At 41.5% G+C, this 112,105-nt stretch overlaps 2 protein-coding genes across 5 annotated transcripts; one reads left to right on the top strand and one right to left on the bottom strand.

The window, feature by feature from the left end:
- The first annotated feature begins 9,504 nt into the window (after window positions 1–9,504).
- rsph3 (radial spoke head 3) lies at window positions 9,505–13,141 on the top strand. 2 transcript variants are annotated; one of them, XM_067241172.1, is made up of 8 exons: window positions 9,505–9,763; window positions 10,103–10,190; window positions 10,306–10,438; window positions 10,588–10,733; window positions 10,849–11,052; window positions 12,008–12,170; window positions 12,571–12,657; window positions 12,957–13,141. In XM_067241172.1, exons 1-8 carry the CDS (start codon window positions 9,651–9,653, stop codon window positions 13,043–13,045), a joined length of 1,023 nt encoding a protein of 340 aa, XP_067097273.1. In that variant the 5' UTR covers window positions 9,505–9,650; the 3' UTR covers window positions 13,046–13,141. The 2 variants fall into 2 exon arrangements, with proteins under 2 accessions (XP_067097273.1, XP_067097272.1); XM_067241171.1 differs by having other exon boundaries at window positions 9,507–9,763; window positions 10,297–10,438.
- A 7,070-nt stretch (window positions 13,142–20,211) lies between these two features.
- Window positions 20,212–80,256, bottom strand: LOC136947231 (calpain-3-like). Of its 3 annotated transcripts, XM_067241162.1 has the most exons (23): window positions 79,867–80,256; window positions 68,943–69,012; window positions 36,410–36,528; window positions 36,038–36,171; window positions 35,739–35,907; window positions 35,237–35,317; window positions 32,935–33,026; window positions 32,737–32,814; window positions 32,420–32,580; window positions 31,913–32,073; window positions 30,663–30,674; window positions 30,131–30,339; window positions 26,319–26,355; window positions 23,978–24,007; window positions 23,654–23,749; window positions 23,035–23,109; window positions 22,850–22,907; window positions 22,706–22,770; window positions 22,423–22,491; window positions 21,142–21,220; window positions 20,924–21,040; window positions 20,768–20,826; window positions 20,212–20,657 (listed from the first exon to the last, which is right to left on the bottom strand). In XM_067241162.1, the coding sequence occupies exons 1-23, from the start codon at window positions 80,134–80,136 to the stop codon at window positions 20,631–20,633; spliced, it is 2,268 nt and encodes a 755-aa protein (XP_067097263.1). In that variant the 5' UTR covers window positions 80,137–80,256; the 3' UTR covers window positions 20,212–20,630. The 3 variants fall into 3 exon arrangements, with proteins under 3 accessions (XP_067097263.1, XP_067097264.1, XP_067097265.1); XM_067241163.1 differs by lacking the exons at window positions 35,739–35,907; window positions 36,038–36,171; window positions 36,410–36,528; window positions 68,943–69,012; window positions 79,867–80,256 and having other exon boundaries at window positions 32,737–32,809; window positions 35,237–35,303; XM_067241164.1 differs by lacking the exons at window positions 32,420–32,580; window positions 32,737–32,814; window positions 32,935–33,026; ... (4 more) ...; window positions 68,943–69,012; window positions 79,867–80,256 and having other exon boundaries at window positions 30,631–30,674; window positions 31,913–31,975.
- Between the last annotated feature and the right edge of the window lie 31,849 nt (window positions 80,257–112,105).

Here is a 112,105-nt window from a genome sequence, read left to right as displayed (position 1 = left end):
CAGAAGGTGACCCAAACTGCACACTTTGTTTGGCAGAACAGTCATTTAAAATTGCTCAGCATGACTTATCATTATTATATTACGAGTATTTTCAATTAACATAGTCTGCCTCCACAGATCCAGAGGGGGCTTGGACAGTGACAGACTGTGGCTGTGCCAAGTGTTGTCACAGCCTCACTTTGGGAAAGCATGCCCTACTGGGAACATTAGGGGAGACTGTTGGGCACAGAATCTAATTGTCTTCTTTGGAAAGGGCAACATTTGGGACACTGTCATGTAGGGGCAGCATAAAGGGCACTTCATAACAGCACCTTTTTCCATTGGAAGTAAGGGCATGGGAACAGTCCAATTTAGGCCATTGTAAGGGCACCTTATAGGGTACTGCATCACATTTTCTATACTATAAAGGAACTACTCTTTTTACATTTATAGAGGGCACACTGTCATTTATTGCATGGGGCATCCTGTGCACTCAAGCATATTTCACAATGTGAATGGCAGACAGTAGGGCACTTGGTCTAATTTTTGCCACTCTGGGCATTTTAGAAACGCTTTCAACCATGGGGGCACCAGGCAGTCACCCCCTGAGTCTTCCAATGGGCCTGGATACACCCATGGGGACAGTATATTGCACCTATAATATTGGGGAAGCCAGAGGAGAGGTAATATACAGGCTTGTCAACATATAGGCTACTTTAAACAATGAAAATACTTTATACAATTGAATAAAAAGTCCTCCTTGATTCTTTGTGTTTCAAGATTACCTGAAAAACTGATGATAATATTCAGGTACTGCTTTGGAGCAAGGTATACCCTTCATATTTCCTGGCATAGTTGCCCGTTCAAGAATGTCCCACATGCAAAGACACAGACAGATGCAGACAGACTGAACAGTGTCAAGGCTTGGCTACAGTGGGTTTGCTTCCTTGTGTGTGATTCCAGCAGACTACATAGTCTAGGCCTACCTACATAGACTGCAGTCTACTACCCTCCTTTCTACTATTATAGTCTACTCTCCTTTCTATTACTTTTTACAAAGGATGGTAGGCTGCTCTTATGTGTTCATTGCCATCCTTAAGAGTTGCTAAAGTGTTATTTCATATATATATATATTTATGTATTTTTTTTTTTAAAGAATGACAATTACATTTATCTAGATAAACTATGCTGGGCCTGCTGAACCTATACTTCTTCCACAGATACTGGTCAGGGAACCATTACTTCTGTCTCTGAAGACCCTTGGGGCTGGTGGGATAAACGCTCTTTGTATAATCTGAGCACCTTCATCCATCACAAGGTTGTCAAAGAACGGATACGCCATAATTGATTGTAACTTGTCTAGACGCTCTGCTTAGTTTCTAAGTCCTTATTTTATGTCAATTAACCAATGGCTTTTGAAAACAAAAGTGACATTATTTCTTAACTTGTTTATTTAAATTAATATATTTTTTGGAGATTAAGTAAACATGTAGCTAAATCATTAATGTCTGCACTTCAAAAAGTCTGAATTTACGTTTCCGAACACGGACTAAAGTGGTTTGCGCGCAGGAATTTACTCGACGGAACTGTCTTTTGAGATTCTGTTTCCTTCTGTTTGAAATTATTTGCAACACATTTTAGTTTAGCTTGACTTTTAGCCTGACACGGATCAGGCTAGTTCCGAAGTATAAGTTACCTTGGTTACGTAGTTAGAACTAAAGTAAGCCACCTTAATGGAACGGAACTCTCGCTAAAGTAAGTGAGACTTGGCGAGATAAGTCTATCTTTTCCTTAATCGACGTTGATGGAACACCCCCCAGGTGTCTGATACAAGGTTGAGCAACTCAGAAGACTGGACAAAGAATACAGGACAGGGCTCGACAATAACGATGGCCCGGGGCCAGTAAAAAGTAACGTCGGGACATTTACACTAGCAACTCACTGGCCCGATCGGAACACTGCAAATTATTGATTGAAAAAAAAAGAGCATTGTAAAAGTTAAAATCCTTCATATGTTTTGCTATCTGCTAAATGCATAAATAACTTTGCAGCTCGTGGGGCGCACAGTTGGCAAATCAAGAGTTGAGTATTGAGTGACGAGTGGTTGTCAAATTGTAATTCTCTAATCTCGATACATTTTTTAACAACTGGCGCGAGACAAAGTGAAGATGGCAGCAAAGTCGAGCTACGAGCTCAAACGGAAGCAACTTACATTGGGTTGACAATCCATCTTGCAGGCCGTTGACCATGCTGGTCAGGAATTTAAATGTAGATGCCCATCGTGTTATTGCACGACTTATAACAACGGCATATCACGTAATTAAGACGGGCCAGCCGTTCGCCTCGTTCCCCCAGGCTATTGAACTGCAGCAGAAGAATGGTGTCGACTTGGGTACTTAGTATCATACTGATGAAATGCTATGGAAGCTTTTATATATTAGCATTGAGGGACCAGAGGTTTCAGTTTCTGCCAGACAGTTAGAGAGATGGCTGTCAGCAGTGAAGAGGGCATGTCATGTTTTAGGTTAAAAGTCAATTGTTTTGCTGACTATTACCTTTTTATTTTTTATCACTAGAAATGTGATTTCATTTTTGTTCTTTTTATATCCAGGATGTGTTTAATAAATGGTTAAACATGTTAACAGAATAACACAACTTAAAAGTCTTTGGTTTTGTTGTAACAATGATAAATTACAACTTTTGGAGGGGGGGTCTGTAAAAATTGTCTTGGGGCCAGTAAGTTTCAAACCCAAAAATGTTAATGTTGAGCCCTGCAGGAGTCAGGGCAGTCAAATACTATCACAATATGGGGAGTTTTACTCTCACAAGAAACATCAGGGGGTGATAATGGGAGTCAGATGGCTGAGCGGTGAGGGAGTCGGGCTAGTAATCTGAAGGTTGCCAGTTCGATTCCCGGCCGTGTCAATTGACGTTGTGTCCTTGGGCAAGGCACTTCACCCTACTTGCCTCAGGGGGGAATGTCCCTGTACTTACTGTAAGTCGCTCTGGATAAGAGCGTCTGCTAAAATGACTAAATGTAAATAATCAACATAGTCTTTGCAAGCACAGAAAGAGGATGCTACATGCTAGATAGCTTTTGTTTAGGTCTTTAGATATAGGGCTCCTAGAAATGGCTTTGACGCTCCTCCTATTTTCCTCGTTCAGAGTTGTATGGCATTTTACACTTTGGTAATATTGTGACCACCTACCTACACTAGTGTCACAGGCATTTCCTAGTCACACCTTACAAAGAACTAACTTATGGCTATGCAGGCATAAGCAAACAGCAAAATGTGAGTTTATCAATGATACAAGCAACATAATTCATATAGGAATATTTCTCTCCTGGACATGACCAAGGGTTATGTTCTCATGAGCTTAATATAGCAGGGTATAGATCAAACGTTGTTTATTAGGCTATATTCAGAGTATTCCAAACAGTATAAAAGTAAAAAAGTAATCATTATCTTTTTAATTATTGTTAACTGATCAGTGGTTAAGCACAGACCTCTTCAATACACAGCAGCCAAGGGGTGTAGGGTCAGAGACTACGCCTCTAAAACAAAATGTAAGGCAGTATCAAAAATAGGAAAAGATGAAAGTTAATAACAAATAGACTACATATTAATTTATTTTCAGTCTTTAACAAGCAGTGTTTTGGCTACACAAAGGAAAGAATGACAGTGACATAGGCTACAGAAAAGAAAATACACCAAAAAAAGATATTAAGAAATTATCCACCGTCTGTCTTGTCCTTCTGAAAGTTGTTAAATTGAATAGGCTGAACCTCAACATTTAACATCAAGTGTAGCCTAGAATTTCTAAACGAATTAACTTTCATTTTAACGTACGTCACTTGGACCATGTCCTGACAATAAATAAACAACATTATGCTACATGTTTTGCCAGGATAACTGGATAGACCATTGAATGTTTATGATGTTTGACTGGGTACAACAACGCCATCAGTCAACCGACTATTAAAAAAAAAATGTAATGACGGGCTAGCATATAGCACAACTTCTGTATGATACGCAAAGTGTGTGGCATCCTTTAGCCAAATAATTAGCCTACATTTTGCTTAGAGATTGAAGTGCTAGACAACAAATGTTCTAATGAATCTCTGACTAAAGTCATCTTCTGACATTGCCTTTGCTCCGTGTTAAAATCTCCAAAATGATGAACTGGCAAAAACTTTATAACTAGGCCTATACATTTACTCTAAAATGTAGGCTACTTAAAAGTATGGCGACAACTAGGCAGGTTCTCCATGTCCCTATCCGCCCCCCATATACCACAACCGTTGGAGAGATAGGCAAGACAGAACAATCCACCGGAGGTATGCATACCCTCCTATCAGGGCATCAAATAGGGGTTATGCGCAACATTCTTCCGGGTTCTACAAAACAGATGTAACTACTTCCGGCCGTCCGCTACTGATGTAAACACAGCGTAGTAATGGCCACCTTCGGTGTTTTCAGGCGCTAACGTTACCCTTAATTACAATTTCCGATGTACACCGTATTGCCAAACGGACGTCCAGAGCCCCGAGTACTCTGTTAGACAAGGTATTTAAGTTTTACGCCTCCTCATTTATTCATAATTATGAAGGTATGTAATATGTGTACAGTAGCTTTTGCTAATGGCATCGGATATAGCGATAGTGTTAGCTAACTATCAGTAGTTAGTTTAGACTTGTATGCTATCAGTAGTTTAGTCTTTTATTTTTGCTCGCAGACGATTAAAACAGTCAAACGAAGACTGCATTTTAGCGATGGGGTTATAGTACTAACAGTATAATTACTACGATGTCCTGTGTGTTTATGCTGGTCAACCGTTATGTAATCCATCTGACTGTAGGTTTAATGTGTCGACTGTAGGTCTAATGTAGACTGCTGTTCTGGCAAGTGTTTCAGATTTCTAAAATATTGTTAGAATAATGATAAAAGTACTGAGTGGATGAATGCTGTATCTTCTTGTCCACCAGTTTCAAACAAAGACAGGTTGACCGGTACTATCAGTGTCAGAGCAGCTTGTCACAGGTCCATGCAGAAGAATGAAAAACCACACAGCTTGAGAGTAGGCTAATGTTTAGGGATGGGTTTGGGTATTCTGTTCAATTTTGCAGTCTGTTCCAGTTCAATGACTGCAGCATAGCATGCGTTCATCAAGCCTCTCAGAACGAAAATATTTACATTACAACTACTTTCATTTGACCATGAGCATGTTCTCGACTATGTAAACATTCTTCTGAGACACTTGATAAATGGCTATAGTCTACCTGTTAGTGGAGAAGTAAGGTAATTGGGGCAAAGTTGATTGACAGTAAATATTTCTATTGCAACATATTTGGTATGGTATACCTCACCTCGTATTGTAATAAACTTGTAGGAAACCCCTTGTCAACAAACGTACCCCAGCAACTTTACTAGGCCAATTCTTAATTCAGCGGTATCTGAATAGTAGCAAAATTCACGTCAAAAACACTTCAAAGGATATATCAGTATCAATGTTTGTCTAATTGACTCTTTGTGTATTTTACACAGATAGTGCTACGTGATTCAGAACCTGTCATCATGACCTCCAGTCAGTGTTCGTGCAAAGCTGACACAGCAGTGTGTAATGACACTGCTGCACTGCTCTTTCAGACAGCTCATTACTCAGAGCTCAATATCCAGGTTGTCCCCCCTGTTCATGCCTGCACAGAAACTGAACAACAATAGCACAAGCCCAGAACTACAGTAAGGGTTGAGGCAAATGTACTGTATATGTATGTAAGAGTTAGGCTATGTATGCAGCAATAAAAATTGTAAATTGCTAAAAGAAAGTATTGTGATCTAAGGTCAGAAGCATTTTGAGGTGCAGCGTAATATAGTGGAGTTTATTTTCCGAGCGGTAAATGGGACTGCAGCTGACTACATCAAGTCTCTCCTCCAGCCTTACACCCCCACCTGCCAACTACGGTCATCTTCTGGTGGTCCCACCGCTCAAGAGTGCCCGGTCCCAACACAAGCTCTTCTCCTGTCTGGCCCCCCAATGGTGGAATCAATTCCCCACCTCCATCAGAGACACTGGCTGTCTCCCCACGTTCAAGAAAAGGCTCAAGACGCACTTGTTCTGGTACTTAGGAATGATTGTCTGGACCTGATGTGTTTCCTCCAGGATCACAATGACTCTTATTGAGAGACTTGTTGCTCTTGTTGGTTAGTTGTAACTGACTTAAAGTTATTGTACTCGATGTGAATTATATTATTGTTGCTTGCTTTTTCTACAGGTACACACTTGCACTTCTGAAGTTCATGTTGTTTAATTGTAACTTGTCTAAACATGCTCTTATGGTTCTTCCCTTTGGGACTTATTTGGTTTTTCACAATGTATGCTTCATGTTTTGGCTACCCGCAATGTTTGGGGCTATCTTGTTGTTATGATCAGTGACCTATGCACTTTTGTAAAGCTCTCTCTTGGAAGTCGCTTTGGATAAAAGCGTTTGCTAAATGCATACATTTAACTATCCCTCCAACGTCAACAGCTGCAGAGTTCCATAGTCTTTGGGTCTTTTGCCAAATGATGGAGTGGAAAGGGGAAAGTGAACGTATGGACCAAAAGACTGGGGGTGTTTTGGATGGGAGATTTATGCCAATAATGACCATCAGGTCATTGGCAGAAGGATGATTGGATGAAGATTGGGCCGATGTATTTGTCATATGAATGGTGTTTCTGCCTATTCAAATTAGAGCATATTCAATAAGTGTGGAGCTCATGTGCATATTCAAATTACTTTCAAAAGAAACTTGTAATAAAAAGTTACTTTTCATTTATACTTTTACTATGTTAAGTTTTATTGTGGTAGGAGTAAAGGAAAAAATTAAGCCTATTTGGGTGTATTTTGGGCATATTCGATTAGTGTATAGCTCATTTGCATATTAACATTCATTTTTAAAGAAACTTGTAATACAACATTTTGTACTTGTCATGGGTAGTTTCATTGTGAAAAGTTTCATTTTGATAGGAGTAAAGGAAAAAAAATAGCCCCATTGGGGTGTAATGTTGCCTGTCCTTATTGGCACACATCTCTGATTTTCTTTTGTTTGTCATTTAGCAGACGCTCTTATCCAGCCACCTGACTCCCTCTGATTGATGAGAATTTAACATATTTCCTCAACTAGGATTTCTTAGGACTTTTAGTATGTTGTTCTGGACACCTCATAGAAATGATCTAAACTGCCCAAAAAAATTACAATTAGTCTGTTGTAAAACGCTACTTTGCCTGGACTAATAGTAACAAAGTTACATACTAGCTAGTTACACAGAAAGAGACACAATATGACAACGAAGTCCAAGTGGACTCAAAGAACGCAGTGTTCGGCAATCAACTGCAACAACTACCAATGTGACAGTATTTATGCCTTTCATCGCTTTCCCAAAGACCCTGACAGGTAAATTTTGTCGGTAGCGTAATCTTATGCACCTGCTAACTTTAACGTTTTTTTTGTCTAGTAGTAGGCTAGTGAACTTAATTCCTTCTAGGAACTGCAGGTCCTAGCCATAGAAACCAGAATAATGATTTATATGGATATGACAGTAAATTAAAATGAGCTTCTTAAATTAATTTGCTGAATTCATATATTTCATTGATAACTTATTTGTGTATACTGTAGGCTAACGTTGTAATGTGTACTGTAGAGCTAGCGTACCTCCTGGGAAACGGTCTAACGTTAGGCTATTATAACGTTATATAAACTCATCACTTTATTCTTACCTGTCACACTTAGCCTAATGTAGAGAGTAATATAATTTATAAAATGCTTGAACTTCTCTGTCAATATAAGTTCTTTGCATCACCAAACGCTGCAGATGTGTACGGAAATGAGAAGCGGAAACGATTACATCTGTTTTCCGGTTCGAACGCTGGGCGCTCCGCATAACCCCTATTGAATTTGGTATGTTGTGCATGTTTGCTCTGTGTGGGTGTTGCTGTATCCCGTGTATCAGCGCAGCGCCACGATTGGCTACGACTGAGCAAAAGATGTTCACACCAGACGCGCATTTCTCCGCGCCGGTCACCAAACCTTTCAGCTACTCTGAGCTTTCCTTTACGCTGACATGGTGCATAAACATGGCATTGGCTATATCCCAGCATTGATCCTTATCTACGTTGTCCTTGTAAAATTGTTGCTGACATACAACAACTCCCTCTGCTTTTCAACTTCGAGAATTCATTTGATGCTGATTTTAGAAATCGACTTGGGGGTTCTCTCTCGGTCGGCTATGTCTGCGTGTGTGTTGTTTGCAACGCGTGACAACTCGTTTTTCTCAAACAAACAAAACAACTACGGGCATGCTAGCTCAACGGATCAATCCGTTTTTATTTTCATTCGTTTTCATCAGGGTAACCACATGTAAAGGACGTTCGTTACCAACATTGTGCAATTATAAAGTCTACAACTTTACAAATGTTCACCGTAGTCTACAATTAATGGAGTAAAATCTTAATAACATGTTTTTTAATTCAAATATATCAACTAATATGGTGTATTTCATCATCTTGCAGCCGATTTCGCAAGCGTCTCTGCGAAATCGGCAGCGCGAGTGACCTCTCACTGGTCTTTTCCTTTCGTTTTTTTTTTTTTCCACACTTGCACTTATAGCGGTTCATGTTGTTTAATTGTAACTTGTTTAACTACATGCTCTTATGGTTCTTCCCTTTGGCACTTACTTTGGTTGTTCACAATGTGTGCTTCATGTTTTGGCTACTCGCAATGTTTTTGTGGCTATCTTGTTGTTATGATCAGTTACCTATGCACTTTGTAAAGCTCTCTCTTGGAAGTCGCTTTGGATAAAAGCGTCTGCTAAATGAATAAATGTAATGTCTTACTGCACATATACAAACAAATAACAAATACACTGTGTTTATTGAGTGAATTTTGACAATGGCAGTCAGTGTAATAGTGTGTGATATTCATGCCATAAAGTCAACATTTCTGTGTATCGCCAACCTGTTATTGAATGAATATGGTAAATATATTGTGATATTTACTATTACATGTAAGAAGGATATATAAATGTATCGACCCCCTGGTTTTTACCTCTTTTGGGGGGGTCCGAGCCTTAATCGGGGGGGTCAGATCCCCCCAAACCCCACCGTAATTCGCACACTGGCAACAACGATTTACCCTGTAAGAAATCGAAAGGACATAAGTACTCGTTCATTCAACCTTTGACGTGTAATCCATGTTGAACATGCAAAAACTACAATCAAATCTGAGATTTCTCAACGACAAGGTGAAAGAGACCAATTTAGCCGGGAGTGGCCAGGCTCTGGTAGCGCTGCTACTGGGCACTGGTGTTGCAATGGAGCGTTCTATTGGCTTTCACTTCTTGTCAATATAAGTTTGTTGGCGCTACCTAGTGGCTGTTACCAAAAAACATCAGAGTTTCGCCTCTTGCCCCTGTTAAACATTCTATGAGCATGTCGAATAACAAAGGAAGTGATGCAATGCCTTGTTTCCGGGATGCCGTTGCTATGACAAACATCAACTTTGCGTTTGTATTCAATCACATATGGTCATGTTAACATTAGTTCAGCGAGCTGTATTTAGTTTATTTTCAGTGGTATATGTTTGTTTGGCAATAGAGTACAATATTTAGGTGTTTAATAGTACAATAGTAAAATGACATCCGTTTTACAGCCTCAGAAGGAGCCAACTAACGGCACATACACGTTCTCCAGTCGTCCAAGGCCTGTACAAAACCGCACTACATACAGGGAGCCTGCAGCAGAGCAGTAAGTTTGACGACGTAGCCTGTAGATCGTAGATAGACGACAAATGTGTAGCCTAAATAGGAAATTACTCTGGGTCACTAAACCCAAGTGTTGTTATTGACTGTTGAGTTTGGCGCCTTACTGTAAGTAGGTGACGCTTGTGCAGCACAGTAGTAAGCAGTACACAGAGGTGTTCCCTTCACTGACTGAATGTGACTGCAGATATAGCTATAACGTTACTAGCTAGCCAGCTAAGCGAGCGTGCTATTCACTGTCAAGAAGTGTGTCAAACCAAAGACACACTGTCGCAATAAGAAGTTGTACTGTCTTTATGGAAGAACATTTTCTCATACAATGTAGAACTGATGGACAATCCAATTATGGAAACATCATGTATGATCGTCGAGTTGTCAGGGGAAACACATATGCCCAACACATCATACCGATTGTGAGTACTCACTCAGTATTGAAAATGACTGCCTATCAATCTGAAACTGTATGAAGTACTGTACAGAAGGAAAGGAGAAGTTGAATACTATGTGTGTCTTTGACAGACTGTGCAGCCTGACCCTATAGAAATACAGAGACAGCAGGAGGCCAGAAGGAGAGCCTTTGCTCGGAAGCGGGCCAAGGAGCAGTTCAGGCCCAGGACTCCAGAGGCACTAGAAGGAAGGAAGCACATAGACGTACAGACAGGTAAAACACTACAGGCTCCTAACAGTCTTCTAAGTAGAGCTAAAGTAATTTCAACAAGACAACTTGACAGCATAACGTAATGCGATAATATAACTTTTTGAGAGCGAAGCAACACAGAACTTATGAAGGTCTTTACCTGTGTCATGTAGAACTGTACCTGGAGGAGTTGAGCGATTCCGTCGAAGATACCAGTGTTGAGTGCCAGACTGATGCATTTCTGGACAAACCGGCGACGCCCCTCTTCATTCCTGCCAAATCAGGCGAAGACGTGGCCACACAGATAGAGGAGGGAGAGGTGTATGAATGCTGATTGCTTTTCTAGCGCACACACAATTAGAAGTGAGGAGTTATGTTAAACAATACAGCATTCAATTAATTTAACTAATTCTTCTTGGGGCCCTTGCTTGCAGCTGTTTGACTTTGACATGGAGGTCCGCCCGGTGCTAGAGGTTTTGGTGGGGAAGACGGTGGAGCAGGCTCTGCTGGAAGTGATGGAGGAGGAGGAGCTGGCCAGCCTGCGGGCGCAGCAGCGAGCCTTCCAGGAGCTCCGCAACGCTGAGCTGGTGGAGGTGCAGCGACTGGAGGAGCAGGAGAGACGCCACCGTGAGGAGAAGGTACCACGCCGGCAGACAGCCCTGACATGTACAGTTATGTCTCAGTGGGATTTGGGTCTATGGACGCTTGTTCCGTTCACCACCGGCAGCAATGCTTTGATTGCGGAAAACTCTGGAAGGGCTAAAGGCCGAAATATGCTTCTGCGTCTCCGTTTACGGATGGGCGGGCGCACGGATACGCACGGATACGGACGGATAGACTTTGTTTATGGTTCTCCGTAGGCTGTGGGTGCTGAAAACAATTCACCGCCAGAAGAGTAGGTGGCGCAACGTTTTTTTGTAAGTCGTCGTGGAATGTTTATTTACCTAGGTTATCGAGAAGTCGGAGCAAATTTACAAATTAGCCGTTTCATCAATAAAATACGCACATTTTCAGCAACTACACTGCCCATTTCTCGTCACATTTTAATTCAGATGCTGATTTACATGTACTGTTTAGCTGAAATATGAATTGTGAAAACTTACAGCAATGGCGGTCAAAGGATTCTGTTCGTCCTGTTTATCACGGCAACCCCGCCCCTGACGCAAGCGGTTCTTAATACTGACCAATCACAGCCAAGGGGGTCTCCGTAGCTCTCCGTCGCTCTCCGAAATTACGACGGATAGTTAGAAAATTCAGGAGGTGCACGTCGAGCTCTCCGGGGCTCTCCGAGGGCTGACGGAGAGCTCGTAGAGGGCGTTCCACGGAGACGAGGGCGTTCCCATGTGTCCGTTTTTCGAAAAACACAGAAGCATATATCGGCCTTTAGGTGGAGAGCGCAGCTGCGTAATCATCACTGAGATCATTGACGAGAATAAATGGGGGAGTGAAGGGTTAAATATAGCCTATGCCGTTACTGTACACGTTTGATGCTGATGATACGGTCACTTTTTATGATTGATTTATTGACTTTCTGGTTGCCTTCCATTAATTGGCCCACACACATGGTTGAATAATTGTTTTCTTTGACCACAGGAGCGTAGGATGGCACAGCAGAGGGAGGTGCTGGAGAGGGAGAAGGAGACGGCAGAGAAGATAGCATCCCGGGCCTTCGCCCAGCAGTACCTGGCTGACCTCCTCCCATCCGTCTACACCACCCTTAGAGACCACGGCTACTTCTACGACCCTGTGGAGAGAGGTCGGCTCCCCCTCCTCCCGTGAGGGCTACTGCCCTCCACCACCTTCCATTCCACTTCAGCAATCACTTACATAAGGCATTTTGGCACACAAAGAAATCACAAAATATTGAAGCAAAAAAAACCAGTTCACATTACAATATAGGACAAGGGCTGCCCAGCTCTAAATCAGATGGGTAAACTAGGATTTGCGAAACATTAATGTCAGGACATTTTATTCAGTTGACGCTTTTATCCAACGTGATCTACAAATAGTGCATTGAGTACAAAGTACAGGAGAAGAAAAAGGATCAGAAGTGTATTTATATCACACTTTCCTTATGTTTACAAGTGCATATCCATCACGTTTTTCTTGAGAATGCATCTGTGATTTTTGTGTACTTTGTCCTCCCTCTCCCCCAGATATTGAGACTAGGTTCCTCCCATGGCTCTTTACAGAGGTCACCAGAACTATTGAGAAGAGATACGTGGCACGAACCGTTCTTGACAGTAAGGAAGGCATTAGGAACAAAGATTAGGACATATTTTTCTTTCCAACATCAGAACATTAAGTCCTACGGATTTATAATGCCAATGCATTGATCTTATTATTGTCAATTCATGGTTTTTACAGCTCCATCTAGTGGTTGGCGTTTAATTTGCAGTGGTTGTGGTTTATCTCTTCTAACAAATGAATTCCTTTCACCTGAAAACCAATAGACTGCTGGTCATTGTCTAGATGGTCATTAGTAGTAGTGCAACAGTAAGATACAATGACTGTCTGTCCTCACTCTCAGTATCTGTTTCAGTGCTCCTCCGTGAGGTTACCCAGAAGAGGCTAGACTCCTTCCAGCAGCCAGAGGCTCAGCTACCTTCTAAAGAAGAGTCTATGGGCTAGATACAACAGCCTGGAGATAAAACCCACATTCTTTAACAGAAGTGGTTGTTGGGATGAAATACATTTCAAATATAATAAACCCTCTTACATTCTGTATAAGCTACTTTGGTATGCCATTATATATAAAATGGCAATCAGTTTGTGTATGTGACTGTGATCACCAAAAATCCTTGAAATCCGGTAGACAAAAATCTGGTTTTACAACTTGACAAACTGACACTTATAATGTTGACTACTGCACTTTTTTTTTTTTTGGTTAATTGAGTTAATCCATGTTCACTTGTTTTCACTTGCCAACCATTAATAATGGATTCATGAGTAGAATAAGTAAATTCAGCATTCTAACCTCAAGTTAAATAAGTGATTTGAGGACCTTTATAGTTCTGTGGTTTAAAAAGAAACCAAAGCAAAACCACAGAAAATAACTGAAAAATCAATCATGGCAGACTTTTGTTTCCTAGGTTAATGTTTTGCCTTTGGTTGCTGTTTCTAATGTTCTTTCTAGTTTCGAACATGTTTCTCTTCCTGCTCTTCGTGACATGGTTAGTGGTATGAGGCCGTCCTCCTCTCCTCATGATATTGTCCCAGCGATTATAAAATCATCTTTTATAGGGCTGGGAATCTTTTGGTACCTCACGATTCTAATCAATTCTTGGGGTCACGATTTGATTAAAAAACGATTCAAGATTTTTTGAAAAACATTTTAAAGATCGATTCACATAAATGTATGAATCGATCTGAATCGCTAAATCGTGATTCAAATATGAATCGATTTTTTTTACCCCACCCCTAATCTTTTACATCGCTTGGACTTAGTATCCAGTCAATTATAAATTCGTCCCTGGATCAAACTTGCCTGAATAATTAACGACCTGTGTCTAGACTGGTCACTGATCATAACAACGAGATAGCCCCAAACATTGCGGGTAGCCAAACATGAAGCATACTACATTGTGAAACCAAATAAGTCCCAGAGGGAAGAACAATAAGAGCATGTAGTTAGACAAGTTACAATTAAACAGCAAGAACCTCAAAAGTGCAAGAGTATACCTGTGGAAAAAGCAAGCAACAATAATATATTTCACAGCGAGTACAATAATTTTAAGACAGTTACAACAAACCAACAAGAGCAACAAGACTCTCAATAAGAGTCATTGTGATCCTGGGGGAAACTAACATCAGGTCCAGCCAATCATTCCTAAGTGCCGTTGTACTCCCGGAACAAGTGCGTCTTGAGCCTTTTCTTGAAGGTGGGGAGACAGTGTCCCTGATGAAGGTGGGGAGTTGATTCCACCATTGGGGGGCCAGACAGGAGAAGAGCTTGTGTTGGGACCGGGTGCTCTTGAGCGGTGATGAAGAAAGTGTTTTGTCCGTCTCTTCATAAACGGAGTGACTAAGTTCAGTTGAGTTCTGGATTTTAATAAGTATTATCAATCTGCAGATTGGGAGAGAAAACCAGACCTCTGACAATAAAATGACAACACGACACCAGGCTTAGGTCTCAATCTTGTCTCTCAGCTCTGAAAGCTAGAGGACCATCTTTTATAGGGCACAAGAATGTAAACATAGATTGTGACAGTCAGGCAGTAATGACGTTTCAACAGTCTCAGAGAAAGAGATTCACTGCTCCCAACACATGACAACTCTCAGACTAGAGAGTTCATAGTTGGAGCCTATCCTTGTAGTCATGACAAGGAACGTTTAGCCCGTACTTTCTCCTGACCCCGAACATCTATTAACCCTGACACAGACACAATATACTCTATTAATAGCAAGCTTACATGAGAACGTACTAACTAGTATCCAATGACTAGTTCTATTGATTAGTGAACTAGAGAGGGTACAATTTCTGGGGAAATTGTAGGGTGTGCTTGCTTGCGTCGGTTGCACAGGGGTCCGTTTTTGAATGACATTTTTACAACTGATATTTCTGTATATTTTATATAAAAATGCATACTTATTATTTATAAAGATTACATAGATTTAAAAGCATTTTTTTTGCTGCTCATTTACAACTGAAAATACGAGTGAAGTATAGAATGAAATAGATGTCTTCTCATTTCCCCTGCAAGAGGCAGCCTCAACGTTGAATCAAAACGAATACATTTGGCAGACCGGTGTAAAAATGGACCTAATCTCTATGACTTAAACGTCATTTTAAGTTTTTCCCTTCTCATGATATTTTCAGGCATTTAGCCTACTCATTGCATTCATTCATTAATAAAGAACCCCCTTTGAAGATTATTCTACGACGTTACCCGGTAGTAGAAGACGGAATCGCGATTCAAACAGTACCATCTGCTAACTGAAAATATGCCCCCCAAAACGTAAATAAGCTTGACATTTATTTAGTGGAAAATCGCTCATTCATAAACAGCTCACTGGTAGCGATCATTGTCAGTAACAACGCAAAATGCGATATAGCCCTGTGTGGAGAAGCTGCCCCGGTAAATTGTACTACTACGGTACAGTACTAGACTACTGCTGTGTCCGTCTTGGTAGCGATTGCGTTGGTTGAATTGGATTTAACGTTCCGTTGTACGGTTTAAGCTGAAATTAATTATTTTCATGAACAGATTGACAACGTTTAGGCTGTGGCAATGAAGTTCAGGTTAGTAGTTAGATAGACTTTTGATTTAAGTAAGGGGAGTGCCGAACATGTTCTGTCGCCGTTTGACTTCCTAAACAGCTGTGTAGCTTGTAGTGTCTCGCGTAGGCTACAGCGTTGCAGTGAATGCTGAAGCAGCATTCCAACAATAAGTTGAATAAAGATTCAAAGAACAATACTTGGAATGCTGAAGCAGCATTCCAACAATAAGTATGCAGAATAACAATAGTGTTTTTGCTTGCAGCAAACACACTAACAATAGGTTTCCTGCTTACGGAGGAATCCTAATAATAAAACTAACAATAACAATAGGTTTCCTCCTTACGGAGGAATCCTAATAAATATAGCTGCAAGCAGCAATGAAGGGGCCAAGCAGCATTCGATATGGAAATTCAGTTGTTTAAGAAGCAAAGCAAAACTTTTAATAAAAAACATTCGCTTTTTTTAAAATCGCATTATACTTTTCGGCAACTAGCACCCCATTTATTTGCTTACGTCAATAAAAGTTGCCTGCAAATTAGTGATGGGCATTCCGGCTCTTTTTCGTGAGCCGGCTCGTATGGCTCAGCTCACCAAAAAGAGCCGGCTCTTTTGGCTCCCGAACGGCTCTTTAAAAAATACATGTTTTAACTATGAATTTGACTATGATGGGTGTGAAAACAATTTGAATTAAATTATGAAATGAAATCATACTCGACCGTAACCACATATGTTTAAAAATGCATTGATTTGTCATGGCTCTCCTCCGAGTTTTGACTACTCTCTGACTGTGTGTGAGTTGGCTCGGCCCTCCCTCATGCAGGATTGACAGGAACAGAATGTGAGGATGATTGTGTGCGCCTTTAAGCCTACAAGTATTTTTTTGTTGTTCTTTGAATTAGTCAATTACTTTAAATACAATTAACATTCATTATTTCATAATAATTTAGTTTTTATAGGCTGTATTAATCTATTAAAAATTGAGTCGGCTCTTCAGATATGCGAGCCAGCTCCCGACGTTCACCTTCAAGAGCCGGCTCTTAGAGCCGGATCGTTCGCGAACGACCCATCACTACTGCAAATGTGCTCGTGGATACTAACAGGGCACGAGCACAAAAGTTCACATTGGCCGATAGCCGATTTACTTGGAGCTGAAAGAAATGGCTTGAGTTGCCTGCCCTGTTGTAGCAAGTTTAGCAAATGGTTGTCACACATACATGAAATGTTCTTAATATAGTTTATTCCCGTTATTTTAAAATAGATTTGATTTTTTGTAAAAACGTTCATGACATGATGGCAAATATTATATTATGTTAAACGTGAGCATAGATTGTTGACGAAGATTAATAGTACTTTAACTGATAACCACAATAGGAAATTATATATATATTTAAATAATATTAGTCTTGCCTTCAGAAGCTTTTGTTAAACACACTCATTATTCTTTTTTTGATCATGTCAAAGCCAGACTGCTTTTGTGGGACAATGAAGGTCCTCAGTGACTCTATGTTTCACCCCCACTTATATCTGATGGAAACGTCTTGTATATAGTTCTGTTAATATGCCCCTTTCAAAGGCACGTTCAATAAAGTAGATTATATTTTAGACACACTTCTCAATTTATTACATTATTACCAAGTCTTGTTAGATCACGTTATATCCATTAATAGGCGTTTGGGTTGTAGGTTGAACATATAAAACACAAGCCACACTGATGTTAAATTGAAGGCAGTGTGATTTTCGTGGCATTTCGTTTGAATATAAAGTTGACAGTAAGCTATGTTAAGTCTGCATTATGGAAGATTTCTGTTACAAAAATAACTATTAAGCTTTCTTTGCCTGGCGAGAACAACGACGGAGCTAAGTGTTCATGTTAACAGTTTATTTAATCCGATAATTCCAATGCGTTGGAAATCATACTCAAATCACGAAGAAAAAAAACAACATATGTGAGGAGTTCCATCTAGAATAGCCCTATATTTAGCCCTATAGCCTATTTCTAAAAAACAAGTGAAAGGAATACTATACAGTGACAGCATACATTTCCATAAAGTTTGCGTCATATCTCTGATTCTTATCAGACTTGTACCCCATTCTGCCACTGCAATGCCTTAGCTCACACGCTCGCAACCATATAAATCTATGCTCACGACTGGTTGTCGCAAAGTATGACGTGTACAGCTAGTTGCAAGCGTGCACGAGGTCTCGGAGCTAGGGGAAAAAAGAGCCACTGTTTAAGGCTAGACCGGAAGAGTCGGAAGTGGAAAGATGGCGCGGTCCAGTTTCGTACTCTCGCTTGCCTCACTGCGCCACTGAGCACTTTTCATAGAAATGAATGGGGACGCCATCTTGGAAGACAAAAGTTGCTTCCTCTAGTTATATTAACTCTATGCGGCAACCCCGCCCCTGACGCAAGCAGTTCTTAATACTGACCAATCACAGCCAAGGGAGTCTCCGTAGCTCTCCGAAATTACGACGGATAGTTAGAAAATTCAGGAGGTGCACGTCGAGCTCTCCGGGGCTCTCCGAGGGCTCTCTGAGAGAGCGTTCTCCATAGAGGAAGGCGTTCCTATGTGTCCGTTTTTCGAAAAACGCAGAAGCATATATCGGCCTTAAGAATCTGCCGTGTCACTTTGCGAAGCCCCGCCAAGTGACGCAAGCTCAGCGGCGTTTGAGCGGCCCTGAATATTTAAATATATATAACTAGATCATAGGACGTTTATTACGTTTATTCTTGAAGTACTTTCAATAATTCAAAGTGCACTTGAAAGTATTGCGAAGTATACTTCTGAGGCACTAAAGGAAGTATAGTTCATGAACTGAAAGTGCACTACACAGGTTACTTTAGAGTATTCCAAGGTATACTTTCAAATACACTATAAGTGTACTTTAAAGTGTACTAAATGACCTAAAAAGTGGGCCAATTCAGTTTACTTAGTACAAAAATAGTATATAAATAAGTACACTGCTAGTATACTTTAAGTCACATGATAATAGTATACTTTTTTATACTAAGTATACTTACAAAATAAACTTGAAGTATACTTGTAAGGGTACACATTAGCGTATTTTGATCGTAGTATTGTCTGGGTTAACAGCGACGATCTAAGTACTTTGCAATATGTGGTGTCATTAAGGGGCTGTGATATAGTGATTAATAGGCTATTGCCTCGAGACAACCCCAAATACGTGATGAGTAGCCTACATTTGTGTAGTGTCTACTGAAACTAGTTGATTCAGAAGAACCAAAACAACATGTTGCCTGAAGGCCAACGTAGTTAATAAATCCGTAACAGAATTCCTGATATTCCCATGTGCTTCAGTAGCTCAAGGTGTAATGCAACTGACTGCAGTCATGAATGTGGTTTTGCTCATGGGATCGAATCCCACTTCATTCGAGCTTGAGAATCTTTTAGTTTCTTAGTTTCCATTTATTATGGCGTGAATGGCTGTAATGTAGTGCTCACTACATTTGATCGGAATATTACATTATGAAATGAATTGATTTCAAAAGATACAGCCTAGCGAAGAAACACTCAGCCATACACAAAATCGCATAGGAAACGAATAGACCCATGTTGTGTTTCAAAGGGTTACGCGTATTTTGATCGTATTGTCTGGGTTAGCAGCGACGTTCTTAGTATGCATTTTTAATATGTGTTGTCAGAATGAGCTTTGATGTTGTGGTAAATACGGCTATTGCCTCGAAACAACCCCAAATACGTGATTAGTAGCCTACATTTGGGTAGTGTCTATGGTAACCAGTTGTTCCATAAGAAACCAAATCAAGATGTTACCTGAAGACCATGATTAATGATGATTATTAAGTACGTAACTTATTAAAAAAAAGTTGTGTGATCTTGAATATCTCGCAGTGTAAAGCAATGGCCTTTGGTGTATTATGTGTTTTGCTCTTGTGCGATTGAATCCCACTTCATGCGAGCCTGCAAATGTTTTATTTTGTTTCCATTTATTTTGTCGGGAATGGTAATGTAGTGCGCACGTAGCCTATACTTTCATATTCGCCGCAGGAAATATGAAATCTGACTTGAAAATTGCCAGTAATATGTTTGTGAATTTGTGACGAATCTAGTGATAGAGGCAGACTGATAGGTGCACACACAGCTGGGAAAACAGTAAGTTTGGAAACCAGTAGGGACATAACACCAGTACAGCCTGGAACACTGCATTTACAGTGCTCCATTTTCAATAGCTTGAAAACGTATTAACTTTCTTATTTGTAATTCCTGTGGAAGTACAGAGCAGCGCGCAGCTAGCTAAAAAAAGTGTCAGAGATCTACGCGACCTCCGTTTATGTTCCTGGACCAGAAAACCAGAGGGCGGGTAAATGTAAATTTTGGGGCGTGACAAAGTTGATGCTGCAAGTTGTGACGTCACAACGTCCTGCCATCGCCGTCCGTCCATGCTCTGAGATCATGATTCTTAATATGCTCTAGTAGGCTATACACTGAGCATGCACTATGTATATAATATGGGTATTGTACATTTGTCAACAATAAAATTAAATACGTTCCCATTTTCATGCTGTGAAACTTGCTGGGGTAAAATATACGTGAAATGTTTCCCAAATGTCTTTATTCAGAATATGATGAAACTACACATTTAGTCATTGCCCAAATTCTGAGATTAAGTTTTGCATAAATGTTACTTCTCCACACTTGTACTGTGTAATGTAATATACACATGTATTAAGATCATACATTTATAACACTACACAGCTATGGCACTCCAGTCCCACGGACCTTTGATATTTGAAGGGAAGGTCTGTGGGGGCCACGTCCTCACCAGGATGTGTAACAGGCTTACCTCTTGCTAGGCAACAAGCTCAGTGACACTGAGCTTGAGTAGCAGAAGTAGAGAGCGCTTGGACACAGAGAGATGAGGGCAGAGGTAGGAGGAGGTACATGCAGTTATGGTAAAAGCTTTGTCATGAGTAAGCAGGAAACACTTCTGTTCTGTTCAGGGGGACAAGGAGTCCTAAGCATACATGGTCAGCTGGAGCCACTGTGAGGAAAGAGAGGGAAACTGGATTTGGAAACAACACAAGTTGAGATGGATCCTTACATATCCCTGTACTCCTTTATTTTTGTTGTGACGTCTGTGGTTAGGCTCACCTCATTAACGTCAAGTGAGATTGTACCGCGTTTTTCTTTATCAAAGGCATGGAACGCCCCTGCAAGAAGACCTCATAGACATCAACATCCTAAACAATACAAATCTAGGATTTGTGGTTCATTTAGTTTACCATCTTGATTCTGGTGTATACTCACTGAACATTCCCTCAAGCCTCACAAAACAGCAGATGAAGCTGTCAAAGTCGATGTTGAGATGTTCGTCAGCATAGCGCATTGCGATGATGTTGTACAGCTGGTTGTTCAAACGGAAGCCTGTAATGACAAAGATTTTACTTGTATTTAACGGTAGCTGGATGATGATGGCACACTTAGATCTTGGAGGAGAGTAAATCAGGTCCTACGTGGTTTCTTACCTGCATCATTGACTGCGTTCCTCATCTCAAAGCTACTGATGGAATTGAATCTATCTCTATCATAGCGCATGAAGATCATCTGCAGACAAAACAGAATTCTCCTGATTGTGAGGTTTTAATATCACGTGTGCGGATGGGTTTTAGGTTGTCAATGACATTCAACAGATGGTAATGAAATTATGTACTTCTTTAAACTTTATTACTGAGAAAGACAACTAAAAGTGTAATTAATTAAATAATTTTTTATGAGGATAAATTGTCTGTAGCCTACAAGATTAAGCCTTTTACAGCAGATTTCCAGCAGGTTAGGTTTAGGGAATGGCATAAGTACCCGAACGTGACAGCGACGATCGACTGTAACAACAATGATCATGTGAGTTTGAAAATACATTTTATTCTTTTTTTCTGAATGGTTGTTATAGCTGAATTTTGGGCGGTACCTTGAGCTCTGATTGGTTTAGCTTTGCCGAAGCATGCAGTACAAAGTTCAGACCGAAGAACAGAGAGAAACATGGCTTCAAAGTTGCGTAGTGATGTCTGGCTTTTCATTCGACAAAATAGATGAAAATACTCCAATGTAATCTTCCATATACATAACATCATGAGAACACTAGCTATAGAATGTAGCCTAATGAATTATTTTTGCTTTACTTGCCCGTGTTTCAGCGCGCTGTTAGAAGGGCGCATCCAGAACGAGAGCCAGAATGGGAGTTCTTGCTATAGCACCTGACTGCATTTGCATCCTTTTGTGCAGATACAAGTTGTAATGTTACGTTTATGTTGTGTAGCCTAACTCAGACATCTGATTAATCTCATAGGATGCGTCATTGAAGGGGCTTCAGTTTACTGGAGTTAATTTACTCTTTAGTTTCACTTCATGCAGCTGTTCTATTTCAGATGTTTCTTTTTCGATAACATTGATGCAGCATAAGCAGTGTCATTTTTTCATGTTTTCATAGACATGTTTTCATGTCATTTATATGTGTCAACATGAATTTTCGTAACAATCGTAAAATATTTTCATTATCTCCATGACGCACATGCCCCGCCCCCCGAGTAATAGATTTTTTAGAAATTGACAAAAATGCCCATCCCTAGTTAGGTAGGTAAGATAGGAACATATTTTATTTGGGTAGTCTCATGCTATTAGTTACCCTCCAACCATCAACCTTTGGGTCCCCCCAAGGCCTCTGGCACACAACACCGAGCTCTGGGTGTAGAAAAAACACAACACACGGGTACAAAGTACATAATACTCCAACAGATAGACTTTCTTCCTACCTGCCACTGTTTAATCTTGTTCCACAGTTGTTTGAACTCATTTAAATTAAGTTTCCCAGTCCCATCCGTCTAAAAGCAGAAACTGAGGACAATAACTCAAGCCAAACTGAGGACAATAACTCAAAGCTACTCAGTCTACATTATACACAGGCATAGATTTTCCCATATGCCCACTATACATGAGCAGTAGTAAGTGGTAAGCAACATGACAGGGAGTAGCTGTGGCAGGAACTGCTGAGTCGTAAAACATGTCTTCAAGTGGTACAATGTACAAAAAGGATACATCCATAAGAGCAATCATGCTCCTACAACTCTCCAAGCTGAACCCTTCGGTATGCATATCATTATCTGTGGAGGGAAACAAGAATCAGTCCGGTACATTCACACAGGGAACGAGGGAAGGAATGCTCAACTTAAATTCACTTACATTTTTCTAGAACCCGCTTCATGATCACCTTGAGTTCATTGGCACAGATTTGCATATCCTTGAAGGAAAAAGAAGCTTTGCACAATAAGACATATTGGGTTTGCTCTGCTCTTTAGAAAGATTTTGAACACATTTACCTGCCCAAGTCCAACTTTGTTTCCTAATAGCCCTGGTACAGTACTCACATTACCAGCAATCTGCTGGAAGATGGCCCTGAAGTGTTTGTCTTGCTCACTTTCCACTGGTGGTTGTACTTTGGGCTGAGAGAGACAGGATGAGAGATAGGGACAGAGGGAATAGGGATGAGGTGAACAGACTAGTATGAGGCATTCAGTTCTGATAGTGGAACCATGGTATTTTATTCCTTTGACACTGAAACTGTAGTTTAATTGTTTGTTATGGAATGTGCATTACCCCTTCACACTGGCTCTACTCTAACTCTACAACAAGGCAGAACCACATACCAATGATAGTGAATGTGTCAATACATAGACCTCTGAACAGGTGCAAAGGCCACTGACATTTAGAAACTGATTTCTATTTGACGGGACTGTTAAAGTTTCAGTCAGGAGATGTGTGGCCTAGTTCAGCTCAGGTTTCAACCCTGTCCGTGACCTGAAGTTATACCAGGTCAATGGTCAAACTGTGCTATGGTTACAATATAACCAACAGCGTTGTTTGGTTGGAAATATTACCAGAATATTTTGTAATATTTACCTCTGTAAAAGTGTACTGTGCACCTGACTTGATAAACATATTCCACACACATTTCTCCACACACACTATGTGAAAAAGGAAAACCACCTTGTCTTTTGTCTCTTTCTTCTTTTTATCTACTTCAATGTCATACTGTTGGATCTCCTTATTGGTCTTTGATCTGTCTGACACGAAGAGGATGGGCTGTAGTGCAGGGAAGTTGGAACAGAAAGGAGTCAGGTAATAGAAGAAGAGGTCAAAGTGTCAAGACCCTCGGCCAGGGGGTGGAGCAGGAGGGGCAGTAGGAAGAGATGATGTAGGAGGTCATGGAGTTGAGACAGAATAGAAAAGATAGAGTCAAGGCTGAGGCTTAGGCACTTATCCTCGCTGAAGTGTGCAACCTCTTCACAAATACACACACAAATGCATTACCTCATATGTTGCTTTCCTGTTTTTGCCATTCTGCACAAGAGGTTGGAATGGAAAGGAAAACAGTGACATGGAAGAAAAAGAATGACATGAACATGCCCATTTTAAAGGACCTTTCATTTGTGACAAGTGCTGCTAAAAGGTCCTCTTGTCGGCAATCTTAAAACAATCTTTACTACTTTACTTTTTTTTTTTCATATTACTAAAGTTAAAATGTTGAAGAATTCAGTCAATACAATAAACACTTAGGATCACTGAATACCCATAATTAGTAAACAAAGTAGGTTTATTAACCCTTGTGTTATCTTCGGGTCATTGTGACCCATCAGTCATTGTGACCCACCTTCGTATTGCGACAAATTTACCTCATACAAAAACTAAGTGAAGCATTTTCTTTTAACTGTCGGGCTGTCTCAGACCCCCCACATTGGAATGGTTAAAAGAAAATTATTTTTATTTGTTTTTGTATTGGGTAAAATTGGGTAAACACAACGATGGTTCGTTATGAACCTTTGGGTCATGTGACCCGAAGGCAGCACGAGGGTTAAGGCATGTTTCCTAGTCAGGTTTTGGGGGTGTGATGGGGCTGAGGTTGATTTGCATCTTTGGTTTGGTTGGCTATTGTCATTTAGTTTTAATATGTGTTATGTAGTCTTACTTTAATATGCCTTATGATAAATAAGGCATCAATCTAACATTCTCAAATTTACACTTGTATTAATTACACATTAGTAGACAGACACCAATATTTACTGCAGTGACGGTGACAGCTACAGTACAAATTTCTATGGTGTAAATATAGTACCTCTTGTAAGAGACAAGACGTGTGTCAACATCTACAACATACAATATCAGTGTTGTTACTGAACTAATAAGTGGGGGTGGTAGAGAGATCACTTATTTCCACACTCATCAAAGACCTGATGAGTGTGGCGTAACCTGGTTGCTTACCTGGTTGAGTGCATAGGCCTACCACATATGCTAAGATAACTTTTCATATCTCGATGTATAATACATAATTTGAAAGCTTACAATCTGCACTTTCATGATCTGTAAAAAACTGTTAAATCATTAAACCATGACCATGCGGACCAAAACACCAACACCTTTCACATTTGTAACATTTGAAGAACTCATACTTGAATATAAATTAAGCAGCTGGACATGAGATGGTAGAGATACAGATGGTAGAAAGAGAAATGTGAACAGCACAGGTGCAGGGAAAACTATGGTGGCCCTGAAGTTCAAATCACACCCACTAACATGAGTGCATCCCCCAAATTAAAACACTCCCCCCAAATACGAGTCAACTCCCCACAAATAGGATGACTTGCTCACCTCCCCCCAATACAAAGGCACGCTCCCCCAAATGGGAAACAACATTACATTAACTCAAAAACACATTACATTAACTTAAAACGGAAAGGGTAGGTACAACACTTCGCCACTGAATGGATGCAGTAACTAACAAGAAATTGATCGACAGAAGTACAAAATGCAATAACCTGAGAGTTACGTGCACCAGGACATTTGTTTGGCTATCGAAGCATGTAGCAAATAGTAGGCTACTTATGCAAAAGTATATATTGCGTGTTAAACGTAAAAATGGATAGCCAAACAATTATCCTGGTCCACGTAACTCTGTCATTGTGGCATTTCGTTCTTCTGTTGTGGACTATTAGTTTTTTCTTCTGAAAAGTCCTGCTTCCTTCAACTGTGTTTTTAGCGTGCGCATAGGATACTTATTTTAATGTTGTGAAACGTTAACAGCATATCTAAGATTATTTCATAGGAATGTCCCTGATTAAAATAAAGAGTAGTGCAAGTCATGACTCTGAATTGTTAACACAAATGTTTCTTCTTTTCTTCCAACCAAAACGATCAACTTCATGGTAATGACAGAGTTACGTGGACCAGGATGGTTGTTTCGCTATCAATTTTGACGTTTAACATGCAATTTATACTTTTGCATAAGTAGCCTACTACTTGCTACATGCTTCGATAGCCAAACAAATGTCCTGGTGCACGTAACTCTGTCAGGTTATTGCATTTGGTACTTCTGTCGATCAATTTCTTGTTAGTTACTGCATCCATTCAGAAACGAAGTGTAGTACCAACCCTTTCCGTTTTGAGTTAATGTAATGTGTTTTTGAGTTAATATAATGTCGTTTCCCATTTGGGGGAGCGTGTCCTTGTATTGGGGGGAGGTGAGCAAGTCATCCTATTTCGGGGGAGTTGAATCGTATTTGGGGGAAGTGTTTTCATTTGGGGGTTGCACTCATGTTAGTGGGTGTGATTTGCACTTCAGGGCCACCGTAGAAAACAGACAGATCCACTTTCTCACCAGTACACTGTTATCCTCGATGCTGTTGCCCATTTCCCTAAGAAATAAGGAAGAATGTTTTAAGTACATTGTTTTTGTCTACCATAGAGACTTAACTGTTATTGTCCCCTCATCCATTTACGTACACAAAAACAGAACAATACTCAAACATAATGTGATCACACACAAGTATTTAACACTCAATTATACTTACCGTATTTTACGGAAAATAAGCCGCGGCTTGTACTCCGATTTTACAGTTTTCTTGTGCTTGTGCGGATTATATTTCGAAGCGGTTTATAGTCTGGTTTTAGAACAAAAAAGTGGCTTCTCTCAAGATCTCTACTGACCATGCAGCTAATTTTATGCTCAACACTTAAACGGGGGCTTAGTACTTGAAAGAGGAATTATTTACTGTTTTCTAAGTTACACTATCAGGGCTTGTAAATACAGTGACTTGCTAAAGTAGGCAAATGGCTAGTAGAACATAACATTTCATAATAATTTCAGTTAATCAAACAGCTGCAAACCCAGTGAAATGTTATAGGCTAGGCTAGCTAGCAAAATAACGCTAGCATCGCTAACAACATGACTAATTCAACTTTGGTAGTCTAACCGAGTTGTAAGTTCGTTTTAGATATAATTGTATATGATAGTGTGGACAATAGTGATGGTTTGAATGCGTGAGACCTTGGTTGAGAGATTTTAGAGAGTTTGAGACAGTTAGAGAACGTCAGAGACAGTTAGAGAAAGTTAGTTACTTGTGTGCCATTACCGAAATCCTGTTTGTTTATTTGTCTGTTTGTGTGCTGTTGTGTGTATATAAAAAATATATATAATGTATTTTACCACTGCTCTTCTTGACATCGCCATTCGAACAGCCCTCACTGATTTCACATACCTCACTGATTTCACGTAATCAGAGCCTGTTTAAGGAGAGCCTGGCCACTCCCTATTAAGCCCCATTGTACTGAATTTTGTTGCAGTTCCACCAGAGTTCCACTGGGAGTGATTGCGGTTGAGTGCAGTATGAATGGGAGTCTATGGAGCCAAACGGCTACATTTGTCTCTTTCGCCTGATTGTCGTTGAGAAATCTCAGATTTTATTGTAGTTTTTGTTCAACATGGATTATAGGTCGAAAATTGAATGAACGAGCACTTATGTCCTTTCTAATTCTTACAGGGTGAGTCGTTGTTGCCCATAACACGCTAGCATTTTGCTAATGAATGCTGATTGGTTAGTGAAGGACTGACTATGACCAGAGATCCCACTTGATGGCATCCGAAGCAGAATCAGAATGTCAGAGCATTAGCAACATTAGCAACAACATTAGCAACCCAAAACTCTTTCTAGCATGTGTATTGACAAGGAGAGCCTAACCTGTCATCTGTGTTGTTGATAGCTCGAGAGAAAAAATGAAGTGACCAGAGCTTGCCGTAAAACAATATCTCTGGTCGTATGACGTCAATTACATTTTAAAAGGCTTTTTAGAACAGAAAGGCAACTTAAAAAAAATCTAACACCCAGCAGTGTGTATTTGTTTTGCCTCCCCTTTCGAATTCAAAATTCAAATTACTAGAAAAAAAATTATATCCTGAAAAAAGGATTTTGAGGGGGTATAGCTCCATAGACCTCCATTCATTCTGCACTCGACCGTTAGCGTCTTCATATGGAACTAGAGTGGAACTGCAACCAGTTCAGAACCCGGAAGTTTCCCCGAGAGTGGCATTCTCTCCATAGATATATATAAAGACTAGGGCTGTGTCTACTACCGCGCACTTTACTAAGTACACTGCAATACAGTGCACTGCAATACAGTGCACTTACATCTGTAGTGCACTCCGTCGCTGAGTAGTGCTGTCTCAAATGGAACACTTAAGTTAACCACTTGGCGGGAAGTGACGGACGCAAATCTGATTGTGACACCCGCGAATCTAAGGCGAATCTGCTCGTGAGTCATTTCGGCCATTAGTTTAGAAATGAAATTAAAAGCTGCCGAAAGGGCTCCTCCTCTTCCGCTACGTAGCCAATATGGCGCCCGTTTAGGGCGAGTAGTGTCCATCGTTGTACACTGCATTTTTTGACCATTTGCAGTGCGTCATCCGGGTACTTTCAGTGCACTGAATTCTGCTGGTTCTGTCAGTGTAAGCGCCCTAAGCACTGAAAGTCAGTGCTCGAAGTGCACAAGTGCGCGGTAGTAGACACAGCCTAGATGTCTTACGGCGGAGTCTAGAATGTCCGCACATGGCGGCCATCTTGCTACAGTCAACTCGCTCACCCATAACATTGTGTTGATGCTACATGTACTTTTTAAATGACCATAACTTGCTCAATTTTCAACCGATTTTTAAACGGTTTGGTTTGTTATCAACGTCAGAGATGTCGTTAAGCCACTGCATACTTATGAATAATTATGTTGTTTTTTAAAAAATAGAATAGAAGTATGCAGTGGCATAACGACATCTCTGTCGTTGATAACAAACCAAACCGTTTAAAAATCGGTTGAAAATTGAGCAAGTTATGGTAATTTTAAAAGTACATGTAGCATCAACACAATGTTATGGGCGAGTTGACTGTATCAAGACGGCCGCCATGTGCGGACGTTCGACTCCGATGTGCGGCAACGCGAACGAGACATCTACCCTTTATATACATCTGTGGTTCTCTCAATAGGTGCGTTCGACTTCATGCAGCGCCGGCGTCGCCTGCAGCCACCTGCAGCCCGGCTGACTTGAAGCAGCCAATGGCATTCTCAGCTTCAAGGCATCCGGCTGCAGCCGGCTGTCGGCGCCGCCGGCGCTGCATGAAGACGAACGCACCTTATAGTAGACATTCTCTGACGTAATGCTTTCAGCATCAAGCCTACGGCAACTCCCGAGGGACGAAACACCCTTGTCCGTTACATAGAAAGGTCTGCTACAGTAGGCTATCCTCTGAATTTGCAAGCTAGCTAAACGTATAATATATCTAAATAATTTAGTAGACATAACAATGGATTCTGACACTAAATGAGTGACTTGGATTTATTTCTGGACATACTATCCACAACCGAAGTGTGTTACACAATGCTGTAAGATCGCCTATACGCGTGCATTGCTCTTGGTACCCAGAATGCCCTGCGGCAAGCTGAAAAGCTACTAAGTTAAGGGCATTAGCTTAGTTAAATAAGCATTGTTTGGAGTTCTATTGTTGTGTTCGTTCTGTTTGGATATGTTGGATATGGTCCAACATGTTGGATATGGTCTATAGACCATAGCATAATTTTGGTGTTAGATAATTTGAGTGTTCACCCTGATTGGGAATGTTGTTTAGTTAGATCGCTATCCAAGCTGTCCGCAGCAATAGCATTTACATTACATTTACATTTAGTCATTTAGCAGACGCTCTTATCCAGAGCGACTTACAGTAAGTACAGGGACATTCCCCCTGAGGCAAGTAGGGTGAAGTGCCTTGCCCAAGGACACAACGTCATTTGACACAGCCAGGAATCGAACTGGCAACCTTCAGATTACTAGCCCGATTCCCTAACCGCTCAGCCATCTGACTCCCATAGCATGAACGTGCAAGTGATCATTTGTCAGCATTGGGCCATGCAACGGTAAGATTGTTTGCTTATAAAGTGCGACTTGTACTCCAGTGCGGCTTGTACTCCAGTGCGGCTTATACTCTGATTTACAAACACAAAGTGCTCATTCTGGTGGGGTGTGACTTATACACGATACAGCTTATTTACCGTAACATACGGTACATACCCATCAATATACTTGCTTACTGTCCCACACACAATTTTTTATCCTGCTAAATATTTCTCCCACCTCCACCAAACTCTTACTCAGACATGCTTCTCTTCTCTGAAAAGACCCTGAGGATGAACTCTGTTTCCTGGTGGGGCTCAAAAGTCGAGGGGATGATCACATACTCTCCAGGGGGAAGTCGGAAGCGGTCTGTCACCTCACGGAGGTTGACGTAAGACTTGCATTTAGCCTTGGAGGCGTTGTAGAGGAAGAAGTCCTTTTGCAGGTGCTGTCTGCTACCACATATCTGCAGGCCGGTAAAGAGAGAGAACAGGAAGAGAAGTGGAAAGATGGGAAGAGGGGGATGCGTAAGTACAGGGCTAGTTTTTAAACATTTAGGATTCTGTTTTCATGTGTTTTATGTGTATTTATGGGTTACACTCAGAGAATTTGAAGACCTTACATAGTGAAAAGAAACATGTAGACACATTATGTTACAGTAAGACGGCAGCAGCCAGAGCTACAAGTCATGTAGCTTTCCATTAAGAGGCAAAGGCTAACACATAAGCAGCATTCTGGATACAGGTGAGAGAATCACCACATCAAGGTCCTCCTTCCACAGGATCATACCTCCTTGGGCACCTGTGCAAAATAATATGAACAGACAGAAAAGCACAGTAAAATCACTAGCACCTTAGAGAACATTATTTCAGGGGCGTCGCTAGACCCTTTTTACTGGGGCAGAAGCCCTAGTATAAATCTGCTGTGCCCCAGTAAAAAAAAAGTTTTAACAATTTACTTTATTAGTCAGTGGATTCATTTAGATAGATAATTCCGAAAACAAGCAGTATCCCAATCAACGCTTTTAAAATCAACGCAGTTTAACCGAAACAAACTGATGCGTGCCGCAGAATTCCATGTCCGTGCACTCTTCTGTTCTTCCTATAATAGCCACTGCGGCGGCACACATAAGTCCAGGCAAGCAAGTCAGAATTGAGGTAGGCTAAGAAAACATTACGAAACTAAAGAAATAGGCCTACCGATCATCTTATTTAGACTCAAGCATAATAAAAACACGAGTCAAAAATATTATATCACGTAAAGCTCAAAAAACAGTATCAAATTATTGGGAAAAAATTGCATTAAGTTGCATTAACTATTGATGTCCATGCCAAAGCTATATTCAAACTTACGTCCCTGAACTGTACGTATAGTGGATTAAGCAAGGGAATGTTTGTGTGCATTGTGTTGCGCACTTCTTGTATGCAGCTGTAACGGGTGTGAACCTGTGAAACTCACTCCTCAGGTATGTAACAGGCCACCCGTGTCAACGAATAGCTAGCTTTTCTTTGGCGTAGTTGGTAGTGGTCACGCTTGGCAAGTCAGAGGTCGTGCGTTCGAGGCCAGCGAGTGGCAAAGGACACCTTGTTGTGCCGGAGCGTGGCTACGTCTGTTCCATACCGTCACATTGGTGCCGTGACCCGTATTCACGAGGTTAGCGTCAGCTAACCGCCAGATTGAATTTCAGAGGGGTGAATGTAATGGGTGTGAACCTGTGAAACTCACTCCTCAGGTATGTAACAGGCCACCCGTGTCAACAAATATCTAGCTTTTCTTTGGCGTAGTTGGCAGTGGTCACGCTTGGCAAGTCAGAGGTCGTGCGTTCGAGGCCAGCGAGTGGCAAAGGACACCTTGTTGTGACTGAGCGTGGCTACGTCTGTTACATACCGTCACACAGCCAGCATGGAAGAAAATAAAGTGATATGAGTAATGAGGGTCCTGTGTTCCAGTTGAGCTTCATGTCTAGCAACGCCCCTGCATTATTCCATGGCACTTTTGGAATTTGGCTTTGGCATGGAATTTGGCATGTATGGCTGTACCTCGTAGATGCAGAAACCGATGTTGAAAAGCCTAGTGCCCATTTGGCGGTTTCCCTTTTGCATCAGAGCCACCACCACGGTGCACACTAACTCGCCGTCCTCAGGATCGTCATCCTCCTCATAGAGACGCAGGCGATACTGGGGGTTAGTCCAGTACGTGTCTGTTGGGAGGGCAGACGGTGTTTGTCACAGTGGTGCTGACAGCCACACTCGAAAAGGGCGATAATCACCAGAGATCCAACAACATGCTACACAACCTTCTGTCAGTGCCTGCAAGTATAAAACACTGTCTGCACATGCTGATACTTTTCTTCTGGAGAGTCTATAGATGACCCAAGCCTATTGTTGAATATCAGAGCTGTAGTTTACTTTCTGTTAATAGTTTCTTGCAGTGAGCAGATGTTGAATATTTCCTCTCTGCGCCCTATTCCTACAATTTTCAAACATTCACATTGTTTTTAGGCAGGCATCAAAATTGAAGGGTAAGGGCAGGATGTGTAGGTTTACCTGGATAGTTCCTGCAACCCCCGGCAGAGCTACCTCTCACCCAGCGACCCTCGTTTATCACCACCTTCCAACTTTGGGTCTCGTCCCCCATCAGACTGTCTGGGGTCAAGTTACAGATCTCGATCTTTGTGAAGTTATTTTGGAAATCTTCAAAGGACATCCTACATGGCAAGACAGTAGGGAACTTAGCAGAAATAGCAGTAACTTCACCTGCAGGTATCTTCACCTACAGGAGTAAAATGGTGGTTGTACAGGGACAGGGATATTCTGTAGAGGATGTTTGGAAAAAGTTTTCAGTTTTAGAGGTCTTCTCTCACCAAAACTCGCTGTCTTCCGCAGTCTGCTTCTTCAGCTTGTCTTTGTCTGCTCTGGAAATGCTGGACCAGTCATCTGCTCTATCGGAAGGTTTACAAGTGAAGATTACAAAATGACTTGGCACAATCATTGTGGATTGCAGGATTTTTTGCTCTTCTGCTGAGTTATTTAAAAAAACAAATGTCAATCAGGTTGCTTACTTTGCGCTCCACGGCCCATTCCATAGGACCACACCCCAAGGATTCCTTAATTGTATCAGACGAACCATGGTGTTCTTTGTCACCTTGTTACACTAAGAAAAAGTATGTACTGTCAGTAATGTATGTGTCAGTAGCCATAAATAATAACTTCAAGTTTGTAATGTTCCAGTGTTGCATTAATGCAATAAGAAACAAGAGAGGATACAATTTCTGTGGAAATTGTGGGGTGTGCTTGCGTCGGTTGCAGCTGGGCCTTTTGTTTTTTTTACTATATCACCAAACCTATTGTTTAAACTAATATCAAACATTCCAAGATTTTTCATGTGTACTTAAATTTTGCAACTGATATTTCTGTTTATTTTAAATAAGTATGCATACTTATTATTTAAGAAGATTGCATAGATTAAAAAGCATACATTTGTCGCTGCTCATTTACACTTCAGAATACCAAGAGTGACGTGTAGAATGAAACAGTTCATTTCTCATTTCCCTTAGTGCATGCGGGAATGGTGATAGGCTATATGGCAGCCTCACATAGTTGAGATGTGAGGCTGACATGAAAACGAAGAAATATGACAATCCTATGTAAAAATGGTCCTTACCTATATGACTTAAACTTCCCCTTAAGTATTTCCCTTCTATTGATATGTTAAGCATTTACTCTATTGTATCCATTCATGAACCCCCAAATTTGAAATTGAAATTTATTTTGGGAAATCTGGCTGATATAACAAGTTTACTGGAAGCGATTATTGTCAGTAACGTCCTTGTCTGAAGACTCAGGGCTCATGTGACCGGCTGTCCATGTTGTTAGTAGGGAAAAGCGCATTCAACTTGGTCAGCTTCTCTAATACTCCCTCTACATCATCTCAATCCTGGTCATTGATCCTGGGCCTTGGACCTACTGTAGCCCTGCATGTTTTTGATGTGTATCTGTTCCAAATGACTGGGTTGTCAAAACAAAAGTTGAAAGCACGATGCCACTAATAAGTGTGTCCTTTGTGCACCCCCCCTCCCCCACCTGTCTCTGAAGGTCAGTCACTGTGTTGCCAGCCAACCTTCACTGAGGGGATTGTTTGAATGTGCCAGATTTTTTTTTTCTTTATGTATATTTGAGACCACACATTCGTAGATGTGTGGTCTCAAATATACGTTTCAACTAAATTTATATGGAACTATATGAGGTTGATCGGATTAAATAAGCGAAAACAAGGCACCATTTTCCCTCATCTGTCAATTTTTTTTTGGTACAGCCAGGAGAAATGCCTGTGGCAAGCTAACTAGCTAGAGCGAAGGGCAGTTTGTAACGCTAAGAATAGCTCTAAAACAGGGGCACTTTTCGGACATAAACTCAAATATCTGGAAAATGTTAGCTTTAGCTGTTTTCACAGCCCTGTAGAGGAGACCTTCGCGAAGAGATTGGCATACAGTTAAGCTGTGGCATTGAAGTTCAGGTTAGTATTCAGATTGTTTCACCAATTGAAAAACGAATTGGACTTTTGATAAGGGGCCGAAAATGTACTGTCACCGTTTGGCTTCCAAAACAAACAGTGGTGGATTAAAAATAAAAACATTACCAGTGTCACATACAGCGTTACAGTGAGCTAACACTGGTTTAAAAGTGATTTACTTCACCAACGAATCGTTGACTTAGAATCTACAGTAATGTCATAATAAATCCTAAAACAAACATTTGTGAGGCATGTTTATTGTTTTAACGACTGAAAACTGACCGCTGTTGTATGCGTTGTCCAACAGAGGCTAATGTCATGATGCTAACACCTCACTGAAATAGCAGACTACTGTTTCCAAAAGTAGATGTACCAATAATTTCAGCGTATATTGTATTGTACATTACATTTCACAATTTTGTTTTTTATCACAATGTTAAATGAACATATAGTTATCACCCTAACCTTTCTGCAGCTGTCTTGTTTTTGGTTGCTATAGCTATCTCCCAGAAGTTAACAAGCACGCGGGTTTGCGACATTAGTGACTGTGGCTAGCTAGTTAGCCACCGTTAGCTTCACTTTTCTCCACAAAAACGTACATTTAGCCTGAACCATGCAACGGAACATAAAATCCAATACAAGCAACGCAATCGTGACCAATACGAACATTTTGACACTGACATTGTCTATGTAGTGCAAAAACTGAGGGACGAGTTAGGTTGGGAAAATAAATAATAAATATATGACAGAGAATATATCGGTTGTGCCTTGTGAATATAGGTTGGGTGTAGCAAGAACACTTAATTACAGCATGTTGTTTGTTAAAAAAAGACCCACAGTAATTTCCATACCTCCTCCAAAGCTGTGATAGAATAGGCATGACCTTTGACCAGCCCAGTTTTGGTTTTACTTTCATATTCCTGTGGCTGGACCTGAAAAAGGGATAATATGACATCATGACAAATACGCTCAAGTCTAATACAGTCTAATAAGACTTGCTAAGTGTAGTATTTCCCAGGAGGTAGTGTATTCCAGTCTGACAACAATGAGTTACTGGATACTATACTAGACCACTGGGAAGCACAAGACCAAATATAACTGTAAAACTCCAAAGTCTGTCTGGGCTCAGTTTCTACAGGGTTTGGTGGCTTACTGTTACACATATGTGACAGATTGTGCGGGATTAGTGGTAAAACTGACCAGTAAGATTAACAACGGAAATCATCAGCCAAGGCAGATATTCTAAGTAAAATTAAGAGTACTTAGGTGTTTGAATCCAGTACTTTGCTGAGCAGTGTCCCTGCAGAATATTAAATTGCATTTAGCACACAAGTGGATGCTGAGAATACTCACATCTATGGCGCAACCCAGGAGAGAACCTCTGTCCAGAGCTTTCCTCAGGACCGTGTAGAGGTCTTTGGGAGCCTCAGACATGTCAAAGAACTCAGTCACTCCCCCGGTGAAGTCCTCCATAGCCTCCAGGGAGTTCCCTCCTTTCAGGGCCTCATATGAGCCATTCAATCTGACCAGAGGGTTGTATTCATCAGGGTTCTGTAGTAATATTTCTTTGAAATTGGGTCTTTATTTGAGGAAAAAAGGTTGATGTAGTGATGCCATGTTGTAGACAAAATGGGCCAATTACATGAACTTACTTGGCATAGGCCTTCTCCAGCAGGGCACTCCAGAACTCATTCTTCCTGCCAGACTTGGTGAACATCAACTTGTTTCTACAGGTGGGGATACGGTCGTCCACCACCACATCTACCCATTCCCCATACCTCCAGAACTGGTGGGACAGAAAAACGATGAACACAGGATGTTTATGTGCTTCAATTGATTTATTTATATTGTTTTAAACATATTTCAAAAGATTGTACAAAGAATGGCAGAACTTACTAATAAACTATTCTCCAATTTGACCAACTGTGCTAAGTTAATTAGGGGGCATAAAATGTACTGAAGAGAATTATGATCCTCAAAGTAGCCTACTAATTTGCTTTGAGGGTTTGGGACAAGGGCCATACCTGGAAATGAAAGATGCCAGCGTAGTTCTCTGTAAAGTTCTGGTCTGGAGGGATAACTCTATACAACAACTTCTCATTTAGTGTCAGGCATGCAATGGCGGCCAGCAGCCAGCAGTCACCTGTAAACAACAGATCAAATACTGACATTCAGTTACTGTACATGCTGGCTCTGAAACCCAGAAATGGAAAGCTGCTGGGAAAGAGAAATACCTCTATCTTACAGAGATCATGGAGTGTAAGTCATTTGTAAGTGAATGCCCTCATGGAAACCATAAATGTGCCCACATATACAGTATGCCTCATGGGCTGTTCCAAATGGTCCATGCATCTCCTGTAGACTAGAATGGATGTATGAAGACAGATGACTGATCCCCATCCAATTTTCTACCTAACATGGCTAAGCCCTGTAGACAATCTTCCGCATGTGTTCCTTGATTTTGTTTCAGTCTCTAAAACTCTTCCCTTACTTCAGCTAGTGCCAGAGTATTTTGCACGAGAGGCTGGAGAGTGCTTACTCATCATACTATGATGCCAGGAATCTGTGTGTTTCTGTGGCTCGATTATCTTGTGAACCGGGCACTGCGTGAAGTTTAAATGTGTCAGGTGTACTGCTTAGCACCCAAGAATGTGTAGTGAAGCGTGTAATGCAGTTTATACGTGACACATAGAGAAAAGTATATTTGAGGCAATATAAAATGCAGTTCTTTAAAGGCAGGTAAAATAGGCTACTTGCTGTGGGTCATTCCATGTACTATGCACCATGCTACTCAACTTGATGATTAACTTAGCGTTGTCAATCTTCCAAAATGTCAGATCAGATATAATTTTTATTGGGGTATGGTTGGCCGTTTGTTACCAGTGTAGTGAAGTTAGGTCTTAAAGGGGTCATTGACTGGGTTTTTGGGGTATTTCACACTGTTCACACAAGGTCTCCGAATAGGGTATGTAACATTGGTTGGACTGAAAATGGCCCCGGTGCTGTTCTATGCCCCTGGTACTTCCTGCTCATGAATATATAGATGAGCTGTGCGCTGATTCGTTGGTTTTCCACGAGTAAAGCCGCGGAGCAAAAACGCAACACGGACAACAGCACACTGAAACATTGAAGGTGGAGACTTGAAATAAAAACGTGCAAATAAATCTATTGTGTCTACACAACACTGTTTTCAACATATTGACTAGATATTGTGGTGGGAAATTGATTAGTGGGAAGGTGGCAACCGGAGAAGTGTACACTGGGTCAGAGGTTTTGGGGCCTAAGATGGCGGACTGAGGCCTACGCAGTTAAGAATTACACTCAGTAACAGGATCAAACCAGAACAGGGAAGATGTCTAGTGAGGAGTTGGTTTGGCAATCTTAGGATGGGGAAAGAGTGTGTGTTTTGATAAGTGTGGCCTGTTATAAGTAAGAACTTGCATAACAGCGGGTTTGCTAGACAAATCAACAGGATGGTCTGAAGGGATACATCTGGTGTGGTGGAACAATAGCTGTATATACTCCCAAAGGATCGAAGTCACGCATTAGGAGTAGAAGTCCCGCATCCGAAGTAACAGGTCCTACAGACCTAAGCCAGATTCAGGAGAGATGGAGGATGTAGGAACGGGTTAAGCATGACGTGGATGGAGACTGAGAGTTGGGGTGAACTGGAGTTGAGATGAATCGAGGACATTGAGAGTGGGGGCTTTCTGGGGGCTTTGGAGGAGAGAAAAGTTGATCAACACTTTAAGAGCCAGGGTATGCGTACGCAGTTTTGGGGTGGATAGGAACTGGTTAAAGAACCTTCTAGAATGTTCTAGAAGGTTATGTCATTGTATCAGACAGGGTGGGGGTCTGATCCTCATATTTGTCTATATAATGAGATGTCCAAGGAAATGTGAGGGCTTTTTGAACCTTCCGTGTATGTATGCTGCATCTGCGTTGCTGAATAAACCACCAAGTCATCTTGACTTTTGAAAAATATTCTGTCTCAGACTTTATTTTTGATAATCCTTCTGGAAGACATCTAGTTCTTCAAAATGTTGGTGACCTCCGACTCTATTGTCTTACTTCTAAAAAGCTGTTAAGTTTTTTATTCATGTTTTTGTGAAGTAAGGCTACAACACGATTAAATAATGAGAAGTACTTGTCTTTTAAATCAACATGGCTTGAGTATGTTGTCAGCATTTGCTATGTATGTATTGTTTGTCTTGTTTGCTTGTAACAAAGTTTTCTATGCACCTCCGGGCTTAAAAAAGGCCAGCCCGAAGAGGCTTGTGGACCAGAGATTGAGGAATCAAAGACTGGTGGCACTCAGTCTTGGCCAAAGCTGCCGAGATGCTGGGAGATGCTTGGAAGTTACTCCGCGGAGGCTGGCAGGACAAAATGTGTATGCGTGCACACACACCATCCTGAGCAGGCTCATGGAGCTGCCGCACTGAAATTATAATTTCTTATTCAGGCGTCAAGGGTTAGGGAGGCAAGGGTTAAATGTATTCTTTCTTTGCCCTCAAAGTTGATCTGTCTGGTTTGGAAATATACAGTTAGGTCCATAAGTACTTGGACATTGACACAATTTTCTACATTTTGGCTCTGTATACCACCACAATGGATTTGAAATGAAACAATCAAGATGTGCTTTAAGTGCAGACTTTCAGCTTTAATTTCAGGGTATTTACATCCAAATCAGGTGAACGGTGTAGGAATTACAATACATTTTATATGTGGCCCCCCCCTTTTTAAGGGACCAAAAGTAATTGGACAATTGGCTGCTCAGCTGTTCCATGGCCAGGTGTATGTTATTCCCTCATAAAGGGAGTTCGTTATTTCATTGACAAGGAGCAGATAAAAGGTCTAGAGTTCATTTCAAGTATGGTATTTGTGTTTGGAATCTGTTTCTGTCAACTCTCAATATGAAGTCCAAAGAGCTGTCACCATCAGTGAAGCAAGCCATCGTTAGGCTGAAAAATCAAAACAAACCTATCAGAGAGATAGCAAAAACATTAGGTGTGGCCAAATCAACTGTTTGGTACATTCTTAAAAAGAAAGAACGCGCTGGTGAGCTCAGCAACACCAAAAGACCTGGAAGACCACGGAAAACAACTGTGGTGGATGACAGAAGAATTCTTTCCCTGGTGAAGAAAAACCCCTTCACAACAGTTGGCCAGATCAAGAACACTCTCCAGGAGGTAGGCGTATCTGTGTCAAAGTCAACAATTAAGAGAAGACTTCACCAGAGTAAATACAGAGGGTTCGTCACAAGATGTAAACCATTGGTGAGTCTCAAAAACAGGAAGACCAGATTAGAGTTTGCCAAAAAACATCAAAAAGAGCCTGTACAGTTCTGGAACAACATCCTATGGACAGATGAGACCAAGATCAACTTGTACCAGAAAGATGGGAAGAAAAGAGTATGGAGAAGGGAAGGAACTGCTCATGATCCAAAGCATACCACCTCATCAGTGAAGCATGGTGGAGGTAGTGTTATGGCGTGGGCATGTATGGCTGCCAATGGAACTGGTTCCCTTGTATTTATCGATGATGTGACTGCTGACAAAAGCAGTGGGATGAATTCTGAAGTGTTTCGGGCAATATTATCTGCTCAGATTCAGCCAAATGCTTCAGAACTCATAGGACGGCGCTTCACAGTGCAGATGGACAATGACCCGAAGCATACTGCGAAAGCAACCAAAGAGTTTTTTAAGGCAAAGAAGTGGAATGTTCTGCAATGGCCAAGTCAATCACCTGACCTAAATCCAATTGAGCATGCATTTCACTTGCTAAAGACAAAACTGAAGGGAAAATGCCCCAAGAACAAGCAGGAACTGAAGACAGTTGCAGTAGAGGCCTGGCAGAGCATCACCAGGGACGAAACCCAGCGTCTGGTGATGTCTATGGTTTCCAGACTTCAGGCTGTCATTGACTGCAAAGGATTTGCAACCAAGTATTAAAAGTGACAATTAGATTTATGATTATGTTAGTTTGTCCAATTATTATAAGGGGGGGTGCCACATATAAAATGTGTTGTAATTCCTACACCGTTCACCTGATTTGTATGTAAATACCCTGAAATTAAAGCTGAAAGTCTGCACTTTCACATCTTGTTTCATTTCAAATCCATTGTGTATTGTATGAGCTCTCGGACCTGTAGATGGGTTGCCCCGGCACCCCTTTCCCAAACATTGGTGGCACCGCCACAAGAGAAGTATTATTAATGCAGATGCACTGGGATCACATCACGTGGATTCAATAGTACACAGTCACGTTTCACATTTTCAGCTGCCATTCTCCCTGTGTATGGTGTTATCACTGCCTTTAGAGATATTAGGAGCTTAGCAGTAGGGTTGGAGTCCATTGGTAATGAGACAGCCGACGCCTTAACTGTGGTTGCTTCTGAGATGAAGACCATAAGGTAGTGCTACAGAACCGTATGGCACTGGATTATCTGTTGTCAGCTCAAGGAAGAAACTGTGCTGTGATAGGTCATGACTGTTGTACTTTAATCCCAGATGAATCTGCTAATATCACAAATATGGCTGCTCACATTAAAGAGATAATTTCATCTTTGGGGGAACCTGAAGCTTGGAATTGTGCTGACTGATTTCCTCTGTTAGGGGTTTATTTTTCGACTATTATTCAAATGGAAATCACTGGATTGGGCATGTTAATCGTTGTTGTGCTGATTGTGGTTTGTGCTTGGAAGATGTGTACTGCCTGCTGTGTACAGTGCCGTGCAGTGGGCTTTCGTAAGGCTGCCAGTAAGATTATGGTAGCCCAAATCAAGCTACAGACAAAAGCAAGCAATGATTACTGCATTGCCCTGAGAATGATTGACATGTCTGATATATAATCTCAAGTACCAAGTGACTATTTTGCCAATGTAATAAAGATGGCCATTTGCCTCCTTCTATTTTTCCAACTGATATACAATGCTGTATGCAATCTGAATAGATCTGTCCTTAACCACAGATCGGTGAACAATAATTAAAGATAGTGGTTACTGTATTACTTTTATATTGTTTGAAATAATCTGAATTTATGAACAGTGTTTGATCTATACCATGCTGTGTTGAGCTCATGAGAGCATGACCCTTGGTTATGTCCAGGAGAGAAATATGCCTATGTTTCTAGTATCATTGATAAACTGTCAGTATGCTGTTTGCTTATGAAGTGAATAGCTATAAGCTAGTTCTTTTGTGGGGTCTTAGGAAATCCCTGTGTTACTAGGATGAATCAGAGGTCACAATATCGCCAAATTGTATAATGCCATGCAACTTTGAACAAGGAAAATAGAAGGAGCGTTTAGGTCATTTCCAGGAGCCCTATCTTGAGAACTAAGCAAAAAGCTATTCACTTCATTAACTTTGTACTTTTTCACCTGATTGGGTACTACCTAATACTTCTTCAAATCCTATAATCATGTATGCTGTGCTGAGTAGTAACAGATAAAGTATTGTTTGATTGTTAAGGTTTTGAAATGTTATGAAACTTGTGAAATGTAAGGCACTACAGCAGGCCTCAGATAAACAGTTGATAGATGTTTGTTGTGTTGACGTTAAACGTCAAAAGGGGGGACTGTGGAAGAAATTGGAATTTCCTGTGTGCTTACATTATTCACTAATCAATAGAACTAGTCATTGGATACTAGTTAGTACGTTCTCATGTAAGCTTGCTATTAATAAGAGTATATTGTGTCTATGTGTCAGGTTAATAGATGTTCGGGGTTAGGAGAAAGTACTGGCTAAACGTCCCTTGTCATGACTACTAGGAGAGCTCCAACTATGAACTCTCTCGTCTGAGAGTTGTCATGTGTTGGGAGCAGTGAATCTCTTTCTCTGAGACTGTTGTAACGTCATTACTGCCTGACTGTCACTATCTATGTTTACATTCTTGTGCCCTATAAAAGATGGTCCTCCGGCTTTCCCAACGGAGAGAGACATGATTGAGACCTAAGCCTGGTGTTGTGTTGTCATTTATTGTCAGAGGTCTGGTTTTCTCTGCAAAGCATCGTGGAATAGTAGAGGAGGTCTAATGGGGTGAGGAAGCTGCTGAATCATGCCTGCCTTGTAGCTGGAAGGACAGTGAGCCTGCACCACCGCATCCATGCCACTGTGCCATAACATTCAGCACAGTGCTAGTGGAAATATGTTGCCAGGCATGATTTAATGTTGGTGTTTTCAGTTTGAAAGGAGTTTTGGTGTCCAAGTAGCCAGCGACAATGGAGTATTATCATACAATCAGTAAATTGCAACCTCACACTGTAGGCTATTTGAGTTTTGTAAATGTGAAATCTGTTCTCATCATTGTCAGGAAAACATTACCTTAGCATGCACCTTAGCACCACTGACAATTAAGTAAAAGGCATTGTTTTGTTTAATGTTGTTTAAGAGTCTTAGTGTGATTAAGATGCCTGTTTAAAGAGTATTAACAATATTGGGTAATGCCTTCTTGTTTGCATTGTCTTATGTTAAATGTGTGTCAGTGCAAAAATAATAATAATAAAGTTACAATCATTTGAAGTACAACGTCTGAATACTTAAATTTAATATATCAGTCTTATTTTTCATTAACTAAACACTCCAAAAACCTGTTTTTGCTTTGTTATTGTTTAATATTGTGTGTAGTCTATGTGAGGAAACAAATTAATTGAGTAAGATAAGTCTGGAACATAAAACTTGACATAAGCACTGTATGGCTACGTGTACATAACAATGTAACATGATACATAACACGTACATTATCCATAAGAAATCTGGTGATTTTTTTGTTATATTATACTCATAAAATTCGTTTTTGATGATTGGAGGCTAAGACCAATAACATCTAAATAAAAAATAGTTTTAGCGCTTCAAACCAATGAAATCAGCAGCGGGAAAAATCCGATGTCAAAAGGTACGTTCGACTTTATGCGGCAGCGCCGACCTTGAAGCTGAGAATGCCATTGGCTGCTTCAAGTCAGCCGTGCTGCAGGCGACTGCCGGCGCTGCATAAAGTCGAACGCACCTAAAAGCAGCAGGTAGGCTACGTAACTGCAAGGATCCACGTGATCGTCAAGATGCAAAGACAAAAGCAACAACCACAGCAAAGACAGGTGAAGTGGCACATTGTAAACGCAACGCTACAAAGTAAACGACTGAGAGCAAAGCAATAGCCAAGATAACCAGACGTATTGTACAAAAGCATTGACTTATTTTTGGCACAAATGGTAAGCTGCAAATCACAAGAACTGCTACGAAGTTAACGACTGAGAGCAAAGCAATCGCCAAGATCCATTGTACAAAAGCATCAACTTTTTTGGCACAAATGGAATCCCATAAGGGGAGTGCCGAACATGTTCTGTCGCCGTTTGACTTCCTAAACAGCTGTGGAGATGTTTTTGTTAGCTACTCACTAGTGTCTCGGGTAGGCTACAGCGTTGCAGTGAGCTACACTGGTTTGAAACCACAGGTAATGGTAATTTCACCAACAAATCGTTTACTAATGTCATAATAAATCCTACAACGAAAAAGTATTTGTGAGGAATGTTTATTTTAACGATTGAAAACAGATACATCTTAGACCACTGTAGTATGTGTTGCCCGGGCAACACAGGCTAATGTCATGATGCTAATACTTCAGTGAAATAGTAGACTTCTGTTTCCGAAACTAGATGTACTTCCTTAATAATATCAGCTTATATTGTACATTACACATCACAATCCTTCTCTTGGCTCTCGATGAAGGCGGTCACATTTTTCTCTCCTCCCCTCCCTGACCTTCCCTGCTTGGCTCTGTCTTGTCTTGTCTGTCTCAAGATATTCTCTCATCATCACTCTCCGAAACTAGAAGCATGGAATTAATTAGCTGGTCTCTCAATGCAATTGACACCAGAGAAGAGAAGCTCGGGTTCCGTGGAGGACGTTGAAGACATCTTCATATTCGGAACCGTGATTACAGGCTTTCTGCTGTTTGGAATAGGCGCTGGCTTTGTATATTAGAAAATCAAGGAAACGGCTGCGGCCATCAAAAGCCCCGTTAAGCTGCCCAACATGATTGATGCATTGGGCAGAGCTGTTGGAGCTCAGACTGTGAACTTACAACGCAGTATGGATTACAACAGGAATAAGTTTGCGGCTCTGCAAAGGAAGATGGAGGAGATGGAGACCTTCCTGAAGGGTGGACGTGAAAATTGCGTTGCGGCTACTCGTCAAAACAACTACCCCAATCTTATCCACTTTCGGCCCCGTAAAGCACAGACCTTGGCCAAGGCCGTTGCTGGAAAACAACTCCCCTGGAGAGCGCTGAAGCGAGACTATCTTGCTCTTCCCCCCCCCCCACTGACATCTGTGGTTTGATCTCTGCCCGGGTCATGACCAAGGATGTCTCCTTACCAACACAATCTGCATTGGGAGAATCGGACTGATTGTGGTCTAGGACGAGGGCGCCAACCCAGACCTACTCACACATTAACTTTCACCTACTACAGATATCACCACCCCCCCACCCCCATCCAACGTGGGTCTGTGTCCTGCAGCCAGCGCCTACTGGCTGCAGGTCCAGATGCTGCTTGTCTACCCCCCCGCCACTCCCAGTTGCAAGTCACATGTTTTTGTAAATGTTGTTGGGCTTATGTGCGGTTATGTGAGGTTTTTGCCTGTTCCCACACTGTACTCCTCTAGGAGCATTGTCTGGGGGTTGCCTTTTTCTCTCCTCCTCTCTCCTCATGTTATGCTGTAACTTTCTAGTTGGCGCCGAAAATGGCTGCCGAGGTAGGCTCTCCTGCCAAAGTAAATTCCTTGTCTGTGCAAACTTTCATGGCGAATAAACAACAATTCTGATTCTGAATTGTGTGTCATATCACAAAGAAAAATTAGTAAATAGTTATCACCCTGGCCTCTTTGCTTGTGGCGTGTCTGCAGCTGCCTTGCAGTAAAGCAGTTAGCCTAGCTATCTCCCAGAAGTTAACAAGCTGCTAAACTAATGTTCCGCTAGAGGTAGTCACGCGAGTTTTCGTGACGTTAGTGACGTAAGTACCATCATTGACTGTGGCTAGCAAGTTAGCCACCGTTAGCTTCACTTTTCGCCACAAAAAAACAATTTCTACTCAAACCTTGCAACGGAACGTAAATAAAAATACAAGCAACTCAATCGCTACCAAGACGAAACTTTTGATACCTAGGTTGTCTATGTAGGCCAAATATTGACTGAGTTTTAGGGGGGCAAAAAGAATAATAACTAGAGAGGGTACAATTTCTGGGGAAATTGTAGGGTGTGCTTGCTTGCGTCAGTTGCACAGGGGTCCGTTTTTGGATGACATTTTTACAACTGATATTTCTCTATATTTTATATAAAAATGCATACTTATTATTCATAAAGATTACATAGATTTAAAAGCATTTTTTTGCTGCTCATTTACAACTGAAAATACGAGTGAAGTGTAGAATGAAATAGATATCTTCTCATTTCCCCTGCAAGAGGCAGCCTCATCGTTGAATCAAAACGAATAAATTTGGCAGACCGGTGTAAAAATTGACCTAATCTCTATGACTTAAACGTCCTTTAAAGTTTTTCCCTTCTCGTGATATTTTAAGGCATTTAGCCTACTCATTGCATTCATTCATTAATAAAGAACCCCCTTTGAAGATTATTCTACGACGTTACCGGCAGTAGAAGATGGAATCGCGATTCAGACAGTCCCATCTGCTAACTGAAAATATGCCCCCCAAAACGTAAATAAGATTGACATTTATTTAGTGGAAAATCGCTCATTCATAAAAAGCTCACTGGTAGCGATCATTTTCAGTAACAACGCAAAATGCGATATAGCCCTGTGTGGAGAAGCTGCCCCGGTAAATTGTACTACTACGGTACAGTAGTAGACTACTGCTGTGTTCGTCTTGGTAGCGATTGCGTTGGTTGAATTGGATTTAACGTTCCGTTGTACGGTTTAGGCTGAAATTAATTATTTTCATGAACAGATTGACAACCTTTAGGCTGTGGCAAAGAAGTTCAGGTTAGTAGTTAGATAGACTTTTGATTTAAGTAAGGGGAGTTCCTAAACAGCTGTGTACTGTAGATGTTTTTGTAGTGTGTTTCCCGTAAGCTACAGCGTTGCAGTGAGCTACACTGGTTTGAAACCACAGGTAATGGTAATTTCACCAACAAATCGTTTACTAATGTCAGAATAAATCCTACAACGAAAATGTATATGTGAGGAATGTTTATTTTAACGATTGAAAACAGATACATCATAGACCACTGTAGTATGTGTTGCCCGGGCAACACAGGCTAATGTCATGATGCTAATACTTCAGTGAAATAGTAGACTACTGTTTCCGAAAGTAGATGTACTTCCTTAATAATATCAGCTTATACTGTACATTACACATGACAATTGTGTGTCATATCACAAAGTAAAATGAGTAAATAGTTATCACCCTGGCCTCTTTGCTTGTGGCGTTTCTGCAGCTGCCTTGCAGTAAAGCTATAGTTAGCCTAGCTATCCCCCAAGTTAACAGATGCGAAACGAATGTTCTGCCAAAGGTAGTCACGCGTGTTTTCGTGACGTTAGTGACGTAGTGACGTTAGTAACGTCAGTGACTGTGGCTAGCAAATTAGCCACCGTTAGCTTCACTTTTCGCCACAAAAACTTAACTTCAGCCTAAACCATGCAACGGAACGTAAATTCCAATAGAAGCAACTCAATCGCTACCAAGACGAAACTTTTGACACCTACTTTGTCTATGTAGGCCAAATATTGACTGAGTTTTAGGGGGGCAAAAAGAATAATAATAATAATATATATGTGAGAGAACAAAGGTTGTGCTCTCGCGAAGGCTTGAGCACACCCAACTAGAAAAGGCTGTTCCTGCGAAACAGCAGTGAGAATGCTGAAAACCTGAATGGGGATAGCTGACCATGCTAAAAGAGCTGAAAATAGTGAAAATTTAGTAGAAAGTTATAACCTGAAGCTTCAAAGCGCCCGAAAGGTATTTTTGAAAGGGGCAGGAGCTGGACGAAGGCATAAAACTACAGAAAAGAGAAGAACAATGCAAAAAGAGAAATAATTCAGAAGAATTTGAAAATTTAGTAGAAAGTCATTTGCTCAGGTTTCAAAAGGTCTGAAATTTATTTTAGAGATGACCTGGAGCTAACTGATTAAAATGCTGCAGCAAAAAAAGTTGAACTATTGTGGGTAGTAAATAAGATCATGCTACATCTAACCAGCGGATCATCTTGCAAGTGTGTCAAAGTGGTATTTTTACAGACTGTATTAACACCGTAGGCGTGAATAATGCATGCATCGTGATTGTCGTCCATCTGTAGCCGAAGCTAAACTAGAGAGGATGCAATGGAACATTTCCTACATAAGCTACATCTACTGCTTCAAATTGAAAACGGAGACCATCTTTTAATTAAAGACAAGTTCCTTAACCTCTGTTGTCAATATCGCCAATACAAAGTAAATACTGTTCAGTTACGAAGCATTTGTTTGTAGCTAGGTAACGAATATTATGTCTGGAAAAACGTAGCTAGCTATGTGACCTGGTTTCGCCATATGATGACAGTCGTAGCGTCACTAGAATGGAGGCTAGATTATGTACACTTTAAGCTCAATGTAGCTACATACCTTGTTTGGCCAATTTGGTCGATTGTGGAAAAAAATCGACCCGTTTTTAGTTATGGAGAGCCATCGCGCTAGCTTGATTATAAGAGAGAATAACAGAACTGTAGCTAGAATCCATACCTCAAACAAGTTAACCTAGACGCAAAACTGTACGTCCAATACAAAAAATAATTATATTTTCCGTGACCCAAGACTGCCGAAACCAGAGATATTCTTTATATGTCTGTGCAGTCAGAAATACGACTCTACCTGCAGTTTCAAAAACGTGTTCCTTTTGCTTTCCTGGTGCTTGTTTGTTTGGTTGCCACGGTGATGGCGCAGCTGTGATAGCTAACGAGCTAGGCAGAGAGAAAAACGAACATTTACCTAGCATCCACACCTCCAACAAGTTGACCTAGACGCAAAACTATACGTCCAATCCAAAATATAAGGATATTTTCCGAGACCCAAGACTCTGCCGAAACCAGAGATGTCCTTTATATGTCTGTGCGGTCAGAAATACGACTCTATCGGCAGTTTCAAAATCTTGTTCCTTCTTGCTTTCTCTGACTGATTTTAGTCACCTCTCCATTGAAGTTAGTGAGAGAATTTGAAAGGCTGCTCTCGCTTCAAGGCTCATAGCTGAAAATCTGTAAATGTGAGCTCTTTAGTAATTACATTGGCTGAAAGAGGACAATTTTTCCTACATTTTAAGGTATAACTTGTTTCTGTAAGTTAAACTATATGAACGTTAGAGGAATTTGTTTGACAAATTAGTTGAATATCAGAAAAAGAGCAGCCAGCTGCTTGCTGCTCATTCATAAAAAACAAGAAGGAGCAAACATTTTAATGTATTTCAAACTGTCATAATTCAAAATTGGCTGAGTATTTGAAAAAGCTGAATCATTTGGGAATAGCTGAATGTCTTTTGAACATTTTAAAGGTTGAATGGTGTCTAGCTGAAAGTAAGCTGAAGTAGTTAGGTTTGAAAGAGGAGGAAGCTTTTTAATGATTTGAAAGGATTTACCATTACTTTTAATGGGAGAATAATTTGCACAAAAACCTTAATGCCTTAAAAAGTATAAAAGTGAGAAATACCAAAAGTCATAGCCAACATCTCCTGAAGGAGCTGAACGTTTTGATACATAAATTGTAGGAATCGGTGAAAGTATGCAGAACTAGTTAAAGGCCAAAAAACGGCGGAAGAACTAAGAAGTTGATATAATAATAATAATAATAAAGAGAAACAGGAAAACAATAGTGAGAATGCTTAACAGCATTCTCACAATAAATATAGCTGCAAGCAGCAATGGCGGATTCCTCCTAACATTTCGAACCATCGAAAAATTTATATTCCTCACAAATTGTGACTGTATAGAAAATGGTTGGTGAATGAGTGGGCCTCATTCACCAATGTCTTCCTAAGTTATTTCTTACATTTGTTCTTAAGAAAGTTCCGAAGAAAAGTCTACGAGTGATTCATGACTTGTTCCTAAACAGCAGAATTGTTCGCAGGTTTGATCTTAGAATGATGAATCCCAATATGTCGTTAATTGAAAGCTTGTGCCCCGTTGCTCCTATTTAGCATAGATAAACGGCCCGTTAATTCCCATTAAAGGGCATGAGATGGCAGGGCCGTGTGCACACTCAGAGAAATGTCAAAAAGACGTGGCAAAGACAGTGGAGGCCTCGACAAAAGACAGAAAAACTTTAGTAATTCTGAAGTGGAGGTACAGCTGCAAGAAGTTAGCGACAAACAACACATCATATTTAGTAGCGTCAGCGGTGGATACAAAGCAGTAAATAAAACCGATGCATGGAATGCAATTACTCATGCAGTGAACGCTGTATCTGGAGAAGGGCGCAGAACTGATGACGTGAAAAATAAATGGTTTAACTTTAGAAAACATAGACATCAGTTGACTGTTATAAATATCCATGAGGACTGCTCTTGGTAGCCTAAAGCGTTCCAACAGGTAGCCTACTCGTCGCTCTCTGCAAATAAATCGGTATGGTCAAGGAGGATGTGTTCCCTCCTCCGGGAACGATCTGCAAAATATTGCAGCAGCAATAAATACGCCATTGTGTGGTGTAGTCCTAGTGTGCGGAATAAGCCTACTTTGGGCCTATAAATACAGTGATAAGTCACTTATTATTGGATGGCAATTGATTTGAATTGAAGGCAAAGCAAGGCTAGTTTACAGTTTTTTTTTACAATCGCTATGAAAATCTTTTCGATACATCTAACAAGTTTCCTTAACTCTTAATGCACCAACACACCTACCACACACAATTGGCAAAACTTGTTAATTTCTCTCCCTCTCCCTTGCCCCACTTCTCTCCCTTGTCCTGGTACTTGTCTTCCTCTCCGTCATGCAGGCATTACATATTCTTTCTTTCTTCGTGTTTGTCTGTACTGTTCTTTTTCCACATAAGATCAGCCCAAAGAGGTCCTCTTACTGTATACACCTGAGTGTTTCAGAGTTGGGAATCAGCTGTGATTTACAGTATTTGCATAACTTCAACCAGCTGTTTCTCAGTAGCAATGGAATAAAATACAGGGGATATGTTTGTATTTCAATTTACAATATGAACAGCTGTTCACTTTGACTTTAGCCAATAAGTTAGGTTATGAACATTATGTTATCTGTTCCGACATACAGTGTGAAAGCATTGGTAAATTGGGCAGTAAAAACTGATTGTTTTGGTCTTGGTTGAGCTTGTGTGTAAAAGAAGTTCAGGCATTTAACATTTGTGTTTATTCTATGCATTTTGTGTCAAAGCAACAAGAAATGTGTTAATGGTATAGCCAATACCGAAAGATGTTGTGCTAATTGTGTCAAGAGTTTAGGAAACTTGTTAAAAGTATTGAAAAAATTGTCATAGCGTTTGTAAAATACTGTATTTATATAGGCCTAGCACAATTCATATACAATGGAAATTCAAAGTGCTTTACAAATGAGCAGAAGTGTAAGTGTAGTGTGTATTTAAACAAAACAAAAAGAATATGTGTAAAATAATGAAAATTATTAGTTGGAAAATTATAAATTATTATACATATTCAATTTTAAATTTGAATGGACGAAAACGGTATAACTACTTATTTTGTGCAAACATGTCAGCTCTCAATTGTGCGTAAGAGTGCTCTTGGGTGTGCGTAAATTCTGTTCTTACCCAAGAACAAATCCCAAATAAGAAAACATTGGTGAATGCCAGAATCTTCATGAAAACTGCGTAAGTGGGGTTTGAGAACAAATTTGTTCGTAAGAACATTTGGTGAATGAGGCCCAGTGTTTCAGGATTTTGAGAACTTTTTACCATTGCATACAAAATCGGAAATGCAATACCATCAAGATCCACATGGGCCTTTGCTTCAAGCCAAGGAGTGAGTGGGGGCTTGGTCAGCCCACACTTTCCTGAAATGTTGTGTGTGTCTCTCGCCAAGCTTGCGGGTATATCAAGGGAAAGGCTGAGTGTGTGTGAGAATGTGGAGCGCGTGCGCTGAGGAGCAGGGGAGACATTTCATTGGAAATTTCCCTAGCAATTAGCCAAGCATGCATGTTTCAAATATTCACAATAAAATCTACTTTTCATCTTACAGTCAACTTTTCCTCAGATTTGTGTACTAAACATTCTCAAGAGTCTTCATATGAACTTGTTATTGTGATCAGAGTGTCAGTTTTTGACTGGCGGATGTGTAAAGCATAATTTTTGCGTTAGCGATAAATTCGATTTGCTTTATATCAATCATTTTTTGAGATATGAAGTTGCCTTTGCATATGGTAACATGTTGTAGTGTCTTCCACCGATATACCAAGGTTGGTGTTGATATCTCAAAGATTTGCTGAGATTTGACCCAAATTCCTGTTTGGTTACTTTGTTGCCAATTTTGATTGGCTGTACCGGACAAACGGTTTTGAAAATCAAATATATAAATAATGCCTGAGTGAGGGTTGCTCTGACGATGATGTGTGCCACTTCTGGGGAAGATTGGAAAAAGATTGTAGGGAGGAGTAGGCTTTCAAAGGTTTTTGATAAAACCGGAAATGGCGGAAAATCTATAACCGGAAATTGACGTCATAAGGTGTGTTGAACTCGTCTTGATCCAGGGAATCCAATGGTACCTCATTTTTTTTAAATCAGTCATACGGTTCAAAAGTTGCGTGTGTAAACACAAGTCCAACTTTGACCCATTGGTGGCGCTAGAGTGGTCTAATGGGAGACATGAAACTTGGTGTGAATAAAGAAGGGACTGTCCTTAATGAGTGTGCCAAATTTCACAAAAAGTTACCGTATGGTTCTAGGGGCTGCCATTGACTCCCATGGTACTAGAATAATAATAAAACCTACAATAACAATAGGTTTCCTCCTCACGGAGGAATCCTGAATATAGCTGCAAGCAGCAATGGCGGATTCCTCCAAAACATTGCGAACCATTGAAAAATGTATATTCTTCACAAATTGTCACTGTATAGAAAAATCCATGCTGCAGACTTACCAATGGGGTACCAAATCTGATCAAATCCAAATATAGATGCAAGCAGCAATGAGGTGACCAAGCAGTCAAATGACCCAGAAAACATTTTAGACATCCTCAGAAGAGAGCAACGAGTACACGCAGCAAGTTTGGTGTGAATCCATCAAAGATTTGCTGAGATACGACCCAACTTCCTGTTTGCTGGCTTAACGGAACATTTTGATTGCCTGTACCGGGCAAACAGTTTCGAAAATCAAAAAAACATGTGATACCTTTTGTGAGGCTTGGTCTGAAGATAATCTCTGCTGAATTTGGTGAAGATTGGCTACATGTGTAGGAGGAGTAGACAAAAAAAAGTTTTTCAATTAATTCTAAATGGTGGCCGCATCAATTCGGCTATTATCACAAATTATTATGAGTCACACACGGGATGTCCCAAGATATCATGTGACAAAGGAATCACTTAATAAAGGCAAACAAATCAATAGTTATTGGCCAAAACACATTTTTGCTTCCTGCGGCCACGCCCAGTGATCACATGACACCAAATTGTGTGCACATCCTCAAAAGACGGTTCCGAGTCATCATACCAAGTTTGGTGGCTCTAGTGTGGTCTAATGGAAGACATGAAACTTGGTGTGAGTATAGAAGGGACTGTCCTTAATGAGTGTGCCAAATTTCATAAAAAGTTACTGTATGGTTCTAGGGGGCTGCCTTGGACTCCTATGGTACTAGAATAATAATAAAACCTACAATAACAATAGGTTTCCTCTTCACGGAGGAATCCTAATAATATATATGTGAGAGAACAAAGGTTGTGCCCTTGCCGAAGGCAAAGCACACTCAATGACTAATAGACTGTTTGAACAATAGGAAGTCGTATGCTACTGCATGGATGCATGATGCTATTGATGTATGTGGAACATTTGTGTGTGGTTTTTGTTATTGTTGGAATAACCACGTAAACTGTAAAATGTAGTGATTGTCTAATTTGCATAAGGAAGAAAGGAAATGATTGAAAGAATGGATTTGAAAAGAAACCCATGTATACTACTGACTGTGCATGAGGAATGATTCGAGAAAACTTTAGCAACAGGTCTATTACCTGTTGCTAAAGTTGCAGCTGAGAAAGAGCTTGAAAATAAGGTGTTGATGTAAAAAAATAGGTTGGATAAGGTAATTTTAAGAAAATTATGTCAGGTGGAACTTATAAATAAAAGTAATATTGTTTTTGCTCTAAGACCTAATGAAGGTGCCCCAGTGAATGAACATCATTAGATATATCGGTATGAATAAATATGGGTTTAAAGATAAATAAACTGCATGTTTGCCTAAGAGCAGAGAGTAATATCCTTTCTGTTTGTAGGAAGGTCCCCAGAGAGCCAAAAGAGAAATGGAGTCAGACGACAAGTGTTTAGATAAACACCCAGCCTGATTGTTGTATCCGGTATATGCTCCTCTGAAATAAAATTGGTGTAGGACTTGTGGGGACTGATATACATCACATCCATACTGATAAACACAACACCCCAAGGTAAATAATAATGTACGAGAAAGCATCGGCCATAACCATGGGGCATGCGATCATAATACGCACACATCACAAAATGGCGGGTATGGTCAGGAGGGGGAAGTTTGTAGTACTCACCGAACAGAGAATCATGGCATATTTGGTACTTTTGCGGTACCCCGATGTAATAATAGCTGCATGTACCACTGTGAACCCGGCCGATAGCACACCTCTTCCGCATGAGGGAGAGCCTCATGATTGTGAGATGCAGGTGGCGGAGTATGTAAAGTTAAGATCTTACCAAAGTGCAGAGCCGCTCACCTGTCCGGAATTAACCTTGTTTGTGGATGGTTTTTGTTATAGAGAGGTGGACGGGCTAAGAGCTGGGTGTGCAGTGGTACAGATGCAAGAAGGTATGGAAGCTACCCCGTTGAAGGCAAGCCCCCTGTAGCCAACCGTACTTAGCTCAAAAGTTGATTGCACTTATGGAGGCCTGTAAGCTAGCGGAGGATAAAACTGTTAAATAAAATGCATTTTGAGCATGTAATAGTAATACAATTTCTGTTTGTCAGGGATGGCCCACCGATCACTAATTAAGGAAATGTGGCATAATTGGGCGCTCCGCTGGAAGTGGAGTGCATCTCTCTTTCTCTCTCGTTCTTTCTGAGTTGTAGGTGTAGAGTGGGAGAAACGGAGAGTACAGGTGGTTTTAATGAAATTAATATTATCACTATAAGATGGTTTAGTTTAAATAAAATAAGAAGGAAAGTAATAAAGATTGAAATGTGTTCAAATGGTTTTGTTTCCCTGTTATTCTTGATCGGACTGTGCCAACTGAGGGGGACTGATATACACTGCACGCATACTGATAAATTGAGCAATCAGTCCAAGCCTTTAGATAAAGATGAGATCACTCAACGGAAGTGATCAGATAGGACACTAAGATAGATAAAGAAGTTACCTACATGAGGTGACTAGATAGATCCCCTGAGAAACAGGTATGATAAAAGGAACGTGATAAACCTGAGTGTCTGCAAGGTCCTCATTGAGAACCGCCCTGGGAAAGGAGGAGCAGTGAGACGACGGAGAAAGAAGGAGGAGGAGCTAGGTATTCTTGCCCTTTACCTCAACGAAGGAATGAGCTACAGAGCCGCCGCCAAGGCCAGTCGAGAAAATCTCCAGGACCCTAAGACATTACATTTATATTTAGTCATTTAGCAGACGCTCTTATCCAGAGCGACTTACAGTATGTACAGGGACATTCCCCCCAAGGCAAGTAGGGTGAAGTGCCTTGCCCAAGGACACAACGTCATTTGGCACGGCCGGGAATCAAACCAACAACCTTCTGATTACTAGCCCGACTCCCTAACCACTCAGCCATCGGACCCCTCCCATACCCCCGATGAAGCTGCCACCGTACGGGCCGCAGATGGTCATACGGGGGCTAGAGCCAAGAGTCCTCAAGTCCAGTGGGAAGGTCAGAGAAATTGCTGACTCTGACCAGGAAGAATGGCTCCCACTGACACAGCCGATGACAGCCCAGTGAGGGTTAGTAAGGGAGCTTATGCTCATGTTAGAGCTGATCTGAGAGAAGCTGAACGCCCCCGCACTAAAAAGACTGTCATGCGGAAGGGAGGGCTCCAGGGAAAGACAGGGAATGAGTTATGAAGTAACCATACAGAAGACTCCAGTACTGATGAAGAGGAAGCCAAGGGTCTGAGGGCATGGAGAAAAGTCAAACCACCAGCCCAGTATCAAGTGCCAATCCTGGTCAGAGGCGCGACCCTGCGCTACATTCCCTGGGCAGCCATGGACATGGTTGGATTGATGAACCGGATTCCTGACCTCCGGGTGGGAGCAGGGAGGTGGATCCATGCGTTCGAAGAAGAGACTGTGGGCCGCCTGCTGGCCATTGGTGACATCAAGGCCATCCTGAGCAAGAGCTTAGGAGTGGGGGAGATGAGGGAGATGCTTGAGGGGAACCCACTCCACCGGTTGACCCTCACAGGATGGGGATCTGTTTAACACCTACCTTCCAGGACTGTGGAAACATCTAAGGAACAAATTCCCCACTCAGGTGAAACTGGAGCTCCTTACAGGAGAGCTCCTGGTAGACTCTGAAACTCCCTCAGCTCACATTGCTAAAACCCTGAAGATATGGAGGACTGAGCAGGGAGACAGCCCGGAGAAGGATTCACTCCAGAGAGCCATGTTTAGGCGGAGTGTGATTTTACATTTACATTTATTCATTTAGCAGACGCTTTTATCCAAAGCGACTTCCAAGAGAGAGCTTTACAAAGTGCATAGGTCACTGATCATAACAACAAGATAGCCAAAAAACATTGCGAGTAGCCAAAACATGAAGCACACACTGTGAACAACCAAAGTAAGTGCCAAAGGGAAGAACCATAAGAGCATTTAGTTAAACAAGTTACAATTAAACAACATGAACCGCTATAAGTGCAAGTGTACCTGTGGAAAAAAGCAAGCAACAGTAATAAAAACAATATATCACAGCGAGAACAAAAATTTAAATCAGTTACCACTAACCACAAGAGCAACAAGTCTCTTAGCAAGAGTCATTGTGATCCTTGAGGAAACTAACATCGGGTCAAGCGAACCATTCCTAAGTACCGTTGTACTCCCGGAACAAGTGCGTCTTGAGCCTTTTCTTGAAGGTGGATAGACAGTCAGTATCTCTGATGGAAGTGGGGAGTTGATTCCACCACTGGGGGGCCAGACAGGAGAAGAGCTTGTGTTGGGACCGGGCGGTCTTGAGCGGTGGGACCACCAGGCGGTTGTCTGAAGAAGACTGTAGGTGACGGGTGGGGGTGTAAGGCTGCAGGAGAGACTTGATGTAGACGGGTGCAGTCCCGTTCACTGCTCGGAAGGTCAATACCAGGGTCTTGAATCTGATACGGGCCATGATAGGTAGCCAGTGGAGAGAGATGAGGAGCGGGGTAACATGGGAGCGTCTGGGTAGATTGTAAACCAGGCGGGCCGCTGCGTTCTGAATCCTCTGAAGAGTAAGTAAGTAAGTAAGTAAGACTTTATTTATATAGCACATTTCATACAAGAATTGTAGCTCAAGGTGCTTTACATAAAATCAATAAAAACAATAATACAAGTGATAAATAAGAGGGCGGGTTGCACATGCTGGGAGACCAGCGAGCAGCGAGTTGCAATAGTCCAACTTGGAGAGGACAAGTGCTTGGACTAGCAGCTGGGTGGAGTGCTCAGACAGGTATCTCCTGATCTTCCGGATGTTGTAGAGGGTGAATCTACACGACCGGGAGACCGCAGCAATGTGGGCCGTGAGGGAGAGCTCGTCGTCCATGGTAACCCCAAGGTTCCTGGCAGAGGATGAAGGGGTCACCGTGATCAACAAGCTCCCAGCCCAGGTGAAAGGCAGACTGGATGAGGTAGTGGGTCTGACATCAATGACTTTCACTCCATTCTCTGATCATGTGGTCCATGCAAAAGAAAAGTTCAGTGAGCATGAGGCAGAGACGTGGGAAAAGGACGGAAGTGATCTGAGAAAGCTCACTCAGATGCACTTGAGACAGTAGTATCCAACCCACACAATCTGTTTGCTAATGTACCGCGATGACCAAAGTACTTTATCCAACACCATTCTTATGTATATCGACATGCTCCTTTTGGGCTCAGTCATGATAGGACAGTGCCACAAGGACCCCATCACCCTGAAAACTGAACTTATCAATAAACACCTCCCTAAAGAAACTGTAATCCTGAAAAACGGAAGGAGCACCTGGCAAGAAGACTTAGAACTGGCACCAGAACATGGTAGCACCACTATGGGACATGATCATGAAAGCAGGCAGTGCCCTGTTATCAGCCAAATTGACCTGGACTGGCGAGGGCGAGGAGGCATTCGTACACCAGGCACCTGCAGTGACCGTATCCGACTACACCCAACCCTTCCATTTGTATGTATCAAACCGCCATCACTATGCCACTGCTATGTTCACCCAGGTATCAGGGGAGGGGGGTAGGAGACAACCCGTAGCTCACTAATCTGTAGCATTGTCAGAGTAGAGAGGAGGTTCCCACCATGATACAAAGGGGTGGCAGCAGTTTAAGGCTTTCTCAATTAAATGTCTGAGAAAGCCACTGTCATCATTATGGGTCATGGGATAATGATGCATACACATCAATTGGCAGGCCTGATCGAGAGGGGTGAAGCATTAAAGCATACTCCGTCATGTTGAGGTATCCTGATGTAGTGATATGAGCATGCACCACTGAAAATCCAGCAGACAGCATACCATTTCCGCATGAGTATGAGCCTCATGATTGTGAAACACAGGTTGCAGAGAATACTAAATGAAGATCCGACCTGAGCGTAGAACCGCTCTCCTGTGTTGATTACATTTTGTTTACAGATTGTTCTTGTTCCAGAGAATCGGAGAGGCTGGAAGCTGGCAATGCATTGGTGCAGACGCATGAAAATAGGGTACCGATCCCGATATTGTCTGAACCATGGTCTCAACAGTGCTCAGCTCAGTTGGCGGAGCTGCGAGCACTAACTGAAACATAGAAATTGGCCCAAGGTAAAATAGGAGCGATGTTTACCGATTCTGCCATACCCATGGGGTGTGTCACGTGTTTGGATCCCTCTGGGAAATCAGGGATTTATACAAACAGTTCGATCCCCCATACAACACCATGCTTAGGATATTTCTCTAATCTCGGCCATGATGTTACCACAAAATAGCTATGGTGAGGTGCAGAGCACATAAAAAGAATTACATTTTTTTAGAGACTACTGATAACAGCATGGCAGAAGAGAGGGACAAATAGGCAGCGAGGGCCACCCCCACTGCTGTCATGATGACAGTTGTAGAGTTGACTGCTGAGTTTACTCTGCTGAGAGTCATGAACCAGCAACCATATCTGAGAAACAGTTATGGGGTCAGAGGGGGGCGTTCAGAGGACCTTACAACATTTGGAGAGTTTATGAAGGATTAATGTTTAGGGATTAATTGTTGACTTATTGTCTTTTATAATCTTCAGTGTGCATGGCTAAGCCAGTGCGCAAGGGGGGAGTTATATTATAAGAGGAAAATCATAGATTGTAAGATAATGTGAGGGGTCAGGTGGAATACAGGGTCCGGGGGCACCCTCTCCTGGGAGGTCCCAATTAGGTGAAGGAAGGGGAGAGTGGAGCCGGAAAAAGACTTGTGCAGACGGCGGTTGAGGGACCGCCTGTGTTTCGCCGATTGTTTGTAATAACTTTTGTTCTGACGTAAAGAGTTTATTTTTACCATTTTGGAAATCCTAGTATGGTAGTGTGCCTGCTAGTGTTCTGGGTCCTCTGAACCCAAAAATACAAACGAAGTGTTGCTGCAATTGTCCGTCTCAGCATCTCGTTTTTGCTGTCCTGCACACAGGGAGGGAACGTATACGGTGACGGAGATAGCGAATCGTCACAATAAGTAAGCAAAATAAAATGAGGATTTGTTAAGTAAAAAATAAATTTAAACAATAATAACTCAAAAGAAGCCACTATTGGGGAAAGGAAAAACAATATGACTTTATTCCAAGTGTTAAAAAATCGGAATCTGGAAAATCTCTGTGCTGGAGGGCCGAGGCACAGTTAAAGTCAGAGACACCATCAGTCTCTACAAGCAGACCAGTCAACGCAACTGCTGGAAGCCATTTGGGCTAAAGAAACAACTGCCTGATGACTAGTGACTAGTCCCCCTTCAAGGTCAACGAATGACTCACTCGAGCTGGTGCCCGGAGGAACCACCAGGCCAGCAGAGAGAGCGGGGACTCAACCTCTGAGTTCCTGGCCATCAACTTCCATACAGCTTGACCCTTCTCCTTCTACGTTGTGGCTGGAGGAGGAGGTGGAGGTTAGTGAGAGCCAGGGGATTGTAGTGGAAAAAGGAATGCACAGCAATGTCTTTATGCAGAATGTATAACCAAAGTAATTTCTAATGCCAACCAGTAAAAGTTATTAAATGTAACTTTAAACCTGCCAATGGAGGTGTGAAAGTTGTAACCAGATGTTTTGAAGTTTGAACTAACCCCTGACAAACCTTCCAAGGACCCAGCTGTTTAAAATGAGCCTAACATTTCAGGCATAGTGATTGATGCAATAAGCCAGCCCCAAGGGATCCTGGGGGGTGTTCCATCAACGTCGCTAACGCAAGTTGGCGCATGGGAGTCAGGTGGCTGAGCGGTGAGGGAGTCGGACTAGTAATCTGAAGGTTGCCAGTTCGATTCCTGGTCATGCCAACTGACGTTGTGTCCTTGGGCAAGGCACTTCACCCTACTTGCCTCGGGGGGAATGTCCCTGTACTTACTGTAAGTCGCTCTGGATAAGAGCGTCTGCTAAATTACTAAATGTAAATGTAAGTCGCGCTTACACGAATAAGTCTCACTTGGGTAAAAGTCAATTTAGACTTAAGCCTCAAGCCGTTCCACTAATGTTCCGTTCCACTAACAGGCAACGCTAATTTAAGCTAGACCTCAATAAGCTTAGACTGTGCAGCCCAGATCAGGCGATCGTCGAAAAGTGTTATGTCGCAAAAAGCAAAACGTAAACCAGCAGAGGGGTGCTATTTTCAGCAGCATAAATAGATTCCAGTGGGCCTGGATACACCCATGGGGACAGTATATTGCACCTATAATATTGGGGAAGCCAGAAGGAGAGGTTATATAGAGGCTTGTCAACATATAGGCTACTTTAAACAATGAAAATACTTTATACAATTGAATAAAAAGTCTCCTTGATTCTTTGTGTTTCAAGATGACCTGAAAAACAGATGATAATATTCAGGTACTGCTTTGGAGCAAGGTATACCCTTCATATTTCCTGGCATAGTTGCCCATTCAAGAATGTCCCACATGCAAAGACACACAGAGATGCAGACAGACTGAACAGGGTCAAGGCTTGGCTACAGTGAGTTTGCTTCCTTGTGTGTGATTCCAGCAGACTACATAGTCTAGGCCTACCTACATAGACTGCAGTCTACTACCCTCCTTTCTACTATTATAGTCTACTACTCTTCTTTCTATTACTTTCTACAAAGGATGGTAGGCTGCTCTTATGTGTTCATTGCCATCCTTAAGAGTTGCTAAAGTGTTATTTTATATATATATATATTTATGTATATAAAAAAAAAGCCAATTAAATCTACCCTAGCGGCTGGTGGGATAAACGCTCTTTGTATAATCTGAGCACCTTCATCCACCACAGGGTTGTCAAAGAACGGATACGCCATAATTGATTGTAACTTGTCTAGACTGCTTAGTTTCTAAGACCTTATTTTATGTCAATTAACCAATGGTTTTTGAAAACAGTTAAAGTGACATTATTTCTTAACTTGTTTATATATTTTTTGGAGATGAAGTAAACATGTAAATCATTCATGTCTGCACTTAAAAAAGTCTGAATTTACGTTTCCGAACACGGACTAAAGTACTTTGCGCACAGGAATTTACTCGACGGAACTGTCTTTTGAGATTCTGTTTTCGCCTGTTTGAAATTATTTGCAACACATTTTAGTTTAGCTTGACTTTCAGCCTGACACGGAGCAGGCTAGTTCCGAAGTATAAGTTACCTTGGTTACGTAGCTATAACTAGAATAAGCCACTTTAATGGAACAGAACTCTCGCTGAAGTAAGCGAGACTTGATAAAATAAGTCTCACTTTTCCTTAACCCTCGTGCTGCCTTCGGGTCACATGACCCAAAGGTTCATAACGAACCATCGTTGTGTTTACCCAATTTTACCCAATACAAAAACAAATAAAAATAATTTTATTTTAACCATTCCAATGTGGGGGGTCTGAGACAGCCCGACAGTTAAAAGAAAATGCTTCACTTTGTTTTTGTTGAGGTAAATTTGTCGCAATACGACGGTGGGTCACAATGACTGATGGGTCAGAATGACCCGAAGATAACACAAGGGTTAATCAACGTTGATGGAACACCCCCCTGGAAGAGGCCCGAAATGAGATAGCATTAGATTTGGATCAATTTCAAACAAAATCAAACGTCATTTTGGCCGTGCCAAAATGACGTTGTGTCCCTGGGCAAGGCACTTCACCCTACTTGCCTCAGGGGAATGTCCCTGTACTTACTGTAAGTCGCTCTGGATAAGAGCGTTCGCTAAATGTAAATGTAATATTCTTTATTTATTGTCAGAACACGCTCCAAGTAGGCATATGTAAAAATTAAAGCTAATTTGTTTGGAAATTCTAGGCTATACTTGATGTTACATGTTGATGTTCAGCCTATTCATGGGTTTCAGTCACGTGACTTTTTGTTGCGGCCGCCATCTTTAGGACCAATTCGCAGCCTCTCCTCGGGTCTCCTCAGAGAGAATGAATGATGTCGCACACGAAAATAGCACACCTTACCACCGACGAAAAGCAACAATATTTAAATAAGATAGATACTTTAAGTTTTGATCCTTATTCACTGACAAGTGAACTGCTTACTCCACTAAAGTATAGTCAAAACCTGCCAAATTTGACATTTGCTGACATCTATATTTACCTCGTCCACAATCCCTCTCCATACACTGGGGAAGCCCTTAAGGCATTTAAAAGCACCGAAACCTACCGCTACTTCTCATCACGATCCGTTAATGATCCCAAAATGTATCATTCTGGAGATGAAGAAAATGTTCTTGATCATAGGAAGGGTCAGTGGCAGTCTGTTCATCAAGCGATATTAACATTACACGAATAGCGTTTATATCACTGAACTGAATTGCCATCAGATTCTGTTGTAATATCAGTCACATAAGGACACCAAATGAAAAGTAGTTTAGCATACGAACGCCACTCCAACAAGTAGCAACATAACATAATTCAACCATATAACTGTAGTCGAGGGTTTTATATATATGTGCTAAACTTAGGTTTGGGCTTTAAAAGAAGGACACAGGCTTCCAATGCCCCGGAACCAAGACGGCACTGCACGTCTCACTTTATTTAACTCACTCCGTCAGACCTTCAGAACAATGACTCCCCTTGTCACAATGAAAGCTCATAATAAAATACCTTACATAACTAACGTTACTAATGTACATTTATATCAACGTTATTCTAGACAGCTAGCATTAGATATAGCTAACGCTAGCATGTAATGCTAGCTGTCCAGAATAACGTTATACATGCTAAAAAAAAATATTCTGTTCTGTAGGAGTCCAGTGATCCCTCTTGATAGCAGCAATCCATTTCTCACGTAGCTCAGGGTTTTTTGGAACATTGTAAAAGGTAAATTTATGTATTTGAGATTTGCCGTTATCACAGCCCACAGCACAGCAGATAGACGGCATCTTGACGGCATCTTGCCGTCTGCATATTCCTGTCTATCTGCCATACATACCCTTAAGTCACCCCAGATTTTGTCTCCAGATGTACTCCCCTGCAAACTTATCTCCATTTTATAGATGGCAAAAGAAGCTCCCCTTCCCAGAAGGTGATCTCCTAGAGAGCAATCAGGACCTCAGGTCAACAGACATTTTTCCCCAGCCTGCGGCTAAGACACTTTACAACCTCTGCATGATAAGACACATCACTTTGGCACACATCCTGAAATCTCATTACATGTTCTCAATGTCTTTTTCTTTTCAAATGAATATCAACTTTTAGTAGTACAAACAGGTTTCTCAAAAACAAAACATGAAAACTTGTCGTCGGACCATTCCTGAATCTTTACAACATTTCTTTAGTTCATGCATATTATGTTTGCTAAAATAGGGTATATGCTAAAAAAGTTTTTTCTTAAAGTTTTTCTTGAATAGTTTGTAACTTCTTATACTGTAAACACTCTTTCGTTATCACTCCCTCCTGTTGAGACATGATTAATCTCATGGCTCAATATTACAGCATAACGAAATAGATTCACTTCTTCCATATCTCTCAAGAAAGTCTCATCCACATTTCCTATTTTTAAGACATCTGGTATAGCTGCCTCTTTTGCTGCCACATCTGCTTTAGCATTCCCCAGAAAAATGAAATCAACGTTATCAGTGTGAAGTATACATTTACAGATGACAACCTTTTCAGGAATTTGGCCTAGCCTACTTCTAGTAGAGGAAACTAGTTCTTTATAATTGATATCTGCCCTTGTAGAGGTGTTCATTCCCTTATTTACCCATTGTTGAGCAAACACATGTATAACAAGACAATACATCGTCATTTGATATTCAACTCCTATTAGTTATGCCTAGAAATTACAATCTGTTTCTTTGTACCCTGATTTAACTGTCTCATTTCTTTCACGCCAAAAAAACGTTTCTTTCTTTGAAAACAGTTAAGTTTAAGACCTGTATTGTTTCAGATTCCTTTATTTTTCCAAATCACACCTCTTTTTGTCAAAGATATGATAAAAACCATTGTCATTATCCCAAACCAGAATAGAATCTGTATGCTTCTTAAATGAAATATAGACCAAATAATGTGCTTAATGTAGCCATTAACCAAACATATTTCCCAACTTTATTTTCTATAAAGGCTATATGGAGCTAGAGCTTCATGAGTGTTTTGCTTCAGACAAAACAATCAGTTAGCTACAACTTTCATAACCACAAATATTATCAGACCTGAGGATTCTTCCCAAATCATTTCAGAACAAAGTTTATAATAACCCTCTTTATACCATTTATTAATACAACCTCATCACAGCCTAACTGTTTATCCCAAACATTATGCCAGGCTCTGATAAATCTCTCAAACAAAACTTAAAATCAAATTGCAATCAAAACCAAACAAAAGTACATAGTAATTATTTTCTGTAGGAAAAATTCAAGATGTAACTGTTATCCTGTAAAATAATGATTCTGAGTTCAGTATTCCTTGGGTGCAAAGAGAGGCCTACCACCAAATCTGAACTCTGGGTAAACATACAAGACCCTTATCTTGGGGCTGAGGACTAAGAAGAGGGGGGTTTTGGTTAAGGAGATACTGTGTGACAAGGACTAGGTGGAGACGCAAGGTCTGGTGACCACTTGCTTGACACCTATGTGTCAAGCAAGTGGACATCAGGAGAGTACGACATCAGGAGATCCTGTTGTTGTGTTGTTTCAATCAGGGTTGATGTTGTAAACATGCACTAACGCACACACGCGAGCTAGGTCTATGCAAGGGAGCCAATGAAAGAAGAGCCATGGGACATTTGCATGAATTTGTTTTCACCAATCACTGTAAAGAGCTGGTCGACGTGCACGACGATGGAGAACCTCGCAACAAATATATCTGTTTAAAAAAAGGCCAATTTTACTGGGGGTGGAAATTCTGGACTAGCAATGAGGCACAGCTTTCGATGGACAAGGTAAGAATAAAATGTTATATATATATATATATAGTCGACTTTTGTGTTCCAAATTGAGAAAGAATCCACAGTGGGGTCGTTATGGGAGTCAGGTGGCTGAGCGGTGAGGGAATAACTAGTAATCCGAAGGTTGCCGGTTCGATTTCCGGGTCATGCCAACTGACGTTGTGTCGTTGTGTGGATAAGAGCATCTGCTAAATGACTAAATGTAAATGTTAAAGATGCAGTCTGGTCCCTATCAGCTAAGATCTGGTGAGAACCCAGTGCAGCGAGTATCGGGCGTCATATTTACTGAGACCCGTGATCAGTGACGTATCAGTGTTGAAAACTTATGCGGGAGCAGAAAGATCGGTGAAGTAAATAAACTTTTTGTTTCGCTAAGGAAGGCGCTGGGAGATCCGGGAAGCAGAATTCGTTACGGCCTGACCAGAACTGAGATATTTGAAATATATCTGAGTTTGGTGGTAGTCAAATACCTAACCAAATGGAAAGATTATTGCTAATTTCTGTGAGAATACCATTGAAGTAAAATATAGTTGGATGAAATACTCCGCTGTGAAGTCGTGCACTAAACTCACAATGGGTCCTGACCTGTAAATGTATATTGGTTGAATTTGACATAATTACTGATTGTTATTGCTGATGAATTGGGAATTGTAATTTACACATGGTAACCTAAAGGTGGTTGAATGCCATTAGAGAGTGGAGTTCTACATAAGTGCGTTTATTGTTTCTGAGATGTGTTTGTTTTCAGTATCTGAGTCTGGTGGTAGACACGTGCCTTACAAACATGTTTTATTAAATCCTAGCCAAACTAACAGGTTGACAAGGCCTGGCCGACCAGGACTCAGATGTGCGTGAACATAAGATAGGACTTTTCAGTGTAGAATGTAAAATTTGGACTCTCGATTTTTGAGTTACAGATAAATTCTTCACTTCTATGCTGACGACATGCAGCTGTACCTGTCGTTCCCCCCGACTGATCTGTGGATCTCAGCTAAGATCGAGGCCTGCCTCACAGACATCTCCGCCTGGATGACCGAGCACCACCTCCAGCTGAACCTCGCCAAAACAGAACTCCTCATCATTCCGGCCAAACCCTCCATCTCCCACGATCTTTCAATCATCCTGGGATCAGCGACGGTGACCCCTTCATCCTCTGCCAGGAACCTCGGGGTGACCATGGATGACGAGCTCTCCCTCACAGCCCACATTGCTGCGGTGTCCTGGCTGGTAGATTCACCCTCTACAACATCCGGAAGATCAGGAGATACCTGTCTGAGCATTCCACCCAGCTGCTAGTCCAAGCACTTGTTCTCTCAAAGTTGGACTACTGCAACTCGCTGCTCGCCGGTCTCCCAGCATGCGCAACCCGTCATCTCCAGAGGATTCAGAACGCAGCGGCCCGTCTGATCTTCAATCTACCCAGACGCTACCATGTTACCCCGCTCCTCATCTCCCTCCACTGACTTCCCATCACGACCCGTACCAGATTCAAGACTCTGGTACTGACCTTCCGAGTGGTGAATGGTGGAAGGTGAAAGAAATATGCTGCTCCATCTCTATAATTTATTTACCAGTCTAGTTAGTGTACTTCAGGTACAAGTATTATCACTTAATAGATACGCATTACTCCTACGCAGAAGGCGAGCGTTGTACTCGGTGTGCCTGAACAATAGGGGACAAGGCAGAGAAGACGGTTTAAACCAAACATAGAGCGGCGATTCTGGGTGAGACCTGGCTGAACAGCTAACTGGTGGGACAATTTAAAATTATGCAACACCAAATAGTATTTCCCGAGGAGTATGTAAACAGAGCAGCGTGGCGGGAGGGAGGGGCAGGAGTGGCGTAACCATAACAATGATTGTCATGTACCCGTGTTAGTGTGGACGGCAAATATTTGGAAAACGATATGAAAACGCTATTGTGGACGGAGATCGTTTTCAATTTGAATACGCGTATTTGTATTTACCCGGGCTAGTGTGGACGGGGCCGTAGTCTGTACTTGATGGGTCTCACACCTCATTCTGGAACTTACTGTCACATTGCTAGTCATATGTTGAAAAGTAAGGATCCAGATGTGTTCTGATTGGTGGTTCTACAGATAATAGTTTGGTATAAAGGGAATTGTGAATCATTATTCTGTGGATTCTTGATCTCTTGAGGGCTTCTCCTGAGCTCTGGCTTCTCCTACTACTTCTCCTTGCTCACCTCGTGCTTTCTTTCTCTGATTTACAGCTAATTTTTTTTAAAGTTGAGAATTGTCTCAGTGTGCAGTGGTCTCAATTTTTCTCTAGAGCTGTAATCAAGGTAGAGTAGGTAAGATTGTAAACCTTAACTTTGTAACATGTTTGCCTTGTAATTAATTTCATTTATTTGAAATTGTATTTAATATATATTTCATTTAACTCACTTTGATCATTCTTGCTCTGATATAACCCATAGAGTCAAATAACTTTAATTCCATTGGTTTTGGCATTATTTGCAGGGTTTTTCCTGGGTCAAAATGGGTCTTCGGTGCTCCCAAAAAAAGTATATATTTTTTCTACTTTTTTCTAATCAATGTATTTATTCGCCCCCCACCACCCCAAAACTACTTCAGCATAATAATGCACCTAAAATACAAACCCGAGCAAGGCAGCAATCGCTATCGAATCAACAGACAATTTAGCTAGCAGGGGAAGAATACAAACTACGAAAATCACCAGTTAACTTGATTTAAAATTGCAAGAACTATAGACTTATACAATAACAGGCTTAAATGAACTGACAACATAAGTTATACGATTTACAGTTCTCAAGGACGCACACACGCAATCTCAACTGCGGTGTGAAGCGCGTGTCCATGCAATTCTCCAACATGCACTCTAACAATCACTGCTGATAGACAGCCTAAAATTTTGTACAGCCTGATTTCTGATACCGTGGCTGCAGAAATTTAGCCATAGAGGAAACACTGCACTATATATTATCATTCCAGGTTAAGAATACCAATGGAGGCTGTGTTGGAAATCGTAAATTTTGAGTGGAAATTTCATTTGCATTTGTACAGGTGTATTCGTGCACAACGGGTTGGCCCTCGCAGGGGAGCGACAGTTTACTGGCCGCTCTGTCCATTCGCGCACCTCACAGTTGCGTATTGATCAGACAAGAAGACACGCTTATCAACTCGATTACTATTGATCAAAACAGAACGAGGGTTCGGCTGTAGCCTACTTGAAACATACTATTGAGAACATAATTCGCTGACATGCATTGCACGCTTGATGAACACAGCTTTTTTTTTTCATCACTGACTTTTTTTTGTCATTGGCGCTCGGTAAAACGGCTTTGGTGCGCGCCAACATTTTCTCTATGCAAGAAAAACCCTGATTTGATTAATGTTAATAACCTGTTTAGTTTACACATCTTCCTTTAAACATTGGGGAATAGTTTTGGTTGTTTGGCCAATAATTAAACCTCCTACAATTACAAACTGTCTTGTTTCCTATTCTACATGATTTCCTTTTATGTTTTTATTCAAGGATTATTACAGAACATAGTACCTCAAAGCAGAGTTCTCACAGTTTAATGGTAGCTGTTCTATATGCTGACGTTTATGTATGCATGTATTGTCAATGCCTGCATGAAGCTTCAGCTTTTACTCACAGTAAAGCATAATACTTACCAAGGTCTCCTTGACAGATGTCTATCCTATTGGCTCCATCAATGATGAACTGGGGGTTGTCACAAATTTCCTGAAAACACATTCATTAAAACCAGAACAACAACAAAAGTGTTTTAAAGGTGACATGACATGCTGTTTTTGGATGCTTTTATATAGGCCTTAGTGGTCCCTTAATACTGTATCAGAAGTCTCTTTCCCGAAATTCAGCCTTGGTGCAGAATTACAGCCACTACTAGCAGTCCCACGAGGAGCTTTCCTCAGAACGCGCTGTTTTGGTGTCTGTAGCTTTAAATGCTAATGAGGAGGAGAGAAGCGACACCATGCGCTAATGTTTACAATGGATGTATCGCAACGGCTCGTAGCGCCGTTGCTGTAAGATGCCTTGATTTTGCCCATTCTCATCTGATCACCCTGGTTTGCAGAGGTGCACATTCAGTCATTTTAATGAGGGGAAAGGCGGATATCGCGTGCGCCATAACACCAACAGCAGAACAGTTATCCAAATAACAAAGAAGTGTACAACACTCGCGTTACAGCGTGTGTATTCACACACATACTAGCTATCTGCCTTTACATTAGCGACAGTAACTCAGCTTTTAGCTGCAGAGCTAATTACAGCCACATTCTAAGGGTAGCAAGCTAGGAACCATATACAGTAAAGCAACAAAATGATATAGCGTTAGTTAACTTACTTGTCCGATGTATGTAGCTGGACTGAAGAGAGTTAGTACTGATCCAGAATTTAATTTCAGCAAGACCAGTAGTGGCTGAAATGTTTGGCGCAAACATACAAAACTTTGGGAAGTTGTGTCGATCATTTCCAGAGAAAATAAAATGAAGACACTGGATCTTTTCAGAGGCTCGGATGAAGGAATAACTGTAAAAATACTTTTGTTTTCCTTTGTACAATCCAAACTGAGCAAATGTAATGCTTCTACGTTTGCAAGCCATGATGTCTCTCGAGGATAAAAACACTTGCACGGTCGTAGCTCAGTTTCTCATGGGCGGGCAAAGCAGAGAGAGGGGAGGTAACCTTCCTCCTTGTGACGTCACAAGGAAGAGATTTTCCAACAGAGCAATTGAGCCTTCATTTTCTCAAAGGCGGAGTAGAACACCCAAGGCTTGGTTTACACCTATCGAAAATTCTACCCACTGGGGGACCAAAGGCAGGCTAGGGGAACTCTTATTAAGGTTAAATAAGCTTTTCAAAGTTTTCATGTCATTTCACCTTTAAATCCAGGCAGCATTACAAGTATGGGGCAGCTTTGCTGCTTGGCCACTAATAATAAGAACAGGTAGAAACACAATAGGTGGCTTTGCAGCATCGCTGCTTGGCCCCCATTAGATCCCAGAGCCTCATTATTCTCTGTTATTGGTGGAAATGGTCGACTTTCTTCCTCACAGGTAATGCCTTGGCATTGCCTTGGCACAAAATCATACTCTTTACTGCATTACGGTACATTAGCTTAATGATTGAGGTTTGTTTTGGGCATAGATCATTTTCCTACAATATATACATTGGATGTAGGGTATTCTATTTCTGCAACCCCTTAATACATGTGAACAAATATAGCTGGGTAAAATAGAATAGAAATTGATATTCAGTATTTATCCTTTTAGAGATAGCTACAGCCTTTATGTGCAGTTATGTTTGTGGGCTCAGGAGGTATACAACAAAAGGCCTTACCACACGAACTTCATAGATTATGTTATGATGAAGACACAAACACTGTCGACAAAGTCATCTGCTCACACTATTTAAAGAGCTGCTTGAAAGATTGAGACCCTCATTCCAACAGTGTTAGCTCTATAAAGAACATGAGGAGGGGCTGGCACAACATATTATGTGTAGCCTGGCACATAATGTATTCCCCCTGAAGTGGACTGCATCATATGTCGTCCTTAATGAGCAAACTATAGCATTGCAGTTGAAAAAGGAGAAGGGAACTTGACCGTTACTTCTGTGTCGACCTCGGGCCAGCTGCCCTCTCTGAACAGAAGAGTATGTAGTATGTGCAACCAAAGCAACTGCAGGGGATTTTATTTTGTTGCAAGCACCTGTTGCTAGTCAGAATCCATGGAGTATTCAAGACCCAGAAACATGATATTAATATAGCGATGACCCTTCTCACAGTTTTTGCCATTTTTGCCAGATACGCTAAACTCTTCAAAAGTGAGTTTACATTTGAACCTGATGAACAAAATAAGGTCTGAATTAGATATGTAATTAAATTATGGTCATAAGATTGGATCCTGTTCATGGTAGCATATAGGCAGGGGCAGCTGGTATAAATGGGCTAACAGGGCTAAGCTCTCCTTATCTTTTACAATAAAGTTGAGAGAATTATTGTTAAAAAAACAACAAAAAAACATTTTAAACAGATTGTTTAACATGTTTGTGGCACTGAGAGCAGCAACACCAAATAGTCACAAAAAAAATTAATATATATATGCTTTCTTTTTCCATCCCAAACGCATCAGCTACCATTCATCTTCATAGTGTGTATAATGTGTGTTTTGAGGCATGCCCCCTTGATTTGCTGCTTGGGCTAAATTTATTCAGCCCACGGGCCACTGACTTTTGACCAATGACAGCCGGGGGTGCTACTGTACCAGAGTGGGGACTTGTGAGTGACAGGTGTCTGGGCAACAAATTTATTAGAAATGTGTCAATTAGAAATATGGCAGTCTTAACCACATTTAGAACTATGCTTAGGTTTCAATTAGTTTTTACTTGTGAGTCAGCACTTGATCAATATCCTATTGCAACGGACCGTTTCTTCACACCATGAAACTCTGCCAAAGCTCTGCTTTTAAAATGTCCCAAATCAAACATCTGACCAATAGCTGACTGATCAACCTTATGGCTAATTGGTTAACAATCTTCTGAATACTATGTGAAGTTTAGTATCAACTCTTTGTATGTAAGAAGCCAAAGCCATGACAGTCTCCTAAATGTTAGCATAAGCAGTGCGTTTCTTATTGGATAGGATCAGTGAAATTGTATTTTGTTGAGTCAGCAGCACTCATGTCAGCTGTGACTGAGAAGCTGAAGTTGAGAAGTCACTTAGGGACAAGAAAGCATACTGGCAAAATCGTTGGCTGGATTTAGCTCTGACTAAAAGTCTTGGGTCGGAACCTTTCAACATTGTTGTCCAACTTGCTGTCAAAAATCTTCCATGTTGTTTTCATCACAGATAAACACTATACTGTATGTGTTGACTAATGTCATACTAATGTGGCCAACTGGAGAAACCACACTGGCATACCAAAGGAAAAGCCTGGGTAAGGACACTATCTGACAACACCGATCAGTGTGTGACTAGTTATCCCAGATCTCCTACTGTCAGCTTCCTGGCTATTGCCGAAAGAATTGCAAATCCTGCCTGTTGAGGAAAGTCTGCTGCCTGCAATGCTAGAATGTGATAATCCACAACTATGTCCTGATAGACATTCAGCATAAATACTCCCAGGGCCTCATGTACTAACGCTTGTGCGCCCACTTCAGGCGTATTTTATCCGCAATTTGCGCGTAAATGCATGGCAAGGTATGTACAAACATGCCACACTGAGGTAAAAGCGCAGACTGTCTGTAGCGGGAACTTAAAATGGCAATTGCGCTTTTCCGTGTCATGCATATGCATTCACTGTAGGGTCAAGGGGAAAGTTTCCCATAAATAGATGGGAGGGGATGCGTAGAGTGCGCCTAATTATGTATTCCGCGGTATGTACAAAAAACGCCTGTGAAAGCGCACCTGTATTTTGCTGTGAAATTATTTGCCAAAGCAGGCAAACCAGGATGCGCATATGCCTCATGGTGAAATGTCAGCCGTAACCCGAGCAAGACGAAGACAAAGGCCAAAGGATTTTTGCCACAAGGATCACACTTTTTGAGTTGAGTGAACACAAAATCATTACGCGTTACAGATTAAGCAGCCATGCAATATTACAGTTACTGGAAGAAATCAAAGATTACATCGAATCTCCAACTCAGCGTTCACATTCTATTCCAGCAGTTAAACTCCTAGCTACATTACAAATATTGGCATCAGGATCATTTCAAACAGTCATCGCTGTTTTGACTTTGGTGGCTGATCCATCATAGAAAGAGAGCAGTGGCGGAACCAGACTTTTATATATGGGGTGGCCAGGGCTACTTCAGGGGGTCCACAGACCAAGAATGAAAATGTGTGTGTAACCTTAGCCTGGCATCTAAGCAGTGTAAATTATTCATATGATTGCTGATGAGAAATATAAATTAAAATGTACTTAAGCCTGAGTTCTTCAGTGTGGCCTAGTATGGTCCACTAGGGTTACTTTAATCCAATTCTACATTTACTATGAAAAGACTGTCTGTACATCTGAATTGCAACCTATTTCTTTCTTACACACACTGTACTGTAGGCTACTCACAAACTGGAGAGACTTTGGTCAGTCTGTTTTCATGAATATATTATCTGGGTCTAACCAGGTTAGAGGTTAGATCCTTCTTTTACATTAAAACATAACTATTAGTGTAAACTCACACAAAAAAATGCCACAGCCATCAAAACAAGAACACTTATGAATCAACAACCAACATTTTAAAGTGAGGCTTAAACAGACTTTTGTGTAGGCTTACATGTGTGGCCTACAAACACAAGCTAAACTTGGCATGTGACTGACTGCGTAGTATGCTCTGACCTTATGCCTGTAGCCTCGGGGAGGGAGCTGCTCTGAGGTCTTGGGGTGGTGCAAGGACTGGGGTCTATTTCCACCTGATCCTGTTTCCTCAGCTTTTTGAAGAAGTCTGCTGTCACTGTATAGTATTCCTTTCACTTGGTTTTTAGAAATAGGCTATAGGGATAAATATAGGGATATTCTAGATGGAACTCATTACATATGTTGTTTTTTTTCTTCGTGATTTGAGTATGATTTCCAACGCATTGTATCGGATTAAATAAACTGTTAACCTGAACACCTAGCTCCGTCGTTGTTCTCGCCAGGCAAAGAAAGCTTAATAGTTATTTTGGTAACAGAAATCTTCCATAATGCAGACTTACCATAGCTTACTGTCAACTTTATAATCAAAGAAATGCCACGAAATTCACACTGCTTTCAATTTAACATCAGTGTAGAAATGTGGCCTGTGTTTTATATGTTCAACCTACAAAACCAAACGCCTATTGATGGATATAACGTGATCTAACAAGACTTGGTAATAATGTAATAAATAAAAGCTTGATAAGTGTCTAAAATATATTTTATTGAACATTTGCCTTTGAAAGGGGCATATTAACAGAACTATATACAAGACGTTTCCATCAGATATAGTAAGTGGGGGTGAAACATAGTCACTGAGAATGGACCTTCATTGTCCCACAAAAGCAGTCTGGCTTGATGACACAATAAAAAAAAAAAGAATAATGGGTGTGTTTAACAAAAGCTTCTGAGGGCAAGACTAATATTATTTAAATATATATAATTTCCTATTGTGGTTATCAGTTAAAGTATTCATCTCCGTCTTTGCTCCAGATAGACATGTCAACAATCTATGCTCATGCCTTAACATAATACAATATTTGCCATCATGTCATGAACGTAAAAACTTTAATGACAGAAAAATCTAATCTGTTTTAAAATAACGGGAATAAACTGCAAATGTTTACTCCTCGACAGGTCTGTGTAGCGGGTTGAATATTTAGTGATTCATAAATGAAATCTTGGCACCCCTTTATTTTTTTTAAAGGTGACATGACATGAAACTTCACTTTAGGAGGTTATTTAACATTAATATAAGTTCCCCTAGCCTGCCTTTGGTCCCCCAGTGGCTAGAATTTTCGATCGGTGTAAACCAAGCCCTGGGTGTTCTTCTCCACCTTTCAGAAAATGAAAGCTCAATTGCTCTGTTTGAAAATCTCCTCTTTGCATTACATTTGCTCAGTTTGGATGTACAAAGGAAAACAAAAATATTTTTACAGTTCCTTCATCCGAGCCTCTGAAGACCCAGTATCTTAATTTTATTTTCTCTGGAAATGTGCCTACACAACTTCTGTTGTAGGCGCATTTGTTTTGTATGTCTGCGCCAAACACTTCAGCCACGACTGTTTCCTCAACTTGAGCTAATACAAAACTGGCCTTGCTGAAATTAAATTCTGGATCAGTACTAAATGAAGCTTGCGCAAGTTCAGTCAGGCAAGACCGATCTCTGCACTCGGGCTTAATCGTAGTGTACACTTCTCACTCCCCCCGCTAAGAACGCCCTACCTTCCCCCCGTTCCCTGGTCGGGCGGTCACTGGGGTTCAGGTCGATTACCGCTCCCGCTATCAATTAATGGTGTCACATGATCCGTGCCTTTAAATATGATTCTCTCCCTGTGTAGTTTGTCCATGCTATCAAGTGCGCGACCCTCCACCACCCCGTCGCCGCCCGGTTCCTGTCTCAGTCTTCGGCTCGATTGGTCGTCGGCTGCCGCCACCGCCACCAGTGTCTGGACTCCGTGGGGGATTCTTCTTCGGGCGTTGGACAGGCGCCCTTTGATCTATACAATTCCCCGTGGGGTTCAAGCTCCAAACACCATAGTACATTTATTAGTCTGTAATAAACATCTTTCACTCATCCAAGGTCTCTCCTGATTGAACTCTCCTTCGTCCAGCTACTAACCTCGGACAAGTAAGTTAACTAACGCTATATCATTTTGTAGCTTTACTGTATATGGTTACCTAGCTTGCTACCCTTAGAATGTCAGGGCTCTCAAGTGTCACGCATTGAGCGTGACAGTCACTCATTTCGGTCCTTTGTCACGCACTCCCGCCACACATTGTATTTCTCACGCGGAAAAACTATTTATAATATATTTAATATGCCGCAGCGCTCAACCGATCAAAAAACAGAAAGAGGCTACACAATAGCCAATCAGAAAATAGCACTATTGTATCTGGGTAAGATTTAACTCAACAACCAATGAAAAAAGCATATCCTGGAATTGTTCACGTGATCTACAACATCTTCCGAATGTTTCGTTCACCCACAGAGGAAACCACTGGAGCTCGAGCATCACTTTACATTTACATTTAGTCATTTATCAGACGCTCTTATCCAGAGCGACTTACAGTAAGTACAGGGACATTCCCCCGAGGCAAGCAGGGTGAAGTGCCTTGCCCAAGGACACAACGTCAGTTGGCATGACCGGGAATCGAACTGGCAACCTTCGGATTACTAGCCCGATTCCCTCACCGCTCAGCCACCTGACTCCCTACTACTTTGAGCACAGAGTGGGCTAAGTCATGATCTCCTGTTTTAATGTTACAACAAATTCACAACTTGTTTGACACAAACAATGACAACTTGACTGCTGTTAGAAAATGTTTCACAGATAATTAGCATCAGTTTTTCATGTGTCTGTAACTTAGCCAACAGTTTTACAGCCTGTTCACTGACAACACCTGCTCAGAACAAGTATTCTAGGCCTAGTCATATTTTCGTTATCACACATGACTGACATATTGTCACATTATAAACATCTCTCCAAATAGGCTTAATAATTTTATTAGCACTAAATACATTTAAGTGTATTGCATAGTTGATGTTATAGGTCACTTTTAAAATCATGTCATATTTTATAATTATATCCTGGCCATGGATGCATTAATCAATGCATCTGTCTTTCAAAGATGTCAGGTAAAAAGTAATTCATTCATTAATTGGGGGGGGGGGGGGGGGGGGTTGGGGAATGTCACTCTTGCCTGTCTTCAAAACTTGAGAGCCCTGAAATGTGGCTGTAACATTAGCTCTGCAGCTAACAGCTGAGTTACTGTCGCTAATGGAAAGGTAGATAGCTTCAAGTATGTGTGTGAATACACATGCTGTAACGTGAGTGTTGTACACTTTGTTATTTGGATAACCGTTCTGCTGTTGGTGTTATGGCGCGCGCGATATCCGCCTTTCCCCTCATTGAAATGACTGACTGTGTACCTCTGCAAACCAGGGTTATCAGATGAGAATGGGCAAATTCGAGGCATCTTACAGCAACGGGGCTACAGCCATTGCGATACATCCATTGTAAACATTAGCGCATGGTGCCGCCCCTCCGCTCCTCATTAGCATTTAAAGCTACAGACACCAAAACATCGCGTTCTGAGGAAAGCTCCTTGTGGGACTGCTAGTAGCGGCTGTAATTCTGCACCAAGGCTGAATTTCCAGCCTCCACCAGTGCATTAGATGGCGCTAGAGTGTAGAGTGAAGTGTGAAGCTAGAATCTTTGGTGACCAGCAAATATGCGCCAGAATAAAATGGAAACCAAAGTATGCACAGTTTGCTAACTGTCTTCACACGACTTCTATCTTTTCTATTCTCTTTTCTTCCACCACAGGTTGGTCAACCAGCTAAATACTCATTGAATGTTTTGGTGAAATGATAGTGTGGGGTGTTAGCAATGTGTGTATAGTGAATAGATTTAACGGAGTATTTTGTTGTTTAGTTAGGATCGGTGATTTACTGCAAACTTCGAAGCAGTGCGCCGGCCGTTTCAACGCGAGTGTTCAGAAATTCACAAATGTTAGTTAATTAATAGTAGGATTCACAGTACATATAGAGGAAGTATGATCAATATAAAAATGTGATGATTGTAAAAGTTGTAAAATTTAGTAATCTGTATATGGAAGTTGAAAGGAAAGTGCGGGTGGTAGTTTTGGCGGGTTAGCCTAGCAGTGGGCGTCCTTGCTAGATTTCGACTTCACGAGAGTCAACGGCTACTTGCTACTTGTGTCTTTTGTGTGTTTGATGCCTTTTCCAATAGCTTATTAGTTATAACGCTGAGTATTTCTGAATAATAATAATTGTAATTTGAAATGTGTGTATATGCATAAGTGTGCCTAGTTGCTACATTGCTGTACAATTGAATAATAGGACTATGCATAAAGAATCATTTAAATGTATGTAATGGTATTTGTGACCAGCAAATATGAGCTAGAATAAAATGGAAACCAAAGTATGCACAGTTTGCTAACTGTCTTCACACGACTTCTATCTTTTCTATTCTCTTTTCTTCTACCACAGATCTATGTATCGGCTCCGGCACCCCTAGACCTGAGGCCGGTAACATCTGCAAACGCCTTTGTAAACTGAGATTTTACAAACAAATCGTTTTAACAAATCGAGGCGACAAAGCGTTTGCTGACCTGTCGAGGAGTAAACATTTGTTTTCTTACATACTACAACAATACGTGGGAAGATCCCAAATCAAACACGTCGAATCTGGAGCAGATGCCATGTTGTCAGAGCAATCAGCTGCACTTGCACTGGTGACGTAACTACATCTCCAAGGCAACATATCAACAACATCAATTCGTCTTCTGTCTGCTTCAGATACTTCTTTAAAATGGGAAGCGATTGCGGGGTGTTTGCGGACCTGTGCAAAAACCATATTTGGTTGTTTTAGTTTTTTTTTAGGCAATTTAGGCTACTTTGTTGCCGAGCAGATGCCACGTTGTTAAGATCAATGGCTACATCTCCAAGGCAACCGCTTGTTGCTAGGTCCTTAAAAACGTTTATTTACCTCTGCGAACTTTCAGGAGGTATATAAACAGCAAATGTTTACTCCTCGACAGGTCTGCAAACGCCCTTGTAAACTGAGATTTGTTAAAACGATTTGTAAACCTTAGGTCGAGGTTTACAAATCGTTTTAACAAATCGAGGTGTCAGGGTATTAGTCGGTGTTCAGAAACTATTTACTTGTAGGTCCAATCAGCGAACAGAGGGAGTGGCTGAGAAAGATGACGTTGATGTCTTGCACTAGTTTGAGTTGTAGTTCAGTAATGGCGGCGGAAGAAGATGCGAACAAAGCTATTCTGCGGTTGTGGCAACGCTGCCGAATATCCATAAGTTAAAGCCGGAGCAAGAACAATCCTTGCTGAGTTTTGTTGGTGGCCATGATGTTGTATCCCCCCTCCCCACGGGGTTCGGGAAAAGTTTGATTTTCCAGCTACGGCAGCTAGCTCCGTTACAGTGTTGAAGGAGTTGGCTAAGGCGAACGCTAGCGATTGGTTATGGCAGATCAGAGTGGCTCTGCCAGATCCAATAGTTTTAAACTTCAACAGAGTACCCACCTTCAAGGAAGTTAACTATTGTCAATGAAGCGATCCCAGACCGTCTGTACAAATGAAATGTACGAGGGTCTGGTTAGGACCAGGCTAGTGATTTGTGACTGACTGGTGAACTGTGTAAATATCCTGCTGCCAGATGTCAAAAGAAACGCTTCTTTTAACAAGATAAATCAGTCAATCAGCATCCAATTGCCAGGGATGGCGAATGACACTTTGGGGTGGCACCTGGGGTGGCCAGTCCGATATCACAGGGGTCCAGTGCCACCCCTCTGGCTCCACAACTGAAAGAGAGGAGGCCCATTCAATTGCACGTTTAAATGCTCGCAATGTACGGTATAGTGGGCGGAGAAAGGCTCTGATTACCCGCTGACCTGCAGGTTTCGTAAATACGACGTAAACTGAAGTATCACAGCGTGCGCAATCTGCGAGTTGGCCATGGCGCTAATAACGTTACGTTTGCGAATGTACATAGCCTACATGAGGCCCCCAGTGTCTTATGGGGCAATTGGTGAGTAAATAAAAGTATTTTGTATCATTTCTAATATGCTGTATTTGGTCCCCCTGAATACTAGTGAATATATTCTTTAAGAAGATGTTACATGGTTTACTGCTAAATAGGCTCCTGGCAGTTCCCTTCATTGCTGTATAGATAGCTGTATAGATAGTTACGGTTAGGGTAGATGTGTGATGCTATATGCCACACCTTGATTAATCTAGGTAAAGAACAACTGAACAGTTTTCTTCTCTAAATCGATGTACAGATGCCATGATACAATTAGAGGCATTCTTACTAAAGTTTTACGTTTATTTGCCATTTACAAAGTGTAATTCAGGTACTCACCGATGGGCGCTTCCACTCAATTTTGAGTGGGAATTTGCAAGTAGGGGAAAGAGAGGAGTCATTTGTTGGGAACAGAGGGTCCTCAAACAGCACCTTCTTTCTCACATATTTGTCACGCAATTCCAAGAAGTTCTTCAGCCTCTTGGCGTCTTTAACAGCTTCATTTCTGCTCAGAATGGCAGAGTAGTTGGTGGATGTGGTAAGATAGTCCTGCTTAGTCTCAGGTGATGCCTGGGTTTCCAGTGCCATTGACATTGTAGACTTTTTCATTGGAACCAGCACTTTTATTTGTGTGAGCCCTCAGCTTTCCCAGTTCTACCTTAAGAGTTAGTTCAAAGTATAATGAATTAAACTGCAGAGACTGGGCTTGCCAAACAGCTTTGACTTCCAATCTCCTCCCTTGGTGTTCTCTCTTACTCTCAGTTCCTGTACATGCTGGAAACACACTGAAACCTAACCCCTTGCACACACACACACACACTTTAGCCTTCACTTCTCTGATATACCACACCTAAAAATAGGCCTTTTGAAGGGGGCGGGGGTGTTCCTCTCCCATACCTTCAAGTGTATACTGTTCAATTTACTATTAAAAATGTATAGTTAATGTTGATGCATTATCAGATTGGTCTGAGCGTGCTGTTATTAGTAATAAGTATGTTAACAATTTGAGGGTTTGCCCTTTGTTTATTTGCTTTACTAATATAATTGTAAACTAGAGAGGGTACAATTTCTGGGGAAATTGTGGGGTGTGCTTGCGTCAGTTGCAGATGGGTCAGATTTTTTACTTCAATTTTACACTCATTTTAAAAAGCATACTTATTATCCATGAATATGCATAGATTTAAATGCTGCTCATTTACACTTCAAAAAACAAAGAGTGACGTGTAGAATGAAACGGTTCTCTTCTCATTTCCGCTGCAAGAGGGAATGGTGAAAGGCTATATAACAGCCTCACATAGTTGAAAAGTTGCATCAAAACGACTAACTGAAAAAACACTACTCAAAAACCCCTCCCTTAACCCTGCCGTCCTCCAGAACTACAGACCAGTATCACTGCTACCCTTCTTTTAAAAAACAATTGAACGTGCTGTATCTAACCAACTGTCAAACTTTCTCTCTCAGAACAACCTACTAGACCCCAACCAATCAGGCTTCAAGACAGAAACTGCCCTTCTGGGCAGCAACTATGGAATTCAAAATTTTTGGTGGATTTGCTTGAACAGCGATACTACATAAGTGTTGTGTAGTCTCAAATATGCCGTATTAGTTTGCTTCGGAAACGACTCATTTACACTTTAAATCGCACACTAGACAGACAGCAGTGTAACTGCAGTGATGGTAGCTACAGTACACATTTCTAAGGTGTCTTGTAAGACACAAGACAGGTGTTGTCAACATCTACAACATAGCAATCTTTTGAGAAAGATTTCAAGCAAAGACATGATGAGTGAGTATGATACATCAAGGGAGGAGCTGGATTGAGATTTGGGCTCAGAGACATTAATCTGCCAGACATACAATACTTGATAACTTGGATCAGTGCAGTAAGGCAAATGCAAGCATCTTATTGACAGTGTCCATGCATTAGCCAAGGACAAAACAAGACTACTTTTGTTCCGCCCTACACTTCCTGATTCCAGGCTCTGGTATTTCAGACCATCTTTTCCACCTTACCTGTCAAACCTACACACCTACCATCCATCACTTCATCAACCCAACAGTACTTAAATCCTGGTGTTCTTTCCACTCACTGCCAGATTGTCTCCTCTGTTTATGCAGTCAGTCCTGTTGGTTACTACCAGTCTAATTCAGCCGTTGACTAGATCCTTACTTGCCTTTTTTGTTTGCAGATCTGCCAGCTCCATCTTCCCTGCTCCGGTCTGTCTCTTGTTTCAATAAACCCCCCCCTGAACCTCTACGCCTTGTGTCATGCCCTAACAACTTTATTGTGTTGATATGGTTAAGTTAAAAAAGGAGACAATGACAAAATGATCTCTGCTCCCACAAACAAGCTCTAGTTATAGTAGCATACTTGTTCTTTCCAGTCAGTGCCTAGTTCTGATGGCCATACCAAGACTGGTCCTATTTGAAAAAGCATCCAACCCTCCAGTCTCTATTTTGTTGTTGTTGCCATTGTTCTGTGAGAAACCTTGAAAAATTAGTCACTGTTGAGTTGTCGTTCTTTGAGGAAAATCGATCAACTACATCCTCATACATCTGAACACCATTTGTAGACTCAGTACTGCTCATCTGCAAACCATGAAACTGTCCCGTCTTCTTGTTGTTTCTATGAGCCAGACGATAAGGATGGTCACAGAACTTGACTTATTTTATTGAGCCATCTTATTACGTACCACATCCATACTTTCTTGTATCCACGTACCAATTACATCATTATGTACTATACATGTTATAGCACAATACATTAGACCCTGTGTACATGTAAACGGTACTGTGTAGATTTTAAATAAATTTCAATAAAAAAATTAAAAGTAAATTTCAAGTCTTCAAGTTCTGATGTAGTAAACCATTATCAACTCATTGCACTACATTTTATTTAACATTTATTTACCCAGGCAAGATCATTAAGAACAAATTCTTATTGACAATGATGGCTACTGCCAGAGCTCTTCAGTAATTATGGATCTCCATAATGTTTGTTTTTCCTTTTTAATTTTCCCATAGAGAGGTGTTTAGTTGCCTTGCACATACTCATACTCATTCAACTTTGTCAGCTTCTCTTATACTTCGTCTATATCAACCTCTCTCAATCCTAGTTTTCGGGCCTACTAGCTTGCATGTTTTTAGAGGTTTATCTCCTCCAAATGAATGGGTTCATTGAAGCGTGTCCAGCACTCTCCACTGTTGATCAAGCTTGCCGAGGTTTCCTGTGTACAGGTGGAGAAATGACAGATGCTAGCTGGGTTTTTTTTCTGAACACTGAGCACCGTAGATGGACTCAAGGCCCCAAGAGACTGGAGTTGCTGCATGTTGGTAGGCAGACATTGTTTCATTTGCTTCGCAAAGTCAAGCAGGTATTCTTTGCAAAATTTTTTGACGTTCTCTGCTGAAGGTGCGGATCTGGATCTGAGTACATCTGAAAGACAATCTCCGCACTTTAGCTTCGGTCCTTGTCTTTTGCAAACTGGAAGTGCAATCTGAGCTCTTCATACTGGTCGAGCACCTGATTCAGGCACGCGCTGACAGCTAGCCACCTTGTGTCTGAAAGTTGTAGGATTTTTAGTGGAGCTTTTTCAACGTTAATCGTTTCATAGAGTTAGTTTAGTGAAAACCCCGCATAAGTTTGCGAAATCTGGTATTCTATATTTCTCGGCAACACACGCATTGCATATGAGGAGCACAGCTGAATCGAGTGCAGGGCTGCCAACTTTTCCAAAAACCTTGGCGTGAGATTTGGTAGCAACCCCCCCCCCCCCGGGGGGCGAGCTATCGCGAGCTTCACCCCCCACAAACCCCCCCCCCCCCCCCCCCTTAGGCTAGCTTTCACGAGTTTCACCCCCCCCCCAGGCAAGTTTACACGGCTGTTAACGCGTCAATGATGCTTCACTCCGTTAACCTGTGCCTCGTTCGTTACTGTTTACAACGTTAGCTTGGCTACTTGTTTGGCGTTGCCTTTTCAGCGTGAGATATACAATGTGTGGCGTGAGAAATGGTTGAAATGCGTGTGTCACACGGCGAAACCGTGAGAGTTGGCAGCTCTGCAAGTGACACACACATTTCACAAACACAACGTTGGGGTTGTGCTTTCGAAATTTTGTGTGAAGTGAATGTTCTTGCCGCACATAGTATTGGATCCGTCGTTTGCGAGCCCGATGCATCGTTTTGGACATAGCTTGCATTCTTGCAAACATTTCAGCAATGCGTCTCTTATTGAATTGGCATCTCCGCCGTCAACATTTTTGATACCAGCAAAAGTAGACACAATGCGCTGCTGTGTTTGGCTGTAGTATCGTATTACAACAGCAAGCTGTTTTTGCATGCCCACATCGGTACTTTCATCGATAACTAAAGAATACAGTTCTTCCCTTATATCCTTTAGAACAGGGGTACTCAATTAGAAACCCAAAAGGTCCACTCACCAAATTTCCATTCAGTCCAGGGTCCGGAACAGTGATGGTTTATTTTTCTGGCCCTAGGCTTACCTCAGAGTTCTGGGGGTAATTTTGTTCATAGTGTCTATGATATGTGTCATAGTGATGTTTCACATTACCACTTTTGACAAGGGCAACCGTCTCATTGCAGATTAAACACATCGGGTTTGTGCACCCCACCGGCAGTACAAATGCATACTTGAAATTTTTGATTTTCGGAAACAACCTTTCGCTTTTTGTCGGGTTTAGAGCACGGCATGATTTTCGCTAAGGAAGACACAGGTACCGTTCGCAAATCGATTAGCCTGCGTTGTTGCGAATGAAACACACAACCTGCGTGACCCACAGAGGTTGCGGCCAACGTTGAGTGAGTTGTCATGCTAATTACAGTCATTACAGCTCCTGAAAACACGCTTGGATCATGACTAAATTAGATGTTGATTTTGGCTTCGGTCCAAATTGTATTTCGTCTGGATCCGGACCACGGTCCGCCTGTTGAGTACCCCCGCTTTAGAAGCTGGTGCTGAATGTCTGGGCCGATTATGTGTTGTATGAGTGCAGAGCATTTTGTCCTGTGCAGTTTGATGTCATTCTGTGCAATTTCACCAACAAGCTCTCACAGGTGATCCAGGGTCAAAATGCTTGAATGCAAGCGATGTGCGCTGCCATTTTAAGCTCGGCTAACTTGACAGAGAGGTTAATTCTCGCTGTGGTTATGCCACTGTCAAACAATGTACGCACTCGACAACTGGAGAACGGAGCAGCATTTTGAATGTGTTTCTCCGTTTTGCTGTGGTTTTGGAGATCACTGTGGTGCAAGCGAATCTCGCTTTTGCAGTACGGACAAAAAGCTTTGGTATCATCCCCAGTTGTTCATTGATTTTAATACTGACTGATTTTAAGACCAGCACGTACCAATCTGTATCATCTATTACTTCAGGCTGTTGGGGGGGAGGGCAAGGGACTGCTAGGTGTGTGTGCAGAGATCCCCATGGTTGGCTATTGCCCAGCCTAAGACAACTTTCCTCTTTGCTGTGACTTTGCTGTGACTTTGCTGTGGGTCCTTAATACTGTGTATTCATAATACCTGTAGCAGGTACCTTGCTGTGGGGTAATATTGTTGTGTTGGGGGCTCTCCGTATAGCTGGCCAAAGGGGGGGTTTATGCCGAGCACCTAGTGGGGTCCCAAATACAGCTGCTCTGTGCTGCAGTCCTACCTTTTGTTAAATAAACCTTCTAAAAACGTATTCCTGTTTCTGGGAATTGTCTAGGACCTGGGAGGATCTGTGACCTGAGCGTGTTGCTAGGCACGACAGATGTATTATGAACCTTTCGGTCATGTGACCCAAAGGCAGCACAAGGGTTAAGACATGCATACTAACCAGGGATGGAAATTAGCACCCGCCACCAGCCAAATGCGGGTGATTTTGTGTTGTGGCGGGTAAACTCGCTTCACCTACCGGCCACCGTGGCGGGTAAATAAAAATAGCATACTGTTTCACCCGGACACTTTAGAGGCGGCGCACCTTCAAAAAATGTGGCGTTACATCGCAGGCGTTAAGAGGTCCGCTGAGAAAACATCTCAGGAGGAGCCAGTGGACAAAGAGGCGAGTCAAATTTTTTTTTAAGAACGATGGAGAAAAGCAGACAATGGGGAGTCCCGCGATTGGTTAGTTTACAACGAGACAAATCTGATAATGTACTGCTCTGTAAGTCATCAACACGCTTCAGAAGATGCCAAAACTAATAGTTTCATTGTTGGGAGTAAAAACCTAAAACTGGATGGGTGGAAGAATGTTAGTTTGTTGTTTAATCTGCCCTACTCATTTAATGAAATGTATATCAGTTCGTGGTTTGTGTATGTATAAGAGAGAAAGAGAAAGTGTCAGTGTTTCATTGAGACTTGAGATTAAATAAACTGCCTAAGTATTTTAGATCTTGCAGTATTAATTTTCACATGCAGTTACACATTGTCGGTTAAAAACAAGAAAGTGGCTGGTAAAAACATTGAGTGGCTGGTAGATTTTGAAATCCACCAGCCACAGTGGACAACTTTCAGATATCTTGGCCTGATGGGGTCAAAATGCCACCCTTTTGAAAGTGACAACTTTGAAGCTGTTATGGGATGGTGGTGGTGGTGGGCCCAGGTGCACAACGCAGACTAACAAAACGATGAGGGATGGTCCAGAAAGGGTTTAATGACGGGGTTATTGCAGAGCGGAATGGCAGTGACAAAACAGATGGGGCAGGCAGGGTAGGTTTGGCAGGGTGGCAAGGTTGGCTGGTGATCTTGGAGGAACAGGCAAAAAACAAAGTTAGCAAAACGAATGATGATAACACAACAAACACTTCTACTTGACTATGTTCAGAAGGTAACCAAGAGCATGACTACCAAGGTCGACAAAACTATAATCCTGCGATGAAAGATGTGAAAACCAGGGTTGATATACTGCAGGGCTGATGAGTTGATGGGAAACAGGAGTGGAGACTGAAGCAGTGTGTGTGGGTAATTGGGAACCGGAGACCATGGCCACACCCACCACTGGGAGAACACAGAAACAAACAAAAAACCACCACTATGGGGCAGAGGTAGAGGCAGGGTAGGAAATTTACATATTTTTGGGGGGGCAATTCTTGCCCCCACTGACTGAAATCCAGGGGCATTTAAAAAAAATTGGGGGCACTTTTTGAAAATTGTGAAATAACATTTAACCTTTGTTCAAGATAATAAATATGCTTATTTAGGCAAACAGTATATGAGCAATTGTCACCAAATGGCAACAATAAGACTTAAGCAGTAGTCTACAGATTCAAAGTGTTTTCTTAGATTCTTTTTACAAAGAAAAAATCAGACAATCATATTTGTTTAGTTTTTTTACAACTATTAAGTTATAATTATTATTTTATTTTTTATAATTATAACTTATTATATTTAGAAGTAATAAGTAATGAAGTAAGTTGGAAAATCAGACTAATATAGGCTACATGGTAATTATAATGTACAACAGTTTGATCGCACATGCAGCGCGTCTTGTTTATAGGCAACATATGGAAAGGGCATTAAGGCGAGAAAGATTTGTCCGTCATCGCACAAATCCACTGTTAATTTGATTGGTGATCGATTTCCAAGCTGATTGTTTCTGTTTGTTTGTGTTGATAGCCTATTATTAAATTTCCCCGTGAGCACGCTTCTATTCTGAGTAAACAACTCTAGAAGTTTTCTAATTTCTCTATCAGAAATGTATTTGTAAATTCAAATCACAAAGTCGGACGTAGCTAAGACCGACGTAGGAGTTAAGACCAACTTTTTTACGCCCAGCTGGTGCACTTGGCTTATCAGCCTTGGCTGTGTTTCCCGATAACGATGGATCGTAGCAACGATCGAGCAAAAAACGAAACCATCGATATTTCTTACGTGCGTTTCCCAAACATGCTCATAAGGAGTAGGCTAATCTATGAACTTTCAAGAGTTACGAATTTTCAAAAGACACTTTAGCTACGATGTCTTTAGGAACGGCCAGTAAAACTAAGATTCGTCCTACGATGGATTCTACGATCAACTTAGGCTTACGACGCTTTCGGGAAACGCACCCCTGGGCTCTCCTCTGTTGAGTCCCTTGCTTTGTGACGCGCTTGACGTCAAATGCGTCACAAAGCGAGCAGTGAGTGCTGCTGCCTCTGGAAATGAGCGCTTCTGCCTCCGGAGCAAACATCGCATTTAAGTTGTTTTTGAAGCAAATGCTGGATCGATTAAAAAAATTACAAAACGTTTGTTTTGGGGGCAATTTTTGCCCCTCTCCTAGTGATATCAGGGGTAAAATGATATTTCTTAGGGGCATTTTTGCCCTTTGCCCTCGTGTATTTCCGACGCTGGGTAGAGGACGGACGCCACCTGGCGGACGCCGAGAACCAGTCGGGTGAACACGGCGAAAGTCACAAATGAGTGACGGATTGAGGATCAGGCGCCTAGGAATCCAGGACCATTCCTCTGGACCATAGCCCTCCCAATCCACGAGGTACTTGAACCCGCAACCACGGCCACGGCCATCCAGCAACTGCCGGACCATGTAGGCGGGGTGATCGTCAATGATCCGAGGGGCGGCGGAGCAGGTGCAGGCAGTGACAGAAGACTGTCAGAGACAGGCTTGAGCAGGGACACATGGAAGGTGGGGTGCACCCAAAGGGAGACAGGGAGTCTCCGACGGACAGCAAAAGGGTTAACAACTGATTCGATCTCGAAGGGTCCAACAAAACGGGGGGCAAGCTTCTTGGATTCCACTCTGAGTGGGAGATCTTTAGCAGACAGCCAAACCTTCTGACCGGGGGCGTATTGAGGTGCTGGGACGCGGCGGTTGTTGGCGTGCTGCTGCGAGCAGCCTGAGGCACGGAGCAGGGCAGTACAGGCACGCTTTCAGGTGTGCCGGCAGCGCCGCATGTGAACTTGGACAGAGGGGACCGTTCACAGTTAATGGAAATAGGGGGGGTTGGTAACCGAGGGAGCATTGAAAGGGGGAGAAGCCAGTAAAGGCGCTGGTGAGGGTCTTGTGTGCGTATTCAACCCTAGGGAGCTGGTAGCTCCAGGTTGAGGGGCGGTCTGAAACAAGACATCGAAGTGCGGCCTCCATCTCTTGGTAGGCTCTCTCTGATTGGCCATTGGTTTGCGGGTGGTAACCGGAGGATAGACTGACGGTGGCCCCTAGGGCTGAGCAGAAAGCCCGCCACACCTGTGATATGAACTGTGGTCCACGAAACTATATCCAAGGGGATGCCGTGCAAACAGAGAACATAAAGGACCAGCAGGTCAGCGGTCTCTCTAGCAGACAGGAGTTTGGGCAGGGTGATGAAATGGGCGGCTTTGGACAACCGGTCTACAACCGTGAGGATGGTGGTTTTACCCCCGGATGGAGGGAGACCTGTGACAAAGTCCAAGGCTATGTGAGACCAGGGACGACTGGGGATGGGAAAGGGACGGAGAAAGCGAACCCGGGGTCTGGTGGAGGACTTGTTATGAGCGCAGGTGGTACAGGCAGAAACGAAAGAACGTGTGTCAGCGTCCATCGTGGGCCACCAGATCCGTTGTCGAAGAACGTCCAGAGTACGGGTGATGCCTGGATAGCAGGTTAGATTGAGCCCATTGGAGCACCTTGGAGCGGACAGAGTCCGGAATGAACAGGCTGTTGGGGGGACCGGTACCAGGATCGGGTTGCAGTGTCTGAGCTTGTTTGACCAGGGACTCGACCTCCCATGTGAGGGCAGAAACCAGGCAGGTGGGAGGCAGGATGGAACCCGGATCAGGCGTGTTATCCCCAACAGAGTGCAGGCGGGAGAGGGCATCTGGCTTGACGTTCCAAGAGCCTGGGCGGTATGTGAGGTGGAACCGAAAGCGACCAAAGAACAGGGCCCATCTGGCTTGGCGGGCGTTCAGATGCTTGGCGGTCTGTATGTAGGACAGGTTCTTGTGGTCGGGCCACACAATGAAGGGCAGCTCGGAACCCTCCAGCCAATGATGCCATTCCTCCAGCACCAGCTTCACCGCAAGAAGCTCCCTGTTCCCTACATTGTAGTTCCTCTCTGGAGGAATGAGTCTCCTGGAGAGGAAGGCGCAGGGGGGTAATTTCTGGTCTGCAAGAGACCGTTGGGAGAGCACAGCCCCTACCCCTGTGTCCGAGGCATCAACTTCAACAACAAACTGGAGCTCTGTGTCCAGCTGGGCCAGGACTGGGGCGGATACTAAAAAGCTCTTCAACCTCTGGAAAGCAGCCCCGGCCTCTGGAGTCCAAGAGAACGGTGTGGATATTGAGGTGAGGGCTGTGAGAGGGGCAGCAATGCGGCTGTAGTTGCGGATGAAATGGCGAACAAAATTGGTGAAGCTTAGGAAGCGTTGTAACCGTTTCAGGTTGTCGGGAGAAGGCCATTCTGCTACTGCAGAGACCTTGGCGGGGTCCATCTTCACCTGACCCTCGGCTATGATGTATCCCAGGAAGGACACGGAGGGAACGTGGAACACACACTTCTAAACCTTGACAAAGAGCCTGTTCTCCAAAAGGCGTTGAATGACCTGACACACATGTTGCTCGTGTTCAGCAGGAGACCGAGAAAAAATCTAAATATTGTCCAGATACACAAAAACAAAACAGTTCAACATGTCGCGGAGCACATCATTGACCAGGGCCTGAAAAACGGCAGGGGCGTTGGTTAACCCAAAGGGATTACGGAATACTCAAAGTGTCCAAGGGGGTCTTGAAAGCGGTCTTCCATTCATGTCCCTCACAGATGCGAATCAGGCGTTTTGTATATCCAGTTTGGTGAATATGGAAGCCCTATGAAGGGGGATGAATGCAGACCTTATGAGGGGTAGTGGGTACTTGTTCTTCACCGTGATGTTGTTGAGACCCCGGTAGTCGATACAGGGGCGCAGGGTTCCATCCTTCTTCCCAACGAAAAAGAACCATGCACCCAGGGGTGAAGACGACGGAAGGATAAGGCCAGCAGCCAGTGAGTCCTGAATGTACTCCTCCATGGTGACCTGCTCGGTGCAGGAGAGGTTATACAGCCGACTGCTGGGGTAGGGAGAACCGGGTAGGAGGTCTATGGCACAGTCGTAAGGGCGGTGGGGAGGCAAGGACAGGGCGCACTGCTTACTGAAGACAGGGGCTAGGTCATGGTAAACCGCAGGGACAGAGGACAAGTCAGGGGGCTCCTTGGGGAGTGGGATCTTGGAGGGGCCAGGAGCAGGGGCAGAGGCAGACCGGAGACAGTGGGAGTAGCAGTGAGTGCTCCAGGACAAGACCTTCCCTATTATTCAGTCAACGGGAGGGTTATGAGCCTGTAGCCAGGGATGACCTAGCACCAGTGGTGTGAAGGGACAGTTCATGACGTGGAGGCAAAGCAATTCCCGATGCTTACCAGATAAAAGCAGGCTCAGAGGAATGGTCTTGTTTGTCCCTCGAGCAATGAGTGAACCATTCAGTCCCTTGGTGTCAATTGGAGTGTTCAGTGGCGTGGTCTCGATTCCCAGTTGGCGAACAATCCTTTGATAAATGAAACTTCCATCTGCTCCTTAGTCAATGAGTGCATTAAGGGGCAAGTGTCGGAGAAATTTAGAGTGTAACAGTATATTCTGAAAATACTGGTGATTAGCATTCCTTGTCAGTAGAGAACACTCCTCCCCACATGATGACACTAGGCTTACGTAAACAAACTGACCTAGGTTGACCATTATCATACTAGAGGTGAAATAAATGTGTTTAATCTTATGTGTTGAGTGAATCTTATGGTCAAGCCTAGGGTCAGAGAACTCTGTAAGTTTCCACGTGCACGTGCACTCTACCTCTGGGATCAATCACATTGACAGCTGGAATTCAGGGGAGGGGACTTCATACCAATATGTTTCAATGGTATCACAATGGCGTATGATGTTTTGTCTCCTTGTGGCCGCAAGCAATAAAGCTTTCTTAACTTGTTTACCGACTGGCTGTGCAATGCTTGATAGATTAATATTTCGGACAAATTGGTCCTTCGGAGCCGGATCTTCAACATCCTTTCCATCATCCAGGAAGAACTGAAATCGTGCACAAAATTGGAGAAAGAACTTGCAGCAAATAATTGCTGTTTAAAAAGAGTTGCCCTCCAATGAGTTTTTCCCTGGGGGATGGAACGGTGACGAGATTCTGGACTAGTTAGAGGCAAAGCTTTCGGTGGACAAGGTAAGAATAAAATTGTATATACATGTATATATAGTCAACTTTTGTGTTGCAAATTGAAAAATTCCACCGTGTAGTCGGTAAAGATGCACTCTGGTCCTATATCTGCTAAGACCCGGTGAAAATCCAGTGCAGCTAGTATAGGGGGTCATATTTTACTCAGACCGGTATTGGTGGCGTATTAGTGAACTAAGTCATTTTGCTAAAACCTAATATGTGAAGTGAAAGTGTGTGCATAATATTGATGAAGCGAAATGTTTTGAAAACTGATGCAGGAGAAATACTGGTGACGTAAATAGGCGGGGTTATAATTGCTAACGTGGTGACGGGAGATCCATCATCCGGGAAGCAGAATTAGTTACGGCCTGACCGACCAGAACTGAGATATTTGAAATATATCTGAGTTTGGTGGTTGTCAAATACCTAACTAAAAGGAGAGAACACATTAGTCCTGTCCTAGCAACTTTACACTGGCTCCCTGTTACCTTCAGAATTGACTTTAAGGTCCTTTTCCTCACATACAAAGCTCTACACGGACAAGGACCTAGCTACATTGCTAAATCCTTTATAAACTACACACCAGCTAGAACACTGCAATCATCAAATGCAGGCCTATTAGAGGTCACCAGAAGCAGTCATAAGAAGATTGGTGATTCGGCCTTTGTCAATTACGCCCCAAAACTATGGAACAAATTAGCCATAAATATTAGGGAAGCAAACACTCTAGACATTTTTTTAAGATTTTTTTTCTATGAATGTTACAATGTTTTTCATCAAACCCTTTTGTGTGATGTTTATCCTCACTGTTTTAAGAGATAATATGAAAGAAATACATACTTAAGAAGGGAGATTGACAACTAGACAAACATAAATGTACAAACATTTTCCCGATCTGACTCAATGTAGCTGCTGGACATTCCAGATTCAGCCGCTATAAAATAAGCTAATTACTAATAAGTCTTGTGTCACTTGTCCTGTTGTTACCGAATGCCGATATGATACAAAAACCTGATTATTATGTATTATCTCTTACACATTAATAAAGTGACCAAAACAGCTTTCTTTCACCTGAGGAATATAGCAAAGGTACGACCATTCATAAACCAAAATGATGCAGATAAGTTAATTCATGCTTTTATATCCAGCCGGCTGGACTACTGTAACGCACTTTTCACTGGTCTTCCCAAGAAAACCACTGAAAGACTACAGCTCATTCAAAATTCTGCAGCTAGATTATTAACCAAAACTAAAAGGAGAGAACACATTAGTCCTGTCCTAGCAACTTTACACTGGCTCCCTGTTACCTTCAGAATTGACTTTAAGGTCCTTTTCCTCACATACAAAGCTCTACACGGACAAGGACCTAGCTACATTGCTAAATCCTTTATAAACTACACACCAGCTAGAACACTGCAATCATCAAATGCAGGCCTATTAGAGGTCACCAGAAGCAGTCATAAGAAGATTGGTGATTCGGCCTTTGTCAATTACGCCCCAAAACTATGGAACAAATTAGCCATAAATATTAGGGAAGCAAACACTCTAGACATTTTTAAAAGACAGCTTAAAACCTACCTTTTTACCGAAGCATTTAAGTAATTTTATCTCAAAAGGGTTTTCTACTTTTATTAGTAATATTATTGTTGAATCTTGGTTTAGTAAATTTGGGTCATTATTTGACTTGCTAATTTTACTTTGTCTAGGTCAGAGTTGGCGAACTCTGATAGCGTACAAGAACTCTGGTCGCGTGAAGTATTTAAACAAATATGTAAAACAATCTGTATTCTTGATCTGAGGCAAAGGATCCGTTAACAGAGAATACGGCCCATACTCTTGACCTGGGGAAAGGATCTGTTAACAGAGTGTATGGTTTTATATATACAGACCAGGGGTGAACCAAATGTATATGTTACTTTTAAGATGCATGTTTAAAGTTGTTTTCTCTCTTTAACAGAGATCTTATTGGGATTTTTTTTTTTTGAATTGTTTATCACTTGTATTATTGTTTTTATTGATTTTATGTAAAGTACCTTGAGCTACAATTCTTGTATGAAATGTGCTATATAAATAAAGTCTTACTTACTTACTTACTTACTCCCTACTAAGCCCCATTGTACCGAATTGTGTGTAATGAATGCTGATTGGTTAGTGAAGGACTGACTACGACCAGAGATCCTGCTTTATGGCATCCGAAGTGGAATCAGAATGTCAGAGCATTAGCAACATTAGCAACAACATTAGCAAGCCAAAACTCTTTCTAGCATGTGTATTAACAGGGAGAACCTGTCAGCTGTGTTGTCAATGCCTCGAGAGTAAAAAGGAAGTGACCAGAGCTTGCCGTAATGCAGTATCTCTGGCTGTACAATGTGTATGACGTCATTGACATTTTAAAAGGCTTTGTAGAACAAAAGGCGATTTAAAAAAAATGTAACACCCAGCAGTGTGTATTTTTTTGCCTTCCCTTTCAAATTCAACATTCAAATTACTAGACAAAGAATTATATCCTGAGAAAAGTGGATTTTGAGGGGTATAGCTCCATAGACCTCCATTCATTCTGCACTCGACCGTTAGCGCTCTCATATGGAACTACAGTGGAACTGCAACCAGTTCAGAACCCGGAAGTTTGGCAGTTCAATCAGGAGAGACCTGGGATGAGTGAAAGATGTTTATTACAGAATAATAAATGTACTATGGAGTTTGAACCCCACGGGGAATTATATAGATCAACGGGTGCCTGCCCAATGCCCGAAGAAGAATCCCCCACGGAGTCCAGACACTGGTGGCGGCAGCCGACGACGGGGTGGTGGAGGATCGAGCACTGGATAGCATGAACAAACTACACAGGGAGAGAATCATATTTAAAGGCACGGATCATGTGACGCCATTAATTGATAGGCGGGAGCGCTAATCGACCTGAACTGCCTGACCAGGGAACGGGGGAAGGTAGGGCGTTCTTAGCGGGGGGAGTGAGTAGTGTACACTACGATTAAGCCCGAGTGCAGGGATGGGGCTTGCCTGACTGAACTTGCGCAAGCTTCATTTCTCCCCATATTAGACATTCTCTGGAAGGAGTCTTTCCTGAGACAAAGGAAAGTCCAGGAAGGAAGTTAGCATGAGCGAAATTGCACAAACTTACAGACAGGATCAACAGCGATGGTGGTGGGTACGGGCTACTGAATGAATTGCAGCTTGACAATTGATACTACAGGTAGCATGACGCATGCGCAGACACAATGAGAGATTGACAATGTAAAATACGTAAATTTAGAGAAATAGACGAATTTGACATACTAATTTGGTTACTTTTGAAATATGTTACGTGATGAGTATTTTGATACATTTGCTAACAAGATTTGTGTTTGAGTACATCTTACATGAGTAAAAGAAATTCCGATGAGAGATGAAGAAAGGTGGGGGCTAAATTAGAGTCCCGTTACGTTGAGATTTTGCAAAGGTGAATTACCAGAGGGTGTGATTCTGCATAATTATGTGAGTATTAATGCTGAAAGATGTGTTCGTTTAGATGAATTCGAAGTTTGGTGGTAAACAAATGCGTGATCAACATTTCATAGACAGTTAGGTCCATAAGTATTTGGACATTGACACAATTTTCAGCATTTTGGCTCTGTATACCACCACAATAGATTTGAAATGAAACAATCAAGATGTGCTTTAAGTGCAGACTTTCAGCTTTAATTTCAGGGTATTTACATCCAAATCAGGTGAACGGTTTAGGAATTACAACACATTTTATATGTGCCCCCCCCCCTTTTTAAGGGACCAAAAATAATTGGACAAACTAACATAATCATAAATCTAATTGTCACTTTTAATACTTGGTTGCAAATCCTTTGCAGTCAATGACAGCCTGAAGTCTGGAAGCCATAGACATCACCAGACGCTGGGTTCCGTCCCTGGTGATGCTCTGCCAGGCCTCTACTGCAACTGTCTTCAGTTCCTGCTTGTTCTTGGGGCATTTTCCCTTCAGTTTTGTCTTTAGCAAGTGAAATGCATGCTCAATTGGATTTAGGTCAGGTGATTGACTTGGCCATTGCAGAACATTCCACTTCTTTGCCTTAAAAAACTCTTTGGTTGCTTTCGCAGTATGCTTCGGGTCATTGTCCATCTGCACTGTGAAGCGCCGTCCTATGAGTTCTGAAGCATTTGGCTGAATCTGAGCAGATAATATTTCCCAAAACACTTCAGAATTCATCCTACTGCTTTTGTCAGCAGTCACATCATCGATAAATACAAGGGAACCAGTTCCATTGGCAGCCATACATGCCCACGCCATAACACTACCTCCACCATGCTTCACTGATGAGGTGGTATGCTTTGGATCATGAGCAGTTCCTTCCCTTCTCCATACTCTTCTCTTCCCATCATTCTGGTACAAGTTGATCTTGGTCTCATCTGTCCATAGGATGTTGTTCCAGAACTGTACAGGCTCTTTTAGATGTTTTTTGGCAAACTCTAATCTGGTCTTCCTGTTTTTGAGACTCACCAATGGTTTACATCTTATGGTGAACCCTCTGTATTTACTCTGGTGAAGTCTTCTCTTAATTGTTGACTTTGACACAGATACGCCTACCTCCTGGAGAGTGTTTTTGATCTGGCCAACTGTTGTGAAGGGGTTTTTCTTCACCAGGGAAATAATTCTTCTGTCATCCACCACAGTTGTTTTCCGTGGTCTTCCGGGTCTTTTGGTGTTGCTGAGCTCACCAGTGCGTTCTTTCTTTTTAAGAATGTACCAAACAGTTGATTTGGCCACACCTAATGTTTTTGCTATCTCTCTGATAGGTTTGTTTTGATTTTTCAGCCTAATGATGGCTTGCTTCACTGATGGTGACAGCACTTTGGACTTCATATTGAGAGTTGACAGCAACAGATTCCAAACACAAATACCATACTTGAAATGAACTCTAGACCTTTTATCTGCTCCTTGTCAATGAAATAACGAACTCCCTTTATGAGAGAACAACATACACCTGGCCATGGAACAGCTGAGCAGCCAATTGTCCAATTACTTTTGGTCCCTTAAAAAGGGGGGGGCCACATATAAAATATATTGTAATTCCTACACCGTTCACCTGATTTGGATGTAAATACCCTGAAATTAAAGCTGAAAGTCTGCACTTAAAGCACATCTTGATTGTTTCATTTCAAATCCATTGTGGTGGTATACAGAGCCAAAATGATGACAATTGTGTCAATGTCCAAATACTTATGGACCTAACTGTAAATCCTAGTCAAACGGGGAGAGTTTTTAAAGCCTTTCCGACCAGAACTAAGATGTAGCTATTTATAAGCGTCAAATCTGTGATGTGTGACAGTATTCAATAAAAATGCAGAAATTGAACCCCTGGTTCATAAATTGGTTTTAAAACAATTGGAAAAGTTATACTAGAGTGAAATTAAGTGAATAGAAGACATTCTCGTCTCGTCATTCAAATTCTTATTCTTATATATATATATTTTTTTTTATTGTTATATTTTTAAATTGTTTAGTTCTTAGAATTAGTTTAACCACTGTACTTTTAAACTTTATTTAAGACCCGTATCTGTTTATTGTTTGCACCTTCCTGCCACACTAAATTCTGTGTTTGTGTAACATAGGCTACATGGCAAATAAACCGAATTCTGATTCTGATTGGGATGGGAGAAGAAACCCACCCAAATTAGCTTCTGTTAAACAGGCATGGGAGAAAATTGCCACAATTGTTACAAATCATGTTCACATACATAGAGATTTCTCATGAATCATTGACATGAAAGAAATGTAACACAGCCATACAATAAATCTAAACTATGTAACGTAGCTTCGCAGGAAGAAGACCCTGGCCTCGCCAGCAGTGCGCACGGGCCAAGCTTGCGTCCTTAAAATAGCATCTGAATAATGCGCCATTGACTTTAGACTACATTTTTCCTGGTCTGTGGCGGAATTCTTTTTCGGAAACTGCAAAATAGCACCAGGGTACATGTTGTAGAAAAAACATCACACTGTTGTAATTATGAAGATAGAGAATGATTATGGATTATATGATTGAAAATGAACCTCTTAATCACTTTTTGACTTGTATGCTATATTACCGAAAACCAGATGCAAAACTGTTGACTGATTAGTATTGCCAATAATATGTAGAAGATATAGAGGGGCGAGAGAAGACTGTGTGTATATGCTTTTTCCATAGAAAACTACAAGGCCCAGCTATCATGAGGCAAATTTACGTCCCTACGCCAAGAAACCCAGTGCACCTGGCCTTCATGGTCAGAGCAGGCCTAAAAAATAGAAGAGTTTTTATGCATCTGTAACCTGAAGTCCCTAGGGGGAGACCAATAGTGTGGGAAATGCATAATGCATCTGTGACAAACAATATTGTACCAATAGCAAAATTACAGAACTGATAAGGTTTTCATATATAAGAGAAATGTCCGGATAAAAGTTCCAGTCTGCTCCCGGGAACACGCTCACATGTTGGATACTCTGTCCAATAAACCTTTGCATCAAACTCTGAGTTCCAGTGCGTCTGTTTGGACTTAGGATTTAGCCCTACACGACACTTAGAATCATTCTTCAATTTTGAGATTTAGTATTATTTTTCACTTGTCAGAACTTAGTATTTTTTCTTCACTTCAAGACATTACTTCCAAATTATTTCCGTCATTTCCAACTTTGAGGAATTGATCAAAAACGTAGTACATATTCTTCCACTTCAAACGTTTGCACCGGAACACGGCTCCTTTTTTCGCTGAACCGCCCCCGGGCGCAAGGTCATTCCCTAATTTACCGAGATGCGTCTGTGGAGGGAAAAGTCCGCTTTGCGTCGAGTGCAAACTAGGAATGATACTTTTGTTGTTGAAAAAGTCAATTGCGCTGTGTAGCGGGGTTTGCTCGTTTAAAGATAGAAATACTTAATTTATCATCAAGTTTGGGGCACCACCCTAATATTGGTTTAGGACATTAGGGAATCCTATGTTTAATATGTAATAATCAGTCTCATCTTTAGGAATGAATTCGTTCTAAGTGTAGAGCCAATCGTAACATCAGTGAACACGCACGTCAAAATATCTTTACAATGAATTTATTCAAGTAAGGTAAACAGATCTTATGAACAAGTTGGATTATGGGTTTGATATGAGAGATTGGTTTCAATGAACAGAATGAAATGGTCTAACTTAAAGAAAGACAGAAATTGTACAGTCAATGATTACATCCTTACAAATCATAAACAGAGCTCACGCCAATGCCATGTCGAGGAGGAAAGAGCGTTAGCCATAGTTACGTTTGATCAGGGGTTGATCAATGATGTTGAGGGCGATTTGCGCCAAAGGTCCATTTGAAGAATCTGAAGTCAAAGCGCGGCTGCGCTGGGTCATGTGACTGAGTCTGCGGGATCTCAGTGGAGTCGCATTTGGAATTGCGTTTTTGGTTCTTCTGTTGAAACGTCCAGATAGTGACGCGTTCACTATGAAGTTGAATCTCAGGAGAAGCTTGGCGACGTCCTTTGGAACGCCAATCCCGATGGCGTTCATGCCATGGTCGGTTTCGCTGGAGTCAGAGATTGATGGTCATCTTAGGGCTTTATACAGTTCGAGAGAGGACCCGTCTGGGGTCAGATGTGGATTGGGGGAAGCTGGGTTCTCAACTCCCCCCTCCTTCCTTCACACCTACCAAAGGTGTGATCTGATCTCTGGCTGGTTCATTCGATGGTTCAAATATTGTTCTGGACATCTTGGTACAGTTACAAAATATAGTTGAATGATTGTTTTATTATGATAGCTTCGTGTAGATACCAAGAATGACGTGGTTATCTTTCAGGAAGAAAGAGTTGTTACTAGAATCAAGATTTCAGTGAACACAACATTAAAACAAAGTAACAAACATAACACAAATATCCCTCTCATAATTCTCCACCTTGTACTCTTGTGGTAAAGGTGAAGTCTCAAGAACTTTCCTCAAAAGTTCTGATCAAGGTATGTTCTTTGTTCAAATCGCCGCCGAAACGGATAGCAAATGGTCGCTGGAGACGTGTTGTCTAAATCAGGCCCTTTGAAGCTTGCAAGCTAGCAGGAGGGCTGATTAGGTAGATTGGGGAGGTCCCCCCCCCCAATTCTATGGTTCCTTTGCATCGGCGTTTGGTGGGTAATCAGCATACTGAGGGTGTCACAAGGGCTGATTATGTTTGTCTGATGTGATTGAATCACTCTTCAGGTGTGGCAAGATGTTGGCTCCGTGTGGTCTTGCGGACCTCACTACATCCCCCCGGATGTCAACTTTCATAGACCGTCGTCGATGAAACTGTTGACATGAAGACAAGAGAAGAAAGACCACAGCAGCCTAACAGCATGTCACCCCCCCTCCCCAGACATTGGCATGGCTATGAGTGATTAAGCTATGACATGACATAGGAAAAAGGTTGAGAGGAAATTATTGAAACAAAAAGAGGCACTTGAAGTGGCTTACAATGGCCGTAGCAATTGAAGCTTTGTGACTAGGGGTCTAGATGAGGGAAAAGTTGTCGGCTTTTCAATCTTTTTAAATCAAACTAGTTTCAATAAACTCATTTAGGTTATGGTTACAATTGACTACCAAAGACGTACACAAATAACAAATAAAGGTACAAGGTAATTATAGTACATACTTTACACAATTATAGTTACTAAGTAGCTTCTTGAAGTCAACGTAACTAAACCACATTGATGAACTGCATCTAATAATGTAACTTTAGTTTGGCAACCACTGTTTTTTTTTTTTAAACACAGTTAGCTGCGGGAATAGTCAATGCTTTTTTTCGACAAGCTATATCGTGGCGGCATAATAGGTTACGTGTAGAAACTGCATTGTTTAGTTGCTTCTAAACAAAAGTCCTTCAGGACTAATCACTACTGTCTGTTTCCTTGAACTAGACATGTGCACCAACGTATTAGTTGGTTGGTTAATTCACTTAACCAAATAGCTACACTATTAAAATAGAGGCTATAATAAAGGCTCCTATGCTACTTTCCTTGAAGAGCTGGCCCGAGGCAGATTACAACGTAAATGTCGGGGCAGCGGTGTTTCTGAGCACGCGCATACCTCCGGTCAAACCTAGCTGCTTCCTTTGAGCTAGCTGGTCCCACACACACACTAGCAGCTATTTCACGAAAAACAATTGAATACGCACACAGCCACTGTAGCCCAGGCACAGTAGTATTAAATACATGGTGTTACATACAGTTAGAGCTCGCTCTATCTTAACAGTTCGTTTCACAAAAGTTACGATTGCTCATTTCAATCTATCTTAGCCTCACACGGGGCGCCATTATGTTGAGGGCGGTTTGCGCCAAAGGTCCATTTGAAGAATCTGAAGTCAAAGCGCGGCTGCGCTGGGTCATGTGACTGAGTCTGCGGGATCTCAGTGAAGTCGCATTTGGAATTGCGTTTTTGGTTCTTCTGTTGAAACGTCCAGATAGTGACGCGTTCACTATGAAGTTGAATCTCAGGAGAAGCTTGGCGACGTCCTTTGGAACGCCAATCCTGATGGCGTTCATGCCATGGTCGGTTTCGCTGGAGTCAGAGATTGATGGTCATCTTAGGGCTTTATACAGTTCGAGAGAGGACCCGTCTGGGGTCAGATGTGGATTGGGGGAAGCTGGGTTCTCAACTCCCCCCTCCTTCCTTCACACCTACCAAAGGTGTGATCTGATCTCTGGCTGGTTCATTCGATGGTTCAAATATTGTTCTGGACATCTTGGTACAGTTACAAAATATAGTTGAATGATTGTTTTATTATGATAGCTTCGTGTAGATACCAAGAATGACGTGGTTATCTTTCAGGAAGAAAGAGTTGTTACTAGAATCAAGATTTCAGTGAACACAACATTAAAACAAAGTAACAAACATAACACAAATATCCCTCTCATAATTCTCCACCTTGTACTCTTGTGGTAAAGGTGAAGTCTCAAGAACTTTCCTCAAAAGTTCTGATCAAGGTATGTTCTTTGTTCAAATCGCCGCCGAAACGGATAGCAAATGGTCGCTGGAGACGTGTTGTCTAAATCAGGCCCTTTGAAGCTTGCAAGCTAGCAGGAGGGCTGATTAGGTAGATTGGGGAGGTCCCCCCCCCCAATTCTATGGTTCCTTTGCATCGGCGTTTGGTGGGTAATCAGCATACTGAGGGTGTCACAAGGGCTGATTATGTTTGTCTGATGTGATTGAATCACTCTTCAGGTGTGGCAAGATGTTGGCTCCGTGTGGTCTTGCGGACCTCACTACAGCTGGGTGCAAGATAGGGCCCATAGGGTGTAGACTAAATAGGCTAAAAAGATAGGAGACAGTAAGCAGAAAGGTAGAAAAGATGGGTGACCTATTTCCTCGTCCGTAGTATTGTGACATTCATGGTACCATATGTAGCTTACTGTTGCTAATATTCATAATAGTCTTCCCAATACTATGGTCTAAAAAGGGAAGTGCTCCTGTATGATGCCCCTAGTGGAAACAATAGGACAGATAGAGACAACACCGCTGAGACAAGAGCAGAACAAACTAGTATTAGGAACTGGATTTACTGACAGAAAATCAGTGGTTGGAATAGATAATGTTTACTGCTCGCCAAAAAGGGCAGTCCAACTGTCTTGCATGTGCCAAAGCTAAACCTCAACTAGGCACAGTGCTATTCCGTCTGAGTGATTAAACAGATCCCACAGGTTTACAATGTGTGCTTCAACTAGGGCTGAACGATTAATTGCATTTGCGATGGGACAGAACGCAATTTTGTAATCGCAAAGGCTGCGATTTTTCTTTGGTCACATGACACGCGAGAGTAATGCAGTTTGCAGCCGAAGGATCAACTTTGCACCCTACATTGTACCTTGACCTGTACGATCATGGCCTCAGGCTCGACAGAACCTGAGACTACAGTCACTTTGCCAATTTTGCCTTAAAAAAAAAAAGATGCTGCGCAGTGTCAAGTATTGTGCAAAACCTGCCTGGCTAACGTTGCTACCTCACGGGGCAACACCACCAACCTAATTCGGCCCTAAAAAAAAACACCACAAGCCATGTACTATTCATAGCTAAAATTCTGAACACCAGTGTGTCAAATAAGCCAAATAACACCCGACAGGATCACTGATCGAAATGTTTCAAAGCCTAACTCAATGTAGCTTACTACAAAATTACTCAAGCAGTAAGCGTTCATCACGAAATATATGATACCCCTCGGTGATACACATACAGTAGGATCACTATGGCTGACGGTGCCATACTGTTTCTGTTGGGCTACTGACTGGATCAGAAATGTTCACACAGTGTCTCTTTTTCTTTTAAGATTTAACCTTTAGATGCGTGAGTTCTAAATATTTCAGAAACGGTAGCTAGCTAGTTAAGAAGCTTTAGTAAGCTTTAGTTAAGAAAGTGCAACTAAAGCTTACGTTTCTAGTTTAGCTTTGATTTACCAAAATATTTTCGATGAGGTAGGCTACAGGCGGTATGTTCTCCTTAGTTTTTCTGAACTTTGTGTCTGATTTTGATGAATGAAGTTCACTTCACAAGGTGTCGATATGCTATTGTCAAATTTCTTATTCTACTATGTTATTTCTGTACATCTGAGCTAACTAATCACCACATCCATACCAAAACCACCATAGCTACTGAACAGGGGCAAATCAATGATGAGTCGGAACACTAGAACAATGGATGGTATTTATCAGTACAGTATGGTCTATCATAAGGGGACACTTTCAGCATGATGGCTGTTATTTTAGTCAGTGTGCTTTTCAGTGTAAATGAGAGTTCTCATATCTGCTCTTACAGGAATAGGAATACAGCAAAAAAATGTCAGTGCCATAAATGGTGGAGTATACTCTTGGCATAATGGCCTGAATTTCGAGAAATGAATTGGCCTTCCACTGTAAATATGTGGTGCATTATTTTACCATAGTCTACATAATCCAAAGATTAACCACACACCTAATAGTTATTTCTGTGTTCTTGTGCCAACATTGGTGATTTAAAATGTTTTTAGTTTTTTTTAACTTCAAATAAGTGATCAATTTAATGGGTTGGAATGCTTGTCTTATTGGGTGTGCTTTGCCTTCGGCAAGGGCACAACCTTTGTTCTCTCACATATATATTTATTATTTATTGTGAGAATGCTGTTAAGCATTCTCACAATGCTATATGTTATATATGTATAACTATTGTTTTCCTGTTTCTCTTCTGTAGTACGCTCTCAACGAAGGCAGTCGCATTTTCTTTCCCTCTCCTCCCCCTGACCTTCCCTGCTTGCTTCCCTGCTTGGCTTCTATGGTATTGTCTAGTTATTCACAGAGAAATGCTCTGAAGTTTCAATCATTTGGATAGTTTTTGAAGATATTACTCAAAATCAAATACTACAAAAAGGAACAACCTGAGAGGACTGAAGCCCAAGGAGAACAGAAGTATTTTGGGCTGCCCTCCAAGACTGACCAGAGGCAAGCAAACTAAAGCTTGTTCCCTGTAGAACTATGGCTTGTAATGACTGCAAACAACTTACTCAGAGGATAGTCGAACTGGAGCTAAGAGTCAGAACCCTCTTAGATATCAGAGAGACCGAAGACTTCATAGATTCCATGCTACCTAGCCCGGAGGCTAAGCTACCTGCCAATGAGCCACCCTTGGAACCAGCTTTCTCTCCACCGGCCGTTGGACCGGATGAGTCATGGCCTGCTCTCGGCGCTAAACCAAAGAGGCCTAGCGCCGCTTCTACCTTCATCAGAGATGGGACTGTCACCAAGGATAAACAGCAAAAAAAGCGAGGCAGAAACTCTTCCCGCATCACCTTTCCTCCTGTCACACTCAGAAACAGTTTCGAACCACTGGGAACTTTCTCTCCCTTGTGTGTGGAATCCAAGGCGAAGAGGCACAGGAGTGCTAGCCACACAGCTAACAAACATGAAGGGCCAAGATCGCCGACACACCATGATGGTAGCTACTACACACATGCAAATCCAACACATCATCGTCTGCTGCGACCGGGAGTCCCCCATTTCACTCCAAGCCCCTCTCGGACCACTCGGGGCGCTGTTCGACCCCCTATCAAGCCTAATCAGACAACAATATCACAGGATTATCAAGATCCAAGGTATGCTAAGACTACCCACAGCCCATCAACACTTAGAGGAGCTAACACTGCTAGCACTATAGAATCTACTGCTAGCACTAACGCAGTGTCTAACCTTGGTCTAGCACAAGGTCCTATCATTGCTAACCCAAATAAGATAAGAACTGGCCCCGCAGCTACTGATAAGGCAAACGTTAGAAATGCAAACACAACACCACATATGGCCACTATCTTGATTGGAGATGCCATGACAGCACATGTTAAACTGGCAAAGACAGAAAATATTTGTCTTAGCAACACATCTGTCGAGGAACTGTCCTCAGAGATACAAACAATCCTCAACAACAAACCAAACAACCCTAAGATTATCATCCACACTGGCTCGTTTGATATCCTACACAAGAAAACTGGCACTGAGATACTTAAAACACATTTCACCCAGCTACTGAACACACTTAACAGATATCAAGATGTATTCATCAGTGGACCGATTGCATGCTTTCGCAGAGGAAAAGAAGCCTTCAGTCGACTACTATCTTTCAACACATGGTTGGCATCTGTCTGTCTGACACACAAACTGAGATTTATCGATAACTTCAATGTCTTCTGGAACTGTGCAGACCGTTTTCAATGTGTTCTGGAACTGTGCAGACCGTTTTCAAGCTGACGGACTCCACCCAAACCGTAGAGGATCTCGACTACTAACAGCAAACATCAATCACGTGCTCCTGACCACAAATCAAGCTTCTCTCCCTATCCCTGTTGTGTCTAAGCTGACTGACGCATCCCAAACAACCTCCCATGGAACAGAACAGAACATTCAAACAGCCTCCTGCAAGGACATGGGCCCTGCACAGATCTGCACCCCCCGGATGAATTCCCTTGTGATGGAACAGCTCAGTGACAGAGACTTTCCCAAAGAAAAGCTATGCTAGGACAGCCACCATGCTATTTCATTGGACATACCGGTCATCATCACAAACAGAAAATGGCATGGTAAAATGCATGGTTACAAACCTGAAACTAGTGTTAGAAGTCACAGAACTATCCATATTCTTCCAACAGATTTATCTACCCCTGTTTTATCTGTTAATACCCCACAGATGAAACTGGCCCTTCTAAATGTTAGATCACTAAATAACAAAACATTCCTAGTTAATGATCTGGTCAAAGAAAACAACTTAGACTGCATCTGTCTAACAGAAACCTGGCTAAACAATGACACGGCAACAGCAACTTTGATAGAAGCGTGTCCGCCTGATTACAGCTTTCACCAAGTTTCAAGGACATCAAAAAAAGCTGGAGGAGTCGCAGCTATTTTCTCCTCTAAACTGTTGTTCAAAATCACTGAGCTAGGTGAATTCACATCATATGAATATCTTGCTATAGAGCTCAAAACCGAATCAATACTTTTTGTTATTATATATCGGCCACCCAAGCACTCGCCAATATTCATACAAGAATTCTCTGAACTATTATCACTATGTGTCACTAGATATGACAAAGTAGTTTTAAACGGAGACTTAAATATCCAAGTAAATAAAAAAGCAGACCCAAGAACTATTGAGCTCTTAAATCTCCTTGACAGTTTCAATCTAACTCAACACATAACAGACCCAACACACCGGCACGGAAACACACTAGATCTAGTGATAACAACTGGACTAAATATCAATAATATTTCAATAACTGATCTACCCCTCTCAGACCATCATTATATACTATATATAAAACTGGCGTCTTCCCAGATGCCTTCAAAACAGCTGTTGTAAAGCCCCTATTAAAGAAACCCAAATTGGATAACAGTCTACTTGCAAATTACAGACCAATATCAAACCTCCCATTTATTAGTAAAGTACTGGAAAAGATAGTTTTAGTCCAATTAAATTCTTTTCTTGAAGAAAATAACATCCTGGAAGTCTCGCAGTCAGGTTTCAGGAAATATCACAGTACTGAAACTGCTCTCACCAAAATAATTAGCGACCTCAGACTAAACTCTCTAAAGTCTCTATCCTTATCCTGTTAGATCTCAGTGCAGCATTTGATACAATTGATCACGACATCCTAATCAATAGACTGGAAAAGCTTATTGGGTTCACGGATAGTGTATTGAACTGGCTGAAATCATATATCACAGGAAGGAAGTTTTATGTTAGTTTAGGTGACCATAGCTCCAAGAAACATGAGAACTGCTACATGGTTGCTCAAGGAAGCTGCTTAGGTCCATTACTTTTTTCTCTTTATATGTTACCACTCGGCGACATAATCAGAGAACATAACATAGATTTCCATAGCTATGCGGATGACACACAACTATATATATCGACTGAACCCAACGATGCAACGGCCATCAATTCCATTACCAACTGCCTGTTGGCAATAAACAAATGGATGAATGATAACTTTCTTAAATTAAATGAAGACAAAACTGAAGTCCTACTATGTGGCCCCAAATCCAAAAGAGAGATGCTTATTAAGAATCTTGGAGGCTTAACCCCCTGTCTTAAACCAGAGGTGACGAGTCTCGGTGTAATCCTGGACTCAGATTTGAATTTCAACTCTCACATTAATAAAGTGACCAAAACAGCTTTCTTTCACCTGAGCAATATAGCAAAGGTACGACCATTCATAAACCAAAATGATGCAGAGAAGTTAATTCATGCTTTTATATCCAGCCGGCTGGACTACTGTAACGCACTTTTCACTGGTCTTCCCAAGAAAACCACTGAAAGACTACAGCTCATTCAAAATTCTGCAGCTAGATTATTAACCAAAACTAAAAGGAGAGAACACATTAGTCCTGTCCTAGCTACTTTACACTGGCTCCCTGTTACCTTCAGAATTGACTTAAAGGTCCTTTTCCTCACATACAAAGCTCTACACGGACAAGGACCTGGCTACATTGCTAACTCCTTTATAAACTACACACCAGCTAGAACACTGCGATCATCAAATGCAGGCCTATTAGAGGTCACCAGAAGCAGTCATAAGAAGATTGGTGATTTGGCCTTTGTCAATTACGCCCCAAAACTATGGAACAAATTATCCATAAATATTAGGGAAGCAAACACTCTAGATATTTTTAAAAGACGGCTTAAAACCTACCTTTTTACCGAAGCATTTAAGTAATTTTATCTCAAAAGGGTTTTCCTACTTTTTAAAGTTGTTTTTTCTCTTGAACAGAGATCTTATTGGGATTTTTATTTTTGTTTGAATTATTTATCACTTATTATTATTGTTTTTATTTATTTTATGTAAAGCACCTTGAGCTACAATTCTTGTATGAAATGTGCTATATAAATAAAGTCTTACTTACTTACGTATCTCATATTTTCGACTTAGTATCTCATAATTATGACTTAGTATCTCATAATTATGACTTACGTATCTCATAATTATGACTTAAATTGACCCCCCCTTTTTTTTTTTACTGGCGGAAATGGGCTTCCATAGGGATCCTATTCTGATTTTGAATAATATATTTTTTTCCTTGAAGATGTTACCTAATTTGCACACTGAAGATACACGCCACATACTGTTCAATATAATCATGACACAAATAATAACCACAACTTGTCTGTAGGTGGCACTACAGTACATGCCAAAGTTATACATTTCAAAACAATAAAATTTCCACTCTTTATGATGCAGAAAGCTGAAACTTTGTGTACATGCCCTGTTTCTCATAGTAGTAAATAAGTAAGTACATTTTATTTATAAAGCACACTCTAACACAGCAAGGCTGACCGAGGTGCCGAACAAAAGCACAAAAAAGACACAATAAAATACATAGGAAAAAAAATACAGTCAGCAGTAAAATAAGTAACATTACAACTTAAGAGGTAGTGGGAAACGCTAATGCATATAGCTCTAAGTGCGTTTTAAGTTTGGATTTAAAAACAGATAATGCCTTCCTGATAGAAAGGGGAAGTTGATTCCACAGCCTAGGACCGGTGTTATCGTCCAACTGGTTTCCACACTAACTGGTTTCCAGTGTTGTGCACGTTCATACCTCTCATGAACTAGTTCAAAGTTCAGTTCATTTCATAGTTTTAAGGTGTGTGTTTACTGTGTGTAAAAATCCCGCAAAAAATAAGGTGCATCAGATCAGGGGGGTATTCCAGGTAGCGGGTTTAGTGAAAACTTTTAGTTGTTTAACCCTGAAAAGAGGCTTAGGCCTACTCCAAGGACTCCCTTCCAGAAAGAGAGGTAACAAAACCTTTTGGTAAGTTTCCATGGTAACTTACTCCGTGAAACTAACTGGCAAGTTTTCCATGCCAAACTGCGTTTCTTCCTATCCCCTCCCACTTTCTGAGCCTGCTAGCGTTGGCAGACATGGGATATCATTTCCTGGTTCAGCCGAGCGATCTCGAACAAAATTTAATTCGCTTAGTTATACGCCGGGAGACGATATTAAGACTGCGATTTGATGTGCTTTAATTCCCTGATGAATACCTAAATTAACGTTACCGTTTCCCATCACAATATGTAATTTATTTTAGCAACATTTTAAGCCCTTGGGCCTTCATCGCTAATGTTACACTCAGAAGTCAGAACTGACCAAATGCTTTTTCGTACTGAAATAAAGACAAATAATTGGTGGCCAATCCGCGAAGCGGCGCAGCCACCTCAAGTGTTTCTACCTTTTCTTATAATAATAATAATTATTATTATTATACATCTGCCATGGGAGTCTATGGCAGCCCCTATCTCTTAATTATGACTTAGTATCTCATAATTTCGACTTAGTATCTCATAATTATGACTTAGTATCTCATAATTATGACTTACGTATCTCATAATTATGACTAAGTATCTCATAATTTCGACTTAGTATCTCATAATTATGACTTAGTATCTCATAATTTCGACTTAGTATCTCATAATTATGACTTAGTATCTCATAATTATGACTTAATTTGTCTTTTTTTTTTTTTTTTTTTACTGGCGGAAATGGGCTTCCATAGATCCCTGATCAAAAAGGACCCCTAAAATGGATCCATGTCAGGTTATGTTTGGTGTGAAACATCTACATTTACATTTACATTTAGTCATTTATCAGACGCTCTTATCCAGAGCGACTTACATTACAGTTTTTCTCGATTGGTTACACACATTTTCTGAATGCATACCTCATACTCTCAGAACTCTACACACAAATCAAAAAAACACACACACACAATGGGCAAAACCCCTCACTTCTCCTGCAAAATTAAACTTAACATTCAAAACAATGTTATTTAATCTCAAAATGGTATTTTGTTTTCAAATGACAAACACAAACCATCATATGAATAGACATTTATAAGAACCATTTGAACACTAATGTGCTCAATGTAAAACACTATGATGAATGGAAAAAACTTCTTCTTCATTCATCATAGTGAGTTAGGCCTTTTTTTGTTCAGTGTTACACTTACTACAGACAGTACATACATGAGTGTGTTGTAAAATATTTGAAAATATTATTTTTATACTCAGAACACAGAAATACACGGTAACAAATATGTTTTACGTATTTTTCCCAGAAAAACAATGTACACAGTGTACATCCCAACCAACACAAAGTTGCACATACAGTGGTCTACATACAGAACAACAGAATCATTTACTGTATAGTGTATACAGTTACATTATTATAATTTTTCTTTGTATTTGCCGTAATGTTATGGCGTTATTTTCTAGGACCATGTTCATGATTTCAGTTTCCTGTTCAGGAGACAGAAGACATTCCCGACCACCTTGTGTAGGTAATCTTTCAGTTCTGCCAAACAAATAGTAAAATACTGTAAATACTGTGTAGGAATACAAAGTAGGAATACATTTTCCAAATACTTGAAACATACTTTATTTTTACAGTCCTACAGAACAGTCCACAGGCAATACTGTACTACTGTATTCATTGAGTACTGTATTGATATGCAGTAGGCCTACTTCAATTTTGTAGTGAGAGTAGATTTCTTACCTATTCTCATTTCGGAAAGTCCGGATGATGGATGCTACAGTGTACCTGCTCAAATTTGGCTGTACTCTTTGCCCAGCCTCCCTCATTGTTAGACCATGGTTGACCACATGGTCAACCAAAGTGGCTCGGATCTCATCAGAGATTATGGTCCTTGGCCTTCCTCATCCTCGTCCTCCCCGTCCTCCTCCTCTTACTCTCACTCCTCTGCCTCTGCCTCTGTTTCCAATGTTGGCATCCATTGCTCAAAAACAGAAGAGGTCACCTGTTGCCCTTTTATGCTAAAGCTCTGATTGCTAATTGTAAAACTGTGTGACAGGTGTTTGCCCATGCGATGAGTCAGTGTGCGTATTTGAATGGCAGTGTGTTCCTTGTGAAAACAAAAGATTTTCTTCATGAAAATTGTGCCAAATGCAGAGAATTGTGTGTAGTGTTTTGAAAAAAGTGTGTTTTAAAACTGCAATTTGAGTGTAAAGCAGGAATTGTGCTTGTAGTTTAGCCCAATTGGTTCATGGGGTTGGTGCATGAGTTACATGTTGTGGTCATTGTGTCTCAAGTACCAGTATTTGTGTGTAAACAATTGAGAAAAAACTGTAAGTACAGGGACATTCCCCCGAGGCAAGTAGGGTGAAGTGCCTTGCCCAAGGACACAACGTCATCTCACACAGCCAGGAATCAAACTGGCAACCTTCTGATTACGAGCCCGCTTCCCAAACCGCTGAGCCACCTGACTCCTTGACTCCTAAATAGGTGTTTAGTTACTCTTAAATAGCTAATCTATTTCCAATTCATAAACCATTAGCATCCTTGAAAGCACATTAATTAAGCTATAAATATGACTCATGAATACCACACCTGGCAGTTTCTGTAGACTACATGTAGCTCTGCCTCTGACCTGTGGATCCACTACTAGAGAACTACAGGATCCTCCGATATATACCGCTCTATTTTAATCCTGCTCAACTATTGGTTGGTTCAGTTATGAAACCTCCCCAACCTATTTCGCAGCGTTTCCCTAGTGTAGGTTTCGTACAGTGAAGTGAAGTTTTTCTCAGCTACACAAATAGAAAGTAGTCACATATGCAAATAGAAACGTGCATTTTATCTCCATAAACTGTAGCCACGCTCATTAAAATGTATTTTATCGTTAGTTTAAAAAAAAATGCTGCCAACGTTGTGAACCAGCTGCCACGACGACTTTTTGTCTATTTATAGATCAGTAAAGTTTACCGTCAATCTCAGGAGAGAGCGCATGAGATATTTGTAAATGTCATTTTTAGTCCATTGACCAATTTAACCCAGATTTTTTTCAGAAAAGCAATTTTAGGCAATTTGTTTTATCTTGTGTTAGGTCACCATACATTTAGTCCCTTATTTTGG

The sequence above is a fragment of the Osmerus mordax genome, chromosome 8, assembly GCF_038355195.1.
Source record: "Osmerus mordax isolate fOsmMor3 chromosome 8, fOsmMor3.pri, whole genome shotgun sequence".
NCBI classification, from domain to species: domain Eukaryota; kingdom Metazoa; phylum Chordata; class Actinopteri; order Osmeriformes; family Osmeridae; genus Osmerus; species Osmerus mordax.
Note: the sequence above shows the minus strand (reverse complement) of the source record. Positions and strands in the feature narration are given on the sequence as shown.

Coding starts and splice junctions, on each gene's coding strand:
- rsph3 (XM_067241171.1), top strand. CDS start 9,651: ATGACATCCGTTTTACAGCCTCAGAAGGAGCCAACTAACGGCACATAC. Junction 10,734..10,848: donor CACAGATAGAGGAGGGAGAG/GTGTATGAATGC, acceptor CCTTGCTTGCAG/CTGTTTGACTTTGACATGGA. Junction 12,171..12,570: donor CTACGACCCTGTGGAGAGAG/GTCGGCTCCCCC, acceptor CCTCTCCCCCAG/ATATTGAGACTAGGTTCCTC.
- LOC136947231 (XM_067241162.1), bottom strand. CDS start 80,136: ATGAAAAAGTCTACAATGTCAATGGCACTGGAAACCCAGGCATCACCT. Junction 35,318..35,738: donor TCCTGGGTTGCGCCATAGAT/GTGAGTATTCTC, acceptor TCCCTTTTTCAG/GTCCAGCCACAGGAATATGA. Junction 22,771..22,849: donor GAAGCGGGTTCTAGAAAAAT/GTAAGTGAATTT, acceptor TTCCCTCCACAG/ATAATGATATGCATACCGAA.